Source organism: Candoia aspera, chromosome 3 (genome assembly GCF_035149785.1).
Source record: "Candoia aspera isolate rCanAsp1 chromosome 3, rCanAsp1.hap2, whole genome shotgun sequence".
In the NCBI taxonomy this organism is placed as follows: Eukaryota; Metazoa; Chordata; class Lepidosauria; order Squamata; family Boidae; genus Candoia; species Candoia aspera.
In genome coordinates this window covers 82,027,814-82,149,709 of record NC_086155.1, presented here as the reverse complement: position 1 = coordinate 82,149,709, position 121,896 = coordinate 82,027,814, and the positions used below count along the sequence as shown (strand labels likewise).

Here is a 121,896-nt window from a genome sequence, read left to right as displayed (position 1 = left end):
AACACTGGTGTAAAGATTGAACTCAGCCTCTGTGTTTGAGATACCCGTTCCTGCTAAAGTCATGATGAAGATTACTTCAGCTTCCAATTTACCCTCAATATTGCACAGGAGTTTCAAAGAAAGAATCTGTATCAGTTTCCCAAGTGAACCATTAAGGATTTGCCTAGGCAGCTCCATAAAATACTTGGTTTGATTAGAAGATGGCACCTAAGGGAGGTTTTTAAAATGTTTAAAAAACCAAGTAGATACTTATCCACCCTGAAAGAAAAAGTTAATTCAAGCAAAGTTCCAAAGACATCGTTTTATCTAAAGATCAAACACAAGATTATAATTCAAATCAGTAAATTTTTTCCTATACAAATTTCACTATTTAAATTTTAATTTGAGAGTTAATTGCAAGACAGTTTGTACTATTACAATGTTAAAGGCACATTTCATTTTAATGCATAGTGTACCATTCTAAAATTCCCTATTTTTTTTTACAAAGTGCTTCAGCAGCCACATATGTATAGCAAAATATATTTACAATCTTAAGAGTTTAAAATCTTAATTTGCCTATTTTTAAAACTAGATAAAATTAGTGCTTTCATTCAGCTTAATTGTGAAAATACCCTGCCTCTAATGTGATTTCAGAAATTCAAGATTACAAATATTTCTGTACAATTTATACTTACAAAAAGTTATTTCTGTAGGATTTTAATCTGAAGCACCTGCTAGGGACCCAGCTGTTTATAGAAATAAGGATGAAAAAGGTTTGGCAGACTGTACCTCAGGTATGTAGTGTTTTGCTTAAGATATAGCTATTTGAAATGAAAAAAACCAAACTAGCATACTGAAAACATGGTAGGTAGTGCAATTTTTTTAAAAATTGCAAGTAATATTCATGATTTTTATGAAGTATCCTTATCCATCTTCCTTATGAAGGAATTTACATATCTTATTCTGGTAACTTTCTTATTCCTTATATTCTGATAAGGCTCTAAAATATGAATAGAGCCCTCAGCTATCACACTGAAACAGAATAGTTTATGGAGGGTGATGGAACAGACTATGAAAAAATAACCCCCAATCCCTCCCCCCCCGAACCCATCGTTGGTGTTACCCTACTTTCATGCAAAATCAGCCCTGTATGTGACTATTTATTCTGAAACACATTCCAGATTGAGCAATAAGTCTACTCATTAAAAACTTCATGCTAATTCTTGATCTTCTGGTACTAGGAAATGAGGTTGATCACAAACACATATGCTGATAAAGTGGAATGTTACTTTCCACAGATTTAAAAATGATTTTGTTCTTACAAAATGTCCAGCAAAAACTACATTAAAGTCTGTAAAGCAAACACACAGCATCTGGTCAAAAACATTTCAACTTTTGAGGTACAGCATAGTGTTAAGAGGCTTAAAATATACAAGCTTTATCAAAAATATTTATACATTCTCTTAAAACATATTGCTTTTACCCTTATTCTCAGTAATTTCCAATGAAGATTATTGAATTCAGTGGCCATAAAAATGTATACAAGTGGGTTTTCACCATTAAATCTGGATTTCAGTAATACATTCAAATAGCCACTGGACAAAACTAAAAGTGTACAGTTAACCTATATGATTCAAACAAAACTATAGTTTCCAAATATACATGTATACAGGATGTATACAATAAAATTCCTCATTCTTTAAAGATGAATAGTGATACCAAATCAGCAAATGTATGATGAATGAGATAACTAGATATACTGATTTGCTAAAATAACATATGGATGAAGTTAGTGTGGAAAAGACAACTTTTAAAAGTATAGAACAGTGATTGTATTTAAGGGCAATACATACATTAGGAGTATTCCTGGTTAAGACTGAAAAGACATTCATTACATTCTTCATATTTGCTGGTTATTTCTGAACAGTGTTTAACGAGGTTAAAAGGCAAACACATTTGTTTGGCAAGTGACTTTGGTAAACTTTCAGGACCAGTCCTCTTTTTTTTCTGTAAATGGAAGCACTTACACTGCTTTCACATAGGTAAGGTTTTGAAACATCTCCTCACTAATAAATACCATAGAAAGTTTGTTAAACAAGCCATTAGTTCATACTACACATTATTTTGAGAAATCAAGTCAATGGTGTGCTTGACAGTCTTTAGTTCTACCATTTTCAGGGATTAGAATTCTTCTTCTTAAAAGGACTGACAGCTTTTGTTTTCTTTCTTTAAAACCTGGGCAGGTGATCAGTCTAGCTTAGTATCTGGTTGTGGTCCCACTTCGTAAGGCAGGTGTTTTGCAATGTTTTCTCCCCCGGAAGAATAAAGATACAGTACAAGTGTGCCCATGTGAGTGTGGAACGCAGCCTGCACCCACCGAATCAGCTTAAAGAGCTGCACAGAAATGCTTTCCAGTGCTCAAGATAAGAAATAAACAAAAAAGATATACAAAAGAGAGGCCACACCTCATCTGTATGAAAAGCAGTATTGTTTAAAATCTTCATATGATTTAAAAATCAGAAGCTACAGGTAGTGGAGAGAGTGATCCAAAGAATGGTATTCTTCTTAGGGAGATGGCAGAATGTTGTTCTGATGAGCAAATCAGCTGGAATTTCACAGTGACTAAAAGGTCAACACCAATCAGCAATGTAGTCAAAGTCCCTGAACATTTCCTGCTGATCTTCCAAAAGTATCCTAGGCTCCCGAGGTGGAGTGAGAATAGGCGCTTCTGAGGTAAATTCATCATCAAAATTGCTGACATCTTCTCTTCCTCTTATGACTGGTACAAAAGGAGGCTTTACTTTCTTGGCGAGCAATGCATTCCAGTCAATTAACTGTAAAAAGAGCACCAGTTAAATGTTGTGCTTCTGGCTATTGTTAGATTGTAACCATACTTGAGAGATGGCACTCACCCGAAAAAAGTGATGCTTTTTGACATCTTCAGCATCTTTTTCGCCAGCACCAAGGCGACGCTCTGGATTTCTCCTCAAAAGCTGAAAACAATGTCAGGAATGTGGTCAGGTAATTCTTTTCTATCTACACTATAATACTGTTCAAACAAAGTCAAGCAGGGAGTCATAGTCTGAATAGTCTACATAGAGAAACTACATTTTAAGCAAGGAAGACATGAAACATATGTTGCTTTTCCCTGAAAAGTAGTCAAATCAAGTGTTTCTGTGTGCACATTGGTTTTGTTGTTTTATTATTTCTGATAGTATTTCAAAATACTTGAGGAGTGTTTAGGTAAAAACTGATTTAGAAGAATAGTGAACCAGAACTACAGTTAGAAAGGTAAAACATCTGTCTTAAAGATCTCCAATTTATAAATTCTTCTTAAGCAATATAAACAGAATAAAACCAGTTCATTTGTTCATTAAAATTTCCATTATTATTTGCCTTCATGCATTTAACTAGAAATCTAATCTTTCCACTATTTTGTATGTGTTCAAGGATTAGTCCTGAAGGAATCCTTAGCCATCACCAAGCCTCTGGCTGCATTTCTATGTACATAACAGTACTTTTCCCAAGTCCATTAATGGGGGAGGGAGAGAAATCGTACTTTCACGTTACAACATCTGCTTCAGAAATACAGTCTTACCCTTCTCATTATTGAGATAGCTTCTGTAGACAGGAATCGAGGATATCTTACTTCATCATTTACAATACTGTCAAAAACTTCTTCTTCATCATCTCCTGGGAATGGAGACTGAAAAAAAATACTTCTTAGAAATGACAATTCAAATCCTTTTCTTTTAAGCGTTAAAAGAATACATGTAGCATTAAGCAAGTGTGTATCTGATATCTGTCATTCTCTTCCTGTCCCCATACAGCATTATTATTAAATCAAACTTAAAGTAAACAAGTGCTGAAAAGATGATGAAACAACCCCATTAAGGCATTCACTTGAGGAAAGCTCAAAGTGGGTAGAGATCAGGGCCAAACTTGCAGAACTTCTGCCACCACCATGCATTCAGGAAGAAGAAGAGCTGTACTCTGAAGAGGGCACTCTACATTTACAGAACACTGTGTCCATGAACACCCTCCAAATGTACGTTTTGTGAAGCTTACCTCACCAACCAGCATTTCATAGATGAGTACACCAAGACCCCACCAGTCTACAGCCCTTGTATAAGATGTTTCCGTCAACACTTCTGGAGCAAGAAATTCTGGAGTGCCACAGAATGTACTTGTTCTGTCACCAAATCCCATTCCTGCAATTATTACACAAATTCTAAGATTTAAATATATATCTGTCAGCATTGTACAGACTGCCTCAAATCTGATTCATGTTGACAATTCCGTCTGGACAGTCAAATCAATTTGATGGTCCTATACAGCTAATGAAGTCAATTTATTATTTCAATTCAAAGTGTTGAACAAAAATTATATTGAGATCTTCAAATCTGTTTTTTTTTAATTGGCCAGCCTAATTAAGCATTTTGAATTTAATTCAGTTCATAAAATGGAAACATGGATATACAGTGTCACACAAATTTTTCATATGAAATCACTGACATAACTTTTGCTCATCTTACCCCAAATAGATTTTATAGTCACCTTGCAATGCAAGAATCCTAAGTAAACAAACAATTTATGAGAAAGTGGCAACTAGGGCCACCTGAAGCTTTGACAATGAGATACAGATTTGTATGCTTCTGAATTAATCCAATTTGAACCCAAATCTGATTCAAAAATTTGACTAAACTTCCTTTGAATTTAATCTCTGAACCAAAGCTTCGCAAACAGAGATTTTTAAATAATGTATTTGGACTGTGCCTTTCCCCCCCAGCATCTCTATCCTAGGATAAAATAACATTTGATACAATGGAATGTTATGGACACACCAAATAGCTTGGTGTAGAGGCACTGCTAAACTTAAAGGACCTCTACCGATAACTCTCAATTTCAGTTTTCTGCATCATACTGATGACTGCTGAAATACTGCTCTGAAGGATGGAGCAGAGGAAACTGGAGGCAGAAGAAAAAAGTCTCCACTTATGAGACAAGCACATTTTTCATTATTCTTACAATTAAAGCTTTAATATTGCACACTCAGCTGATACCATCATCTATAAAGCAATTCTATGGCAACTGCTCTTCCTGCTCTGGAGATTATACTTTACTCTCTTGCTCATATAAATGTGGCAATTATCACATCAAGCACACATTCTAAAGTGAGGAGATGTAGGATTTTATCCATTTTCATTCTGAACATTCACAAGAGCACCTATAATGAAGACAGGTAATCCTTACTACTTATTCAGCGACTGTTCAAAGTTACGAAGGCACTGAATGAAGAGACTTAACTGGTCTTCGTAGTTGTGGCCATCGCAGCATCCCATGGTCACAGCACTTTACAACTGCATTGCTTAGTGATGGAGTTGCTGGCCTCAGTTGCTGTCATTAAGCAAGGACTACCTGTACCACATTCCATTCCAATCACCTCCTGCTGGTGGGGAAAGGTTGCTATCTGCAATCACCACAACAGTGACTACTATCAGCCATTAAAAAAAAACCAGAAACCGTACCTTCCTTGCAGAGACCAAAGTCAGCTATTTTAACAAAACCTTCAGTATCCAGCAACAGGTTATCCAGCTTTAGGTCTCTACCAAAGAAAGAAAGTTAAAAAAAAAAAAAAAAAAGTAAAACAACAACCCAATTATATCATTGCTAAGCTACAGAGCTGCCTTCCCCAGGCTGGATGCCTGTTTTATGGCACGGACAATCCCAGAATCCTCAGCAATAGCCATGTTGACTGTGGTTAAAGTCCACACATCTGGAGGTCACTCAGTCTGGTGAAGAGAAAGTGCTACGTGCAAAGATTTCCTAATTCTCAATGTTCTCTTTTTTCAATTTTAACAAAACCTAATCAGGTACAAACATCCACTAGCATTAATTTCTTCTAGAAAAGAAAAGGAACACTTTTATTAATCACAATTACAGTAGCATTTAAGCCAGGCTCATGTATGTAGCAGAACATAAATGAAACAGAACGCTAAACCTTTTGAATACTTACCTGTAAACTATCCTGTGCTCATGTAAATACTGCAGACCAAGCACTACGCAGGCAGCATAAAATCTGTTGAGAGAGAAATTCAATCTTTCAGTACTCACCCATTTTGCACATTTATTTATACTACTGCAAAAAGGTAACTGTTAAATTTCAGAGCCAAGCCATACCATCCATGTGAGAGTAGGGGAGGAAACTCTTTTCTCTCACTCTCAGTGCTCAAGAGGTAAGGAGCAGGTATAAACTGGGGAGTGTCTTCTGTGCCCCTCATCAGAGAAATCATCAGTGTAGCCCCCCTTCCAATCTTAGGAGATTCCCACAGAAGGGAATGCTGTCAATGGGACACATTTCCATTAAGCTTGCTGTGGAAATGTTTGGATTGAAAATTCAGTGTCACTGAATCCTGATCCTGATTCTTGTCTAAGGGACCTGCCTCCTTCCCTTCCTTGAACATTGTTGAAACTACTGCCAGAGAAAGAGAAGTGTCTGCAGGGCATAGATTCATCTGGCTTCTATGAAAACACAGACTTCTCAATCCTCCTAGGAAAAGCTGTAAGCTTTGGTGCAAATATCTGCCATTTGAGATAGGCAAAGTAGCGATATTCCCTCAGAATTCCAAGAGGTTTACTACAGCGACCCTTCCACCACAGAAGTAGAGAGGTGTGGATGTAAATCCCTTCCCTGCAGAGACTTTTTTTTGCCCACTCCAAGGTTTAAGGAGATCACTAAGTCCTAGAATTTATTTAGTGAAATCACTAAGGCTCAAATGTTCATTCATTCTCCCTCTTGATAGCCTGTTGTATTTAGAAAAAGAGCTGCTACTTTCTGTGTCCTTCTGGGCTCTAAGAAATTAGAGGGAGCTTTCCAAGGGCAATAGCACAAAAACTTACCAGTTCTTCTTGATGGCTGTAGTTAATAAAGAAATAAATGCCCTGGTAAGAATGGATCCACTTCCTGTCTCTTTTCTCCAAGTCACCGGGACAAGGGGTCTAGCCCGTTCTGCTTAGGAACGTGTCACTCTCTTCTCTCCTAGGCCCTGAGACCCTGTGACACTGTTCCAAGGCTAGCTAAGTGAGAATCCTTTAGGTTGGTATCTCTGAAAAATACCAGGGATCCCGTGGTGGATGACCCAACTGAGTTCTGGCATTGTGTTCCTGAGCTGTGGGAAGTGAGATGGTATGGCTGTTTTTACTTTTCCCAAGATTCCACCAGTCTGTGGCATAACAATCTCCCAAGAGCAATACTTAATGCTCTGCAAGCTTTTTCAGCTAGTCAAGGGGGGCTTCTGACTTTGACAGTAAGGCCTGCTGTGACACTCTTCTGCCTGTATTCGGGGAGTACACGCAGTAAATATAAATATAAAAGTAAAATTATATAATATGGACAGTAAAGTTCAAATCTAAGACTAATTTGCCTTTCTCCCCTTTTGGAAAAGTTGAAGAACATCCATTTGCTGAGTATCAGGAAGCTATTTTAATACGATCGGAGGGCAGGGAGAAGTTAAGTCCTTTGACAGCAAGATGATTCTGTGAAGTTGGAGGCGAGGCTAACTCACCAGGGTTTGATATGAGTGAACTTTTAAAGCAAAACATTTATACTCCCTAGAGTCATCTTGGCTCTTAAGATCTTCTATGGGTCTTTCTTTCAGCAGTGTAGTTGTTAGATTTCCCAAAGAAAAAAAAATCCTTCTTGTATTAATAGGAGACCTAGAGAAAGATGACCTGTCCTCCATGGTCCTAGGGATTAAAGCCTGGTGAATGAGAAAGCACCACTTGTGTATTTCAACAAGAGATTCTTGCAATGGCAACTGATATGTATGCGGGTTATTGTCTTGCTGTTTACTTCCCTCCCTCCCTCTCTCTCTTGTGCCTTCGAGTCAGTGTTGACTCCTGGCAACTGCCTGGACAAGTCCCTGCAGTTTGTTTTTTAAAAGTGGTTTGCCACTGCCTCCTTCCTAGGGCTGAGAGACGGGGACTGGCCCAAGGTCACCCAGCAGGTTTTGTGCCTAAGGCAGGACTAGAACTCACGGTCTCCTGGTTTCTAGCCTGATACCTTAACCACTACACCAAATTGGCTCTTCTTGATTCTCTACATGAACATTAACGACGTTCTTATTTAACAACGCATCATATTTTATTTTTTTACAGGTGTTCCAGATACTGAACATGCACTATTCATTTTCTAGTAAGGTTTTTGTTGAGTTCTATGCTCCAAATAAGCAAACAAAATTCTCCACTCTAGCTTACAGTGGCGAACATACATAAAAATAATATGCAAACCTACACAGTCTCCGTGTTTTGGGACGATACTCCCTTCTCGTTGTTTGTAAAACCATCTGAAAGTAGTTTATACTTACAAGGCAGTTTATACTTATAAGGCCATTTTAAAGACCCCCTGATTCCCATCTCAATGTCTGTTATGTGAGTCAGGTTTTTATTTTATCTTCTGTAGCAGCTCACTCTGTGTTATTAGAAGATAACTTCCATTTAGTGTTCTGTTGTCACTTCTGTTACAAGGGGTGATCTTACTTCTTTTCTGTGACTGATTCTGCTGTTATCTATACAAAGTATCCTTAAATAATTTTCAGATCCAGTTACAAGAAATATAAATATACTGAACTGGAAGGTGCCTTTTTTAGTGAAACAAACATACAAACAAAACAAGTTGTTTTCTCTTTCTCTACTCAAAACAACAGGTTTGATTAGGACAGCATTCTAATTTCCTTATCTCCCATTTAGAAAGCAAATTCTTTTACTGGATAATGTACTCTTAATGCCTGTAATAGTATTTTCTGTAGGGAGGAATTAAGAACAGATGGATTGAGTTGCTAGGGACTGAATTATTAACAATGAAATATGATTTGTTAGGCATTCCTTTTCCTGATCAGTAAATTCAGCTTTTTTGCTGGCAGGCTTTTTTACTTTTCTATTCTATGAACCTTGAAAAGTCCCTACAAATTTATATGTAAATTAGGAGGAAACATAAATGCTCCAGCAATATAATCCCAAGGTTGGCTTCATGCCTTCTAGTTTTATCATCACTGAGGACTCCACATATACAAAAAATAGAGGTAGTTCCTTATTGGCCAAGAAGGGTGAGTTTTCTGTTCTAATATGCCAGGTGTTTGAATCTAATCCTCTTTTTTTATCTGAGCAGAAAGACTTCCAAGGCATTGTGTCTCTGACTGAGATCTGTCTGTCTGTCTATCATTTATCCATCCATCCATCCATCACTCACCCACCCACCTAATACAGATCTCTCTTCAGTTTCAGTTCTTCTATTCTTTTCAGAATTGAAACTTCTTCCTGTATCTTTTGATTTGTTGTTAGGTATCTGAGAATAATTATTTCTATTCTGTTTTAACGTTATCTCTGTCATTGTATTGGCTTATCTGTAGGCAAAGGATGTGAAAAATGTTTTAATTTTTAAATGACTGTTTCAAAAATGAAACCAAACGTGCATCAGGAATTTTGAGATTTGAACAAACTTCTGACTATTCTGAGCTCTGCAATTGGGCTACTATACTGTGGTTGTGATGGGGTTGCTTGTTCTAGTCTAATCAGCACAGCAGTCATGGCCCTGCTTCTATTGGTTTAGATCAGATGGGATGATGCTGGAGTGGAGTTTTGAGAAAACAGCAGTTAAACATACGACCATATAAAAGTCTATTCACAACTATGTGGTGAGGAATAATCATGCTATCTGGCAGATACACGGTGTGCACAATTATTAGGCAAGTGAGTATTTTGACCATATCATCATTTTTATGAGTATTTTCCACCTCCAAGCTGTATAAACCTGAATGCTTATTGGATATAAGCATATCAGGTGATGTGTATCTGTGTAATAAGGGAGGGTGTGGCCCAAGGAGATCAACACCCTATATCACGGTGTGCATAATTATTAGGCAGCTTCTTTTCCTCAGGCAAAATGGGCCAAAAAAGAGATTTAACCGACTCTGAAAAGTCAAAAATTGTAAAAAGTCTTTCAGAGGGACGCAGCACTCTTGAAATTGCCAAGTTATTGGGGTGTGACCACAGAACCATCAAATGTTTTGTTGCAAATAGTCAACAGGGTCGCAACAAACGTGTTGAGAAAAAAAGACGCAAATTAACTGCCAAAGATTTGAGAAGCATCAAATGTGAGGCTACCAGGAACCCATTATCCTCCAGTGCTGTCATATTCCAGAACTGCAACCTACCTGGAGTGCCAGAAGTACAAGGTGTTCAGTGCTCAGAGACACGGCCAAGGTAAGGAAGGCTGAAACTCGACCACCACTGAACAAGACGCATAAGTTGAAATGGCAAGACTGGGCCAAGAAATATCTGAAGACAGATTTTTCAAAGGTTTTATGGACTGATGAGATGAGAGTGACTCTTGACGGACCAGATGGATGGGCCCGTGGCTGGATCAGTAACGGGCACAGAGCTCCACTTTGACTCAGACGCCAGCAAGGTGGAGGTGGGGTACTGGTATGGGCTGGAATTATTAAAGATGAGCTAGTTGGACCTTTTCAGGTTGAAGATGGACTCAAAATCAACTCCCAAACCTACTGCCAGTTTTTAGAAGACACTTTCTTCAAGCAGTGGTACAGGAAAAAGTCTGCATCTTTCAAGAAGACCATGATGCTTCTGCAGGACAATGCTCCATCGCATGCATCAAAGTACTCCACTGTGTGGCTAGCCAGTAAAGGCCTCAAAGATGAAAGAATAATGACATGGCCCCCTTCCTCACCTGACCTAAACCCTATTGAGAACTTGTGGGCCCTTCTCAAACGGGAGATGTATGGTGAAGGAAAACAGTACACCTCTCTGAACAGTGTCTGGGAGGCTGTGGTTGCTGCTGCACAAAAAGTCAACAGATCAAGAAACTGACAGACTCCATGAATGGAAGGCTTATGACTGTTATTGCAAAGAAGGGTGGCTATATTGATCACTGATTTTTTGTTTGAAATGTCAGAAATGCTAATTGTAAATTCTGAGTTGTTTATTATTCTCACTTTAACAGATGAAAATAAACGAGTGAAATGGGGGAATTTTCGTTTTTCATTTAGTTGCATAATAATTCTGCACACTAATAGTTGCCCAATAATTGTGCACACATAGATATGCTCCAAAACCTCACTTTTACTTTCTTAAATATTCAGGTTTGTGGTTTATTAACATTTTGGATTGACCGAGAGCACTGTAGTTGTTCAATAATGAAATTCATCCTCAAAAATACAACTTGCCTAATAATTGTGCACGCATTGTAAAGTCATTCAGATTTGCTTGGAGTTGGGTTCCGACTGGGCAAGTCCTAAAGAGTTGTGATGTATCTAGACTGAGTTTAGTTCTCTTATGCATGAGGAAGTGGATAAAGTCCTTTTATCTGTTAGTTCAGCCACGTTTTGTTAGACCCTTCCCTCTCCTGGGCTATTAAAAGAGCCTGGGAGGTGACCAAATGATGGGTTTGTGCAGTGGTATCAGCCTTTTTGAGAGAGGGGGTGGTGCCACCAGCCTTGAAGGAGGAAGTGGTACACCCCCTACTCAAGAGGTCATTGCTGGACTCTTCCCTGTTGGAGAATAATTGGCCAGTTTCCAATCTTCCCTTTCTGGCGAAGGTTATAGAAAAGGTGGTTGGACAACAGCTACAGAGGATCTTGGAGGAAAGGGATTATCTGGATCTGTTTCAGTCTGGCTTCAGGCCGGAGTACAGAACAGAGATAGCATTTGTCATGCTTGCTGGTGACCTTTGGCGGAGCTGAGATAGAGGTGGTACATCCGTCCTAGTGCTCCTTGATCTCTCATTGGCTTTTGATACTGTTGACCACAGTATCCTTCTGGGCCAGCTGTGGGGGTTAGGAGTGGGAGACACTGTGTTCCAGTGGGTCACCTCCTTCCTCAGTGATCGGTTTCAGTCAGTGTTGACGGGAGTGGGGAGAGATCACATCTGCAGCTCTTCATGTGTGGCTCAGCATTCTGGGCTCAGCATTCTGGGCTCAGCATTCTCCCCTCTCCTGTTCAACATCTACACTGAACCACTGGGTGAGGTTATCTGCCAATTCTGATGATACCCAAATCTACATCTCCATTCCAAGTGGCACAGGTGAAGCTGTCAATGTACTGACTCAGCGGAGGCTGTTTGGGTCTGGATGGGGCAAAACAGACTTTGGCTCAATCCTAACAAGACTGAGTGGCTGTGGCTGTTTGGACCCCTGGGATCTATGGTCTTGGATGAGTATGCACTTGCCAGTCAAAACTGGTGTGCAACCTGGGGGTTCTTCTGCACTTGCAGCTACTGCTCAAAGAGCAAGTGGCAACTGTGTCCAGGGGGGGCTTTGCACAGATTCATTTTGTCCTCCAGTTGCGCCCTTTCCTCGATTGGGAGGCCCTTCAGTCACTCATGCCCTAGCCACAAGATTGGATTACCGCAATGCACTCTACATGGGGCTGCCCTTGAAGACCACCCAGAGGCTATAGCTGGTTCAAATTGCAGCAGCGTGACCAGTAACAGGTGCCTTTTGGTGCGCTCATGTGTCATTACTGCTACACGAGCTGCATTGGTTGCCTGTTGGCTTCCAAGTGCAATTCAAGGTGCTGGTTATTACCTATAAAGCCCTGCACGGCATAGGGCCTGGATACCTGAGAGACCGCCTGTCTCCAATCGTTTCTGCCCACCTAGTACATTCCAGGAGAGTTGGTGCACTCCAGGTCCCTTCCATTAAATGTTGTGGGACCTAGGAAGCGGGCCTTCTCTGTTGTGGCCCCCTCCCTCTGGAACAGCATCCCCCCAGAGATAAGGATGGTGCCCCCTCTCCTGGGGTTCCGGAAAGTTTTGAAAACCTGTCTTTGGTCCCAGCCTGAAGTTGATGTTTATTATTTGTTCAATGGCCCCTGTTTTGTTTTGTGGCTTTTGTTATTAGAGCATTTTAGTCGGGGCTACCTGTGGATTTAATATTTTAAGCTGTTTTTATGTCTTCTTTAGTTTTGTGTGCACCCAGGGTCCACTGGAGTTGGGCAGCCAATACATTTAAATAAATAATAATAGTAATAGTAATATTAATATTAATAGTACATGACTCTCAAAATACTGCTTAAAAAAGCTTATCATCTAGAAGTTAGTTTTCATGTGGGTGGGATGCATGTGTGCCATGCCATGCTTTCTTTTGCAGAAAGATGGTAAAACGGTGGTGGCTCTCTTATTATTAACATCCCTTCACCTACTTTTGTTTTACCTCAGTATTTTATAGTTTTTGATGTTTTAATTGTTAATAACTATAGTTTTTTAGCTATTTATCGTTGTTTTAACTTTGTTGTAAGCTGCCCAGTCTTTTGTAAAAGTGAGATGGGCGGCTATATAAATTGATAGAATGAATGAATGAATGAATGAATGAATGAATGAATGAATAAATGTGCTTATTTCAGCATTCCACTGCAGAAAAATAGAGCACTGGACTTGCTGCCCAAGTTCCTTCTCTGTAGTAGATGGAGAGTATTTTTACTTTCCTGTTGGTGATATATTGATTTTACCATGGAGAACAACCATCTTCTCAATGGTCTCTTCTATTCTGTCCTTCTTTTTCTCTTGAATTTCATTCAGAGCAAAATGTTTTTCAATCCCTTAAATGGATGGCAAGGAGTGCTGTTTCTCATTCTAGGGATTGTTACAAAACTTTCAGTCCTGCCTATCAGAGTAAGTAGCAGGAGTAATCCAGATTTCAGGATACCTTCTCTCAACTGCAGAAAAGGAACTTAAGTTCCACTTCACTCGTCATGAAAATTGTGTTGTTTTTTTAGACCTGCTCCAATGGGTGGATCGGATCCCGCAGATCCCACAAGCTTAAAATCTGCTGATCTCTAACCTGACCATGTAAAATTAGTTTTGTTTTTTAAGCTCTAGAAAATGGTCACCACCCAAAGGCAGCTGTCAGCAGTTACTATATTCCAGGAAGTAAAAAGTTCATCTTTGTTCAGGCTTTATGCCCCAAAGGATTATGTTATCCTTGCCAGATAGTACGCCCATTCTAGTGAGTAGTTAAGTAGTGCCAGAGAGTATTGCCTAATCTAGTGAGTAGTCAAGTTGGCTAATAATTTTTAAAAAAAAAAAGCAAAATACAAAAGTAAACAACACAGGTTAAAATTAACAAAAAAGTAGGCCCTAAAACATTTAATGGAAAAGAATCTCCCTTTGTATCACCTTACACAGTGCAAATAGCCTGGGAACTGTAGAGGATAATCTATTACACACAGGACCCTGGAAGTAAAGTTAATGAGCAAAGTCCCAATTCCTTTCACATGTGTTTACTTGGCATTATCTGATCAGGCAGAGCATCTTAAAAGACTTTTTTGCATACTGTCAATTGGTTTGCAGTGCAAACCATCATGCCATTACACATGCACAACATACTAATAGAGCAGGTTTGCTCATATGGAAGGATGTTTCTTTTTCCTTTGTAGTTAAGAATGAGAGGCCTTCATCAAGTTACAGCTAATCGCTACTGTCTTAAACCAAATTCTAAAGAGTGAGGGGATTTCTAATCTAAACACAGTTAAGCAAGAAGCCAATGTCATGTCCTCATTAGTCCTCAGTATCCTCACCAGCAAGTTCCAAAAATCTATTAATTTACAATATTAGTTTACAGGATATTAGAGCTGCATATGAAGACTGAAAACTTACACTGCTCTTGGTTCAGAAAAAACATCGGTGTGTATGTGCATCATGAGATCCCCACCAGCAGCGTATTCCATTACAAAGCACACATGATCTTTGGTTTGGAAACAAGCGAAGAGGTTCACCAAAAACGGGTGTCTTACACTGTTCACAGTTTCAAAAATTCGCTTTTCACACATGAGGCTGAAAGCAGAAAGAAAGAAAAAAAAACATGATGCATATTATTTTATCTTTAGTATATTAGGAAAAGAAGTTCAAGGAAAATAAAGTCCGGAAGAAAATTTCATGTGCGTTTATATAAAAGTTCAAAAATACATGACTGAAACAAATGACAAGATTATACCATGCTTTCCAAAAACAGCTACTCAGAGACTTATTGTATAACAATTATATGTGACTAATGTCTTTTAGGTGCCTGTCCCCAGTTAAATCAGAAAGCTTTAACTCCTATGTGAAAAGTTCCTCAAGTCAGAAAAGTGCAGAAGCTTAGAATGGGACTACTGAATGAAAAATTAGATTATATTGTGGCAAATGGGCTAGAAACCAGGAGGCTGTGAGTTCTAGTCCCGCCTTAGGCATGAAAGCTGGCTGGGTGACCTTGGGCCAGTCACTCTCTCTCAGCCCAACACACCTCACAGGGTTGTTGCTGTGGGGAAAAAAGGAGGAAGGAGTCCTAGGTATGTTTACCACCTTGAGTTATTTATAAAAATATAATAAAGGCGGGATAGAAAATAAATAAATAAATAAAAAACATACACATATACATATATCAAAATAATCCATAAAAAACAGCACTAAGACCGGTAGAATTTCCACATTGATATGAAGCAAATATTAAATTATGCTGTGTTCCTGGAAGAGAAGAATATACACTCATGTATACTATACGTTGTTTATTCGTTCAGTCGCTTCCGACTCCTCGTGACTTCATGGACCAGCCCACGCCAGAGCTTCCTGTTGGTTGTCACCACCCCCAGCTCCCCCAAGGTCGAATCAATCAACTCTAGAATATCATCCATCCATCTTGCCCTTGGTTGGCCCCTCTTCCTTTTGCCTTCCACTTTCCCTAGCATCAGCATCTCCTCCAGGGTGTCCTGTCTTCTCATTATGTGGCCAAAGTACTTCAGTTTTGCCTTTAATATCATTCCCTCAAGTGAGCAGTCTGGATTTATTTCCTGGAGGATGGACTGGTTTGATCTTCTTGCAGTCCAAGGCACTCTCAGAATTTTCCTCCAACACCACAGTTCAAAAGCATCTATCTTCCCTCACTTAGCCTTCCTTATGGTCCAGCTCTTGCAGCTATATGTTACTACAGGGAATTACATTGCTTTAACTATGCAGAGCTTTGTTGTCAGTGTGATGTCTCTGCTCTTAACTATTTTATTGAGATTTGTCATGGCTCTCCTCCCAAGAATTAAACGTCTTCTGATTTCCTGTCTGCACTCAGCGTCTGCAGTGATCTTTGAGCCTAGAAGTCTGTCACTGCCTCTACGTTTTCTCCCTCTATTTGCCAGTTATCAATCAAGCTGGTTGCCATAATCTTGGGGTTTTTTTGAGGTTTAGCTGCAAGCCAGCTTTTGCACTTTCTTCTTTCACCTTCGTCATGAGGCTTCTCAGTTCCTCCTCGCTTTCAGCCATCAAAGTGGTGTCACCTGCATATCTGAGATAGTTAATGTTTCCAGCAATTTTAACCCCAGCCTTGGATTCATCCAGCTGAGCACGTCACATGATGTGTTCTGCGTACAAGTTGAATAGGTAGGGTGAGAGTATGCAACCCTGCTGCACTCCTTTCCCAATCTTAAACCAGTCCGTTGTTCTGTGGTCTGTTCTTACTGTTGCTACTTGGTTATTATACAGATTCCTCAGGAGGCAGACAAGATGACCTGGTATCCCTGCACCACTAAGAACTTGCCACAATTTGTTATGGTCCACACAGTCAAAGGCTTTAGAATAGTCAATAAAACAGAAATAGATGTTTTTCTGAAACTCCCTGGCTTTTTCCATTATCCAGCCGATATTGGCAATCTGGTCCCTAGTTCCTCTGCTTTTTCTAAACCCAGCTTGTACATCTGGCAATTCTCACTCCATGAACTGTTGGATTCTACCTTGCAGGATCTTGAGCATTACCTTACTGGCATGTGAAATGACTGCCACTGTTCGATAGTCTGAACATTCTTTATAGTGTTTCCCTTTTTTGGTATGCGGATATAAGTTGATTTTTTCCAATCTGATGGCCATTCTTGTGTTTTCCAAATTTGCTGGCATATGGCATGCATCACCTTGACAGCATCATCTTGCAAGATTTTAAACAGTTCAGCTGGGGTACCATCATCTCCTGTTGCCTTGTTATTAGCAATGCTTCTTAAGGCCCATTCAACCTCACTCTTCAGGATGTCTGGCTCTAGCTCACTGACCACACCATCAAAGCTATCCCCGATATTGTTATCCTTCCTATACAGGTCTTCCGTATATTCTTGCCACCTTTTCTTGATCTCTTCTTCTGTTAGGTCCTTGCCATCTTTGTTTTTGATCATACCCATTTTTGCCTGGAATTTACCTCTGATTGTCCTAACAACCAGGAAACACACTGAGACAATGAACTGGTCTCTAATATTTATTGCTAGTACTTAACAGGAATCCTAACAAACTGAAGAAGCGTGGGAAAAACCCAGACATATAACCCCCAAGGGTTAAGGCGGTCCTGATCTGTGCCTCTTTGAATGGCTGAACAATTCATCAGTGCTACGCATGCGCTTGACAGTCTGGATGGGAGCCCCCTGCTTGCCATCCTTACTCATGACACTGATGTTCCTAATTTTCTGGAATAGGTCTCTTGTCCTTCCTATTTTATTGTCTTCTTCCACTTCCGCGCATTGCTTGTTTAAAAATAATTCCTTATCTCTTCTGGTTAACCTCTGGAATTTTGCATTTAATTGGGCATAGCTCCCCCTATCGCTGTTGCCTTTTGCTTTCCTTCTTTCTTGGGCTTCTAGTGTCTCAGCAGACAGCCATTTTGCCTTATTGGTTTTCTTTTTCTTTGGGATGTATTTTGTTGCTGCCTCCTGAACAACGTTGCAAACTCCTGTCCATAGTTCTTCCGGGACCCTATCTACTAAGTCCAGTCCCTTAAATCTATTCTTCACCTCTACCGCATATTCATTAGGAATATTCCTGAGCTCATATCTAGCTGATCTGTGGGTCTTCCCTAATCTCTTTAGTCTGATCCTAAATTGTGCAAGAAGAAGTTCGTGATCTGAACTACAGTTAGCTTCAGGTCTTGTTTTTACCAACTGTATAGATGTCTGCCACCTTTGGCTGCAAAGGATGTAGTCAATCTGATTTCAGTGTTGTCCATCTGGTGAAGTCCATGTATAAAGCCGTCTCTTAGGTTGTTGGAAGAGCATGTTTGTTATGCAGAGTGAGTTTATACAAACAGTATGCTATATATACTATATAGTATACAAACAGTATACTATATATACTGAGAAAAAGAGGTAAACAGCTATTAACCCAGTAAGAGATGGGTGCCATTTCCTGTTGATGCATACTTAGTTTACTCTACACTCTCACCCTACAGTTATTTGTAATTAAGTTCTGTTAGACATATTTTCAAGTATGTATGTTTAAAAATGATAGGTTCAAGTTCACATCAGTTTATACCAAGATATAAAAAGACCTACACTATAATTCTATGAAAAAGTGTTTCCCCCTTTTTAGATTTTCTGAACTTTTGTGTATGTTGGCAAAGTGTTGTCAGAGCTTCATGTGATCCTCCTGATAACATAAAGGGAGCCTGGGTGTACAAATAATACCAAAGTTTGGTGCTTGTTTCATTTGTTTCATAAAGTCATCCAACATGTTTGTTTAGCCACTCCTGCTAGTAAAGGAACCAATGGAGGGCAATTGAGTAGCATGCTCCAGCATGCTTTTTCATTCATGGGAAGCCAGAATGCAGATCCCCACTGATTCTAATACTGGATATAATACATAGTTGTCATCATTAGCAGCCATTAATCTTCTCTACCATGAATTCCTCTGCTTTCAAAGCTGTCCAGATTGGTGATTATCAGCAACTTCTAACAACAAATCCTACATTAACTGTAGTGTTTCCTCTTATCTGACCATTCAGCTTGATTTTAGTATTATGAGAAACGGAAAAATAACTTCTCTCCCCCCACAGCACATTAGTTTCCACTTAACTCAATTGTACCTTTATCTACTCCATTTTTTCTAAGCTAATGAAACCTAAACACTGCAGTGAGTTATTCTAGCTCTTCAATTCCTTTTGTTATCCTTTTCTACAATTTCTTCCATTCTACAATTTTTTCTGATGTGCAATGACTAAAACTGTAAATAGTATTCCAAATGTGCTTTATCCCTAGATTTGCATAAACTGACTACAATATTGACAGAAGGAATAAGAAGTTACTTATTCCTTTCTAATGAACCTCAGGATGCCTTTTTTCATAATAGCCACAAACTGGATCAATATTTATAACTGAAATATTCAACTCGACAGGACTGACTCTGAAGTTAGGTTTTTTTCCTTCTCACTATATGCCACTTTATACATTGAACGTTATTTATTAGTTTCGATGCCCATTCCCACAAATTCAGAAAAATCCCTTTGGAACTGTTTGCTTTAATTTCTTGTTTAAATACCTAAATTATCTGCATCATTCACAAATCTCACCGTTTCACTGCTCACCTCAATTCCATACTGTTTCTGAACAACTTAAAACAACTTAGATCAATAAAGACTGTTCAGACTGAATTATATCTGTCCTTCATACTAACCTGTCTACTTCATCTCGAGCAACAATGTCTCCTTTTTTTAAGGCTTTAATAGCAAACATTTCATTTGTATTTTTATACTCAGCCAATAGGACCTGAAATATAAAAAACAGTGTGTTTTTAATGTTTAAAAAGTCTTGTTTTAATATTTCTTTTAAATTTAAAACACAGATCAACAAGCAGATTCTCTAAACATAGTAAAGTAAGTGGGCCTCAAATGCAACCATGCAGATACAGAAGTAAGTAGGCCAAAGGAACAGAATATGTTGAAAGACACAAAATTGTAATTTTAGCCATCACAGGTACCTTTCCAAAATGTCCTCTACCCAGAACAGCACAACATCGGAAGTCTTGTAAACTAAACTGAAATCTCTGTTGTATTCTGAAATACACAAATTTAAAAAATATGAGACTTCAAACCTCCTTGAAATACTGAAGCAAAGCAGCCTCATTCTCTGGAAGGCTCCTATCAATGCATTTCCAAAGCAACCTGAATTCTTTGCATAGCCTTACTCAGTATGAAACTACAGCCATATAAAATTAAAACTGATGGCTTACCTTCTATCTTCAGGTACTTGTATATACTCAATATCAGCATTTGAAATCTGAGTCTCACAAATAATATCCGGCTGAAATTTTGGAACAAAATTATTTTTGTCATTCTCAAAATCGAATGTTTCTGTATCCTGTGAAAATGTGTAGAACAAACAAATGAAAGAAACAAAGAAGATGTAAAATATGCCAGAAATCTGAGAAGCAAGCTTAATTTAGAACAGTAGTACCAGAGTGGTATTAGTTTAGACTTATGGAAACAGAGACTTATACCTCAAAAGGAGAGCCATAATTTGAAAGATCATCTATAAAGATCATCTATAAAAACACTTTTTGCTACATTTTCCACACTTCTGTAAAACTTAGTTAATAAGAAAGAACCTGAAATAGAAAAAGTTTAAGGCAATTCAGAAAGCCCATTACTCCTCAAGCACACATGCATCTACTTCTACCTCTTATTTACACGTATAAAAGGAATAAAAATTGTAAAGTATTTCCCTGTTGTGAAAGCTTCTCTTTATGGTCATATCTTGAAAGAACTTTACTACAATGATTGGGCATGTTGTTATTTATAAGCCTCATGAAGGCCACTTTTTAAAATGTTATACGAACTCTTATGGGCTGTCTCTTTCCATATGTGCACCACCATAAAAATATGCATCTGAGCATTCTCAGTTGTCCCCCAAATTCTGGAAAATTCTTCCAAGCATATATTACCCAAATATATGGCTGGTATCTTTTTTCTCTGATTAGATTTTTAAGGTGGCTTCATTATGAAGGAAATACACACATACACACCCCCCTAAACACACACACACAGGTACAGTGCAAATTTAATTAAGCAACCAGCTAAATTATGTGGGAAGGAAGCACAGTGCAAAAGCAGTTAGTTAAGCAGTTGTTCAAAGGAAACAACTGCTTCATTACTAGATTTTTAAAATACCTAAACCAATGAACTAACTTATTTGCTTAATTTATTTATATCCTTCCTTTTTCTTTGAGAGCACAATATGGCTTACACGGGGACCTCTGCTAATTTCATTCTCTCTATACCAAACCCGTGAAGTAGGCTTGGCTGAGAAAAAGTGATCAGCTTTTGTGCAAAATACAAAGAATATGAGCTCCATGGACAACTGGGGTCCTGAGCATGGATCTCACCAGTCTTAATCCAAGGCTCTGACCCCTAAGCTCATTGATCAAGGTCATCACAGACAGAACATCCATCCATCGTATTCTATGTTAAGGCAGCATTTTTTTTTAAAAAAAAATGTCATGATAAATTATACATTTTTAAAACAACAACAGTAATAATTTATTAAACTTATAAACTCTCAATGACTCTGGGTGGCTCACAACAATCAAACACCAAAATTACAACAAAATTCTAAATTAGGAGCCTTGCCTGAGTAGGTGTAGGCGGAGACTTTGGTTCAGGTGAAGGTTCACTGATTTCTCCAAGAGAAGATGCACGTGGAGTACACGTGGATTCAGGTTCAAGTTCAAACACCAATTTACCTACAGGGGAATCACTTGGAAAAAAAAAATCACCGTAAGCCTGGTGAATATATGAGTGGAATACTAGACAATAATTCACAGTATCTTTTTTAAAATTCCAGTGATAAGCATCTGATTCTTTTTACACTGCAAATATTTTATAGTAATTTTAATGTGTAAAATTTGTCCCTACATTTTAGCCATTCATTTACCTAGTTGGTGAGCCTAATCCAGAAATGTGAGCATCAACTGCTGACACTGTAGCAGGCACAGAAGCCTGAGGGCTGAAGGTACCAGTGTGATTCACTGTAGGAATAGCTCTTCTCACCAGCCTTCCCCAAGTGGCAATATTAATATTCATTTGAGGAGCTCTGAGAAATGTTTTGCCTGTGGATAAAGAAAACAAAGCACAAGTAATTTCTTTATCACCAAAAGCTATAACTAAATGAGAATTCATATATTCATTAGTTTATTATTTGTGATGGATAAGCTGTACATGCCATATATCATATTTTCTTTTTATTAAAGCCTTAGTGACAAATTCTGAACAAATATTTTTACATGAAATGTTGACATTAAGCATCAGTTTTGATTTATTTTATGACCCAGTGTTAAAGTCATAAAACCCTCTCACCTTGTTGCTTGGAGAAAATTTTCTTTTGTCTCTGAAGTTTTGGTCTTCTTTCAATAACAGGATTAAAAAATGTAACCTGCAATTCAGACAATAGGTATTACGATACAGAGTAATAGTTTTTGGAAACAGTTCACAAGACTTAAGTGTTTACTAAAAATATTTGCCCTTACCTCTGCAAATAGAGTACCCTGAGGTTCAAGATAGAGACACATTCCATGTCGCTGATTATCCAAGAAGTCTTCTAACCTCAGAAATTTCACTGCACACAGAGATCTCCAATCACGCCAATAAACAGAAATTTCTAACTCACGTGACTGAAGAAAAATAAGAAACAAGCAAAAGCTAAGTTTTTATATTTACTATATTTAAGCAGACCTAGCTGGAAATATTTTTACACCAGAATCACCCTACCTTGGGAACTGATGACTTTAGTAATGGAAGAAACCACCATTCTGTTCTGCCCACATGATTTAATCAATTCATGTATTACCTGCAGCTTCCAAGCTACTGCAGTACTGTATAAACTGGCTCAGAAATTATATCTATAAAATGAATGGCCAACAATATGATAAAAAATCATTCGAACACTGTCACAGATTTTAAGGTGAATCATCAGAGACTAAAGAGGAATCTTTTTTTCTCTATGTATTGAATCAGTCATAATTAAGATGTAAAAGATACTATTCATGCAATTCCCAAAATGTTTAAGACTCTAGAAAAAAATTCTAAAATTTTGAAAAAAACAAATTCCTTGGCTAACTAAAGTCACTGCATAAAATCACCCAAAATAAATTTAACCATTTTAATCCATTTTTATGAAAGTTAAGTCATAAATGTATACGATTTACAAGGGAAAATATTGCTTTAAAACACTGCCTGCAATGCTACAGGCATAACAAACACGAAAAGCTTTATCCTGTAAAAGCTGGTATGGCACTTGGTAGGCTAGAATGGAACAATTTATGATCTGCAGTCCTAATGCTGGACAGAGGCAAACTACCTTGTATCAGCTCCAAAAGCAACAGTTTATCTTACAGTGAAGGCCAACAATATGTATGCAGGCATACCAAAACAAGATGAAAACATAGATGGTACTTTCATTTCAGTTTACTGCCTCTCCAATTCTCCTACCTTACAAACCCTTCCCATCACAAATACTGTATCCCATTATGTAGCATGTAGAGCCGTTTCCCATTACCTCAATGGGCCCCGGGCATCTCTATATACTGCCTAGTTCACACTATTTCTCAGTCTGGTGAAGACTTATTTACAAGCTCAACATACATGTAGCTGCTACACTCAGATCTCTTCCATGTAAGGTATGCCACTAGAGAAAACCAAAACTTAAACGGGATTTTAACACCCAGTTCAATGTTATTTCTATTTAAAAAAAAAAAAAAAAAACTCGTTTGTCTTGCCATGAACTGATACCTCATACATGCATTTGGAATAGGTTTAAGTATATACGAGCAAAGCTAAAAATCACACCGAGAAGAATGTCTGTAAACATGCCAAATGTCAGTTGCATTTCACTGTCTTACACAGACTGGCTGGCAGACTATGAAAGCAGCAAATTGGCGGGACAAGCGGTTGTTTATTTTAGGAGTCTTTGACTAGATACTAAAAATCATTTTCAAACTCAAAGAACTTGATCTTTTTGTCTCAGTTTCAGGAAGTCTAGTTCATTACTTCATTAAAAAAAATGAGTTTTTTAAAAAAAATCACCATGTACAAAAGCATAGGTTTTTTTTTAAATCAGCACAAACGCATCGCTAACATTTCTTGTGAAATTCTGCCAAGCCCATGGTCTATATTTTATAACACTTCTACTTCACTCTGAGAATGAATTGTTCACATGCTTAATTTTTCAACAGTTAACAGTGTTTTAATGAAAAGGTCCCTCAAACCCTCTACATGTTTTACTACATGACTTTACCTAGTATCACAAGAAGTTAAGCTCTAATTAGTGTTTCTGTTGCAAATGCTATGAATACAGTGAGGTAGAATCTGAAAGATGTGTGACTAGAATGCACTTCTGCTCATATAAGTACCGCCTCAAATTTTCATTTTTCTGATGCAGCTCCACGTTTCAGAGCAGAGGGGAGGCCAGAATGCTCTATTCCATTCAGCAAAGGGAAGCTATGATCCAAGTAAGAATTCCTCTCTAGGCATAAGAAGCAAATCACTCAACTGGCAATCATGGCTAACATATTAAAGAGGTCCTTACTCTGTCTAGTTCCAGTGTAAATTTCTGGTCCCAGGACTGATTGGAAATAGGCTTCCAGCTAGTTTGATCAACAACAGTATTATCCAACTTCAAAACTGCACAGATTTCATCTGTAAACAAATTATGTAAATTCAGCATAGAACGTTAAGATGATTTTCCAAAAACAATAATAGAAGCAGCCCTGACAAAGAGTGATCATTTGACGTCAGTTAAAATATGTCCAATATATGTAAAATACAAAATTCTAGAATCACACTTAATATGAAGAGTAATCACAATCTTTGTTTAGATTAACATACAACAATTAATAATGCCAGAGGAAAAATCTCACTATGAATGTCCAGAGTAATTGTGTGCAAAGCTCGAATGCTTTCCAAACTTCGGCAATGTTTTTTTTTTCTTCCCTTCAGTAGAAGAAACCACAACTCTCCTCCTCTTTCTCTCAACCTTTCCTGGAGAAAGTGATAGAATGCTGGCTGCCTACCCTACATTTATACCCTAGAATTTTTACATCAACACTGCAAGTGCTGGGACTCTTGGAAAGCAATGCTCTAAACCAGGGCATAAGTATCAGACCATATTATTAGTCCTCTCTTGCAATACTAAAATTACGAAGTGGAAAAAGAAGCCAGCAGTGAGGGAGTTGTAAGAAAATCACTTGGAACGTATGCTATTAATTTCATCAATCATGGAGGGTTCAATAAATACATATTTTGAATCAACAGGGAAATATAATTCATTTTCTCATTCATTACATTTTAAAATCTAATTTTAGCTGAGCTATTCCAAATATATCTGAGGTAGCCTATGCTTTATTAGTTGCAATATCCCAAACACAGGCTCCCAACTCCCAGAAAAGGTAACCTTTGGCTCTTCAACATCACCAAATTAAGGATGTACAAAACATTCCATTTTGTGAACAAAACATTCTGAGAAAACTACAACATTGCTTTTTCCCAGACTTCATGGTGGTTCTATGTTATACTAGATGTGGTCCAAAATTTGGATAGAGATTACAGATTACATCTAAAATATTATGAACTATTTTCTCTTCCAGAAAGGTTACTTCCACAAAACCACCAGATCACTCCCTGAACAGCCAGACAGGCACAATTCAGAGGAATAGCTAAATGTTCTGTATTCTCTGGAATATTTTGCACATTACTGCACTGAACTATAACTCCAGCTAGCATGGCCAACTGCAACAAGTGTTAGGAGTTATTCTTCACTCACCCTTGGTGTTTTTTTTTTTTAATGAAGATTCTTATTACTGTTGCTGATTCTTGAAATAGTACCTTTTGGGTTATATAATACATCTCATGGGTCTATAGAAAAAAAGACATCGACCTACACCAATGTACTAGGGCAGTGCTTTGGCTATGAAAACAAAAAGGAGTAGAATGCAAGCATTTGGGTGTTAAAATGGTGCTGTGGGAACTAGTTGGGTACACTCCTGGTGAATTGGCTACCCTGTTATCCAACTGGTTTCCTCTCTGGGCTCCTTGATCTGGTCTCTGGGCTGGTGTCAGAGACCCCATGGTATGCTTTTTGGTGTTGGGTGACTTCAATGCCTTGGGGCCAGGTCTGGGAAAGTCACAGAGTCCATGGCTTCCACGGGCTTGTGCCATGTTATCTGTGGTGTCTTATGCAGACAGTCATATACCAGATTCTGTAAACCCTGGCATGATTGTGAGGTGATCTGGAGGGCCTACTGTCATGGTCATAATACTTCCTGGTCCAGTTTGTAACGGCAGAAGAACAGAAAAGGTGGGAAAATTCTCCTAAGCAAGATAGACAAATTGTTTCTGCCATTGTATTTTCCTTTTTTTTTTTTTTAATGGAAGATTTTTTTCAGTCCAAGATGGAGCTGAGAAGGAAAAAGTCTTCTCTAAAAGGAAAACCTCTTCTCTAAAAGGAAAACCTAAGACTGAGGAAGGATAGTTACCCTCCAATGAATGCAATAGATATTTTACTGAGATTCATGGTGTTGTGATCTACTAAGAATCTAACATTTAGCAGCATACAATTTTAACTATAATAATAATCAAGTGCTTTGGAGTGCACGGAGACACAAATATATCACCTGTGACTCCCTAAACCAAATATTTCTTTCCTCAGGATCATTCAGCAGGTGTGTAGCAGCCACATGAATCCAGAAAAAGGCATGGCTGCTTTAATGACTTGCAGACAGCTGTAACGTTTATGCAACGTGTGTGCCTAAGTGCCTTTTTACCTTCAAATCCAAAGCACTGAGCAGCCTTAGAACACAATCATAATAAAATCTAATCTGATTAAATTGAGTTAATTTTTAATATATTTACTTTTTCTAAGAGATTTCATAAAAGTGTTTCTGAAGATTAAAAAAAAACATTAAAAAAGTACTGAACTGGACAAATCATCTGTTTTTAGAAGGTTTCGGCTACTCCCACTTTTACATTTGCTTGTTCGGCTCATGAAAGATGATCTGGCTTCACTTGGACTCCATCCAGGTAGAGTAAAGGATGTTGCTTTTGATCTACCAGGGACATTCTCCAGGATATCTTGGCAACCCATGAGCCTAACTTCCAAGGTACCTAAAATGAGATCAGATTGTCTTAATTCATATAATTAGTAAAACACCAGCTTAAGCAGGTACAAGCATTTTGTGTCCGGCAAGAACCTTTATACTACATAAACTCCATATTAAGGAGGCAGTATATAAGCGCTTAAATATATAAGTTCTAACTGGAAGAATGTGGGTTGAATCCAGAATTAGAATAAACCTACTAAAATCAACTGGATTTAGCTAGTGATGACTAGAGGTTCCAGTGATTTTAATGTGCACTCATAGTGGGCTTACATGACACTAAACTTTATGACTGTTCTGGCTAAGCTTGTGTGAACACAGCTAGTTATAGAATGTTAATAAGCATTTTTAAATCATGGTTTTGACATAATGTATACGTGGGTCCAGTCCAATGTCTATCAATCTGCCTCATGTACTATTAAAAAAAAGCCAATCCATGCAGGCAGCAGAAAACCCTGTTGAGACATGGTACCTGCTCTATGTTAATAGAATTTACATCCATATATATTTTAAAATATATTTTGGTTTCTCTTAGATATTACTTTTTAATATAGATAAAATATGAAGAAAGGAAATCAATTTATATTCCAACTTTACATAATCTTGGTCTAGCATTTCTATAATAATGGACAGTAATGGTAAAATAGGATTCCATATATTTAACCTAGGCTGGTCAATATACTCTTGTGTGTTTGCACACACAGAAACAATGCAAGCACATTCAGAGAATCAACTAATTCTGCTGCAACTTCAGTTTAAAAACTAAAGTCATTTTGGGAAATACAAACTAACAGCTGTGCTACTGCTTCTAATTTGGTTGTTTATTAAATAATTTAGTAAACAACATATTAGGATCAGAGTTTTTATTCAACACCTGCTTCAAGTTAGCAAATAAAGTCTGCAGGGATATATTTAAGATCTTCATTAAGCATACAAGATATCTTGGAATTTATTTCCTTTATGAAATGCTGCAATTACAGAAGCATGCACAGACTGTCAAGGGGAACTGTTGGACTACATAGTCTCAACTTTCATAACCCCCATGCAGACAGTTTTTCTTGTGTAATGCCTACTCTTAATTTTTTATATTTAATTACTTTAATCTAGAAAACACATTAGCACAAGTAAATGAGAGATACACTGTTATGCGCTGCTGCCATTTAAAATTCTCCTCATATTATTAAGTTTTAATGTTTTAGGGAAAACTTAAATTTTCATCACAACTGAGTGGCATGGGGTTATGTCCAGATTTCACTGCAATCCTTTGTAATATAAGGAATAATGATACAAAGACTTCTAAAGCATTTTAGAAATTAGATGCATTAAATCAATGATTTCAACATTTTGGATTAGAATCCTGTAGGCAATAACTAGATTTGCAGATTCTAGCAAGTTATACAATATAATCCTTTAACAGATCAGATTCTTTGATAATAGGCTACTAATATTGATTCACTGACTAGATCCCATAATGAAAATATGTTAAGGTCACTGTGTTAAAATAAAAATTTCCTCTTAAAAACAGTTCACCGATCAATCTTCATAAGCAATTTACACATGACCCAATTTTTAAAAGTCTGGATTTAGTCAAGTGATTAATTGCTATGATGCAATTAATGCAAACAAGAACTTGGCCAAAAATAGTGACTGCCCATTTTCCAAGAAATAATACTTATTTTACTGTTATTGTTATGTCCTTTAGATTTTAAAGATATCCTGAATGTAAAAAACTGCACTGTTTCTTTTAACGCAAAAAATATTTTCGAATTAGAAACCAAAGCACACAAAATATGTAGCTATTACTGCCACAACAAACCTGTTAAAGCTGCTGGTTTGGACAGAGTACTATACTGATTTTGTGTAGATATCATACTTTGACGTGGACTTAGTGTTGGCGAGGAAACAAGTGAAAGTTCTTCTATAATAATAACGCTTTTGGGGTGATTTTTAGGGAGTTCATTCAGTCTTTGTTCTAATGAATACTTCAAGAGATCCAGCTTCTGGCTTGATTCATTAAATCTTGCTTGAGCCTTATTCAGTTAAACAGAGAAACAAGAATTAATTAGGAAAAACTCTTAACTTGCTTACATTCAAATTTCACTCCTTACATGAAAATTACCTCTGAAAGCGCTTTTCTATCAGTAACTTTTCCAGAGCCGAACAACTTCATAACATTTTTGGCCCCTTCTGCTACTGCATATTCTATCCTAAAATGATGTCGCAATTCTTCCATTCGAAGCTCAAGTGGGCTTATCACAGGCTTTGCTACACACACAAAAATAAACAAAAATTAGTACTAACTAGCACACTGAACTACTAGTATCATATATTACACTAACCAGTACATTGAAGTATTTTTGGTATTTTTCTTTTTTAATGTTCTGAAATAGTAAACTGGTGAGCACAAGAATGAGAAAACATTAAATAGACTACAGATGTATTACATTTCCAATGGCCTCCATGGGCAGAGAAGGCATCAAAGCAGGCAAGTCTGGCCTCTTTTGTACGTGTGTCAATGTTGCATGTGCATACAAAAGAAGCAGAGCTTGTGTTGTGACTCCACATCTTGTCTGTTTTGAACCCAATCTCATGGCTGCTGCTGTACAGGTCTAATGTAAATTACTAACCAGCCATATAAATCAGATGGATGGGTAGAGCGAGTTAAGTGCTCAAGGGATAGTTCTCTAAGCTCCATAGATTTTAATGTGACACTCACCAATGGATTAACAAAAATCCACCATGAATTTTCGAATATGGGTATTTTACTGCCAGCAGATTCATGGCAGGGCAAATACCAACTGAAACAACTTTAAAAATCCATTTTGGTGGGGGCAGACAGGCACTGCATTTATTTTCTAAACTTTACAAAGTGCATCAGGGGTTTCACATGCATACACACACATACACACACATATTTGAACAGCAGAGACCTCTTCACCTGCACACTGTGGAATGACTATATGACCACATGACAATATCATTTTGTGTGTGTGCACCTTTTGAGCCAGTACTGATTCCTGGCAACTGCCTAGACAAGTCCCTGCAGTTTTCTTGGCAAGATTTTCAGAAGTGGTTTGCCACTGCCTTCTTCCTAGGCTGAGAGAAAGTGACTGGCCCAAGGTTACCCAGCTGCTTTTGTGCCTAAGGCAGGACTAAAACTCACAGCCTCCCAGTTTCTAGGCTGGACAAACTGGCTTTTTGACAATACCTTTCCACTTTTTCTATTTCCATCTCCTAGCAATTGTTTATGCCTAGTCTACTGACCTTTCAATTCCCTTTCCTTACCAATACCTCCATCTTTGTTCCTTCTTAGTTTCTATTCTCAACCCTTTACTTATGCCAGTATATTGAGTAATAACAATATACAAGGCTGTCACTTTTTCAGTATTTCACACTGTGTCCTGATTCAATTGGTTATGCAGTACACCTGCTGGCTGCAACAGATGGGGATCAGCTTTGACATGTGATTTACAAAAAGGCCTCAGAGTGTTCAGAAAGACTTTATCAGTGTTATTAGTTCATCTTTCCTAGTCTAGTTTAAATAGGCTTACCCGCAGCATTAACTCATCTCCAAGAAACAGTAGCAAGCCAATAGCACTCTCATCCAAGCCTACTGATTGCTGTCATTTTAGCATTACATCCAAATGTACTGGGCATGTATTCAAGGTCACCTTTAAACTCCCATTTGGCATGTGGATGGGTTACTTGTGGGACAGCCTATCCCCAATGGTTTCTGCCTGTCCTACTAGATCTGGCAGGATGGGCATGTTCCACGTGGTGAAACAATATCACCTGCGGGGCCTTGGAAGTGTGTCTTGTCTCTCATGGCACCTGCCTTATAGAACAGCCACCCTCCAGAAATACGGCCTGACCCTGTTGGCTTCCAGACCTATTTTTTCCAGGATGCTAAAGAAGCTGGCATGGGATGGCTGGTCAATGAATGCAAGTTTCATTGGGTCCTCAGTATTGTTTATTGTTTTAAATGGCTTTTTTGTTTTTACTGTACTGTGGTTTTATTCTGATTGTTGCCCAGTTTCTTCTGGTAGATGGGTGGCTATATAACTTTGTTCAGTAAATAACAAAAATAATAAATAAGAACATTTACATTCTTAACAAGTAATAGATGGAAGGCTTACAGTCATAAGCGGTTTTTTCCCTTGTAATAATCTATTCCGTATAAATCAAAACTTTATCCAGAATGAGGAGAAACAACACAGAGGGTTTTGGGCAGTCCAGAGACATTCCTACAAAAATGGGATTCAGATGACAACAGTGGAGATTTGACATTAGCCACAGGGAGTCAAAACAGGCAGGAAGTGATGATTTGCTCAAGGGGTTGTATGCATACCCATGCGTGTCAACCAGTTGTAGAAGAAGAATACAGGAACCTGGTTAATGAGCCTTTTCGGAATATCTTAGGTTAGACTGTAGTACAGATTCCTAGACTAATTGGGGAGGAGGAAGACTGACTGAGCATTGATCTGGCCTTGTAGTGGGGGGTCAGGACTCGGGACTTTTTAGAAGTTCTGTGGATGTTTTGAGTTAGAAGATTCTAGCAAGAGTTTAGTGAAAGCTTTTCTCTCTAATGCTTCACCATTATCAAAAGCCAATTCATTAGTCTGGACTGCTTGAAGAATCTGCATCCTTATAACTTCAATTTTTGTCTTGCTGTCCTGAAGCATCTGTTGAGCTGTTGCAAGCAGCTTTCTATCCTAAAAAAAGAAAAATAGTTATGTAATGTTAAAATTGATTTTGCTTACATTTTGTCCATATCAGGTCTACTGAATAGGCATAGACATCAAATACACCTTTGCTCTCTAAAGTTCTTTTACTATTTTTATTTTTTTTCAAAAACAATTTCAGAAATTAGAGCACTAAAGCCAACAGAATAACACAGCCTCTAAGAGACAGAAGCAGCCATGTAGCCATTTTTTAAAAAATCAAAGTCCACATAGGAAGCAAAATTTTAAAGTTCTATTCCTGCACTCTGTAATACACACTGTATCACCAGAGTGTCCTCGATCACATGAAGAAACTATCACAGGCATTCACTACTTCCAGAAAGAAATTATGTCAGGATTTACCCTAGAATGCTATTTGCATTTGTTCATGGTATATAATATTGAAAGCATTTCCCCAAATGAAGCAAAATAAACAATCTAAAAAATCTACTCCTCCTCTCTCACACACAACAGAGAGAGAGAGAGAGAGAGAGAGAGAGAGAGAGAGAGAGAGAGAGTTTAATATCTGAAGATAACAGAAAGGACTTGAAGGAAGACACTTTCTTCTATGTTAGAAATGCAACAGCAAGATTAACAATATAATTTAACATATATAACTGAAAGTGTCTGAAAAGCTACAAACTGATTTTCAAAAAGGTCAGTGTACCATCAGGAATCAATTCAAACTATCAGCTCTCAGTCTCTGTAATCCATTCAATTCTATTGTAGAAATCTACATTTCTGTAGTTCATGCTCTATATGCCAACAACTGAATTCCTATTTATGATTGCTGATAAGCCCTATTCCAGGGTTTGGCACAGAAACAGTATTTCCAAATATGGCTTATTGGTAGTTATCAGAGAACATTACTGGAGGATGGGGAAATGGCATCATAACCTTAGATGATCTTCGGCTGGCACATCCTGTCAAAAGAAGCAGAAACTTCCCTTGATACAAATAGTTATCAACAAAATATCTGGTGCCCCCAGAAATTAACTTTTAAACATAGCATATGATGGATCTCAACACCTCCTCAAGCCATCACTCTGTACTATCACATATTCAAAATGTTAACAATCTCAACAGATTGTTACAAGCATGAAAACTATACAGTATATTATTGGTCTCAAACATTAATTATTTGTAATTAGCAATAGGACAGGAAATTATCCATTACTCTGGTATGCATCTATTTATATTGTCTATCTTGAAAAACCTTCTTATCTGTATGTGAGCTCTTAAGTCTTACCTTTGATGGACCATTCGAATACATCTGAATCATATTCTCTGCTCCTTGCTTCACTTTCAATTCTATATTTAACTGTTTCTTTAAGGCAATTAACCTGTTGTTAGTAGGAAAGCGAGGATCACTGTTTGGTGTATCTGGAGTTCTGGGACAATCTGTAAGTTATAAACAAATGCCTGTCAACTATTTTCTAAATGATACTCCATAATAGAAGCAATACATTAAGTTTGTATTGGTAAAATTACTAACTTTGCAGTAACATTTAAGTTGTTAATATCTTTGACTAATATTACTGTTCATATTTTCTATCTGGTGTAGTCACTTTCAATTTCTCAAATGATGGCTATTTTGTACAAACATCTGTTCATGAAAAAATAAGGCAGTACAACAATGGTTATATGAAGCAATCTCATTTTGGTGACCTAAAACTGCCATTCTACAAAATTTTTCCTAGACAATTAAAATATTCATTTAAAAAATCCCCAAACAGTAATAATACAGCCACCAAGGTACTTCAATTAAAACCTTACAATAAAGGTCAAATAAAAAAAGTAATGGCTGGAATCTAGAGATCTGTAAGTGAAGTTCTGCTCACACAATATTCTTGCCAGTTGAAACTCACCAAAAGATGAACTAGTGCCATATGATACTCTCTAGTATACCAGTGGGATTGCTGTGGGTCCCAACAGTATTGCTGCAAAACGTTTTGCTTCACAACTTGTTAACTTTCTATTCATTTTTTAAAAATATTTTTAAAAAATCAGATGGAACAGGGAGCTTAGTGGGTAGTAAGAGGTACATCTGGAGGTATACAGTGGGTGGTCCTCAACTTACAACCATTTGTTTAGTGACCGCTCGATGTTACGATGGCACTGGAAAAAGTGACTTATGACCATCACAGTGTCCCCGAGGTCACATGATCAAAATTCAGGTGCTTGGCATCATGTATTTATGATGGTTGCAGTGGCCCAGGGTCACATGACTGCCATTTGCAACCTTCCCATCTGGCTTCCAACAAGCAAAATCAACGGGGAACTGCGCAATTCACTTAATGACCACAGTGAATTGCTAAACAATTGCCGCAAAAAATGCCATAAAATCAGGAGCGGTCATGTGATGCCTCATTTAACAACCACACCACTTAATGATAAATTTTCCAGTCCCTATTGTGGTCTTAAGTCGAGGACTACCTGTATATTGGTTCCCACTGGCATGATTTGATTTGATTATTTATTTATTTATTTGTTTATTTTCTATCCTGCCTTTATTATGCTAACTCCTGGCCTAAGAAGGAAGCATGGACTACTTGATTTAAGGGGAAACAATAATTTTACATTAACCAGCCATTCACTGAAATTCTCATAAACATACACACACAATATATTGTTCTTGGTTGGCAGTAGCTTTGAACAAGTTACTTTAAGAAATCAAAAACAGAACCAGTTATGATTTTACAAACTACAATGCAGTACCATCTATATTTATTACCTCTTTTACATGGTATCAGTGTTAGTGAATTACTATTAAATTATGTTTAATAATTAGTTGATGAACATTCATCATTCTTATGATGAACATACACACTGGGTGACTCAAATTTTTAGCCTCTTTGCATGTCTGCAAATGACCATGAAAGCACCATGAATATTGATACTGCGGTTATTTTAGCGAGTAGGCGGATTCACAAATACAGATCTGCAAATAAATGAGAATCAACTGTACTTGAAAATACTTTCAACGGAGGGTGGTTTTTTTTGGCATTTAAAAGCATTGTTTGAAATGTGGTATCTTCAACTGACAAGGCCAATTAAATTATTGATTACGAACAGGCAGAACTTTTAAATGTACATTTAAATATTTACTTCACCGTGTTGGCATCTAAGAGTGTTGTAAAGTTACTTTGAGATCATATATTATGGAGCGGGAAGGCACTGTAGTTCATTGTCCACAAAAATATTATACGAAAACATAAGCACTTTTATTTTTATTAGCTTTACAAAGTTTACAGGTCCTCAGTTATATATTCCTTCTAGGCCTCAGGATAACAGTTCGCACACAAATCTTTGAACTATCTTAATTGATGATAATTCCCCTTGACAACAGGGGTCAGTTACTTGCAAAGTTCCTTGTGCTGACGTTGGGAGTCTTATCTTTTAAGAGATTTGAAGGAAGTTAGAAACATTCAGTTTAGTTTAGGAATGCTGGTTCCCAGAAGGCAAGACAGGTTAATATAAAGCTTTTCAATTAGTAATAAGCACACCGTTTTAAAAGATTTTTAATGGTATTTAGGTGTCTTCATGCGATACCCAAAGGAAGCTTCTGGGATATTTAATGTCAGCTTCCTAAGCTATTTCTCACTAATATTTTTATCAGAAGACATATTTTCACACCTTGAAAAAACATGCATATGTAGGAGAAATATTTACTTGCAAAAGCTGCCTTAATTGTATATATTATTCCTTGCTTAAGTAATACTATCTGAAAGGGTTGCAGAAGCATGTCTTCTCTGTTTCTGCCTGCTCCTATGGAGCGGCATTCACCCAGAAATTTGAATGGCCCCTTCCCTTTTGGCATTTAGCAAGTGTATTAAAATCTGGACGTTTAAAACAGCCCTGGAGTTTGCATGATTTTGTTTTTCCTTCTGAGCTACTGAAACTGGTAATTGTTTTATTCCTGGCTATTGTAACAGATTTTATTATTATATGATGAGATTGTTTTCCTTGGTAGGTTTTTTTAATCCCAACTTATGGAGGGGAAATTGTACATCCCTCAGAATCAGTTCCATCTGGAGAAGCCTATAAATAAATTTTAAAAAATGTGTATCTGAGGCTGGTAATCTAGTGTAAATCTTCTGTATATTACTAAAAAGCATTATGTAGGAGGCTTGATTGATCAAAGCAATAAGCAGCAGAGGTCAGTATTTCTGGGCCTATTTTGTATCAGTAATGTATTATGGAAGACTGTGATTTGAAATCTAAGAGAAGTACATGAATTGATGAATAAAATGAAAGAAAAATAGACATGATGTGTATCTGTATAATTAAAAGAAAGGTGAAGGGCGTAACCAATCTTTAGTAAAGTGACCTTCTGTTGTGGGGTTGATGAACACAGGTTCATGAAAATGAAGGTATAGATTTAGATATGAATGAAAGAGCTAACATGTATATCAGAAAATATGAATTGATGTCATGTCGCTTGTTGTGAGAGGATATAAAACTAAGAATCCTAATGGGCCATCAGAAACCGAAGAATGAATGAGAATGGTGACTGACTGGAGTGTATCAAGTTAGAAAAACATTTCTTTCAAAATCATGGTTTAAGCTTAAATCTATTCATATGTACACACAGAAAAGAAATCAATCAAGAAACTTGATTTGATTGCTATGTTGAAGACTGAAAGAATTAGTGAAGGATATACAAATAATGAGAGGTTCTGAATGTGGGACAGTCTAGTATTTACTAGTGGCAAGAGTGGGTCTTGAGTAAAACTACAGCAAGAACTCTTCAGTTCTGTATGCAAAAGTATTAGGGAACAGATTAATTTCCAACAGAATGAAGAAAAAATGGACAAAAAGAAAAAAATGTGGCAGCTGTTTAGAACAGAGTGGAAAGAATGAAATCACAGAAGTGCAGCAGAAGTATGGAAAAGGATGCTTGGTGAGATGAAGGGAAGGAAGCTGTGGATAAGGAGGAAATTTTTTTTTGAGTATGATTGCTGCAACCCCCCACCCCCCAGGATTATCAAAAGATATTATATGTACATATAGAATGGAAAAAAGTTGCAAAGAATGTAGTCAAGGGCAGCAAGGAACAATTAACATTTAAAAGAGGCACACAAAATGCAGAGCAATTTGGATGGAAACAAATAAATGTTTTGGAAGTAGATGAAGAAGGTTAGACAAGGAGCCTCCAGAAGTGTGAATGGAATTAAAAAATAATAAAAAAATAAAAATAGAACAATGACTTGGAATTAAAGTGAAGTGAGGGAATGCTAAAAGGAGTATTTTAGAAATACCTATAGGAATAGTAGTGATTATGTCAAAACTAGAATTAAAAGAAAGCTATGAATGTTATTCTCCAAGAAGAAACATGATGAAGAATTAGTCATAAATGGGTTGAGAATGTTGAAAAACTATAAGGGTAGTTTTAGACGGTCTGAGTGAATGCAAAAATCTATTGGAATATTAATTTGTTAAGTATGCCTCTGAAGGTGCTGAAAGTGTATACAAGCAAAGTTTAGGAACTATAGTGTGGCTCTATGCAGGCCAGACTGTGTGCATCTCAGTAATGGCAACCCACCCCAGTATTCTTGCCGTGAAAACTAAATGGATCAGTACAACCAGAGATATGTCGGTATACCATCGGAAGGTGAGACCCCCAGGTCGGAAGATGGTCAAAATGCTACTGGGGAGGAACAGAGGATGAGCTCAACTAGCCCCAGACGTGATGACGCAGCTAGCTCAAAGCCGAAAGGACGGCTAGCGGCCGACGGTGCTGGTGGTGAACGGCGAATCCGATGTTCTAAGGATCAACACACCATTGGAACCTGGAATGTAAGATCTATGAGCCAGGGCAAATTGGATGTGGTTATTGGTGAGATGTCAAGATTAAAGATAGACATTCTGGGCGTCAGTGAACTGAAATGGACTGGAATGGGCCACTTCACATCAAATGACCACCAGATCTACTACTGTGGACAAGAGGACCACAGAAGAAATGGAGTAGCCTTCATAATTAATAGTAAAGTGGCTAAAGCAGTGCTTGGATACAACCCAAAAAATGACAGAATGATCTCAATTCGAATTCAGGGCAAGCCATCTAACATCACAGTGATGAAGCAGGACATAGGCTGATAGAATTCTGCCAAGACAATTCACTCTGCATAACAAACACTCTCTTCCAACAACCTAAGAGACGGCTTTATACATGGACTTCACCAGATGGACAACACCGAAATCAGATTGATTACATCCTTTGCAGCCAAAGGTGGCGGACATCTGTACAGTCGGTAAAAACAAGGCCTGGAGCTGACTGTAGTTCAGATCACGAACTTCTTCTTGCACAATTTAGGATCAGACTAAAGAGATTAGGGAAGACCCACAGATCAGCTAGATATGAGCTCACTAATATTCCTAAGGAATATGCAGTGGAGGTGAAGAATAGATTTAAGGGACTGGACTTAGTAGATAGGGTCCCGGAAGAACTCTGGACAGAAGTTGGCAGCATTGTTCAGGAGGCAGCAACAAAATACATCCCAAAGAAAGAGAAAACCAAGAAGGCAAAATGGCTGTCTGCTGAGACACTAGAAGTAGCCCAAGAAAGAAGGAAAGCAAAAGGCAACAGTGATAGGGGGAGATATGCCCAATTAAATGCAAAATTCCAGAGGTTAGCCAGAAGAGATAAGGAATTATTTTTAAACAAGCAATGCGCGGAAGTGGAAGAAGACAATAGAATAGGAAGGACAAGAGACCTCTTCCAGAAAATTAGAAACATCGGAGGTAAATTCCAGGCAAAAATGGGTATGATCAAAAACAAAGATGGCAAGGACCTAACAGAAGAAGAAGAAGAGATCAAGAAAAGGTGGCAAGAATATACAGAAGACCTGTATAGGAAGGATAACAATATCGGGGATAGCTTTGACGGTGTGGTCAGTGAGCTAGAGCCAGACATCCTGAAGAGTGAGGTTGAATGGGCCTTAAGAAGCATTGCTAATAACAAGGCAACAGGAGACGACGGCATCCCAGCTGAACTGTTCAAAATCTTGCAAGATGATGCTGTCAAGGTAATGCATGCTATATGCCAGCAAATTTGGAAAACACAAGAATGGCCATCAGACTGGAAAAAATCAACTTATATCCCCATACCAAAAAAGGGAAACACTAAAGAATGTTCAAACTATCGAACAGTGGCACTCATTTCACATGCCAGTAAGGTAATGCTCAAGATCCTGCAAGGTAGACTTCAGCAGTTCATGGAGCGAGAATTGCCAGATGTACAAGCTGGGTTTAGAAAAGGCAGAGGAACTAGAGACCAAATTGCCAATATCCGCTGGATAATGGAAAAAGCCAGGGAGTTTCAGAAAAACATCTATTTCTGTTTTATTGACTATTCTAAAGCCTTTGACTGTGTGGACCATAACAAATTGTGGCAAGTTCTTAGTGGTATGGGGATACCAAGTCATCTTGTCTGCCTCCTGAAGAATCTGTATAACGACCAAGTAGCAACAGTAAGAACAGACCACGGAACAACAGACTGGTTTAAGATTGGGAAAGGAGTACGGCAGGGCTGTATCCTCTCACCCTACCTATTCAACTTGTACGCAGAACACATCATGCGACAAGCTGGCCTTGAGGAATCCAAGGCTGGAGTTAAAATCTCTGGAAGAAACATTAACAATCTCAGATATGCAGATGATACCACTTTGATGGCTGAAAGCGAAGAGGAACTGAGGAGCCTTATGATGAAGGTGAAAGAAGAAAGTGCAAAAGCTGGCTTGGAGCTAAACCTCAAAAAAACCAAGATTATGGCAACCAGCTTGATTGATAACTGGCAAATAGAGGGAGAAAATGTAGAAGCAGTGAAAGACTTTGTATTCCTAGGTGCAAAGATTACTGCAGATGCTGACTGCAGTCAGGAAATCAGAAGACGCTTAATCCTTGGAAGAAGAGCAATGACAAATCTCGATAAAATAGTTAAGAGCAGAGACATCACACTGACAACAAAGGTCCGCATAGTTAAAGCAATGGTGTTCCCCGTAGTAACATATGGCTGCGAGAGCTGGACCATAAGGAAGGCTGAGCGAAGGAAGATAGATGCTTTTGAACTGTGGTGTTGGAGGAAAATTCTGAGAGTGCCTTGGACTGCAAGAAGATCAAACCAGTCCATCCTCCAGGAAATAAAGCCAGACTGCTCACTTGAGGGAATGATATTAAAGGCCAAACTGAAATACTTTGGCCACATAATGAGAAAACAGGACACCCTGGAGAAGATGCTGATGCTAGGGAGAGTGGAAGGCAAAAGGAAGAGGGGCCGACCAAGGGCAAGGTGGATGGATGATATTCTAGAGGTGACGGAATCGTCCCTTGACGACCGACAGGAAGCTCTGGCGTGAGCTGGTCCATGAAGTCACGAAGAGTCGGAAGCGACTAAACGAATAAACAACAAACAACAAAGGTCACTGAGAAATATATTAATGTGAGAAGGTTTACTGTAAGTTTGTCAGTTTAGAAAAAAGTGTATTATAAGCTGAAAAGGCTTAAATTATGGAACGCTTTGGACAAATACGGAGTTGCAGGTTGTTTGCTAAAGGCTGTAAGTGGAAATGGAAGCAGTAGAAGTAAAGCATGTGTAGAAATAAATGGAACATTTAGTGAATGGTTCAACAGAGAGCAAGTAAGGATGTATGATTCCCATTATTTAATGTATTTATGGACAAATGTACAAGGAATGCTTGTGCTGATGTTAGAGGGGTATTGGCTGGGACATAAACATGTACTTTTGTACATAGATGCTGCTCTGTTGTTGGCTAACAACCTGCATGATTTTGAGTAAATGTTAGATAGGTTGTATTGTTTGCAACAAGGAGTTTGGCAATTGTGTGCAATAGGGAAAATGGAACAAATGATTGCATGTTACATATAAATGCAAAAAAACTTAGGCAAGTGGGTGAATTTTTGTACCTTGGTAGGATGTTTACTAAAAATGTGGAAATGGATAAATTTTAAGATATGCAAATATTGACAGCAAGGGCATGTACAGTATGTGGTCTGAGGAATGTTTAGTGATTCTGCTTTTTCATATTTTTATTAGATTTATTCATATTTTATTTTATTATTTTATATTTTACTATATTTTCCGAATATGAACTTTGAAAATGGCTGTGTACTGCTCCCTGTGACTGCTCCCCTGTCATTACATCTTAAAGTCTACTTAACTCAAACATGTACCTTCCTGAGCTCACACAGCTATGAGAGGCCAGGAAAATATGCAGACCCCGTAAGAAGCTGCCAAAAAGTATGAGGGTGCTTGCACCAGATCTATAGCATCTTTGTCAGATCTATGGATCTGAATAGTGTACTGTGCATCTCTAATGGAGAGTTACAATGAATTGATTTAAAATAGATTTAGCATTATGTCGTCCCCTCCATCATCCCCAACATTCTTTGGCTTATTATTTCTTACGTCTTGTTCTGCACTTTGTATCACACTACATTATGCAACTCTGTATTTTATTTTCCTACACCCTGAATGGTATTTAAATGTTGAATACATTACAATTCCCTCAAGCTTTGAAACAGATCAGAGGTACTGAGAAAATGTGTATTAACAATGCATTCATACTTTTATAAATAAAAATGAAAAAATGCTGAATTTCTCTTTTCTATAATATGGACACCAGGAAAAAAAAAACTTATTATTTATTCCTAGTTCAAGCTGCTTCTGCTCTTGCCACTTTTACTGCTTTTACTATCAAATATTTTTAATTCCCATTATTTCATAGTCATACTTACACTTTTTCATCCTTCTTTCCAATACCATCTGAATTTTCCCAGTTTGTTCATTTCTGCTCTTCAGCACAAACATATATATACAAGCTTCCTGATATTTATTTATTTATTAAATTTATCCACCGCCCAATCTCGTTCAATGACCCTGGGCGGCTTACAATAAATAAAAGAATAAAAAATCATTATACAATATAATAAATAGAAAATGTAAAATGTAACATATAAAATATAAAATCCAAGATGGTCATGATGGAATTTATGGGGGCAAATCACGGCGCCAGCCACCTCCACAATCTACTGTCCTCCCTCTTGCCCCAAGCGAGGTGGCAAAGCCAGGTCTTAACTCCCTTTCTAAATATTAATTACAAATGCACAATTTATTACATTTGCTTCACTAATGAAAGAAACAGGAAAATAAATATAACTTTGGAAACTTGTCTACATGTTCTTGAGGCACAAAAATTAAATAGAACACAAAGCCTCAAGTTAGAAACCAAACCAAAATATTTTAGATGATAATTATCAGATATCCAATTGCGCTCTCTCTCTCTCTCTCTCTCTCTCTATATATATATATATATATATAAAAAAAAAAACTACTCTGATGTAGTGCCTAAACACGCTGGGCTAGAAAGCAGGAGACTGAGTTCTAGTTCCGCCTTAGGCATGAAAGCCGGCTGGGTGATGTTGAGCCAGTCACTCTCTCTCAGCCCTGGGAAGAAGGTAAAGGCAAGCCACTTCTGAAAAATGTTGCCAAGAAGATTGCATGTCCTTGTCCATGTTGTTCCCAGGAATCAAGGCTGACTTGAAGGCGAAATAAATAACCACAAGCCAACAACCTCAGCTCTGTGACCTTAAATTAGTTCATCAGAATCCTCCTGCCAGCTGGCACTGCTGCCTAACACTGACAAGACTCTAATCAAGTTCACACTAAAGGCTTTTTTGCCTCCTAAGAAACTGGCAGTTCTTCTCGCTAACTACCCTAGCACCAGGGTGAGCATTCCAAAGGGTGAGGAGTGGGGAAAAAGGGCTATAAGATTTGCCCTTTTACCCTACTTCCTCATGAGTCAAGTTCCAGAAACCTTCCCTGCCGTTTTGGCTCACCGGGCTATTTGGGGTGACTCCATAAAGCAAAGGAAAGCTGAAGTAAAATCATATGCATAGTTGCGGTCATGTGATTTTTCACTTAGCGCCTGCTTCACTTAACTTCTGAGTTGCCCGTCCCAATTGCAGTCACTAAATGAGGACTACCTATATAGACTGTTGGGTAGTGATTATTTTATTATTGTTTCTACCTATGTTCTGCCAAATCAATACAGACTCATAGTACAAAATGACTGACAACAACATCCATAACCATTAAGATGTCCATGATAAATATAAACTTTAACAATAACTAAATTAATAGGAAAAACCAAATACAAAAATATCAACAATTAAATCAATATAGTAAGTAATTCAAAGTAAAATATATTAAAGTTGACACTAACATACTGTTCTAGTGCCACACCATCAAGAGACAACACTGGATCTGACCAAAAATTTAAATGGACAAACAGCAACTCTGTCGTGCTTGGTTCACTTTCAAGCTGTTCCATCCCTGCAAGATTTGATCACGGTCACCTCTTCTGACCTTGCCCATGTGGTATCCAGATCAGAATGAATTTGAGTGGTGTTATTAACAAAATATTGGTCCAAAATTTCTGTCTGCCCCTCAGGCAAGTGCTTCTGAGTTCCACCTCCAAAAAGGAACAGGTTACCATAGCAAGAGCTGTTGTGGATGCAATTAGGGCAAAAGCAAGTCCTCCTTGTTCCCTTACTGCTGTGGTATATTCTTGAGTATAATCTCTTACCAGCATCCAGTCCAATTCACCCCTGATCTTCCTCCACTGGAACTCCTCAGTAAACAAAGTAAAAAGTAGGCTTAGAGGGCAATCTTGTCAAATACTCTGGACTTCTGTAAATTCCAGAGATCAACCAGGAGCTAAACCAGACTGCTTTACAAATTACTGGGAAGGTCCCCAAAGCACACTGAAATCCATGTGGATCCCCTATAGCAGGGTTTCTCAATCAGGATTCCATGGAACCCTAGGGTTCCGTGAGAGGTCATTAGGACCTCCCTGGGAGAGCACGATTTATTTAAAAAATTATTTCAAATTCGGGCAACTTCACATTAAAAAGGTAAGTTTCATTCTTTATTTTTAGTTTAAGAATACTGTTAATGCATATATATATAGGCCTACACATGAAACAAATACAATACTTTGGTAACTTCTGGCCTATATTTGAGCCTGAATGTGCAGGGGTTCCCTGGGGCCTGAAAAACATTTCAAGGGCTCCTCCAGGGTCAAAAGGTTGAGAAAGGCTGCCCTGTAGGCTTGAGGCAGATCTCTTAATTGGTCTATCCAGCCTGCAGAGGCACTTTGTGGTGACAAATCTCAGAGCAACTACGGGCTGATCTGACTATGGCGAAGAACTCACTCTTATGCTCTCCAATTTCAGATTGCCAATTAACTGATTGGAACTAAAAGCCAAACCCAAAGTGTGGCATACAGGGCCAGCCCATGTTTGCCACAAACCTCTAAACATTCCCTAAACTAGCCCAACACCGCAAATAGACACCTACTGACCAGCACATACATAGCACGACCATGCATTGTCATTAGATCATCCTGGGCACTGTGTCCCCTACCTAGGGATCAAGGCTGCTGTTGGACTCATAATCCAGCAGGACAGATTTTAGCAAGGGCATCACTGTCACTTTCTCAAACTGGATCTCAGCGATACATTAAAAAAGGTGGAAGTCTGACCTTGTAATCCAGAACAACTGTAAATTGGGAAGGAGCTTATTTACTGTATTATAACACAACATTTAAAAAACTGACACTGTGATGAAGAAAGATCAAATAAATATATTTTAACTTCAAAGCAACCTCTTAAAATCACCAGTGTTAGGTATTTTTTGTTATTACCAGTTTTAGGTAATCATCATCATCACTGCATCTTAAACAGTATCATAATTTATACTAACCTCTATGGCAACAAACCTAAGCATCAACTACAGCTGTTTGGATATGACTATGGATGTTTTAGACTGCTAATTTGTCAACACACTATGAGTCCCTGCTTTTCTCATCATGGAATATGGATTGGAGTATTGATGTAAATCACAGAAGACACTGTTGTTTTAGCTGGCAGAAAAATAATCTCATCCTACCAGCATGTTACAGTAACAACGAATATGAATTTGGGCAATGATATTTACTTAATGATATATATTCAACAATGAACTTCAAGGGTATAAAGACAAGAAAAATCTTTCACAGCTTACCCAAATGCTAAATATCTGCAACTATCAACTCTCAGCATCAAAAACTGACTAATGATTCAGCCTAAGGAAAACAGTAGCATTCCTGCCATAACATTTTATAGCAGATTCTCATAATGTAGGCAGAGAGCAGGGCTGCAGAACTAGTTTCCTCTTTTGGGGAAATCACTATAGAGTAAAAAATGTATGTCATTCAAGCCATCAAATTATAAACCTTGTAACTGAAAGACAGAACTGTAATCTACACTATTCTTCCCATCATTCTTCTAAAATTTTGCTATTAATATTGTATCATAGCTAAGTATATTTTTAAGATTTATGAATATAATCTACTTTATTACTGTATTATTATATTAACATCATATTGTCAGATTGCCTTTAAAGAACTGTTCAACCAGATCATCAGCGAAGGTCCTGCTGAGAACCCATGTACACTCATGTGAGGGACTCCTCCATGGTGGCACTTCACTCTGGAACACCTTGCCCTCTGAAATTCAGGAGCCACCAATTATAACATATTCTAGTTGTCTCTTGAAAACTTACCTCTTTGCCCAAGCCTTCCCAGTATGAATGATGGGAGAATGTTTACCTTTATAGTGAATACATTTTTTAAAAAACTAAATATTGTATTTTATTGTTTTGAAGTATTCTACGGCTGTTTTTATTATATTAGTAACCTTTGAAATGCTTTGGCAAAAAAAATCAATATATTTAATAAAAGGCATACATAATGATACAGAAGAGAAACTTAACCATAACCAGATGCATGAACATTTCAAACTTGGAAGTTCCCACATACACCTAAACAGACATGAGGATGGCCACTTTTTACATATGAACATCTGCAAGTAATGATCTGCAAATGTGATAAAACCTACAATATTTAAAAGCAGGTGAAATGTTTAGGAATTATATATTCAAAACACTAAAAAATGCATCTGTTTCCATCTAACTTGCTGGTAAAGTTTTATACCCTTGCAAAAAAAAGAAAAAAGAAAAAAGAGAACCCAAACTGCATACCTGTAACATCTTCAGGTTCTGCTACCACAATGTGAGCATTTAATTCCTGTAATTTATGGTGCAATTCCTCTAGCTTCTTGTTTGATTTTTTCAAAATGTTGTCTACATAAGCCAAGTTTTTTTTATCTGTAGTGACCTTCCTGAGGTTTTCTGCTCCTTCTTTGATTTTAAGTTCCTTCCTTATTTCCCGTTTAATTTGGTCCTTTACTTCATCCAAATTCTGTTGTACCATTGTGTCCGAATAGTCCAATTTCTGTCCAATGTTCACGCTCTCAGGAACAATGATATTTCGCACATCTCCCTACAGAAAACAGAAAAATATAATATTAACTCACTAGTTTGCAAAACTATGTGACTGTCTACTATCGTATGTCTTCAGACATTCTTTACCACCAAGACACAGAGTTTCATATGCTGACTGACAACAACAACAAATGGCAGACTTAAGAGAATCTGTTGTATGCCTATTTTTAACCTAAATGTATTAAAAGTTCCACAGGATCTGCAACACAGGAATTTTATTCTGATAAGCCTGAGAACCATGGCCTTAAGAGTACAATCCTACACATACTCAAAATTAAGTCCCACTGAGTTACCTAAGAACTTTTCCTTGCTAAATGTGTATACCATATAATAGTTTAGCTGTACTTTTTAGGAAATAAATCTAAGCGATTATGCTGTGTACTATTAATATATTGAAAGGAAAGGTTCTTTTTTCTTCTTCTCTCTCTCCTGCACACAGACCTGAAATTTAGGTATGCTCAAATTCAGGTATGTTCAAATTTATATACGTAGCTTTTTTGGTCCGGTTAATTTCTTCAAGTCTGAAACAAAAATTCCAAATGAATTCCAAGATATTTCAGTCTGCATGCCTAATAAGTCACATATATGGACTACCCAAAGGTATTTGGCCACTACTTGTTTTTGCAGTTAACCTCAATCACACGCAGTTATGCGTATATGTAATGATAACTCATTCATATATCATTCCTACAAAGACAAAAGCCATCAATTTTTTCCTAGACAATTCATCCTTTCATCTTTCTTATAACTGCAGAAGCACATATACACATTCACAGACAAAAGTTAGATATGAAGGCACACAGTCTAGTATTATATGACAGTAGTAAAACCTGCCATATATTTCTGGTGCCAATTACCCATTGGCCCATTTAATGTTGCTTTCCTACAATGCTCAAAACACTTCCTGTCAAAACAAATAATTAAACTAAGAGCTGGAGTCCAAATCCTAAATAAAAATAAATCACTTTATAAGCTGGTTAGTAATGAGATCAAATCTGATTAGGAAAAGGCAATTATATATATAATCTTATACTATTATAGGTTACTCACTGGTTCATTTAATAGTACTAAGTCACTTGAACCATTACATGTTTTATGGAACAGGATGTTTGAACATTTGTTGATTTAGAAGTAGTATATGATAAAGTGAACAGGTGTCAGCCCTCCCAGGTAAACCAGACAGGAAACATGACCAGATAAGCTACTTCTACATTGTTAGGCTAAATTAGCAGAATATGGCAAGTCTGAAAGTACAAATCTCCCGCCATCCTTATTTACCACCTAACCAGTTAGGGCGGATCCTTTCTAAGTTTCTTTCAGCCCATTTCTCAGCTGTAGACTCCTCCCTCTTTTATCAAATCATTCTCTAGGCATTCTCACATTCCATTACAATAGTCTTGAATCACAGAATCTTCTGCAAGAATATGGAATTGAAGATTGCTTGCTGAATATAAGAACTGTATATGATGAAGTAACAATTGTGTAAGAATAAATGGAATGCTTAGAGAATGATTCAACAGGCAGCAAGATAAGGATGTATGGTATCCCCCTGAGAGTTTTATGTATTTATGGAAAAATGCATAAGGAATGTTCGTGCTGATGTTAGAAGGGTGTTGGCTGGGATTCAAATGCATGTATACTTTTAATACAAATGATTCCATGTTGTCAGCTGATAAACCCAATTCTAGCAAATGTAAGATAGATTGTATGTTGCAATAATGTGCATGGATTGGAGTACAGATCTGAAAATTAATGTATCAAAGGCAATGGTAATTGTATTTAACAGGAAAAACTGAGTGAACACTGGAAAATTATACATACATGATAAAAAAAACAAAAAGCAATCTGTCCCCCTTGATAGAATGCTTACTAAAGATAGGGAAATGGATGGAGAATTTTTAAAACATACAAATAATGGTAAAAAAGTTAATGGATAGTGTATGGACTGTTGCAAGGAATGAATGTTTGTTGAAAGAAGCAAAATGTGTGTAAGTGTCTTCTGTCCTTTCTAAAATATGCAAGTGTGAATTGGGAATGTTAGGTGAAATGTAAAAAAAAGTTGAATATACTGGTAATGGAGTACATAAAGATTGCATGCGATGAAAAAAGAGATAGGTTCAAGAATTAATGGATACTGAATGAATGCAGACTGAATACAAAATCGAGTGATACATATGAAAGAATATGGTAAGAATGAATAGGGATCAAATTATAGAACAAATTATATAGGTAAAGGGAATAAGTTAAGAGAAAGAGGAAGACTGAGAAAGTTGTGGCTGGATGGAATGATGAGAACCTCAAAAAAAAGAGAGGTGAACAATTTAGGCAACAAAAGGCAATGTGCAGAGAGGTCTATGGATGTGGTAGAAGTAAGGAAGGTTTGTATGATAAAGGTACGGAGAGGTGTTGTACAAATTATTTTTACACAGTTCAGTGTAAAATTCTGTGGATGGTGTTGGTTAGTTTTAGTTATGTTTCCTTTTCTTTTTCTTACCTTGTGCATTCAATCTCTTTGATTTACTATTTGACTCTTCTCTGTAATTTGCATAATGGTGCTTACCTCAAAAGAGAATAGTGTGATAGGTATCCATATATATGTAAATGGACAAGTTACATATTCAGACAGTTCAACCAACACATTATGTAAAATTTTGGGGGAATACAGCAGCATAATTGATACCATATCTATTTTAATGAAACATTCTCATTTCTTAATTTAAGTATTTCAGAGGACCTGCAATTGCAACAGAAATTCCTCTCATTCTCCACCCAACTCCCAAACTGCTCTGGAGAGACTAACCCACTAACAGACTTGGGGGCAAATACAGGAAGGAAGAATCAACTCAGCCTTTGCATTAAAACATTTTTATAGGAAATTGTACATGTTTAATAAAAACTGAGATACAGATAGTTAAATGATTTTACCTAAAGGTTTTTTCCTCAGTATAATTTGCTGATAGCTCATGAAGACAAAGTTAAACAAGCAATAATACAGGATTCTCAATATCTTCCTTTATATCCAGTAATACTCACAGAAAAGATGAAAAAAGTTCTATCAACAGAGAATTCTAAAATAGTATAATTTGAATACTTTCAGGCTAAGAATTCCCACCAATTTCCACTTAATTAAATATTGAATTTTCACAGCATCCAACTAAAAAAAAATCTAAAATGCTGACTGAATCTTGATCAAATTTAAGAAACTATTATTCTTCTGTTTCAAAATATCCTTTCAAAGGCCATGATATTTTCTATCATGTTGTTTGTAATACTACCAAAGAATTTGAAGGTTATTCTAACACTGCTGTTTTTTGGTGGGAAACCTGTTTTGCGTGATGAGATGTTCATATTGAGGGTGCGATGGCTTGGACCTCCTGATTCCCATGAGAGGTCTCCAAACCCTCCTCTCATAACTCTGCTGCACCCCCCTTGCAACTTCTGAGGTTAGCCAGCTAGCTATGTATACTGCCACAAGCCACTTTATTCCAGAGAAAACCTTCTACAGAGCTGCTGGTTTCCAGTGAGAAAGTAAGTGGTAGATCCCTTTCTGTCAGTAGCCTGAAAAAGGCTGGAAAGAAAATAGAAAAGAATAATTGCTTTCTGAATAGACTGATCTTAGCTGCTATCTGCTGAAGGATTAGTTTTCTGAGCCACCTGAGCTCACATCAACATATAACACAAGTTCACACAGCCCTCATCTTAGTTCATAAAATAAATCAGCATCTATGTTACAAGTAGTTTCACTGATCCTACCTTGCTCTTCCAAATTACTAGATCCAGCCTTGTTGCTGCTGGCTTTGGAGATGGGGCTTTCCCCTCTACTGGCTTTCAGCTAGCCCTAGAGGAGAAACAGAAATGCCTAAAGACAAAGAAAAAAATGGAGACTGCCCGTCCAGTTGAAAACACCCACCTGAGAGGGGAAACCCACCCTCCTGATTGGCTCCTCAGCCTCTGATTTCCCCAGATTTGGTTGTCTCTGTCCATTATCTGGACTGAGAGAGTGTGTGGTATAGTGGTTAAGCCTCTGTAGGCCTGTTCTCATCCATCCCGAGCCATGAAAGCCCACTGAATGACTTTGGCCTATCACCCTGTCTCAGTGCACCCGGCTTCATTGGGTTTTTGCTGTGGGGAAAAATAGGAGGAAGGACATCTATGTGACCTTGAGCTCATGAATGAAAAGTGGGGTATTAATCTAATAAGGAAACATACTGGTGAGTTTTTCTTTAACTCCTTCAGTTTCTGAACATCTTGAAAACGACTTTCTCTATGTTCACTTTGGCACAAAGTTAAATAATCATTTACCACAGAGAGAAGGAAGGGGGACTATTGGACTAACTAATGATTTAAAAATTAACAGACTTTCTAAATAAAATATTCACCCTCATTTTGTGTAAAATAAATAGGTGCTTATAAGAAGATCCTAAATGGATCAAACCTTGAATACAAGGATCTTAAGAAAACTGAGGTTTTTTCCCCAGAATTTAGTAAACTTTGCAATAGCTTCCACTTATCTAGTAACCAGAACTGTCTGGAATCATCCAGATAAGCATCACCTGTGAAATGATGTTTGGAAAATCTTGTAAAATAGAATCAAACAATTTCAGACTTATTGAGTATATTTTACATCTGTCACAAATGGATGCCTGATTAAAAAATACAAGAACCTCCCAAAATCAACAATCTACTTTTCAAATCTTAACAATATTTGTTAAACTAGTATGAGTTACAAAATATTATACCCACTTGACCTATTTAGAAAAGATCAGATCCTGCTGTTTGCAAAAGAACAGATCAAGTGTGAAATGAGACATCGCTTATGGAGAGCAGTGCTGTGGGGCCTCTGGCCTGGAGGCTGGATTCAGCTCACAGTGCCTTAACCCATGCTCTTAGCCATGATCAGATCAAGGAAAACACAAGGATCTGGCCATGAAGATTTTCCTTAAACACCAAATAGTTTTCTTCTACATTTCATATGCTGTTTATGTGCTTATGTGTATTAAATGTTTTATTTTATTGTTACCCACTCAGAGTTGGTGAGGGTTGGGGTGGGAAATAAATATATAAAATATTGGATGGAGAAAAAGACAGGCACTTTTTTCTCAAATGCACTGAAAACCAAACAGAGAAAGGAAAGGAAAAACTATCTTTGTTTGGAACAAATCACAATTGGCTTGGTTTGCACAGCACATTATACTATGGAGATTCATAATGTTCCAACCATAAGGCAGACATTTCATGTATTCTAAGTTTGAAGCCAACGTATTTTCTGAGAGTTTTGTTTCCAACTCAGAATACATATTTTGTCCTGAACAGGAAACAAAACTTAGAATGTTCTCAGCATTCTGAGTACTGCCACTGTGTGCTTCCCTAAGATTATTATGTGGATTCACATTAAGTTGAAATCAAGGAAATCTCATTGTGTTTTAGCCCAATGCAGCAGTGCAACCACAGAAGAGAAGAGAGGCTGCTGCTTTGGCCATGCCAACTTCTGGCACATGGTTTCCAGAAAGTTCAGAACAAACAATATACCTTTAAGATGAAGAATCATAACAATGAAGGATACCATTTGGCCACTGAGATGAACTCCCTGCTTAGTGGAGGAATCCAAATTAAAACACTCCAGACAGATAGCTATCTAGTCTCTGCTGGAACATATGCAGTATAATGAGGTGGAACCCACCACCTGGGTAATTAACTCTCTTGTCAAACTTCTAACTAAATGTTGGAAAAAAGCAGTGAATCAGTCTTCCCAAAGCTTATATTCATCATTCCATGATCTGCACTCAAGACCAAGACAGAACAGGTCACCTTGTTCTAGGTGATGTCCATTCAGGTATTGGAAGAGTGCTATCATAACACCCATTTTTTCTCAAGGCTCCTTCAATCCCTCTTTATTGGGCTTAGTTTCTAATACTCTGATAAGCATTGTTGTCATTCTTTGTACCCTTTCCAATTTGTTAGAACCTTTCTTAAAGTGGAGTGCCCAGAACTGGACATAGTACTTGAAGGGGGGCTGACCAAAGGAAAAGCAAGAGGAACAGTTACTTTCCATTATTTGGAAAAATATACGTTTGTTGACGTAGCCCAAAATTGTATTGCCTTTTTGCAGCCTCATCACCCTGCTGGTTCATATTCAATTTGCATTTCCTCTTCTGCAAGTACTATTACCAAGCCAGATATAACCCACCCTGTATCTGTGCATTTGATTTTTGTTTCCTGAGTGAAGAATTTGGACCTTGTCTCTGAAATTTCATGAGCTATTTTCAGCCCATTTTGACAACCTAAAAAAATAGTGTTAATTTTGTTGGTATTTGGTTGTTCGCAGGGAGCAAGCCACTACGTTACTATGGTAACAAATCACTTTGGCAGGGTGAACAGGTCAAACTTAAGTATCCTCAGTTTTGGGTGTGAAAAAGATTACCAAATAAGATAAAGCTGCTCATTGCCTGGACTAGCCACCAGAAAGGTTTTAGTTTGTTTTAGCCCAGCAGCAGCAGCACATCCTATTCAGAGCACGTGTCTGTGTGTGTGTGTTTGTAAAATATGAACTTGTAAAGCTTTTGAGCCCATCCAGGATTTCTGGACATGGAACCTGTTTATGTTTTTTTGTTTTCTGTAAATACATTTTTATAGAAATGCCTGGTGTGTGTTTTTTCTGATCTTTTCAGCCAAACGCTTTCCAGCACTCTGCCACAAATTTTTATTTCTAAGGTGTCAGGTAACTCATCCAGTTATGTGTTTTGATAAGTGTAAGTTCCACTTCTTCATCCAAATAATTAAAATAGTGAAGAGCAAAGGACCTAAGTCTGATCACCGTGGCCCATGCACTTGATACCTTTCTGCCACTTGATGGATAATACTTTTGAGAAGTTTTTTGTCTCCTCTTTAATAGCTAACAATATAATGTGCCAAATGCAATATATTAAAAACATTTTGGAACTATTTCTCTATCCCTGAACAAAACTCTGAACAACAATATTTAATCACCCACAATATAGGCATCTGGAGGATAAAATTGCTCGGATCCGTGCCAAGCTGGATGCCAAGTGTGTGACATGGCCTGTGGAGATGCCTGGGGAACACTTATCCAGTTATCTGGGAACAGTAAATGCTACCACTTGCCAGTTAGAACCATGCCCCTCCTGGCTGATGAAGGCAGCTCAGGAGGTGACATGTGGGTGGGTTCAGGCAATGGTGAATTCATTCTTGAAGGAGGGAGTGTTCCCGGCAACCTTTAAAGGGGCATTGGTGCACCCCCTCCTCAAGAAACTGTTGCTGGATTCCTCCGCACTGGGCAATTTTTGTCCAGTCTCCCACCTCCTCTTTTTAGGGAAGGTGGTTGAGAAAGTGGTGGCGTTGCAGCTCCAGGAGATCCTGGATGAAATGGATTATCTGGACCCTTTTCATTCAGGTTTCAGGCCTGGATATGGGACGGAAACAGCATTGGTCGCACTTTTGGATGATCTCTGGTGGGAGCAGGATGGTGGCAGTGCACCCATCCTTGCTCTTCTTGACCTCTCAGTGGCAAGAAGAGCAATACCATCGGCATGGTATCCTTTTGGGGCAGCTTAGGGAATTGGGGGTGGGTGGCACAGTTCTGTGCTGGTTCACCTTCTTCCACGAGGGCTGGTCCCAATTGGCGTTGATAGGGAGATCTGGCCCGCTGCCCTTCCTCTGTGGGATGCTGCAGGGTTTGGTACTCTCCTCGCTCCTTTTTAAGATCTGCATGAAACCTCTGAGTGAGATCATTCGTCACCACAGGATGAGGTATCATCAATATGCTAATGGTATCTAATTTTACATCTCCATCCTGGGTGACTCAAGTGATGCTGTGAGCACCCTCTCTTGGTGCCTGGTGGCTGTAGGGGTCTGGATGAGGAACAACAGGCTTCAGCTGAACCATGGTAAGATGGAATGGCTGTGGATTGGGGGCTCCTTGATATTCAGGAACTTACCATCTTTAGTTTTGGATGGGGTTGCACTGCCCCAGACAGACCTGGTGCAGAACCTGGGGATCCTCCAGGGCTCATGACTCCTGCTCAAAGAGCAGGTGGCAACTGTGGCCAGGAGGGCCTTTGCCCAACTTCGTGCTGTGCACCAGTTATACCCCTTCCTGGATCAGGAAGCCCTCAGATCAGTCACTGATGTCCTAGTCATCTCCCGTATAGAATATTGCAACATGCTCTACATGAGGCTACCCTTGAAGAGTATCCAGAAGCTACAGCTGGTTCAGAATGCGGCCGTGTGAGCAGTTTTAGGAGCTCCAAGGATGGCACATGTAATACCTTTGCTGTGTGAGCTGCACTGGGTGCCAGAATGCTTCTGGCTCCAATTCAAGGTGTTGGTTATCACCTTTAAAGCCCTACATGGCATGGGTCCAGGTTACCTGAGGGACTGTCTCACCCCCATTACATTGACCCGTCCCGTGGTCAAGCAGAGAGGGTAACATGTTACAGACCCTGTCCATGAGAGATTGTTGATTGGTGGGGTCCAGGAAGAGAGCCTCCTCTGCCATGGCCCCTGCCCTGTGGAATACGTTGCCCACAGAGGCAAGGCAAGTCCCCACTCTCCCGGCCTTCTGAAAGGGAGTAAAGACCTGGCTCTGCCATCTCGCCTGGGGCGGGAGGAGCAGCAATCAATTGTGGGGGTGGCTAGCACCTTGAAGAGGCCCCAGGGAATTATATGTATTAAATTAAGATCTTTCTATTCGCCATCTTGGATTTTATATTTTATATTTATATTTATATGAAGAATTTTGCTTTTATTGTATTTTAATCTGTAGTTATTTTAATTTTATTGTAAACTGCCCAGAGTCACTCTTAGTGAGATGGGCTGTGATGAAATATGCAATATAAATAAAATAAATAAATAATATTCTTGAATGCAATGGCCCAGTTCATACATTAATACTAAACTAAAGATCAACATTATGGAAACAACTGTTTTGAAATCATAAAGATTATGGCAGATTTCATTTCTTTTATTTATACATACCGTACATATATATATCAACTGAGATTCTATTGGCAATTTAAAGAACCAAAATGTCTTTTTTAATATCACAAAAAAACCTACTCCTCATTACCAGGGCCACAACTGGGGGGGGGGGGCAACCGGGGCATGTGCCCTGGGCGCCACGCTGGTGGGGTGCCAAAATGAGTGTGGGGGGCATCAAAATGAGTGCTGGGGGGGGGGCATCAAAATGGGCGCCAAATCCACGTTTGCCCCGGGTGACACAGACCCTAGTTGCGGCCCTGCTCATTACCAAGGTTTCTTAAACAGGGTTAATTTCAATAGGAACACTTTCCAATTCAAAATTTTCTGGAGAACTGGGGTAGTGTTAATTTTGTTGCTGCTATGGTTATATAAGTGGGAATCAGAAAACTAGACCTATTTTTATCTCATCTCAGATTTATATGCCACCCTGTTTAAATCAAAATATACAATAGTATGTAATACAATATAAAATATACATCTATATAACAAGGATATGTTCATAATACAGCTTTCTGTTTCATATGTTATCTACAGAAATGTCTGAACTAGAAAGGCTGCACTGCGCCAGAGAAGCAGCAAATGTATATACAGAGGAAGACTTAATTACAAGTCGTATAGCTAGTTAAGCGAGTTTGCAAGAGAAGTATGTATGACTCAGGATGAAATTTATGCTACTATACAAATCCCATTGAAAATATGGAAATAAAAAAACTCCAACAGTTCAAATGTTTTAATGGACAAACTGCAAATAAGGCTGTGCAGCACTTTGAATTCAAAGGGAAAATTGTGTTTCAGAGCATGTGTGGGTATGTATGTAGCACCTGTTGATAATTTCTTAATCCAAATTAATCTCTTTTGAAGATCATGTTGCACTGCATAAGCCCAGAGAAGATGCAGCTGCTTTAAGGAGCTGCTGACAGGTGTCACATGAGCATGCTGTATGTTCCTAAACATCCTTTTCCCTTTGAATCTGAAGCTCTGAACAGCCCAACAAACACCATGCATCATGGCACAGTATACTTACATGTATAAATCAAAATAACAAATTTAAAAGAGAGAAAGATTTAACATTATTGTTATAGCCACTCATTTAGCAACTAAAACAGTTTAGTGACTGTTTACAAATACAATGGTAATAATACAATTTTTAAAAAATCATTTTCCGACAAATGCACACATTTTTGCATTTTTGACCGAATTTCATGCCCCTGACAATAAAAGTCTTTACAGTGAAACTAATGGTCAGTTTCAGGCAGCAGCCCCAGCAGGTGGGAAGGTTTTAATCAACTAATTAAGGTCAGGAGCTGAGCTGTTAAGTTGTGGTTAGCACTTTTTAGGGAAGTGCTACGCTGCCGAGAAAGCTCTCTCAGGAAGAGAGAGCTTGCTTAAACAATCTCTCCAGCCAGCGAGGGGGCAAAAAAGGGGATATAGGGTTGGGGAGGGGCTCCTTAATGTCCCACATTTCTAGGATGCTAGGGGAGCTGAAGATAGAAGGTGCTGCAACAAAGAAGCAACACCAATGCTATGGAACTGGCTCCCTACTGAGATTAGACTGGCACTCTCCCTGATAAGTTTTAGGAAGTTTTCAAAAACTGAGCTTTTTTAAAAGAGCTTTTCCTTAACATTACCTGTAACTCTTGTTGTTCTCATTATTTTTCTCTCCCACTTTCATTTTGTTTTTGTGATCTGGATTGAATGTTATTTTAATTGTGATATTATAACTCCTGAGAGTTGTGAGATTGTGTCAGGATACAAATGGAATAAATATTACTATCATAAATAGTTACATCTAACTCTAACCCAAACCTTCATGAAATAATTTTTCAACTACTAGAAGTTGGTACAGGTAGTCCTCACTTAACAACTGCCCTGTTTAGCAACCATTCGAAGTTGCAACAGCACTGAAAAAGTAATTTTAAGACTGGTCCTCACAGTCACAACTGTTGCAGCATCCCCCTGGTCACGTGATTGAGATTTGGACACTTACAACCGTTGTAGCATCCCATGGTCATGTGATAGCCATTTGTGTGCTTTACAGCTGGCTTCCAACAAGTAGAGAAAATGGAGAAGCTGGCAGTAAAATCGCAAGTTGTGGTCACATGATGTCTCACTTAATGACTGCAGGTGATTCGCTTAACAATCATGGCGGAAGTGAGGTCATAATTACATCATGGTCACATGTCTCACTAAACGATGGAGTTGCCGGTCCCAACTGTGGTCGTTAAGTGATGACTACCTGTATTGAATTACCATACCTACAGGTTGGGTTGGGTTGAATATTTCAGCAAAATATGACTTCCATTCATCAATTATAGCATGTTCAGAAATCTGTAGCTCCAGTCATATCTTCATATGCATTGCATTGAAATTGTACCATTAGACCATTTTGCAAATTAATAGAATCTTACAGTTTGTCAATCACTAAATGTCTACAGCACTGACCTGTTAAACTAGAGAATGGCTGGGGTGGGGATTGGAGGTATGCCACAACTCATTCTCCATGATTTTCTATTCTCACATTAACTTAACTTACCATATTAAGCATTTGCCTAACAATGACAAAAAATTAAATCATTATAACTTTCTATCAATAAATAGCACATTAATATATAAAATAAGCCCATTATTTTAAACTTTCTTCAATAATTTAAGAAATTATGAATCCCATTAATTGTATTAATTATCATACTCTAAAATTGTAAAAAAAAAGGTAAACTATTAAATATTAAAAATGACATACACAAATGCTTCACAATTTGGGACATACATAATGAGTGTGGGATGGGAAAAAATAATAAAGCTGATGCCACCTGGTTAGAAATTTGAGAAAATTTCCAAATAATTTATGAGGAGAAAAGCTAAAGATATTCCACAAAGATTTTATCCCATCCCCATATTCTGTGACAGCATTTCTATAAATACTGATTGAATTCATATACAGTAGCATGTAAACAGTTTGATTTTTGGCTTAGTATGTTATGCAAACCCAATTACTGGGATTTGTAAACCATGATCTACTGATTAGTGTAATGTATGGACTAAGCTATTTTCTAAAATAGAGCATTTAACACAGAATATTCAAAGATGCCTACAGACTTAACTAAATAATCAAAACCACAAATTTAAAACATTTTAACCAATTTACTGAATTATGCCAAATACTGGGATGAAAGTGAAAACGTAAGAGAATTTTATCAGAGGATAAAAATCTTTTAAAAAGATCTAACAATGTAATGAAATAGTGGACTAGTTCATAATCAAGCTATTGAATAATCCACAACTGACAGGGTTCACCCAAGACAATGACCATAAACCTTGCTTTACAAATCATATTATAGCTTAGTGCAATGTGTGTGAATTCAGCCATTATCTTGCATCACTTTAAGCAATCAGAAGAGTCACAGTGGTCCACTAGAGGGGTTTTCTCATAGATTCCTTTAAGAATCTAGTGTTGTAGATCAAGATTCTTAGCTTTAAGTTTGTAGAAAGAATTAATGGTTTTTTAAAGAAAAATTAAGAGTCTTCTACCACCACCTCACTGGAAAAATAATAATCAGTTCTCCCAAATCTTTCCTTTTTATATTTATATGCTTACTTTCAAGCCACGACTAGAAGAGTAATACCAATTTCTAGATACCAGTACTAAATATTTAGATGTGCTTACCTGGGATATTTCCAGCCCTATCTCAGCAGGGTTGAGCATCTGACAAACAGATACTCTTAAATGATCTGTCTCTGCTTATTATGATTTTTTTTTTAAAAAAAGGTCAATTTTGCTGGGCAAGAATCTGTTTTGTCGATCACACTTGTCCCTAGGCAGAAAAAGTACAATCTGTTATTTCCATAGGAAGATCTGGAGAATGTTTATGAGCTAAGTGCACCACCATGTTCCAATGAAATAAGAAATGAGAAACCAGTAACATATCTATTTGTTATGACCCCACTGCATCAATGAAGTTCAAAGTAGCCTTTTCTAAATGTCATATCCATAGATCAGGAACACTGGAACACCTCCTAAATCCCTCTATCTTTAGATCTATTGGCAGTGTTGGCAGTCATGAGAAAGGAAGACTAGCTTAGTGGGGATGGCTGGAATATATGACCAATGTGCCTATAATTCATCACAGAATTTCTATAGGTTCTTGGCTCCAGCCTCTTGAACTGCAGCTAGGGAAGGGTGTCGAGTAATATCTCATCCATTACACCACCCTCTTTTAGCCATCTTATCATATACTAGAGTCTCCTTACATTGAGAGATAGGCAGGCTGCCAGTTTTTTAGGCAAGGAATTACTTCCTTGTGTTCCCCTTATCTTTGCAAAACAAGCTCCAAACTACTCATTAATGGACACTAATGTTAGCACACCTGCAACCTCACCACAAAATGAACATATCCCAGAAAGATTTTTAAAGTTTTCTAATTCATGATAACATAGGCACACAAAGAAGGATATGCTCCATGTTGAAGAAATCTGAAGTTATCTCAACTAACCCAAGAAATGTTCTAGAAACCTAATAGGATGTGCAGAGTTTTATGTGTATATTAAAATATAAGCCAACTTGCCTTTTCTCTTTAAAATTATTTATTTAAATATTTACAGAGAGACAAGTCAGTTAATGTCATTCAGATTTTCCAGTTTTTCTCCCCAAATCATTTCATTCCTTTACATGAGAGAAACAAGCTTAACTACCTCCGCTCTGAAGATTTTACAATGAAACAAAAATAGTAAATTATGTAGGATATCTTCTGTAAACACTTATCTTGTCCAATTCGAACTATTTTCTATGTCTTCTCCACAAGCTGTTCCAGAAGGAACCCTGAGTTTTAGGCACTGGTGGAGAAGGTATATAGGCCGTCTGGATGTGGGGAGAGAGTCAGCAAAATCCAATTATACAAGCAAATTTCTACTTGTTTATTTCAAGTTGCTTACAGTGAGACAACACAGCTACAACAAGACAGGAAGAGAGAACAGGTCTCTCTCAAATCTCCGGCTAGTTTAGTAAACCATAATTAATTTCACTTTACCTAGCATCTTTACTATTTACAAATCATTAAAAAATACCTGATAAATGTGAGACACTTAAGTCACTTACTGAAATTGGCAAACATATTTGGCTTACATAGAACTGGACAGTACTGAGCGGTCCTGGGACTGGTGTTTAAGTTTTCTTTCATGCATTTAAAAACCCTCTTTTCAAGGGAAAGACTCTGATTCAACACAAGCTTCAGCAGAAGGGAGATGATTTCCATGCATTTTTCATTCTATGTGCAATCCTAAACCCCACCCTACTATCCATTCCTTCAGACCTTCTGGAACAGGTATTCAGGAACACAAGGGGAGGTAAATATAAATTAAATTTTCTCTCATCTCTCCACTGGCAACAGCATGTGGAGAGATCTCTCCCGAGGAGCTACTCCTGCCAGTAGAGTGTTAAGTCAAATCCAAGTCATGGGACAGTGTTTATAGTCTTATCCAATGATACTCTCAAGAATCTACAGTAAATGCTTCCAGAGAAACCTTCTATTATAATGTTCATCCACAATCTTTATATTTAAAATAGCTTATCACGGATTCCTGACATTAAAAATTCATGGTGTAAGAACCAAAGTGCATCAAATTTTATCATTAAAAAGAAAAGATGAAAAATCTAGCTGATAAAAGTATCTGGAGTTTCCCAACCACAAAACTGAAAGAGACAGTTACCATATTGGGTCTAACATTCAACTTACCAAACAAACAAACTTTGCTATCAAAGAAAACATGTCTCCATTAAAGGAGATTGCAGAGCTCTACACGGGCAACAATTCAAGAACTACAGCAGTAGTCTGGCATGTCTGATTTACACCACTCTTACGTTTCCAGGACTGCTTCTAACTTTAGAATACATCAAACACCAATATGAGTTCCTAAATATCAGATCATTCTATAAATAGCTTGTTATAAATTAAGAATAGTTAACCAAGAACCAATATTAAAGATATATGAACTGTCTTGTATTTCCTCAGCCTTTCTATAATGGTCTTATTTAGTATGCCATCAGCTGTATATAACAACTGCAAGGAGCACTTCGTTTTGTTCTTTTTTAAAAGAATACCTTATTGTTTGGGTTGACCTACTTTCTCCCCAATCATTTGTTTCTTAGTTGTTAAACTAACAAGACAACAGCCATCTGTATTTCCAATGTGGTACATGCATGTTGGAGGAAGAGTCCTCTTACCCACAGCCCATCTTTAATCAGTCATGAAACTTGGGGCTGACTTACCTCAGTGTAACTTGTGCCCGTTCAGTCCCTTCTCATGTATGACCAAAATGAATACTTCTACGGTGTTTATTTAAAGTAGTGGAAAATTAAGATTTTACTAAACCAAGGAGCACTCTAGCATGAAAGAAACACAAGAAGAAAAAGGGAGGACAATATTTTATTGTGGGGCTCTCACAATTTTCTCGTTTCACATTACTTTCTTTTTGAAAAATAAAACCTCCAAATAACAAAAAAGGAAATCAATTTAGTGATGTCAAGATTAAAATGTGGTGCCATAACTGCAAAATACTATAACTTTTATCTCAGTATGTGCTGGATTTCAGAAATAAAGGAGCTAGCCCATCCTTTTAAAAACCATTCAGTCTAGGGGCCAGGTGATGTTGGAAGACAACAAGTACATACTGTATTATCTCTACAGTAACATATTTTTTTGTTACTTTGCAGTAACATATTTTAATTGGATAGTTTCACTATCCAATTAAATATTGTACAAAGTCCCAATACAAATATGCATTTAGCAAGGTTTGTATGTACCAAACATCTGAATTAACAGTAGCCGCATGAAAAGCAACATGGGTAACCATAAGCAAGCCATTCACTCTCACGGTAATCTCAGAAATAACACTGAATCCAACATAAGCAATTGCAAGATATTAGACAAAATAGACGTAGCTTCATTAAGTGTCTACACAACTTACAGGCTTATAAATGTAAGGCTCACACTGTCATGAACTTAAACATTCAGATGCCTGAGAACTAAAAAAACAGAAATAAAAACTTACGTACTCTTCCCGCAATTAAAGTGTAAAGAGAGAGAGAATGCCACATTTGACACACTGCAGCTCATTTTTGTTAACACTAAGCAAGTCCCATGCCTTTATGCATACAACCTTTTAAGACAGCAGACTTGTCTTAACACTCAAACAATATTTGGAGTGGTGGGGACGAGATCCAGTTCATGTTCTGAAGGTCACTGTTGACCTTCAAATAGCCAGACCACAAAGCAAAAACAATTTATAATACAAATAATTTAAAACTTAGCTGAACCAGCAAGATAATTTTATTTTATGAACTTCTAATCAAAATTAACAATTAGTTTCTCCACTTTCATGTAAATTGTCTTTTTCTGTTAATGGTTTCAGAACTTTGGACATGAGTGTTATGTTTTTTTTATAAGCCACTTTGTTATTTTATCAAAATTATATATATATATATATATATATATATATATATATATATATATATAGAGAGAGAGAGAGAGAGAGAGAGAGAATGAATGGGAATTTTAATTGAAAAGTAACTGAAGGACTAGAAATAGGAGCTCTACCCACCCACTCCTAAATATGTGAAGACTCTTTAATAATGTCCCCAAAAAAGTGGACAGCAAAAAAGGCATTGCTGAGTTCTTTTGATGTTTCTTAGCTACTTAATTCAATTTTGTTTTCACAGAGAGGGCAGCTATGTATAAGAGGTAAATGCTGATAGAATCTTTATTGTTGTTTACATTGGGGAAGCGCACTACACATATTTAAAAAAAAACCTTATTTGTGGAGTGTCTCCTTTTGGATCAGGGATATGCTCTAGATCAGGATATGAAGTCCATGGAGCCAGAATTCCCATTACTAGCTCTCAGCCAAACAACTGTTTCTACTGCTAGAATATAAAATGGTAATGTATACTTAGAGGTAACAGTGAGTAAGACACTTATCCTTGGACAAGAAAGCAAACTGTTGCCACTGAGAGTTTGCAATTCCCTGTTCTTCCCGGCTGGTGTCCCAGCCACCTTTGCAGTGACTTTATGATCAGCTCTTCTGGGTTTTTTCCATTTATGGAAAAAAACACAACCAAAATATTGTCACATAGGCTAAGTAGGGATGAAGGTACTGGGGAAAAACCCACTAAACTTTTTTGTTTCTGAATAAAGCTGTACGTGCACATGGGGAATTCAAACAAATTTGAGCAATGGAGACACTGCTATAGGAACAATTCCATCTTATGACTGTTCCCCACACTGAGTTTTATGTCCAAAGGCTAGAATGGGGAGTTAATCTTTATCCCCATCTGGATTACAATATAACATGTATAAATTGAATTTTAGATTGCAATTAAACTTCTCTATCTTAAACACAATCTCAGATATGGTCTGGGTCTAGATGGACTGCAAATATTGGTCCCATAATGGCCAAGATTTTCCTTGTTGCCTGAATGTATAGAGAGCAAGAAGCATTCTTATAACAGAAATTAGAAGCTGGAAACAGGAAGTGAGGCTTGCAAACTAGTCCATACAGATGTGCAAAGCAGTTTGTGCACAAACTATTCCATATAGAGAAATGCTGGTTTTGACTGGTTTATGTCCAAATCAAAATGTATGTTTGGTCTAGACAGGGAATAAAATAAGGCTGTTTTTTTCCCCAAATACAGGCCAAAACACAGTTGTTTCAGGAAGAAGTGTTTTGGGGAAGAGTGAATAAGAGTGAGAAAAAGCCAAGGACACCAGTGGAGACTAAATGGATACAAGGGAAGGAGCAACGGAATGTCTTGGGAAGATCAGAGTGCGGGCTAGTGGTATTACGATGTGCTGGGACTGTGGTGGCTGAGGGAAGGGAAGGTGCTGAGAAGCTCAGAGGCAGGCAAGGCAGCGGAAGATGTCACACTGGAACATCAGAAGCTGGGAGCAGGAGCTATTTCAATCTAAGCTTCTGTAATCTTAGTTCACCATCCAAATGAATATAATTGTCAAAGGACCATCCAAATGAATATGATTGTCAAAGGACCTCACCATTTTCTAGGCAGTTAATTTTAATAAATAACATAGTGTAAGTCAGCCTTTTCCAGATACACTAGGACTGTGTGTGTGTGTGTGTGTGTGTGTGTGTGTGTGTGTGTCTTCAAGTCAGTATTGACTCCTGGCAACTGACTGGACCCTGGACCCTGACTGGACCCTGCAGTTTTCTTGGCAAGATTCAGAGGAGGCTTACCACTGCTTTCTTCTTAAGGCTGAGAGAGTGACTGGCCCAAGGTCACCCAGCTGGCTTTGTGCCTAAGGCAGAACTAGAACTCCTGGTCTCCGGGTCTCTAGCATGATGCCTTAACCACTGGACCAAACTGGTTCATACTGGGACTACTGCTCCCAGAATTTCTACCCAGCAGGGATTACTGCCACTTTACAGCTATTGTGTTGTACTTTGGGGGGCACTATCAATCCCCCCATGTGCATAACTATTGCCCTGTGCATTGAGAAGGGCCCACCTTAAGACACAAAAGCTCCTTTTTCTCAGCTGGCAAGAATAGCAGAAACCCTTTCTGTACTTTTTGCCACTTAAACAAAAATTAGACTATTTCTTATCCTTGTGATAATTTCTAAAAACAAATTATTTTTTCTAAAATCCAGTAAATTAAACAGTTCATTCTATTTTTCCAGTGGTCGCAAAACCATTCATTAGAATTTATCAAAAGCTGCTCAAAATGTTTAGGAATCTGAATGACCATATGCACAGGGCTTTTGTTTCTTCCCTGATTTTCTATTCACTTTTACATTCTGAAAATAGTATGTGTAAAATATATCTAATTCAACAACACCATGTGTTATCAGCAAAACTGGCTCAATTTTCACATCAAATATTTTGACTTCTTCCATATGGTATGATGTTGGGGTGGAGAATAAACCAGAAGCAATCTACCCTCAAAGAAAAAAGCCAGTATCCATCATAATAGAACAAGTACTATAGGCTATACTATAAGCAGATCAATAACATCCAACATTTGTTTAGAATAGGCTGACAGGTTAAAGAACACCATAATCATTTCTTCACACCTAGGGCAATGACTACACTTCAATTTTCAGGCTAGTCTTTGCCTTTCCGTCATTTGTCTTTCTACCATGGACAAACATTTCATGAATATATTGAACACTCTGTGAATATATTATGGTAACATTCACAAGTACATACATTATTAGAGGTGTACATAAAACTGAAAACATACTTTGTTTTGAACATGAAACAAATGCATCACACTCTCAAAATTCTGCCCAACCTTTCCAGTTTGGCCACAATTCAGCAGAAACAAAAGCTGGAACATTTTTGTTTTTCCACATTTTGGTCAAAACAAAACTTGAAGGAATTTTCTGGGGCAAATAGGGCAAGGTTGGTGTGAATTGCCCCCTCTCTTCTCCCTTTCCTCCAGCAGCTCCCAACAGAACCCATTTTTCCAGAGCCTTCCCCTTTTTTCCTCCCCTCAGTGTCTGCCAATGTACTTGGCTTTTTCCCACTCTTCCATAACCCCAAAACATTTCTTTCCAGATTGACCATGTTTGCATCCATCTCTGGAGCAAATAGGCCCTTTTCATTTCATACCTGGGCCAAATCACGTGTTTCAACTTAAGCACAAGCCATCTAAAAATTTGTCTATGAGCTATGATACAAGTTTTTAAAAAAAATCATAACTACTTAGGACCGTTGTTGAATCTGAAGAGTTGTTCAGATTATTAATACAATCTGTAATAATGTTAAGTCTTTCAGTTGGTAAAAATCAAGCTTCCTAATTCAATGTTTTTCTGAACACTAGGAGTAAATTTGAAAGATTATTTCTTGATATATTCAGTTGCTTTACAAAACTTGTAAAACTTCCACAACAGTTTATTTATATTGAATACACTTTGCAAGAACAGGGGATGCTGCCACAACTTTTAAAATGTTTACCAGAAAATTGCTGGAAAACTTGAGCAAGAAGGTACCTCTGCATCTGTGTCCTACCTACAGGCATTTAACTGGCATCTAGAACAGCTCTTATGTTCCTAAGTTAGGAGATGCATGTAAAAAAAACTGTTCTAATCACTTCCCGTCCATTGCTTAGGTATTAGATCAGCTTTTCCTTAACTGGTGCCTTCTGGATGCGCTGGATTGCAACTCCATCATGCCCAGCCAACATGCCTGCTGGGAATAAAGAGCACTGCTATCCAACTTATCTGTTGATATTCCTTCTTTTCCTCAGTTAGGATAACTTGATACCCAACCAAGTTTTTAAATGAAAAAAGAAACGAGAAGGACAAAGTAACAATTGTGGGTACCAAAATCCAGAGCAGATTTTTACCATTTCCGTCGGAAGAATCCTTCAAGCCAAAGTTAAACTGGACAGAAAGTATGAGCGGGGTGGGGGAGAGGATTTTTATATGAGAAGTTTTACTTTCAGTTAAAAGAAACCAGGAAAAAGAAATGCGGGAGGACAACTCCTAGGGTCTCCTATGCTAGGCAGTGAACGAGACAGCGAGAGCAGGCTACTCCCGTAAAGATTAAACTCGAAGACAGAGTGTGCGCCAACCAGGCGAGAAAGGGGGCCTGGAGGGGGCGGCTCCACTCCCCAGCCAGGAGCTGAAAAAGATGGGAAGGGTGGGGGCGGGAAGGAAGGAAGCGACTTTCTTGACTATGAGCAAGAAGGAAGGAAGGAAGGAAGGGGCTGCCCTCCCACCCCATTTAAATTTCTTTTCTTTACCTGCTGCAGATCCGTGAAGAAAATCTCCCTCTCCGCCGCGTTGGACGCCATTGCTATTGGGTCTGGGCTTCGCACCTGGACGCCGCCGCCGGGGAGGCGGGTCTGGGCCAGGAAGGGGGCTCTGGCTCGTACTCTCAGCGGCGGGAGGAGAGAGCCACGAGTGGGGGTGTTAACCCCCTCTACTCAGATTCCCATGAGGGAAGGGGGAGTTTCACGTCGGGACTGGCGTCGCGGTCGCTCCCGCCCACCGACCATGCGCCCCTCCCGTTTTTCTCCTCCCGCCCACCACGCGCGAACTCCTCCTTCCCAGCTCGGGCGCCGCCGCTCCTTGTCGCGCCCTTTGGCTGTCACCCTGTCGCAAAAGCAGGACTGCTTTGCGGCTCCTCGGAACATGTGACTGCCGGGGGGGCTAAGAAGGAGGACGCGAGGTTCTTGGGGTCATAGCGTTCTTCGAGGAGGGTTGGGCGAAGGGACAGAGAAGTTTTTTCTCTCTCTTTTAATCACAGCCATAGACATTGGTTCTCCTTTTCCCCATCATTTGAGAGTAAAAGGAGATTGTGCCAAAGGCTTTTCGGAAGTCATGGTAGGTATCTCAGCAACAAATCTCAGACCATCAGATGCCAGCCAAGACTTAGAGTTTCCTGTGTGTCTTTGCTGCCATCTGGTAGTTGTAGCAACCCAGAAATGTTAAGCCTAGGTATTATGAACAGTAGCAAAGTATTGCTTTAAAGGGTAAAAAAAAGTACCTCTCCTCATCTTTTGCAGAAACAATGGGAAAAAGGCTACAACTTGCAGTATTAAAACAAGTAGTGCTGTATGACTTTGACCAACAGGGGCACAAACCACTGTTTTATATAAGACCACTCAGTCTCAGCTTCGTTTATATCTCTTATCAGCCGTTCCAAACAATCCTGCATAGTCTCACTATCACCCTTTCCCTCACTTATAAAATTTTTACTTTTGAAAGTAAAAATCTCTAACGGGAATTTACACCATCTGATAATAAGGCTGGTTAGTCTTTAAGAGGCTACAGAAGTTTTCTTTTTAAAGATCTAGAACAGCCTTTCTCAACTTTTTGACCATGGCGGAATCCTTGGAATATTTGTCAGGCCTTGGGAACCCCTGCATGTTCAGGCTCAAATATAGGCCAGAAGTTACAAAATCGCTATATTCGTTTCATGTGTAGGCCTATATAAATGCATTAACAGTGCTCTTAAACTAAAAGAATGAAACTTAACTCTTTAATGTGAAGTTGCCTGAATTTGAAATAATTTTTTAAATTGTGATATCCCAGGGAGCCCCTAATGACCTCTTGCAGAAGCCTTGTTGGGAAACCCTGATCTAGAAAGTTGCCTGAGGATTATCCAGATAGACCTGTGGTTTCTTTAGCTTGCTCTCTGTATTAACTAACAGCAATTTTATTTCAATTAGTCTTTCCTAACTACTTGGAGATGACAAGAATTCAAACGGATTGCTTGCATTCAAAGCCTGTTTTTATTATGATGCAAGCTCTTGAAGAGTCCATGTTATAAGAAGTCACACTGATAGACAGTGGAAGCATCTCAACAGGATTTTGCACCAAATGTATGGGCAAATTAGGCTAATTCCTGGAATCTTTAGATAGCTTCCCTGATTCTAGTAAGGTTTATCTCTGAAGTCTCCCCCCTTTTTTTTTTCTTCTGACCAGCATCAGGTAGCTGGAACTACATCAGTCCAGGGCAATATGGAAAACCAATATTGCTGGTTGACCTAGTGGCCAAAGATTTAGGCTCCTATTCATTACTGCCCACTGCTATTAGATTAGTTCGCCAGGTCCAAACAGCATAGGTTGATCACCATAGGGCAGTTTGCTCCTGGCCTGCAAAATCTGCAGCAGGATGGCATCAGTCCAATCCCCCTGCTAAGTGCAGGAATCCAAACTAAAGTATCCCAGATAGATGACTGTCTAGCTCCTAGTCGAACATACCCAAGGAAGAAGAACCCAGTTTTGTCTAACATTCAACCAGAATCTGCCTTCCTTAACTCTGTAATTTCATGCCCTGTACTCTGATGTGGTAAATACAACATTGCTTCCCATGATTTGGAAATTATACTTCTGCTGATGCAGCCTAAAACTGTATTTGTCTTCAATGCATCTATATCACACTGTTGGCTCATATTCAGTTTGCAGTCAACTACTATTGCAATATCTTTTTCACATGTACTAGCTCTAAACCAGGTATGATTGACTGATTATGTGCCATGTGCATCCTCCCATCCTATTGCATTTTATTTTTGTTTCTATAAACTGATTAAATAGATCTAGAAGGCCTACAAAAGATGATTGTTTTAAAAAAGAAGCCAAACCCTTTCTTTTTGCTTTTAGAGAATAATTTTCATTCTAGGAAAATTCTAGATCCTAATAAACATTATTCTGCATTTGCAATAAAAAATAGCTGCAGTCAGAATTCATAATGACTAAATCATGATCCTCTTTAAAATGACTTTTTCCTAAAATTGAACATTAAGGCCACAGACATTTACAACCACCATTTTACTGATGCTGTTAACCTAATTTGAATTTCAAGAGTCTATTACTATCTGCAGGAAAAAAAACCCATTAAATACAGGTTCTGTTTCTTCTCAATTGATCAGTGAAAATAATTAATGTTATTGGGAATCTTGTAATATTCCTTAGTGTATCCAGCCTTACTGAGTAAGCCAATAAGCATGTTATTTTGTCATTTCAAAAAAAAATTCTCTCAAATGGTTTGTCAGCAGAAAGAGCACTTTCTAGGAATAATGACCTTTATAAAATGCACTGAATCATATATAGCAACTTCACCTATTTTACAAGCAAAAATAAATCCAAGTTTATGTCAGGCTATAATCTTGAACATAATGTCCTACTGAACTGAGTGAGACTTTGCTGTCAATGAACTTTCTTAGGACTAGGCTGTGCACAAACATTTATTTTAGTCTGTTTCCCAGAGATAAAGGCTACCAAAATTCAGTAATGATAATTTTATCTATTTTGAAGAATGTGGGCTGATTCACATGTAATGGTCCAATAAAAATGGCTTATTGGAACAAAATCTAATATGCCCACATTTGTTCTCCATCCTCTTCTCATGCTACCCTTTAATACAAAGGTTATGGGGCTTCTTGGAATCTGCTTTACTTCCTAACTGAAAACTATGGTATTAAATCTGTTTGTAGCCAGAGACTAAATCATTGTTTCCCACTTCAAACATAATCACAAGCTAAGCTTTCCATTCACATATGCAAAAGAAATAGTGACTGGGTTCACTCATTTTGCTAAGCCATATTGTGGTTTGATTTTAGCATAGCATAGTATAGGAATCCATCTGTGGGTTTATTAATCTGTGGATTAATAAATCAAGGCTGAAACAAACCTTAGTTGAAGCAGACAATGGTGACTATGCTGTGAGAACCTAGGCAATATTCTCTTTTCTTGGGCCATTATTTCTGCTTTGGAACTGAACTGAAAGTTGCACAGCTCTAATATTAAGTTTTCAGCTCAGTTACTTTAAAAAAAACAAAATAGTAAACACTAAAAAAAGGGTAATTAATAGGTGCACCAGATAAAACAGTTTAAAACAAGATTGATCCATTAAAATTCCTTAGCTAGATGGCAGAAAGCTAGGGGGGTAGGAGTTAGATGAGCCTACCTAGATAAGAAATTTCATGAAGCCCTCCGTGCTTCCCTATCCATAAGCTGGTGGCTTTGCTGCAATTACAATATAGAGAAGAATTTGCCCTGCCCATTTTTTGAAGGCTAACATAGGAAGGCCTTGAATTGTGTAACGGTGAATTTGAAGCTAGTGCAACTGTTGCAAAATAAGTGCAACGTGCCAGAAGTTAGAAGTCTTGGAAAGATCTGACCAAATTTATTTGTTACAGTTTATCTCCAGCTCTGTGCTTTGGAATATACATGTACAAGCAGACTATCAGAACATGCTCTTCCTGAACAGATGTGATGCAATTGGAAAAGCTCCTTTTCTTTCACATTAATTAATTAGTTTATTAATTCACATTTTTCATCCTATAACCAGATTTGGATGGGAAAGGTGATTTTGAGAGGTTTTTTAAAGATTTCTTAAAATCCTGCCTTTATCATTTTTATAAATAACTCAAGGTGAGGAACATACCGAATACTCCTTCCTCCTCCTATTTTCCCCACAACAGCAACCCTGTGAGGGGAGTTGGGCTGAGAGAGAGTATCATGTTTTATCATGGATGCTTCACAAGAGGATGTCCTTGTTATCTAAAGACAAGACTGGCTATGATCAAGTATAAAATTTGTTTACTAAAGCCTGGGGATTTGATACTAAGTAGTTTGGGTAGATTTCTTGTGTGTGTTGTGGGCAGATTCTTACTGTCAGTGTACTACAGAATATTTTCTTAAGGAAGCAAGCACAAAAAGGGGCTAACATATTAGGAAATCTAATGACTTGGTAAACAGAAAAGATTACCTTCCCATATTGAAGGAAAATAATGGATTCAAGAGATAGCAAAATCTTTTTAAAAAGGAAAACAGCATGCTATAGCATTTTATCAAGAGAAGAAGAACTTTTAAAGTTTACCTTTAGATAATTTAAGTGTTTGTTCTTCCTTGATGCTCCCCAATTCCAGAGATTCCCCTCTGCAGCTTTCACTCCCATGGCTTCTTCAGAAGCTGACAGAATTATAGAGCCTGAATTTAAAACCCGTCAGTTTGAGCATGCTCACTAGGTTTGGAAAACAGGGTGGAGAGTATTGACTCAGCACCATATTTTTTCCACTGATTTTTAGAACTTCTTCATTTAACCTCATTTAAGGCGAGTGTGAGACAAATGTTAAGATGGATTTTTTTGAGGGTGGAAAAGACGGTATTTTCTGTTAAAATTGAGTTTTGTTAACTTTCCAGAAGAGTTGCTTTATGAAAATGATTGCTTTATTAATTTTAAGGGGAAATACTAAACTAATGAATTTTTCAAGGGACCACTCTAAACATGTATAGCTAAAAATCATAGATTCTTTTCTGGAAACACACATTTCTCTTTAGATAGTTTGGAAAAAATGGATTGAAGAAGAAGGATTAAAACAAAGAGTTGGCATCTTGAGCTATAATTCAAATCAAGAGAACAACTCTGTATTAAAGGGAGGGAGGGAGAGACTGTGTGTTTTGAAAAGGAGACAGTGGGCAAAATTCTGGCAGACCCAACTGAATTAGTGGAAATTTGGCATTCAAGTTAGTTTAACCAGTAAGCTCTCATAGGTTGGAACATAACAGTAGCCGAAGGGAAACTTGTTTTGGTGAGGCAGAGGACAGAATGGATGGCACAACATCTGTAAAACCTTAGCATTCAGCTTGCAAAAGAAAGTGTGTTTTGAATTATATGCAATAAATATAACATTGGTTCAGGCTTTTTGCCGAATCCTTTTAGCTTTGTTGGCTTCATTTTGGGACGGAATTTCTTCCTGAGGTTATTCTCCCTCTGTAAATGCATTGTTTATACAAGTGGGAACCTGCCAAAAATAAAAAATAAGAATTATGGGTAGTAGGAAGGGAGTGAGAAAACTTCCCTCCATAATCGCCTCAGTGACAGAAAGAAGCTGGATGAACTCAGTCGCCTTCCAGCCCTGAAGTCATCTCAAGATTGGATTCAGAATGCACTTTGTTCAAGTCTGCCCCAACAGTCTTGCTTTGGGAACTACATCTTGAAGACATTGTCCCAGATGGAAATTTGCCTTGGTTTTTGAGCACCAAGATCATGTTTTGTCCAACTCTCTACCTTTTCCTAGCTTATTACTTAAGTTACTTGGCAGCGTGAAGCTTTTCAGGATTCCCAGTGAGCAGCATAGCCACAGTCTCTCTGCATCTGGAAAGCAGCATGGGGAAAGGTGCCCTGTGGGCCATGCCAGTGTGGAGAAGCAAGTACAACAGTATTATGTTTGAAAACACTGCAGATAAAATGACATTGACAAATTATGTAGAAAACGTCTCACATCAGGAGAACTTCTTGTGAAGATCCCCTTTTGTAGAGAGCAAGGAAGATAACCTTGCCAGATCCAACTGGGTGTGTGTGTGTGAAACATTTTAAGTCCATAATAGAAATATAATAATAGACTGATAATATTTGGAAGCAGCTCAGACATCCACCTTTCTAATTCAGAGGAATATAAGAAGGGGGAAGAGGTACAGTACAATCTGGCTTGCAAAATTGTGTTGTTATAACCAATAAAAATAGTTTTAGCCTTCTTGTGGAGTTGATTTCTTGGTCTGGTTTACCTAGTGGGGCTGACAACTTTATACTTGTTGAACACTACTTTGGTAAAATGGCATGCTATTGGCATATACATAAGTTTTAAAAATGCCTTGTTATATAGGTTTGCAGAAGATTAACCTTCCTGTTTTGATCCTCCATGATTTGATAAATGGCTACAACTGACTGGTATCTCCCTGGTTCATCTACTGATGCCTCATTTGAACTCAGCCATGAACTATCAGCAAATTTGGCTGGGGTGTCCATGGAAGAGGTAAAAAAGTCAAGATGGTGAGAGTGACCACATAATCAAAGCTCCACCCCATTTAATGTGTCACATGCATCACATGCACATGAAAGTGTTGATTATGTGATTACACCCACCATCTTGACTTTTTTGACCCCCCATGGATGTTCCTGAACCCTGCATATCATCAGAGGCACAATCTGGCATTCAGGATTTTTTTCTATGACACCTATGTCCAACTACCCATCTCTGCTGAGGGCCTTGTATGTTTTCCAAGAGAATGGAGTGAGAACTGATCACTTTTTAAAATCGTTTTCATTCATCAGAATTGTGCAATCTAGCCTTTTAAGAGGACTCAGAATGGTATTGTTCCAAGGACTAGGGTAAAAACCCATCCATGATGCACTTAATGCATGTCTAAAGAGAAGCTAAGATACGGAGATTTCCCTTCTTGGGGAGGCGTGCCAGAGGATTTGATTGTAATCCAGTGTATATATGTTTCACACCCCTATTCCACTGATGATGAAAATAAAGGGGGGGGATTGTGTACAATATTTATTATTCAAATTTCTATCACTGCCCATCTCCCCCCAAAAATATATATTCTTTATCTATGATGTATGTTGCTGAAAACCAGTAATAATTTTATTCAAGGTGGGTCTCATACAAACTGATTAATTCAGCACTGCAGTTTCAACTCTTGTTATTCTAACAGCTCTGGATTACAGTATGAGAAGAGAACAAAGGGGAAAGAAAGCATGGAGAGGATTGTTGATATCCTTAAAAAATGGGAGAGGCCAACCATATGAGGTTGGGAAGATTGGAATGGCCATCTTCACAAACTGAAATTTTCCCCAAGAATAGGTCTGTAGAAAAGGTATTTTCCAAAGTAATTTACTTTGGACTGCTAAGTCTGAAGTCCTATGTATACTAGTTTGAGATTCTACAGGTGGTCCTCATTTAACGACCACTCATTCAGCAGCTGTTCAAACTTACACTGCTGAACAAGTGGTAGTTACGACCTGTCCTGTTGCAGCGCCCCTGTAGTCACATGATCACAATTTGTTACCTTCCCTGCTGGCTTCTGACAAGCAAAGTCAATGGAGAAGCTGGGCAGGAATTTGCAACTCATGGTCACATGAGGTCCTCACTTAACAACCAGTGTGATCCTCTCTTAATGATAGCAACCGGACTGCTGGAACTCCCGTTGCTAAGCAGCGCTGTCACGTGGCTTTTTGACTTACGACCATGTTGCTTAATGATGGAGTTTCTGGTTCCAATTAGTGTTGTTAAGTGAGGACTACCTGTAGTTTGTTTATTTACCCAATAAGCCTTGAACTAAATGCAACAACAGTTCAGGTGTCACATTGCAAAAATAATATTGTAGAGCTGGAAAAGGTGCAGAACTGGCTAAATGGTGGGGTGGGCGTTATAATAACTCGTTATGAGATAAGATTCTGTTGCTTGATAGAGTTGAAATAGTTCAGCGCTGTAATATACTGTAAATGTAGCAGTGTCCATGAAAGGGAGTCAGAAGAGTCAAAACGGTAATCGTGGCAGCATGACCAAAGCCCTGCATCATTCACACATACAAATGGGTGGGGCTTAATTTGCACCGCTGTGACTACGATCTTGACTTTTTTTATTCCCCCTCTCCCAAGGTGGACACCACTATATAAGTGACAAATTTGCAATTGAATATACATGTGCAGGCCAAATCAAGCCATACTAGTTACTAGGAAAAAATGAAAATGGGAAATACTGTATAATGTTGCATATAAGCCCATTCCCGGATAAGTCGACCCTTGAATTTTTAACCCAAAAATACTATGAAAAATGCACCATCCACAGATAAGCCGACTCTCAAAATTTTCATATGTTTTAATTTTCACAATTGGCTTATCTGTGGGTAATCCACAGATTATCCATTTTTCATAGCATTTGGGTTAAAAATGTGAGGGTCAGTTTATCTCTGGATGGGCTTATATGTGAGTATGTGCAGGATATATGGGTACTTTAAAAAAGTATTACTTATGGGCAAGCCTATACATGGATAAGCCAAAACCACTTTTTTTGGTGTATTTTGGCATCTAAATTTCTCTCCTCATTCGCAAGTATATACAGTACATGACTTAAAGTGATAAACAGGAAGTTAAAGGCCAAGGTTCCGGGGGAAGCAGGCAAAAACCAAACCTGAGATTAATTATTGGGCTATGATAGCTTTCTTAAAGAACACAGTTTTGTACAGCCCTCTAGGTGATCTTCTTGTACTGCAGAACCAGTCAGTCATCTTCCCACACATGCAGTGATTCCCACATTATCCCTTTGATGGGAATCCTGGGTGCTCCTCCATCCCCATAAGAAATTAAAACACCACATATCTCAGTAGCACCTCTCTGTGGGTTTTAATTGGTAAGAGCCAACAATGCCTTGGTGGCTTGGCAACAGAGAAAGCACAACTTCCAAGAGAAGAGAATATCTGTAGCTCAGGGTTGAACTGTGGCATTCTTGGTGCTCTCTGAGCTTGGTGGTCTGCTTGTAGATGTTTCCTTACCCAACTAGGTAACATCATCAGTGCTCAACCTCATCAAAAGCACAACTTTTAAAATATGTCAACCAAATTACCTGGACGTAGACGGCTAGAGAGGGGTATAGAGTCCTGGTTGGAGCACTCTGGTTTTGCTCTACCCTGTTGATCAGCTGGATCTGCTCATGCGAGAACACTTGTGACTCAGATTTAAAGCACTTCACAGGGTACCGCCAATAAAAAAGATGGAGGTGTGGAAGTGCCCAACACTGTATTTGCAAGTGCTCTACCTGTTGGCTTCTCTGCATATTCTATGGAAGGGGGAAGTGTTTGCAAATACAGCTTTTGAGAAGATGAAGGGAGAGGGAAGGGCTTCCAAAAGTGGGAATTTGGGGATGGGAAGGGAAAGCCAGATGTGCCAGTTTGGTGATTCAGAGATTTTGGATTACAGGTAGTTTTTGCTTAATGACCACAATTGAGACTGGCAACTCCATTGCTAAGCAAAGTGGTCATTAAGCGAGACAGCATGTGACCATGATGGACTTACAATTAAATGAGTCATCTGTGGTAATTAAGTGAGACATGTGACCGTGATTTGTGATTTTACTGCCGGCTTCTCCACTGACTCTGCTTATCAGAAGCCGGCTGTGAAGTGTGCAAATGGTGATCACGTGACTGTGAGACACTGCAACAGCTGTAAATGCACACAAGTGACGAAGTTTCCAAATCTCAATCATGTGACTGCACAGATGCTGTGACAGTCATAGGTATGAGGACCGGTTATAAAATTACTTTTTCAGTGCTGTCGTAACTTTGAACGGTCACTAAACAGGGCAATAAGTAAGTGAGGACTACCGGTACTCTAATGTGCTCTACATGGGGCTTCTGTGGAAGAGTATTGGGAAGATGTAGTTAGTGCAGGATGCTGCAGCATGGGCGGTTTTTGGCATTTCTTGTTACCCCCTTGTAACACCACTGCTCTGTCAGCTGTGCTGGATCCCAGTGGGCTTCTGGGTGCAATTCAAGGTTCTGGTTATCCCCTATAAAGCCCTACATGGCATAGGGCCAGCTGTTTGTGGGACCAGCTTTCTCCTTGTCCCATCAGATCTGATGGGGGGAATGTTCTGGGTCCCTTGCATTAAACAATGACACCTTGTTGAACCCAGAAGTTGTGCCTTCTCTCTTGCAGCGTCTGCTCTGTGGAACAGCATTCCTCCAGAGATCTGGATGGCCCTGACCTCGTTAGCCTTTTTCTAGGCATTAACCACCTGGCTGGTCCCCTCATGGTTTTGACCAGGAGGTTAAGTGAGCTGTGCTGGCTGATGTTGTTTTACTGTAGTTGGAAGTAGTTGTTTGTGACCTCAGTCATTTATTATTTGGATTGTTTTAATTTTGTTTCAGCTTGTATGCTGCCCAGATTCACTGCTGTGAGATGGGCAGCCGTATAAATCATTTTCATTCCTATTATAGTGTCTGATATTTTTAAAGGATTGTACGGATTTCCTTTGTGGAGTTACTACATATGCATATACATACGTACACACACACACATACATACTCTGTCCTTTTTAAAATATATATTTTTATTAAATATTTTCACAAGCATGAAAGATAAACACATAAAATAATATAAAGTAAGATTAAAGAAAAGAAAAAAGAAAAGTATGAGGTGAGAAATTAAGAAAACTGATTAAGAAATATAAATAGAAAAAAAGAAAAGTTATATAAAGAAGTGACTCCCAATCTTCTTTACAGCAGTTACAAACTTACCTTCTCTCCTCCCTCATTAAAGAGTCCCCCTGTTCCGGGGGAGATGGGCAGTGATAGAAATTTGAACAATCAATCAATGTTACATCATAATTCACTTCTTCCCATATTCAACCCTTTTTAATCAGCCAATTCATTTTTTTTCCATTTTCAGCAAAAAGTCCACAAGAGGTTTATATATACTCTGTCCTAATTATTGCTTCTGTAGTAGAAAAGCTGGATATGAATGATCATATTGATTAAGTAATACTCCCACTGCCAGCAGCTTTCAAAAGACTCTGAAAATGCCAGGGATTGAACCGGAGAGGTTTCTCCATCCATATGCACTTGATTATTAAGCTATGATCTATCTCTTAAGATTCTTGGGCCATGAGAATGTGAAAGGTCACAGGCAGCTTTCTGAATTACCCTGGGAAGTGGGAACTTACACTGCACCTTGCAATCTTGAAATAATTAAACAAGTAAGAAAATATTTCTGCCTGCAGACCCAATAGGAACGTAGTAATAATTAGCAGTAATTTAGTACTGCACATTTAATAATTAGTAGTATTTGTTTATGGACATGTCTTCTCCATATCACATGTGCAATGCTATCTATCAGAAAGAAACAAGGCCTTGAAATAATGACTTACATGTGTTATTTCTGGCCCACTTCTGACATTAACAAATCTAGATGCCCCACTGAAATTGATCTGAAATACAATGGATTCATATAGTGTACAGTAGTTAATTCCCATGTATTGGTCCCATTGTCATTTCCAAACCTCAATAAAGCTAGGCAGGTTAATGGTTTCAGATTGGCTGGAACTATTTTAATATCTCCTGTTAGCAGATGGCTCTTGCCACTGGAATTTTCTTCTCTTTGGCATGACAGACATAGCTGCTTAAAATGACAATTACTTAATTAACAGAATGCAGATGGTATTTATTTTATATTTCCATTTGGCTTCTTCTAGGTGACACTATGAGTGCCCTGAACTGATGCTTGGAATCAGTAACGTGCTAGATGAGGACAAGCTACTTAAATCTCAGTCCTTCCAAGGCACGTGCTCTTGGTAATTGGTTTATCAAAGCAAGAGTATAATAGGTTCAAACCACCCTGGAGCAAGTGTACATCTTCATAATACTTGTAGATTCTTCATTCTTACTGGTTTAGAGGAGGCATAATAGCTCATAACACATTTCACTAACGCTGATGCTCAAGTAGCACCACTTTTTTGAAGAAGAGAGATGGTTTTGTCAAGAAATCTATGCTGTAATATAGGAGTAGGCTCTCAATTTCTCTTCTTGCTATTGGCCATGCTGAAAAGTTTTGAAGTCCAAAACATCTGGAGGGCATTGGGTGGCAGAGCCTATCCCTACTCTAATGCTAACTATGGTACATTATTTGAATACAGAGGTGGACAAGTCACAGACCCCAGCTGCATGAAATATGCCCTATGGAGCTTCTGATCAGCAGCCCAAGGGGAAACAGATTTCTAATTTCCTACAGTAGCAGCAGGAAACCAGTGATCTGCCAACTTGTTTCCTGTAATGTTCTGGGCTCGTAGGATCCAGAGCTGTTTTCAGCTTGCTCCTTGCTAATTCCAGGGAGGTTCTATTTGGACTCAAAAAGAGGTGGGGGGAGGAGCAGAGGAACAGTAGTGGAGAAGTGAGAAGAGCCAGCTTGCAGAAAGTTCTGTATTTGGTTTTATTTGTCAGATGGCTGGGCCTGTGAGTAAAAACAGTACACTTCCCACTCCTCATGATCTTCTGCAGACTGATTTTGTTGTTAGTAGGGGGAGCTAGGGAACTAGATGAGATTTACTGGGGGGAGAAGCAACCACGTTTCCTCTATTTCCAGCAACTCTGATGAAGGTTTCTTGCTTTTAATGGCAGTAGGTAATCAGCAGTCTGTGTTAGAATTATTTCTGCATCCACTCTCTGCCACCAGCTGTAATCAATATCTGTAGGAGTAAAGATAGTGTGTGATATTTAAACTGAATGTGATTTCAAAGCAAATTGCACAGCCTTATAATAATTGGCTGTCACATGCTTGTAACAGTATTAAGTCACTAACTTTTGCATTGCTAATTTTAATAAAACTTGTATTACTGAAACTTGGATTCACTTCAGTAAATTGTAATGTGGGAAAAGTTATATTTACTGTTAGGATGCTGAAAAAAAAGTCTGTGGGCTTCACATAATACAGAGTAGAACTTCAGTTGCTTATACTGAAAAGACAGACATTTCTTCAGATTTATTTTTGTCTCTCTTAAATGAGAACATTAGGTAACTGGCACTGAGAAAGTGTTCAGATTTGAAATTTGAGGATCTTCTAATATGGAATTACTGAAATTGAATTGCTCCATCTAGTGGCCAGCTGGTACATCTTTTCCTTTTATTCTTACATAAAAGTCCAGACAGACAGAAATAATACAGAGCAGAAAATATGAAGAAATAACAACAATGAATTTTGTGGCAACTCTACTAAATATATTTATATCTCATTAACTCAATAGTAGAACAATTATTTTAATGATGCCTGTAACTCAGGACAACATACCTTAGATGAAGTAGTTTTAGTTTCATGGAAGATTATGAAATAATAAATTGTTGGTCTGAAACGCACTGCAAGATTCTTCCTTGTTTTTGTGAAACAGACTGACAAAACCATCCTTCTGGAAATGTAGGTTTTCTTCTCACTGTCCTTGTGAAGGTAGAAATTAGGCATGAAAAATGTTTCTGAGAAAAAAGGAAAGAAGACCAAAACCATGTAACCTATTAATTTGTTTGTAAAATTAAAACACATGTTATTTTCATAAATGGAAATTACCACACAGTATAGGAGACTATGGGATTATTGTCACCATTGAGTCTTGGAAATATTGTTTCCAGAATTATTTTAATAATAATTAAAAGCACAACCCTTTAAAGCTTGACTGTCCCTCCAAACCTGCTAATTTTAAAGTATCAGATATGACCTTATGGATAGCCTATTTGCAATGAATGGACGGACCAATGCTAGTTTATTAGCTGGTATCCAAAAGAAGGAATCAGTCTGTAGGTCAAGATGAGCCCAAGGTAGCAGAAGCTGTTGAGGTTTTCCTACTAACGATTAAGACTGCTATTGTACCTAATCATTTTGGCCGGGTTAAGAGGTTGTATTTGATTGTCTCCTCTCACGTGCTTCATGCAAATTGCCTGCGGACTTGTTCTTACTTCCTCTTTTTTTCTCTCTGCCGATATGTAGCAAGCCAGGCTTGCTCTCAATGAGAGTCCTTTAAATGTTTTGCTTTTTGTAAATAAATTATTTTTATAGAAATGCCTGGTGTGTGACTTTTCTGATCTCTCCTGGGCTAAAGGCTTTCCCAGCATTCTGCCAAAAGAAGCAAGCTTTGACTGTCCTCGGTGATTCTTCAAATTCCTAGATAATTTCAAAAGTTGTTCCTTTAGGATATAAATCAGAAGCTTACACACTGTATGGCAGTCATCTAGTATTTGCTGACAGAATCCTTTCTGGGCATCTTTTATACTTAGAGGTGCTCATGTAGAACCTGGGATATACCTATTCAATGACTGACTTAGAAGTGCTTAGCAAGAAGAAGACTGAATCTGGCTCCTGCTGGCAGAATTCTTTCAGGGTGCATTTTACAATGAAGAGTAGTACTCCAGGGCAAATATAAATGCTTATTGGCCCAGTTAAAAATCCTTGGGCACTGCATCATTCTTAGTATTCAAGAAAGCCAGTTTCTTGCTCCTTTCACCTTCAGTTTTTGCTGACATGCATTTAATTTCCTGGAAGCCATGTAGTTCTTAGTGTGCAGTAAACTAGTGAAATAGAATTCCATGCATTGGTGGTGACCACAAAACTGATTGCAGAGGTCCTTCATAATCAGATCAACAAAGTGGCTATCCTATGGTTTAAGATCCTATCCTACAACAGAATGTATACAGTCATATGACTGAAAGAGGGCGTTGAATGTGATGGCCTTCCAACTCTATCTTTCTGTGACTCTATTTTCTGATTGTGTATAATCTCATGAAAAATTGCTATATGCGGGGTGCACTTTTGGATAAAATAGCAAATTCTGATGTTTTATACAGCAATTCCTTTGAGGGGGAATTTGTTGTTATTGTTGGTAGTGTGGATCAAATGGCACTGACTTTTCAGCACCTACTGTCTACAAGGGGGCAATGGGGTATAGAGGAAGAGTTTATTTATTATAGATATTTTCCTGCCACAATTGAGAGACACTTGGTAAGTTACAAACATCTTAAAATGTCCACAGTAAATACATTAAGTGCACAATCATAAAAAGACATAAAAAGTTAAAAACATAAAATAAAAATCATAGAAACAACCAACCACAGATAAAGAAACAAGATGGTATTATCAAGGTTCTCTGAAACAATGCTGTTTTAAGTAATTTTCTGAAAAACCAGTAAGGTACAAGCTGATCAAATTTCAATTATTCTTAAAAAAACTATTCTGGGTCCCCTCTTTATCCATCATTCTTTCTATTCTTTTTCTAAGAATTTGTTGATCTGAAGTCACTTGCTTTTTCTTCTCAGGCACACACATGCAGAGCTAATGCTCTTTTGATTATTCTCCTGGTAGGATGTAACTAGCAGGTGCTAGGTTTTGCCTATCCCTTTAATGTATTTCCTGAAAATAAATCTCCTTTTCTGACATGGTTATAAAACCAGCTTTACTAATCACTGGTCTCAGGAACACACACACACCTCCAACAGGATTATGGGCTCCAGAGACTGAAGTAAATGTGCAAAGAGGTTGACAAAGGAGAGAGAGAGAGTGAATCTCCTGAGCAACTAAAGGAAAAATTAGAAAAGAAAGCAGACATTGTTCAGAAATGGAGTCAAGAAAGTTTCAACCCATGGAGAAACTAGAAGGACCAGAATTTTCTCTCCTGGAGACACAAGGAATTGCCTTTGTACTGGACAAAAAGAGACCCACAGAAGCAGGAAAAAGCAGAGCCTGGGACAGTGGAAATGCCAGAGCCTGGCGCTGAATGGCTCCATTATTGTGCATTTAAGGGGTTTAGATGACGCCAAAAACATTTGGAAAACCTTCTCATACTAATATAAGAAAAGATCCACAGTCTCCAAAATGCATTCTTTCAGAAAGCTATGCAACAAACATCTGTGGGAGAAGGGGGAATTTCAGAATGCATATAAGTTAAATAAAATATTGCAGATCATCTTGAAAGGCTAAACTTGCCCATATAGGATGAAATGCTAGTTCCCTTCATTTTAAATTAACTGCCTAGGCATTACCCATCTGTGGTACATGGAACAGAAGTGAAAGAGAAAGCAGATCTTAATTTCTTGGTAAGTCACTTATCAGACTGTATTTTGTGTAACTCTAAAAAACGAGATGCAGTTTCTGTTAAAAAAGTTCAGGAGAAAAGAAGGGAAATGATTCATTTGGTTGGGCTTGGGTCACCTACAAACCAAGTGTCCTAGAAAAGGGAAACAAAGCAAACCTGTTAGACTTCATTTCAAAAGTAATGACTTACTCTACTTCAGCTCAGTATAAGAAAACGCCAGAAAGAAGATAGACTGCCTCTGTTTTGATTCTGCACCTGCATCTTATTTTATTAAAGAGAAAGAAGGGTTTATAGAACTCAGTATAAATCTACCATTTATTTGCAAGTGGACAAAAGTTCACCTCAGGTGAGAGAGGCTTTGAAAAATTCTGTTATGCATTAGAGAGGTACTTCATTTAACAATTAAAAATGCCTTAACTGTCTGTAATGGGGAGAAGGAATAACCATGAGGAACAGGAGGAAGAGCTGCAACCAAGACAACAGTCAGATAAAAGAAATCTGAGTTTGGGACAGAAATGTAATTTGAGAAAGTGCCTCAGACATGACCCTCCCTAGTTCTCATGAAGGAAAAGGGAGGGAGCGGGGAAGCACATTCAGACCTGCACGATTCTGTTACTATAATCTTATAATAAAAGTAATATTAGCTTGTGTGTCTTTGGTTTCCAAGTTTGGTCTGCCCTGGAATGCTGACATTGTCTCAGATCTGGAGTCAAGTCTTTTTTCAGTAAAACATATTACAGAGAAGGGATGTGATCTAATATTTAAAGGAAAGCATTCTTATGTAACTGAGAATGGAAAATTGCTTATGAAAGGCACCCTCCAGGAAAATGGACTATTTGAATTAGACTGTGTAGGTGACAAAACAAGAGTAGTGAAGAATTGCAACCACAAAAAATGCATACATTTATTGCACCAAAGAATGGGGCACAGAGACCCAGATGCTTCTGTAAATTGGGAGAGTTTAGCCAAAGGACTAAAGTTACAGTCATATGTAAATGAGTCTGGGTGTTCATATTGTACAAAGGCCAAAGGAACTAAGCCAATGAATGTGGAGAGAAGAGAAGAAGAGACAAAGTCACTAGAGTTAATGCACCATGACATTTGTGGGACAGATTGCCATTTTGCTACTTGCCTGGTGACAACAGTCAAGTGCTGCAGAAAGTTAAAGAATGTATGGCATTGGTAAGCAATAAATGTGGGAGAAAGACTCAAGTACTGCACATATGTTAGGAGTGAATATACAGCAAGCAATATGCAAAAGTGAAAGGGATTGTGCATGAAATCACTATTTCCTATACCCCAGATAAAATGATATGTCAGAGAGGAAAAATTGTTTGGTGACGGAGATGATGAGATGTGTGCTGCAGGATGATACTGGGGAGAAGTAATTAGCCCAGACAACAACATGCAAAACAGGCTCCCAATGAAATCCACAAATGCAGTGCCATATAATAGAGAATGTATGTAGCTCAGGGTTGAACTGTTGCAGCAGTAGCTCTATAAGCTCCATCTATATACCATTTAAAAGGTACAACCAAAAGTCAAGGAAGGAAACAAACAGCCTGATCACATCCTTCCTAGCAGACAACACACAGATATGCAGGAAACAGTAGCAGATAAACAGTCAAGGAAGAAGCAATACCCTACTCAAGGAACCATCAGGAAAGTAACCCAAGACTGGCAGGGCAAGCTAATGTATATAAAGAACCAGCAAACTCTACTCTCCCATGCACTGATGATATTACCTAGCCTGGCAATGGAGCATCTACAGGAAAACAAGCAAGCTCAGAGAACACCAAGAACTCAATATGAGCATAGAAGGGAGCCCAGCCTAGGCATCCAAAAGTACTTGGTTCCAAACTTTATGCATTTGTGCCAAAAGAAAAGAGAATCAAACTGAGCTGCAGATGTGATATGATAGTTCGATACTCATAATACTCATAGATCCTGCTGCAAAACCCATACAAGTATGTTGCATGGCTTATTTTGATGAAAGGGAAAAAGAAAGTGACCATGAGATGTCAGGTTTTGTTCCCCATGTCCAGGCACACAGTGAATGGACACCACAAGCTTTGACAGTAGTCCTCACTGCATGTGCAGAAATGGACTGCATGGCACAGCTAGAAGGAGATCCTGAAGTACTACTGCCTGGAGATCCAATAAATGGGTTCCACCATTAAGGCTGTTCTATATTGTCAAGAGAAAGCAAGTAGAAGAACCCCACACATGGAAGACAATTGAAAAGATACCAGCCACTGAAAGAGACAAATGGAGAAAAACTGCAGAAGAAAAGACTGATGGCATTAGCCCTTTGAGGAAGTCCAGACAAGAAGCCCAACCAGGAGCATCAGCACTATCTTTATTGTAAGGTTACATTAAACAGAATCCTGCAAGACTGAAAGTATTCCTCCCCCACCTGTCTTTTTAGTCTCTGGAAAACTAGGGAAGGTCCCTTCTGAAAGGTTTCCCATGCTTTTCCCTCACCTGTGGACTGAGCTACCTCTTATCAGACTGTTGCCTAGGCTGTGGGTTTTCCTCCTGTCTCCCAAGGTCATTCCCACATGCCATCACAGATGCACATAGAAATCAAGTAGCACTTTGTGTGAGATACTCTGGAAGAGGGATGCATTCAATGAAATACTGAGCATCAGATGAGATGCTGGTGGATGCACTCACAAGAGTTTGCCAAGAGATCAACGCAGGACACAGAACCCTTCAAAAGGTTATTGGAATTGTGGATTGGGGTATGAGCCAACGAAAGTAGATATTGGAGGCACTGCCATCTTAGCATTTCATGACCCAAGGAGACAGTGGGTATAGATAGAGAGTTAAGGATTTATTCTGTGTCCCCTCCTTGTCAATCACTCCACTTCATCTTTGTCTAAGAAATGGTTAATCTGAGGTCAGTTGCTTCTACTGCTTCTTCCCAGGCATACATCTACAGGCCAAATTCTCTTTTAATTTTTTTTCCTGATAGGATGTAGCTAGTAAGCGATAGGTTGTGCCTATTCCTGCAATATATTTTCTGTAAATAAATTTCCTTGCTGTTATAATGATAAACCTGCATCGCTAATCATTGCTCAGGTTGGATTCCCATCCCAGAAATGCTCATGTGCACACGCAGAAGCTTCAGCCTCAACACTGTTCAACCTGGCACACACTTCTGCTTAACTTACAGGACAACATCACACACTTCTCATCCACCTTTCCATTCCTAAGTCAGAAGCTGACTAGATAGGCAGTTAAATCATACTTTAACACTGGTGATAACACAGTGTCCTCCACTGCATGTAAGGGCAGCAGCATAGCTTAGATCAAGTGGCACACCCAGTTCTGTCCTCCAGCATTTCACCAGTACTCACTTGGTGCCTTCCAGAGATTTGCTGAAACAAGCCAATAATGCCACACACAATGGTAAAAATTAAAACCATAAAGAGTATCATGAAAATAAAGATTGAAATGCCAATTGACACAGCAGCATAAGTTCAGCCAAAATCCTGTGCTTGTCTTTATTGTAGCTGAAAGTTAACTAGACTTGGTGCCAATTGTAACTGGACAGGGACTTGAGATCCAAATTAGAGGAAAATGATCTATGTGATGAAGCATAAGAACGGAATGTACTTGCTATGGTGAGGACACATAATTTAGCTTATGAACAAAACCTTTATTACACAACAAATACCTTGATGATGCTCTTCCTTTATCTCTTCATTTTCAATGTGACATTTAATTTTGAATGAAAAAGCCAAATAATCATAATTGTACTTTATTGTAAACCACCCAGAGTCCCTTTTGGGAGATGGGCGGTGATAAATTTGATGAATGAATGAATGAATGAATGAATGAATGAATAAATAATGCTTGTAACATTAATAAACATTAATCTTAAACTAACTAACAAATATTGATAGAATATCTACTTTTTCTCTTTTCTATATTCAATACTCTAAGGTACAGTACCTAATGAATAGAATGTTAAGAATTTAAGTATATTATATAAATAACACAGCACTGAGATAACATATTGAATCAAGATTTATACTAACACAGTAAAAAGGAAAAACAGAAGCCACAGAATGAAGTGACATGAGATTAAATAAGATATCTTTTTCCTGTTAACATTCAAAATTGTGGTGTTCAGTATTTCTTTTTTATAAAGAATATTATTATTTGAAACAAAGATAAAAACTACAAAAAAAAGTACAAAAAGAAAAAAAACTAAAAAAGTGTGAAACACAACAAAAAAGAGACTTGAAGGTTACATAAAGAAGTGACTTCTGACTTTCAGCAACAAGAATATACAGCAATTTCCATAATCAATCCCTTACTCTATATCAAACCAAGATCACATTATTTCTATAAATCCCTCTACTAGCACATATACAAATCACTAATGTAATTGCTCCTTCCCCATATATAAAAAAGAAAATATATATATAAATTTCTAAATCAACTTCCCTCCCGCAAAAAACATTTATTTAATTAATTCCTTCTTACCACTATTTTATATATTTCTGTCCTCTAAAATAAAAAACAAATTATAAAAACATACAAATTGTCTACTTTTATAATTAATACTACCACAACAATCTTAACCCTATTAAACCTAAAAACCAAGCAATTTATTATTATACCTTATAAATCTTGCAAATCAAACAAACCTTAAAAGAAGTCCAGTAAATCTTAATCCAAATCTTTAAAGAAAAATGAAACCTCATTATCAAGCCAATTACACATTCTTAATTTTTTTATCCCACTTCAAAGTATACCAAGGCATTTATCTATCTCCCTATTACACATAAGGCATTTTTCTTACAAAATTCAAACAGCCCAACTGCCCCCCCAACAACTCAGACTTCTCAGCAAAAAAAACTCCTATGAAACAAATTCTGTTCTCTCCCATAACATTTCCTCAGAAAGCCATAACATCCCCCCAGAAAAACAACTCTCTTTGTAATCTGCAGCTCAGACTGTTGCTTTAACCTTTTCAGCACCAAAATGTAGTCTTCACCAGGCATTACTTTGATCTCACTGACAGTAGAAACATCTTTGCCAAAATCTTCATCTTCAACTTCCTCCATAACATGTTCAGCCAGATGACACACTTTAGAAATATCTTCCCCAATGTTACGAATATTCTGCAGAATAGCTTGATGGCAATCTGAAAAGATCTCTTTGAAGGTCTGCTTAAGCTCACTTGAAAGAACCTCCTTGGAATCCTCCATGTAATCCTTCACACAGTAGATTATGGCGCCCCCTAGAAACTTGACTCACACAGATAGGAGTTAATGAGTTAATAGAAACGTTCTGAATGAAATTGGTGCAAGAGAAAGTGTGCTAACAAGCAGGTCCCAGAGAAAGTGAACAGAAAGCTGAAGATTCAGAACAACAAATCCAACATGTAGGAAAATATTCAATCCTTCAAATTCAGTACAAAAATGATAGCTGGAAGGCAGTTATTTATTCTCAGTCCTCTTTAATCTTTAAATGGGAAAACAAGCCAAAACTTAAAAAAAAAATTGAAACTTAATCCAGAAATAACGATAAGCACCAAGAGAGTCTGCTTCTTCTTACTGTAGAAAGCCTCTCTTGAAGTACCTCAACTTTATATATATATATATATATATATATATATATATATATATATATATATATATATATAGTGGTTTAGAAATGGGGTGGCTTGACCTAATGTCCCTTTAAGGCTACAAACGTGGCTTGGAAATGGTGGTGTCCCCGTCTTCTGTCGTCTCTTACCGGCTCGTCTTGAACTGTTTGCAATTCTCTGGCTGCAAGACGGCGTTCAGGAGAGCAGATGGGGTGATTCCAAGCTTTTTCTTTATTCATGAGAAAGCTCAGAGCTCCAGGAAAAAGCCTGCCTGAGCCCCCCCACAAAAGCGTGCATTGTCAGTTCTGCCCACAGAGCCCGCAGACACAGCTGCTCAGTCAGCCATGTTCCCACCGGAAGTCACAGAGCATGGTGTTCAGTATTTCTGAAGTGCGGCATTTGGTATCATCATTCACAGAACTATAGAACAGCTCAAGCCATTTTTAAACTTGAAAGTCACTGGATGAATTCTGCATCCAAAGTTATCATTGGCCACATCTTTGTTTGGAATTGCATACCCTTTGCTCTGAGACTTAGTGGTTTAAAAAAACCTGCCTCTGGTAAGTGCATCTGTAGGGGCCTGTTGAAAAACATTTATCACCAACTAGCAAATGAGTTCAGGGAGATAATAATAAGATGGGACATAATCTGTTCTGTTTTGTTTTAACTCTTGTGGCAAAATACTTTTTCCCCTCAAGCAGAAATGGTCTGAAACAGTTCAAGAATTTTTCAGGACACTGTTGCTGCTTTCCCCCAGAGCCTGATGTCTATTAGCACCAAGAACTGCTTTTCAATCATCTGTCATCTGTATAAGAGAAGATGCTGTATCAAAGAAGGCTGGAAATGATAGGAGATATGCCCGAAGTCTAGAACAGATTAAAAAGTGGAAAGAATTTGGGATAAAACTAAGGTGCACAGAATAAATTCTCTTCCAATCAGTTCAGTTTCAATTTCAGAAAAAATACTTATGCTTTCTAATTAGGAATGCAGTACTTATTTATTAAATTTGTATGGCCACCCATCTCACAAAAAAATGACTCTGGGTGGCGTACAGCACTTAATTAAAAAAAATCAATAAATATATAAAAACATTCATTTTTAAAAACTATGAAAAAAGCACAAGAGAGGATGATGTTAGCTGCAGTAAGGGAGCCATCACAAGGCCTCCCCAGTCCCCTATATCCCCCAGGCCTGAAGGCATAGCCATGTTTTGAGGGACCTGTGGCACGTTAAGATGGATAGGGCTGACCTCACTTCCAGGGGCAGAAGATTTCATAAGGCGGGTGCCATGGCAGAGAAGGCCCGCCTCCTGAGACCCACCAAGGGTAATTCCCTGATGGACAGGACCTGCACCATGCCTTCCCTGCCAGATCTGGTGGGATGGGCAGATATAATTGGGGAGAGGCAGTCCCTCGGATAACCTGGCCCCATGCCATGAAGAGCTTTAAAGGTGAAAACCAGCACCTTGAATTGGACCTGGACGCAAACTGGTAAACAGTGCAGCTCACAGAGCAAAGATGTAACATGTGCCATTCTAGGGGCACACATAACTGCCCATGCCGCTGCATTTTGCACCAGCTGAAGCTTCTAGATACTCTTCAAGGGTGGCCTCATGTAGAACAGATTACAGAAGTCCAGTCGGGAGGTGACTAGGGCATGAGTGACTGTGAGCAGAGCCCCCCTGATCCAGGAATGGGTGCAACTGGTGCACAACATGAAGCTGTGCAAAGGCCCTCCTAGCCACGACTGCCACCTGCAGGAGTTGTGAGTCCAGGAGGACCCCCAGATTGTGCACTGGGTCTGTTTGGGGCAGTGCCACCCAATCCAGCAGCAAAGATGGCATAGTCCTAGAACTGGAAGGTCCCCAAACCCAAAGCCACTCCATCTTGCCAGGGTTCAGCTAAAGCCTGTTGTTCCCCATCCAGTCCCCCACAGCCTCCAGGCACCAGGATAAGACATTCGCAGCACTGCTTAATTCACCAGGGGCAGAGATGTATAGTTGGGTATCATCAGTGTACTGACGATACCTTGCCCCGTGGTGATAGATGAGCTCCCCCAGCAGCCTCATGTAGATGTTAAATAGGAGAGGGGAGAGTTGCTGATCACTTGAAAAGAACTGTGATAAATTACTCCTTGGATTCTTCTGATCATTCCTATCAAGCTGACAACCAATTATGTCCACCTGAATTGAACGCTTTGAATTTAACTCTTTGATAAGATAGCCATTTGCTTAGTTATGGAAACCTGATTTTATAAAGATACCACATCTCATTCACTGGTAGATCTACCATCTCTGTAGCAGAGATGGGAAAACGTTTTAATACATTCCTTCTTTAAGAAGCAACACGAAGCTGCAAAATTTATGAACATGTGGAAGACAAGTGAAAATGTTTAAAAATGTTCCATTTCAGTATTTTTTCTTTTCAAGCTTCCCGCAGTCTAGTACCCTCCAGCTGTGTGGAAAACCATTCCCACAATGCCCTGCTATCACCATTGTTAACTGAGCCCATCAGGGCTGATTTATTTACAGAGTACCAGGCTGAGAAAGGGCATATTATTCACCATGTCCTTGAAGGGTTTTTTCCTCCCAACTATCTCTGAAGTTATCAACTTAATTCCTAGAAAATCTAAATGGAGAGGATATACTCCCATTGCTCATGTTCCCCCAAATTCTAATTGCTTCCAACATACTGCAAAGTTTTAATTTCTTTATGAATAATAGATTATAGTGAAAAGATTTATACTGAAGCTTTAAATTGAAAGTTGCGTAGTAAGGTAAATATTTCTGTATAATAAAACCGTAAGGAGAAAATCAGAAATACTGCTATAAGGAATCAAATTTTCTCACTTCTATCTGTATTTAATATCAGATAACTTCTAACAATAATAATTGCTGGACAGCAGGTAAGAGTGGGAGAAATTAAAAATAGTTATATACAGCAGTGAGAGTGTTCCAACAATCCTGTCTTCAATTTCCACATGATGAAACATAGTTAATAATATATATTATTTATGTCCGGTAGTATATGGGACAACCTCAGACATGATTATCTAGAGCAGTGCTTCCCAAACATGTTCCTTCATTACCCAAACCTGCTTATCAGAAAGTACTTTTTACCCAATGTATGCAGATGACACAACATTACTGGCTGAAAATAAGGAGGACCTGGAAAAAATGATTCTGAAAATCAAGGAGGAGAGTGAAAAAATGGGATTGAACCTCAACATCAGGAAAACAAAGATAATGACAACAGCAGCAGATGGACAAGCTGTTTAAAATTAATAATGAGGAAATTGAAACAGTCCAGGATTTCATCGTTCTTGGATCAAAAATTGTCCACGATGGCAAATCCACACCTGAAATCAAATGCAGGATAACTTCAGGCCACACTGCAATGGTCAGCATGAAGAAGATCTGGAAGAGCAAAAATATCACCCTAAATACAAAAGGCAGACTAGTCAGAGCAATAGTCTTTCCCATAATGATGTGTGGGTGTGAGAGTTGGACAATAAGAATGGATGACCAAAGAAGAATTGATGCATTTGAATTGTGGTGCTGGTGTAGGTTGTTACTGTGGAGTCCTTGGTGCTCTCTGAGCCTCGTTGTTTTCTTGCAGACGTTTCATTGCCAGACTAGGCAACATCTGCAGTGCAAAGAGGGAGTGGGCCTTGCTCTCAGTTTATACACAGTGGCTTGCCCTGCTTGTGTTGGTGGGGGTGTTGTTCTCTCCTTGGGAGTTCTTTGATTGGGCTGTTGTTTGCTGCTTGGTTGATTGCCTGAGTTAATAGTTCCTTGATTAGGGTGTATTGTGCTGTTTGATGGTTCATCTGGTGTTAATCCTAGTGTTGATTTTTGCATATCTGGGTGTTGATTGCTGGCAAGGGAGTGTACTGGTCTTTTGGCTTTTCTATTGTCTCTTTTGAATGGTACCAATATGCTGGCTCGATACCATCAAAACAGATACCAAGATGAACATCCAGCAATTAAAAGAAGCCGTGCTTGATAGGGCTGCATGGAGAGCTCTTGTCCATAAAGTCGCCAAGAGCCAGACATGACTGAATGGTTAAAATGAATGAGGTAAAACACTTTAAGTCAATTTAAATCTCCCTTTTGTGATTAGGTAACAACACATGAACCCATTACCCAAAGAAAAACCACTTTTACCCAATTTTGGGTAATTTACCAAGGTCTGGGAAGCACTGATCTAGAGGAAAGTCTTCGTCCAAAAAAGCTTCAAATAATGGATAAGGTGGTCATTTGCTCAGGGCAGCAAAATTAAAAATGCATCACACACAAAAAAAGAGGGCCAAAGGGACACTGTTTTGCATAAAATTTACAAATGCAAGTTTATTTCTATGTGTATATGTATGTATATTTACAAATAATTTAAATAGAAAAACAGCAACATGCCACCTCACAACAGAGAAGAACATCCTCAGATGTTGATAACACCTTCTCAGCCTGCTGCCTAGATGCCCAGAGCTGATGTTAAATGTTTGAAATATTTAGGCAAAGTGTTCCAAAGTGTTCCAACATGTCTGGGGTCTTAAGTTAGGTAAAGCTGCTATGGAGGATTACTGTTCCAAGAAAAGGTGACCAGGAACACGGAGTTCATTAGATGGTAACATTAATTTTCAATCTAAAATATAAGCCCAAACAAAGGTTTAAATAAAAAAAGAGATACTTTCCATTTGAAATATATTTTTGTTATACATGTGTGGTTTTAAGACATAACACATACATCTTAATCATCTGAGCTGATACCAGATTTGAGAGGGAAGGTGTTGTGTGATGGCCCCCGTGATATCAAGGTGACTGCAGCTTCTGGTGATGCCTTGCATATGTCAATGTGCCTGAACATTTCAAATAGAGAAGATAGAATTTTCTCAATATTTTAAAAACAGTAGTCATCCATGGTTATCTATTGTGGCTAATCAAAATAATGTGTACTGGCCTTAAAGGAATCTCTTTATGTCTTGGTGACTGAATAAATGAATCAAAAATTTCCTTGCAGTAGCTCCAACTTAAACAAACAAACAAACAAATAAATACACACACGTGTATGTGAGATACCCACATGGCAAAATTCACTGAATTTAAGTAAGGACTGCTGGATCAGCGCTATTTGCTTTGAGTTGGCAATTGTTTTCTTTGATGTAGTTCGCTGTGGCATTTTGACAAACAAGGAATGAGCAACTTATCTTATAAAGATTTATGGCCCATAGCTTCAGTAGTCTTGTGAAGAAGACAGCCACTGTGCAAATGGCAAGGTTAAAGTGATTGTGTATGAAGTAAATAGTAGCTCCTGCTAGTATTTCATTCTGAAAACCAGTTTAAACAACGCTTAGATAATTTTAAATGGAAACTCTTTCATAAGCTTAACCCCTTACATGCAGTTTTGTCACATTCAAGGTCAAAAAGAAAGAAAAAATGTTCTTTATGTGTTTTGTCTAACAACCAACTCCAATATGTAGACATATTCCCTCCTCCCATCCTCCTTATACAAGCTTTAAAGAAACCTCCAGTGTTCTAAGCACAGCATTTCTGATATTTGATTCATCATTACAGAACATTGTTTAGATAGTGTTCTAAGCCAATCTACAATGACAAATGCAGTACAAGAATCTAAAATTGCTTGGCCTGGTGCTTTCTTTGTTTTTTCAGTCTAAATAATCAGATGAAGCATCTCTGAAGACATCTGATTGATGCCATCAGGACTGTACTGATATTAGTGTTCTCCAGCAGGTGTTCCAAGTAGGAGCAATAACTTCTATTGTATTTTCACATCTGCAAAATTAATGGATTTGGACTGAAGCTCTCTCAAGCTTTTCCAGGAGGGGTAACTTGGCCCTGCCTTTCTTCAAACTGCTATAGCTTAATTCCTACATGCTGGGGGGAAAAAATGGTGGTAGAGTCCTGCAGCAGGCAGAGGACATTTATAGTACATCAATTTCACACTCTCCTCCATCTTTACATATTAGACTTTTGAGCTATAACTCTGTGTCAAAGTTGCCATACTTCAGTCTGTAAAGAGATGCTGTGATAATTGTTTCATTATATGTTTGTAAGGATGTACTGTTATCTGCTGCAGTTGCTTCATTTAACCCACGTGAACCTTATTTTTGCTAGCTGTGCTTATATACAGTATAAGTGCCAAATTGTATGTGCCATTAGAGGTATGCTGCAAATATCAGCTGCTGGGCATCCGGTTAGGATTAGAACCCCAGAACACAGGAAAGATGAATCTTAATTTTTCCCTAATTAAAAAAAAGGCATTCTCAAATCCAGGTAAGAAATTGAAGCAGGACAACACATAATTTGCACACAACTCACAACCTAGGCCTTAGCTGCAACCTCAGCAAGTAATATATATATTTACTCATTGCATCTGAAAAGAATCTCCAGTGGCTTCCCAGCCTGTGGCCATTAATATCTACTATCCATCGTTTAAAAAAGGTACATACTGTATGGCATTAAACCAGAAGTCTCAGATTCGAATATGGGGGCACATTACATAAAAAGAGCTACTCAGTGAACTGCATTCTTACACATGCAACACATATTAAAACCTAATAACTATTCCTTAATTAAATTAATAAAATAAATTAAAATAATGTAGTCTTTTATAATGAATAAAAATAAATCACAGTGACATTACTGGTGGTTAATAAAAGCAAAAATACATTAAATACTGTATCGCTGCGGCTGCAACCTCCCATCTGTCTGTTGCCCCACTTCACCGCTGTGTTATTCTGTGCACACACCCACTAGCATGGACAAATGGCAGCCATGAGGCAAAGCTGGAGGGTGGGAGGACAGCTGTAGGGCTACCCTGGTGAGATTTAGGGGCCAGCAGCGCTGTAAGTTTTTGAGCCCTTGTGGGCTGCATATGCTGGCATAGCGCCCACAGTGGCCCCAAAGTGCCAATGGTGCTGCTGGAGCCAGACTCCTACTAGGGTGGCTGCCCTGCCTTGCCTTAAGTTTTTGAGCCACTGTGGGCTGAACAAAAAAAACTCAGGTGGGCTGCACATTTGAGACCCCTGCATTAAACCACATTTTTAGTATGAAATATCAGGTATAGTATTACGAGTAAGAAAGAGAGAGATTGATTAGATCTCCAGTTCGGCTAAGTTCACTCAAAAAAGCACATCTGCTTGAAGTACAGTATTGCAGATTACAGCTGGAAGTTGGCTTGTTTGTGGAATCTATATCCTGATTTTTCAAGACTAAAAACAATCCCCAAACAGGATGGGAATATTTCTCTATTAAAGGGGGGGAAATGAGCCATATGGACATTTAGCGTATCAAGGAAAAAGTCAGCACTAGACATCTTTCCTTCTTTTTTATGGATGACCATTTAAATTAGGTGTTTCCTAACCTGCACTCTGCAGATTTATCATCTTACTGGTTGTTTGTATGAAATGTTGTTTATTCGTTTAGTCGCTTCCAACTCTTCGTGACTTCATGGACCAGCCCACGCCAGAGCTTCCTGTCGGTCGTCAACACCCCCAGCTCCCCCAGGGACAAGTCCGTCACCTCTAGAATATCATCCATCCACCTTGCCCTTGGTCGGCCCCTCTTCCTTTTGCCTTCCACTCTCCCTAGCATCAGCATCTTCTCCAGGGTGTCCTGTCTTCTTATTATGTGGCCAAAGTATTTCAGTTTTGCCTTTAATATCATTCCCTCAAGTGAGCAGTCTGGGTTTATTTCCTGGAGGATGGACTGGTTTGATCTTCTTGCAGTCCAAGGCACTCTCAGAATTTTCCTCCAACACCACAGTTCAAAAGCATCTATCTTCCTTCTCTCAGCCTTCCTTATGGTCCACCTCTTGGAGCCGTATGTTACTACGGGGAACTCCATTGCTTTAACTATGCGGACCTTTGTTGTCAGTGTGATGTCTCTGCTCTTAACTATTTTATCGAGATTGGTCATTGCTCTTCTCCCAAGGATTAAGCGTCTTCTGATTTCCTGACTGCAGTCAGCATCTGCAGTAATCTTTGCACCTAGGAATACAAAGTCTTTCACTGCTTCTACATTTTCTCCCACTATTTGCCAGTTATCAATCAAGCTGGTTGCCATAATCTTGGTTTTTTGGAGGTTTAGCCGCAAGCCAGCTTTTGCACTGAAATAGGCTGTGATTATAGCCTATGAAATAGGCTGTGATTATATAGAAATATATAAAGATTCTGGAATTCTAATGGACAGATAAAATACCTTGGCCTAAAAAGTATTTATCAAGGATGACAGGCTCTGTACTATAAAAATGACTGAGAAAATCTTTTTGAGAGCTCACATATTTTACATCCTAACTGTATAATAGTATGCCAAGCTACTGCCCAAGGTACCCCAACCCCTGAAGCAGAGGCACTACAAGCATCCCATTAGTGTCCCCAGCTGCTCTAAGGGGCAGCTTTGTCTCTCCCTCTGTGAGAGTGAATTTCTATGCTAATAGAGAAGCTAGCAGCCATTGTGTAAATGATATTCAGGTGCAGCTCAGTCCACAGAAGAAAACAGGTGCTACACTGAAATTGCAGGAGAAGTAAAGCAAGAAGCTATGAATTGCCTATATGTAGGACTCATGTCAAAAGTACTTATCAGAATGCTTGTGCTGTTACCTAAGAAATTGTACTAATTTCTTAGGTAGAAATTAGTACAATTACTAGAGAGACTTTGATTATTCATTTCTAGTCCTGCTTGCTGCTAGAATGTTCTGATACCTGTGCAGGGTGGCCATGTTTTGTTTGTTCAATTTGTTTTCCTCACAGTGAAATGCAAATATGGAGGAGGGAAAATTAGGGCAGGGGCCGATGATAGTTGGCTGCCATTTTTTTGTGCTCCCCCATTAGCCTGCTAGATGGAGTACTGCTCAGATCAAGGGAACTTGGAGCCCAGTGAAGACTTTTGCATAAAAACTGCAAAAATGCTGCTGAGTGTTGGTGGGTGTAAAATTGGTGCCTTTCCTTAATCCTCTTAACATTAGCAGCAATCTCAACATGTGAGCTGTTGAGTGTTAAGAGTGTTAGGGGGAAAACTGGCAACAGGGCAGTGGAGACCAAGCAAAAAGGTTATTTGAGGAACACACACAGGTTACTCATTCTTGAGGTAGATCAGGGCTGAGTAACAATTTCCATGACTCAGACCTGCAGTAAACAAATCTTTGGGAGGTGGGGGTGCTGTCAGTGGTGAAATCTATCAGGGATAGTTTCTATTTTTCCCTGGGTTTTACAAGTGGAGGGTGTTTTTTAACTATTTTAAACCTGTTGTGCTTACGCTACAGTTTTCATGCATCTCCTCCTTCGTCAATATTCAACAAACACTGTTGTCTATTTTCAGCACTGGTGTCAAAGTGGACACAAGTTATAGGGCTTTCAAGCCACTATAAAATGAATTAAATCTGAGCTAATTGTTCTAATTGTCAGTAAGAACATTCAAACGCTATAGTTCTGTGAGATTCAGACTTAAGACAGTGTGCATTCAGTATAGCTTTCATACTTGAAGATTCTGCTTGTTTTTCATTAGTTGATTATTTTTTCCATACATCTTTTGCTATTACTTTACTTTTTTGCTCTGATTACAGATTCAAAAACCTTAATCTATAGCTCATCTGATTTTCATGTTCTTGGTATATTGGTTGATTCAGAACCATCACAAATCATTATGAAGTGGATAATATCCACTTTCATGCTTGACGGATGATTAAAATTACCCAGCCAATGTCTCTTTAATATTGTAGTTTGTGAAATATAATGAGAGTGCAAAATGATCTTCACTCTTGGAGACATTTCAGAACACTGTTATTTTCCCCCCATCGTAAAATTAAGTACCATTTGTAATAACCATTTATGAAAGAGGATATCATGTTCCTATTGCCAAAGGTACTGGCCCAGGTTAGATTTTGCACTGAGTGCAGTTCTGTGTACAGATTTTGTGCTATGTACAGTTCATAAAACAAGAGGGTGATCGCATATTAAGATTGAAAAGGGACCATCTGCTTCAGTTCCCCATCTGTACAGATGCACATGGCCAAATGCTTTGTACAGTGATCTTACAGCAATCTGTTTCTCCGTTACACCCAAGGACAGCAGAGTAGTCCAACAGGCAGCCCACAACTTGATCCACCAAAGTCACCATCTGTGGCCTGAGCTGAGCTACTTTATTCTGATACACTGAGTCATAAAATATCCTGATGTGTTTTGTAAGACCAACCTATGTAGTCAATTTATGGTTCAGTGCATTGTGTGGACCCTAGAATCTGGGTTTATTTTTCATGAGTTAATCATGGTTAAGTTAGCCATAGGTAATTTGACTAGTGCAAACAAAACTCATCAAAGCCATCCAGGATCAAGGGTTATGGTACTGTGTTCTATGAGAATTGAGGTTACGCAGGTACCACAGATTTTCTAGAAACAGTAGTAGTCACCACGTTGTCCCAACAGATTCTGGAGCAGGTTGCACCTTCTAGCTGGGAATTCTGTTTGCAAATCTAGTATAAATCCTGGGAAGGACTCTCTGTGCTTAGCCCCAGGCCATTATAAAATCCTGACTTGGTTCTAGGAATAGATTTGGGACAATATGGAGGGGCTCGTGTTGAAAATATATCATGTGATGGCGGGGCAGGGTGGGAATTGTTCTTGACATTTAAAACATTGGGCTCAAGGATCTAATTACAAGTAATTCCCTTGGGTGGCAGCTTTACCCAGCTATTCCAAGGGTCAGGATGAGGAGCTTGTGCTCTAATGAAAAAAATAACCACCTGCTGCTATCCCCTTAACAAAATTATCCTATTGCATAGTGAATCTACCAAATTGTAAATTTATCTATTGTTTGCTCATCAATTAAGCAAAAAGAAAAGAAAATTGCTTTCCATAAGAAGGAAAGATTCCTTACTTTAGTTTTATGTACCTGTAGGCAACTCTAAGAAACAGATAAATTCCTATAAGTGGGTGATGATCAGGAAGTAAACATGATTCAGCTGCTAGCTGTTTTCTAGTAGATCATTAAAGCTTTCTGACTTTTAGTTAATAATCTATGAAAAAGTTTCCTGCATCCACTAAATTAATTTGGTAGGAAAAAAAAGAAAGAAATCTTAGGGTGAAAAACCTGGAAGGCCATCTAGTTTTTAATGTAACATTTTTACCACAAGGGGCCAACAAATACATTACTTTTAACACAGCTAAAAATCTAGCTATGCATTTCAGGCCAAAAAGGATGTGATTTAGATTTGATCTCAGTAATTTTTTCAGTCTGAGTTATTGCTCTGTTTATATGGTTGGGTTGTTTTTCTCTGCTCAGAATTGATATTTGTAATTTTATAAATGGCTTTTCTTTTAGATTTGTTTTCATTCAATATTTATATTTAACTGACCATTTGCTTTTATGCTATATTGTGAGTAGACCATTTCAAGTAAAGCACTATCTTGGAAATGAAAATAAATTCCTTGGTTAAGGGTGTCTTTGGAGACAACCTTGTTCCTAAGCCCCTCTCTTGCTTCTGGCTTTGGTTGATGAATAAAAGATCTAAAATCTGCTCAAAATCTCTTCCTCCCTCCTTACTCATGGAGTGAAACTGATGGGAGTCTATTGTCTTATTTGGAAAGATATGACTCTAACCTGTTGTTCTATCCAGGTGACTGGAACACCTGTTCACAAACATTCCTGTGCTGTTCTTTTATGCCATGATGAACAGAATTTAACCTTAGTATTTCATTTCTTAGTAGAACTTGAACACTTACTAAACTGGGCCTAGGTGCAAAAATAAAAGTAGACTTTGACTTGAAAAACAGAATGCTTCTGAGTTTTATGAGCTGAAGATTGGTTTTCACTACGAGCATTGAACAGTGCTCTAAATCATTTCAAAAAATATCCACTTCTGGTTAATACATGAATTTTGCAGCTGAAAATAATGTTGTTGCTTTTGTTAAATAACTGGGAGTTAGCAAACTTTGGAGATCTACCACAGATCACCCAGCCACCTCCTGCCCAAGTTAAATGCAAACTTACAAAGACAACTTTGCAAATGAAGTTTCACTGTTCTTTTTCTTCACAGAACAATCTGATTGGAATATTAAAATACTTAGAAGAACTTTCTGGCTTAGAAAAGTTGAAAAAGTAGGTCTCAAGTTAGAGAAAACATATTTCCATTGCTGGCCATTAAAAAAAAATCACTGAATAGATTTGCTCAAATTAGAAGACAACCTTCTTCAGAACATGTAAACAGAGAAGACAATTATGGTCAAGCAATGATGGACCAACTGCAGCTAGCAAATGCAGTTCATTACTTAGATTTGGCAAATAAAACAAATGAGAGTACCCGATGTCTCATGATGCTTTTTAGTTACTGATGATGTGGTCCACTTAGCAAACATTTTACTTTAATCCATTTGCAAGAAAAATGGAATGGTGCCAGCTAGGTTTCCTTCTGACAACCCAAAGCAAAATGGATTTGTTGCTTATTCTTAATGAAAAAAGGATTCAACTCTCAAAGCTAAAGTAAAACCTTGCTGGCACTTCTGATAGTTCCAAACTCAGTCCCCAGGTGGACAACTGGACAACTCTGCTTCTGGTTCTTTAGGACCCATCTCAGGCTGGGTCTCAAGTATTCAAGGCTCTGAGCCCTGTTTTTTCAGTCTGACAGGTCTGGTGAGAAATATCACTGGGCAGCAAAAAAGGAAGAGGTCAGATTCTGAAAACAGTAACAAACAATTGAAAAACAAAACTTTTCAGACATAAAAACTGAACAGACATAAGATAGAGATGAGTGCAGATAATGGAGCTGGCAGCTTCCTTGCCACTGAAGCTTGCTATTCAGGCCAGGAATTTATAGCCCTGATACACACTTTAAGTAGGAAGCATGGTAGTCATGTAGTAACATCTCCAGAAGGAACTGGAATGGAATGCTCAACTCTAATTTTTTGTACTTGGAGGGCTAACTCATATTTTTTCCTGCTTTTCCAAAAAAAAAAAAAAAGGGTGGGTGGGTGGAATCATGCTACTATAATTTGGTAGTTAGCATCAAATGTTGGTAGAATGATCTTGAGGGACTCTGAGGCCCTAACAACATGTTGGGGGCTCCATGTGGGCCATAGATCACGTTCTCTTTGCTACTTTTATCAGATAAAGAGAGACAACCGGTAATAGGACTGGAAGAGGAACTGCATTTTAGAAGCCACATACGTATGCATGTTTCACTACCATGGCAAAGTTGCTAAAGAGAACAAGGAGCACTCTGCCTTGGAAAAAATACCCATTCCTCTTTTGCCCAAAATGTTTGACAAGCTGCATTCAGATTTTGTTCCATTCCCAAATCTGCAAGCATACATTGCTAATACATAATTTGGGGCCCATCTGTATTGAAATGGAATGTCAACATGGTATCATACTGATATGACAAGTGTTAAACTAGCACTGGGATATTGTTGCCTAAGATACAGCATGAGAACAACATCATTTCATTACAGGTACAGAGGGACCCCTTAACCACAGCATTATGTCTCTGCTATGCTATAAAATGACAGCAGAAATGCAGTTCATTGCAAACCTGCAGAGACTCCATGGAGACATTTGAAGTGGCAGTTAGAATGCAAATTTATATTGACTAGAGCAACTACAAAATGAGGAGAGAACAATGCTCTCCCTCCTTCCCCATCTTATCGAATCCATCCTATTGCTTAGCTGTTATCTTCCTGAAAAGATATTATAGCAAAACTCTTGTTTCCATGGCATCAGCTGGATCGGTGAGTCACTTAGGGCACAGTTTCTGCTTCAGAACTTGGTCTGTCCACTGTTGGTCTGTCCACTGGTAAGACTGCCAGCATGGAGCTACTGTATGTCCATATTCCCCCAAATCAATGTGTCCATGTTATTCCACTGACGGAACAGTATCTGGATATGTACTAATGTAGTAGATATGTCCTGGAACTCTTTCTCCCATTCAACTCTATCTGCATATGGATAATGTATGGTCCCTTCTACATCACCACTATTTTTGCTTCCTGAGGCCTTAGAAACAGTTTGAAACTAATCCACAGTCATCCTCACCACCAACAAATTCAAAACAGAGAGAAAAATCAGAAAGACTAAAAAAAATGTCATCCAGCCAGTGCCCTTTCCCCTCGTCTATGATCTGTTTGGTTTGGCATTTGAGCATTTGCAATCAGAGTTAGCTGCAAAACCGTAAATATGCCATGCCATTATTCTTCCACTTAATTTACTAAAACAGCAGAAAAATGCTAGCATGAAGCTATAGCCACTTAACCTCAGTGGGGATGGGAGAGAGCCTAGAACTAAGATGAGACAAGCATTTCTGACAATGGAAAAATGACCTGCCTCCGAGCTCCAAAGAACATCAGAGCTTCTATTGGAAAACTGGATACAGTGTATTTCCTGTTGAACCACATTTGAGCTGCAGATAAATTGGATCAAGTGCAACCAGACATGATATTACGGAATCACAGAAGTACACAGTCATCCATGAACAGTGCAAATACCATGCATTCTCAGTGTTGCTGTTGTTTTCCCCCCCAGATTACTTGGAGTCCATACTTTAAGAAGGCAAATCAAAGAAATTTTGTGACTGCCTACTCTGTCATTATACTTTTGTTGGCTTCTTTTGGAAATGATTTTAGATATGGCCTTAGTCGTGTTAAAGCAATATGTTCCAATACTGGAAGAGGGAGCAGCAACTTCCCTCTCTAGGTCACATGGGAGATGTTCCTGAGACTCTGATTTTTGGGATACATACTGACTACAGTATATGGGGCAGGAAACTTTCCCCCTACATGTGTGAGTTTGAACTGGCTCTTCAGAGATATCTCGAAGGTATCGGGGAGAAAAAGGCTGCTCGCCATTCCTTTCATGCTGAACTCACCATAGGAAAGTGCCCCTGAACGATGCTCTTGTACAGTAATATTTCAGATTTAAATTACTTGGAGTCAGCTTTCAGATCCATTTAATATAGGATTTGGTTCACACCATTTGATAGTGCAGACCTGAACATCTGGAAGAAGCCCTTCCTATTTGACATTCTTCATAGCATTAGTTCACCTTTCCTCTTCTTTGGGAAATCGTTAAGATATGGGGTGGGTGGGAAAAGAGAATATTCAGTTACCCATAAAAAAACACTCCCACACTGGTATTTGAATGATGTGAGCATGTGAAATATAGTGACAGCAAAACTGAACATATTTGATGGTCAGTGTTGGCTCTTCCCAGTCTTTATGGAGTGAAATGAAGGGTACTTATAAATTCCTAGTGCTTTCCTTGTGAGATGCCATTTAATGAAGTCACGTTAATAATTCGTGCTTGGTTGTTTTTTTTTATTATTATTTGTCAAGAATTCAATATTTTTCTGATATGAGGTTTGCTTCATCATGGCTTCAATGGCAGTTTCTAATTAATGGTACTTGAAGATGTTCTCCCCGGCTCCTAGTCCCACATGCTTAGAATAGGTTTGCTTACAATTTATAAATGATTTTAAAGTACAATTAACATTAATCATTATAAGATATATGCAAACAGATATGCAAATTTGGAAATAAATATGCACACATCTAAAATGCAGTTGGATTAAGTAGTCCTTAACATTTTAAATGAAATCAATATTTTATGCCTGTTTTTTTTTCTTTCCCTCTTACAGTGTTTGACTCTGTAGGTACCAGATTTAAGATCATTTCTGAATATTACAATTTTTTTTGTCACCCTGGCCTTCATTCTGTGACCAGGCATATGCCAGAGGAAAGGAAAGAGAAGTAACTCTAACTCTAATCCCAATTTCAATCTGAAAAGTGGCCAGATTTGGATATGGCCTTTTCCACCTTCGGGTTTATTGTCCATGTGATGAGTGAAAGGTCCCCTGTTCAAGCACCGAGTCATGTCTGACCCGTTGGGGGGATGCCGCTTTTGCGATGGTTTCTTGGCAGACTATAGCTGGGTGGTTTGCCATTGCCTTCCCCAGTCGTCACCTTCCCCAGCATGTTTTAGGGATTATTATTAGGATGCTGGTATCCAGGGGTGTCTGCTGGGAGAAGGTCAAAAAAGTCAAGATGCTTTGATTTCATGGTTGTGACCACCATCTTGACTTTTTTGACCCCCTCTCTATAGACCCTGCGGGTAGCTGTAAGTTAAAATCCAGAAGTGGAGCTTGGAAGGTTGTTGGCTGAACCTAACATTGCATTACAAGAGCCTTGAGAACATCCCTTCTTGGAAATACAATTTGAACTGGAAACTATGATTAAATGATGGGTTGTTGGAACAAACCAAAAGCAGAAAACTAGCTTGTTTCAATAAACTATGGTTTATCTCCAGTGTATCACAGGTAGGCTGTGACTCCAAACTGCAGTCAATTTCCATCACGAAATGGATGCTTCCAATTATTTCCATGCAGCCAAGTCAGAGATGAGAGGGGATGGGGAAGTGCATTAACTTAAAATTCGGACTGATATATACTGGTAATACAGAGCTGGGAAATCTTTTTCAGTATGAACCACATTGAAGAGTATCTGTCCTAACAGCCAGGAACCATGCTGAGACAAGGAATAGGTCTCTAGTACTTTATTACTGCTACATTAGACAGAAAATCCTAACAAACTGAAGAAGCATGGGAAAAACCCAGACAGATAAACCCCAAAGGTTAAGGCGGGTCTGATCTGTGTCTCTTTGAATGGCTGCTTAATTCCTCAGTACTACGCATGCGTTTTCCCCCCTGGATAGAGGCACCCTCCTGCTCACCATCAGTACTCATGACATCACCCTCCCCTCCAGATTCATATTCCATTTCAGCCCCCTCTCTTCCAGAGGTCTCATAAGAGTCCATCTCCCCCTCTAAGCTCCCATGGGAACTGGGCAACGATGGAAATTCTTCAAAGGGAAACTCCAAGGACGAATCAGTGCTGCTCTCCAGGTCTGATAAAGCTTCTGGCTCAGGTGGCTGCTGCTGGAAAATAGCTAGATAATTAGAAGATTCTTCCCCCCTCCCCCTTGGGAAATGCACACCTGAGGTGGAGGGCTGCAGCTCTCCCTCCTCCTCTGTCTCTGGCCTCAGAGCAGCAGGCGGGGGTGGAGGTTGCCAACTTACGAACTCCTCTGCTTGGGATTCCTCTGCTTGCTCAGTCAAGTGAGGAATCTCTGGTAGAGTGCGAGGCTTGGGTTTGTGAGGGAAAAGCTGATGGAATCAATGAACCAGCATTGGTGCATGCACATCTCTGGCATTCTCCCACGTGCGCTGTTCCTCAGGGTACCCTTTCCAGTGTATTAAATATTGGATGCCCCTTCCCCTCCTCCTAGAGTCCAGAATTTCCTCGACTTGGTATTCCTCCTCCCCCTCCACAATTACTTGGGGGAGGGTCTTTGGCTAGCAAGGCTCTGTGAAAGACTGGATGGATTTTCATGGATGCTGTCAGCTTTAAGCGATAAGCCACTGGATTTATCTGCTGTACCATAGTGAAAGGGCCCACAAACTTAGAGTCCAACTTCTTGGAGGGTCTGGTAGAAGTCAAAAACTTGGTAGAGAGCCACACTCTGTCTCCTACCGCAATCGCTGGCCTCTCTTGTCTGTGAGCATCTGCAGCTCTCTTGTAAGCACTCTTTGCCCAGTTCAGCTGCTCCTTTAACAACTCCTGTGCAGCTTGTTGATCTTTAAGAAAATCAGCCGTGGCTGGAACAGTTCCCTGCTGGGAGGAGGTGGGCAACACCTGAGGGTTAACCCCGTAGAGTGCTTGGAAAGGAGACATCTTGGTAGAGGATTGCACAGAATTGTTATAAGTAAATTCTGCCATGGGGAGCAGGGCTGGCCAATTGTCTTGCTGATAAGTGGTGTAACACCTGAGATACTGCTGTAACCATTGGTTAATTTTCTCAGCTTGCCCATTACTAGCTGGATGATGCGATGATGATAGGTGGATCTGGACCCCTAATGACTGGAAAAGGGCCCTCCAGAACCTGGAAGTGAACTGAGGGCCTCTGTCACTCACCAAGTGATTTATCATGCCTCTATACTGAAAAACATGGTCCATAAGCAAGCTGTGGCTTGTGCATATGGGAGGCCCTTGCAAGCAATAAAATGCGCCATTTTAGTGAAAAGGTCCACCACCACTAGTATGGAAGTCAGCCCCTGGACAGGGGGTAAATCAGTGATGAAATCCATAGAGATTGTATCCCAAGGCCTACCAGGGGTGGGTAGGGGTTGCAAGAGTCCTGTGGGCTTTCCTGGGAGAGGCTTGGCTCATCTACAGGTATGACAAGAAGCCATGTATCCCTTTATGTCTGCAGTCATCTTAGGCCACCAGTAGTCTCTCAGAGCTCTATGGAGAGTTTTGAAAACACCTCCATGGCCTGCCGTTTGATGGTCATGGCAAAGTCTCAGTACTTCTTCCCTCAATGAGGGGGGAATGTATAATCGCCCGCTATGCCAGAAGATTCCTGCCTCCACATTAAAGGGGGAGGCAGTGTCTTGCGGGTCCCTCTGGAGGTCATCCATCCTGGCCCTGTCATACGGGTCCTGTTGCTGCTGAGCTCTGACTCTTGTAAATAGGTCCTCTGCTTGTCTGACTGCTGCTAAAATCTCTGTCTGGTTCCCCCTCATAGACTGCTCAAAGTTGTGAGGTTGTAATATAGTAGCCTGTACCTCCTGGTGAGTAGCGGGGGTTGCCTGAATGGATCGAGACAGGGCATCTGCCAAATGGTTCTGTGCCCTGGGAATATAAGAAATAACAAAATTGAAATGGGAGAAAAACTGGCTCCATCTGATTTGGCGTGGGGTGAGGGATCTGGTGTTTTGTAGAAGCTGTAAATTCTTGTGATCAGTGCAAACTTTCACAGGAAAGGTTGCACCTTCTAGCCAGTGCCTCCGCTCTTGAAATGCTGCTTTAATTGCTAGCAACTCCTTGTTAAAAACATCATAGTTTCTCTCCGCTGGTGAGAGCATGTGGGAGAAAAATGCACAAGGGAGCAATGTATTCTCGGTTTTGTTTGTATATTGCAATAAAACCGCACCAATGGCAATGTCTGAAGCATCTGAATGCATTATGAATTGCTTCGTGGGATCAGGGTGCTTTAAAAGTGGCTGGGATGCAAAGAGTTGCTTAAATTCTTGGAAGGCTGCTTGCTCTCTCTCCGAAAGAATTTTGATCCTTTCTTCAAAAGCTGTGTGAGGGGTTTAGCCCTGTCATTAAATTTATTTATGAATCTCCTGTAAAAATTGCAAAACCCTAGAAATCTTTGTACCTCTTTCACATTTCAGGGGGATTGCCAAAAGAGAATTGCCTGGACCTTAGAAGGATCCATGGATATGCCTTCTGTTGATATTTTATAGCCCAGGAAATGTAATTCAGTTAAATTGAAGGCAGACTTCTCTAGCTTGGCGAGCAGCTTGTTCTCTCTCAATCTTTGTAAGACATTACGTACATGGGTTACATGAGTTGTAGCATCCTCAGAGAATATTAATATGTCATCTAGATAAATGACCAGATACTTATTTAGTAAATCAGAGAAAATTTGATTCATAAATTGGGAAAATATGGCTCCTGCATTAGACAAGCCAAAGGGCAAAACAAGGTACTCAAATTTACCAAACCTGGTATTGAAGGCAGTCAGATATTCATGCCCCTCTTTCATCTGGATCAGATTGTACGCATTCCTGAGGTCCAACCTAGTAAAAATGCATGCTTTCTGTAAGTGATCCAGCAGATCAGATATTAGGGGGAGTGGGTAATTTTCTTTGACTGTGAGTTTATTGAGGGAACTGAAATTGTGTACCACTCTCATGGGTGCCTCCTGGTTTGCCGGTGCCAATGGGTCAGGCTTCTTTGGTACGAAGAAGGTAGGAGCAGACGCTGGGGAAGTAGATGGTCAGATGAAACCCTTTTGGAGATTAGAATCCAAGTAATCCTTTAAGGTGGCTAGTTCCTTGGGGGACATGGGATATTGTTTCCTTGCTGGAATCTTGGCTCCTGGTATGAACTCAATGGTGCAATCACAGTCCCTATGGGGGGCGGGTAGTGCTGTGGCCTCTTGTTCGCTGAAAACATCTGTGAAATCTGCATACTTGGCTGGCAACTGGACCTCCCCTGCTTCTGTGGCTGCATTGGTTGCTGGAAAGAGGAGAGCGGCTTGAATCTTGTGGTGCTGGCATTCCTTAGCTGGGAAGGAGATTGCTCCCATAGTCCAGTTCAACAATGGGTTGTGGATCTTCAGCCAAGGTGTGCCAGGACTATAGGCACATTAAGTGATGCAGTAACATAAAGTTGGATCCACTCAGTGTGGTCTCCTGTTGTTTGTTGCAAAGGTTCTGTGAAACTTCTAATCAGCCCTGCCTTGAGTGGCTGGCCGTCAATGGTCTCAACTTCTATGGGATGTGGCAATTCTATGGTCGGGATGTTGAGGTCTTGTACGGTCTGTACATCAATAAAATTGGTGGAAGCTCCGGAATCGACGAGGGCCTCTAGCTTGACCTGGTGCTCTGGGTTTACGTGCATTATGACTGGTAAGTAGTAAAAGGATTGCCTGGAATCCTCGGAATGAGCCCTTCTTAATTGATTGATGGTCTCCCTGCTGAGCTCTGTGGAGGGAGACCAACGGAGTTTCCCTGGTTGGAAGTCGAGATGGAGGTGGCTCTTGGTTCTGCTGTTTGCCCTGGGGCTCTTACGGAATTTGCTTGGCTTCTCGCTGGGCAAGCTCTCACCATGTGCCCCTAGACTCTGCAGTAGAAACAGAGGGCTCTCTCTCTCCTTCTCTGTCTCTCAGCCTCGAAAATAAGCCTCCTGCTCGCCCCGATCTGCATTGGCTCCTCTGGTCCTGAGTAAGGAGATGCTGTGGAGAGAGCTGGAAATCCTGGAAGCGCACTGAGGCCCCTGTTTCTCCCCAGCTGCATCTGTCTGAGCTCTTCTAGCCTGGCATCTACAACCACAGACAGTTGATATAAACCTTCTAGGGTAGCTGGTGTTCCCTGGTGCACTAATTCATTTTTAATTTCTTCATCCAGCCACTGTTTGAATTGGTCTTTCAAGGCACTCTCATTCCAGTCCAGATCTCCTGCTAACAGCTTGAAATCAGCAATGTAGATTCCCACTCTCTTGTTGCCTTGCTTGAGCTTCCGAATTTCCCGGCTGGCAGTGACCTCTCTGATCGGGTCGTCAAAGTGAGCTCGGAACCCTGCCAGAAAATTCTGGTAGTCGTTGAGAATTGGGTCGTTGTTCTCCACCATGGGAATAGCCCATTTGGCTGCTGGGCCCTTTAGCAGACTTAAAATGAAGGTGACTCTGGCTCTGTCTGTGGGAAACTCTGCCGGTCTGCTGTCAAAAAACATTGTGCACTGTGTGAAAAAGGTTCTCAACTGTCCTGCTTCTCCTCCAAACTTCTCTGGTAGACTGCCCTGGGATCTCAAGACTACTGGCAGAGCTGCTGCTGCTGGCACCGGTTGTGGGTTAATCGGAGCTGGTTGTTGTAACTGCTGTAGCATGGCTGTTTGTAATGTGTTGATCTGGAGATCTACTTGTTGTTGATGTTGTTGCAATGCAGTTGTTGGATGGCCTGCCGAATTTCCTGGTTTTCCGAAGACATTTTCCCAAATGTCTCTTCCTTTTTTTTTGGTCCTCCCTCTTTCAATGGGAGTAGTGAGTTTGTTAGGATTGATGTCCTAACAGCCAGGAACCACGCTGAGACAAGGAATAGGTCTCTAGTACTTTATTACTGCTACATTAGACAGAAAATCCTAACAAACTGAAGAAGCGTGGGAAAAACCCAGACAGATAAACCCCAAAGGTTAAGGCGGGTCTGATCTGTGTCTCTTTGAATGGCTGCTTAACTCCTCAGTACTACGCATGCGTTTTTCCCCCTGGATAGAGGCCCCCTCCTGCTCACCATGTACCCATGATAGTATCTGGAAGCTTCAGCTGGTACAGAATGTGGCCATGCGGGTGATTTTAGGTGCTTCAAGATCAGCACATAAAGCACCTTTGCTCCATGAGCTGCATTGGGTGCCAGTCTGCTTCTGGGTCCGATTCAAGGTGTTGGTTATCACCTTTAAAGCCCTACATGGCATGGCACCAGGTTACCTGAGGGACCGCCTCTTCCCTGTTACATCAACCCGTCCCACCTGGTCATGCAGAGAGGGCATGTTGTGAACGCTGTCTGTAAGAGAATTCTATCTGGTAGGGTCCAGGAAGTAAGCCTTCTCTGCAGCAGCTCCTGCCCTCTGGAACACTCTGTTGGCAGAATGCTGGGAAAGCCTTTAGCCCAGGAGGGATCAGAAAAGTCACACACCAAGCATTTCTATAAAAATAATTTATTTACAGAAAGCAAAACAAAAACAAAACATATTTAAAGGACTTAGCTCTCCTGGCTTGCTTCATGCCGGCAGAGAGAAAAAAGAGGAAGTAAGAAACAAGTCTGGGCAGGATCCTCCCCCCAGGCGATTTGCATGAAGCACGTGAAAGGAGACAATCAAATACAACCTCTTCACCCGGCCAAAATGATTAGGTACAATAGCAGTCTTAATCGTTAGTAGGAAAACCTCAACACTCCCCTTTTTATACTACAGATTAAGATGCAAACCAATCTTCTCTGACAACTCTGTGTGTCTTGGTACAGGAAGAGGTTTGGTTAAAATATCAGCAATCATGTCTTTTGATTCACAATATTTTAACATTATTTCTCCTTTGCTTATCATATCTTTGATATATTGATATCTAATATCGATATGTTTTGTTCTATTTCTGCAGGCTTCAGATTTTGCCATAGCAATGCAAGCTTGATTATCCTCATAAACAGTTATAGGCTGGTTCACTTCCATGCCTATGTCTTTTAACAAATGTTTAAACCATGTAACCTCATTACAGGTTTGTGTTAGAGAATAAAACTCTGCTTCTGCAGTGGAAAGAGCAACAAGTGTTTGTTTTCTAGAATGCCAGCCTAAGCTAGATCCAGCAAATTGAATTAAAATCCCAGAAGTGGATTTCCTGTCACTGACATCTGCTCCCCAGTCAGAATCGGCAAAAGCCTGCAATTTCTCAGTTCCAGAGGCATTTAGCTTCAGGCAATAATTCTTTGTTCCTTGCAAATACCTCATTAACCTCTTCAATGCTGCTTTTCCAGTAGATGTAGGCTTCTCTACCTGTCTACTTAAAATGGCCACAGAATTTGAGATATCTGGGCGAGAATGATTTGCAATGTACAGTAAACTTCCAATTGCAGATCTATAGTTCTCTGCCTCAGTTAATTGAGTTTCTCCTATATCTTTCTGAAAATCTATTATCATTGAAGTAGAGACTGGTTTACAGTCTTGCATATTAAAATCCTCTAGGAGCTTTTGAATTTTACTACGTTGGTTTAACAGAAAGCTACCATCCTTGTCTCTGTGTACTTCCAAACCTAGGTAATTGGTCACAACTCCAAGGCTTTTTAATATGAAATGGCTTTTCATGCAGGCTTCAAAATCAAGCCTTTGTTTTTCTGTTGATGTGAACAGCAGCAAATCATCAACATAAATGCACAGATACATACAGCCTTGTTTGTCCTTCTTCATATATACAGGGATCTGCTTTTCCTTTTTCAAAACCAAAATTCTGCAGTTTTTCATCTTCTTTTTGGTTCCAGGATCTAGCACCTTGTTTTAACCCATAGATTGACTTCTGCAGTTCACAGACTAGATTCTCCCCTTTTTCATAGCCAGGGGGTTGCTGCATGTATAATTTGTGATCTAAATCTCCATAGAGAAATGCAGTTTGAATGTCATAGTGGTTAACTGACATTCCTTTCAGTGCAGCAACTTTAAACAGTAATCTAATTGATTCACCTTTAGTAACTGGTGCAAAAGTCTTGTCAAAGTCTAAATCTTTCCTTTGAGTGAACCCTTTTGCAACCAACCTTGCTTTATATTTTTGGATTTTGCCATCAGCATCCCTTTTCAGTTTGAAAACCCACCTACAACCCAGACAGCGTTCATTGGGAGGTAGATTTACCAGTTTCCATGTTTTATTTTCTTTCAAGGATGCTAATTCCTGTTGCATGGCAGAATGCCAATTTTGTGCAATCTCTGGTGGTAAAGCATTCACTTGTTCTAAAGACTCAGGTTCTGTGAATATGTGAAAAGTCTTTACTGTTTCAGCCTGAAAACGTGATGGAGGAACGCCTTTATTACTCCTATGAGATCTGCGAGGTAATACAGGGCTTAAATTTTGACTCCTATCACTTTCCTGAGAAGCATCTGTCTCATCAGACAGATCTTCAGTTTGCTTTTCTGGTTTAATGTCCTCATCAGGCAAAGATCACCATCAGCAAGTCCTTGCTGTTCTCTTGTGGTGATCAGTTCAACTGGAGAGCTAGAATTTAATCTCCCCCAGTTTTGTTCAGCAAAAGAAGCGCTTTTGCTAATTATTAATTTCTCTCCCATTATGAACCTGTAGCTCCTTTGGCTTTGTTCATAGCCAACAAAGATGGCTTTCTTTGTTGTGGGGCCTCCTTTCCTTCTCTGCTGTTTTGGGATGTGAACCCATGCAGTGCTACCAAACACTCTAAGATGGTTTACCTTTGGTTTCACACCATAAAACAAATGGAATGGAGTGTCCTGAATCACAGAGTTATACAATCTGTTTTGTACATAAGTGGCAGTAGATATGGCCTCTCCCCAGTACTTAAAAGATAATTGTGAATCTTTTAGCATGCATTCCATCGCATTTTGCAAGGTTCTGCCCTTTCTTTCAGCAACACCATTTTGCTGAGGAATGTAAGGGTTAGAAAGAATTTGTTCTATCCCTTTTTCCACTAGGAACCTTCTGAATTTGTGAGAAAGGTATTCTCCTCCTCTATCACATTGGAGTGCAGATACAGGCCTAGGGAATTTTCCATTTGCCCATGTCACAAAACTTTTAAATTTCTCAAATGCTTCATCTTTATGTTTTAAGATGTAGATAAATGTGTATCTTGAGAAATCATCAATGATGGTCATTGCATACCTTGCTTGTCCAAGACTTGGAGCAAAAGGACCAATAATGTCAGAGTGTACAATTTCCAAAGGTCTAGTTGTAACTCTGTCACTGTGCTTACTCACAGGAGCTTTTAGTGTTTTGCATTCTTTGCAAACTACACAGTCTAAGTATTTATCACAGGGTTTTATCTTTAGGTCAGCACACAGCTGTGGCATTTGTGCTATATGCTTGAAATTAGCATGACCAAATCTCCTGTGCATCAGGTGTACACATTGGTCATGATATGGAGTGTTGCCAACTGCAGCCTTGCAGCTTGGCTTCCTTGCATTTTGCACAATGTACAAGGAGTCTTTTAACATACCAGTAGCACACAATTTCCCATTTTTTCGTATCTCACAACCATTTTTCTTAAATGTTATGATATACCCTGTTGCAGCCAACTGTGCCACAGATAAAAGGTTTGATTGTAAATTTGGCACATACAACACACCTTTTACAGTTTCTCCTAAGCAGGATAAATACAAGTCACCTTGTCCCATAATTTTGGTCACAGACCCATCAGCCAAAGATACACTTTGTCTTTCAGTTTTAGACAGTGACACAAAAGAGCTTTTACAATTACATAAATGACAATTGGCCCCAGAATCTAACACCCATACATCAGAATTACCCTTCTCAGCAACCTGTGCAATCTGGGTTGTCTGAAGAGCCTTCTTCTGTGTTGCCCTTGTGTTCTTCTTCTCTGTCTTTCTTCTCTTGGGTCTCATGGCACAGTCTTTTTGCAAATGTCCAGCTGAACCACAAGTGAAGCATCGCTGGCTGGCTAGTGCTGTGGCCTCAGGTTCTTTTCCCTTCTTTTCCCTCATTTTCTGGTGTTGCAGCTTTCCAGAAGAGATGGGGGGGGGGGATCTTTCCTCTCTCTTCTCCCATTCAGCGAGTAAGCGCTGTGTAACATACGATGGGGTGAGGTCTGCTTCAGGCATAGCCTCCAGGGTACAAATCAGTGTGTCCCACGTTGCATTTAGTGAGGACAGGAGGATATATGATTTTGTGAGAGGTGTAAATTCCATTCCTCTCTCCTGCAACTCAACAAATAGCTGCTGAATATAATGCAGGTGCTCAGGAAGGCTATCTCCTTCTGCAAGGTAGGCTCTGTACAGCTTTTTCGTCAGAGTAACTTTACTCCCTGCTGTTGCCTTTACATATAAGTCTCTCAAAGCGTCCCAAAGTTGCTTTGCAGACTGCATGCCTCGTACGTGGACTAGCTGATTGTCCTCAACTCCCAAGATAATGGTGGCTCTAGCCCGCTCATCCTGTCTCAGCCATTCAGCACTGGGATTTTGGGGGTTTTGCTCACCAATTGGCAGCCAAAGATTCTCTCTGCGAAGATACATCTCCATCTTCAGGGCCCAATTCAAATAATTGGTCTCTGATAGGTGCTCCAGAGGCATCGCTGAGGGCTGGGAGGTAGCCATGGCTTCTTCCTTCTTTTGCAAGTCACCTCAGCTAGCTTCTTTGTCCTGTAGACCGGCAGTTGCTGGAAAATCTCCAGGTGGCTCCAAAGAAAATCTTCACAGGTCTTTGCTACCTGCCTTTAAATTGTGCATGAGGTGTGGAGCTGATCTCTCTTTTCTCTCTGGGTTTTACTGGGCACATAACCTGTTGGCAGAATGCTGGGAAAGCCTTTAGCCCAGGAGAGATCAGAAAAGTCACACACCAAGCATTTCTATAAAAATAATTTATTTACAGAAAGCAAAACAAAAACAAAACATATTTAAAGGACTTAGCTCTCCTGGCTTGCTTCATGCCGGCAGAGAGAAAAAAGAGGAAGTAAGAAACAAGTCTGGGCAGGATCCTCCCCCCAGGCGATTTGCATGAAGCACGTGAAAGGAGACAATCAAATACAACCTCTTCACCCGGCCAAAATGATTAGGTACAATAGCAGTCTTAATCGTTAGTAGGAAAACCTCAACACACTCTTCCCCTGGAGGTGAGACAAGCCCCCTCTCTCCTGGACTTCTGTAAAAAATTGAAGACCTGGTTTTGCCACCATGTGTCATGTTCGCCGTTTCAATGTCTTTGATACATCGTAACGTTTTGCATGTCATTAATTGGATGCGTGTTTCATCTCTCTGGGGAGGATGGGAACGGTTATCTTTTCGCTTTGCTTTGGAATGTATTTGTCTTATCTACTGCGCTCAAGGTTACTTTCCCAGGCTAGCAACTCTGACGATTGCTAGCACCTGTGCCGGGCGGGGCTGTTACGAGGGAGGCGGGATACGTTTGCACCAAGGGTTTAAGTTTGTATTTGGCGCGCTTTTGCTCATTCTCAGCTTTCTTTGTACTTGTCTTTAGTTCCATAATAAATCAGATTTCATTTAGCAGCCTCTTGTGAGTCTGAGTATTTGGGGCTAGGGCAATCATTACATAAAGCTGAGAATCAAAGATCCTAACCCCGCTGGCCCCTGTCCAGGAAAGACAAGTGTCTAACCCTGTGAGGGAGAGAGCCCGCGATGACCGAACCCGACATCATGATGATGGAAGAAGGGGAACCGGACTCGACCGTGAGGCAGTCCGGCCGACCGTCCCAAGGTGGGGAGCTGTCAGCCATCCGGGAAGAGGCGAGCTCCGAGTCGGAGAGTGAAGCCGGGGGGCTGAAAACGGCCCCGGAGACCACCGTGAATTCTCCGGGCGAGCTGCTCACCTGGGATGAGACCCAAGGAGATGGCACCGTAGCGGGGGGCCCATCCTGGAGGCAGAGATACCCATTATCCCCCAACGTGGTGCAGGTGCAGCCAACGGAGGGCTCACCCACTCCGGATCGGATCCGAGTACTGGAGTCCAAAATGGATTCGTTAGAGGCTATACTGAAACAGCTGAGCTTGGATGTGACCTCGTTGCGAGAGGTCCGGGAAGAATCAAGCCAGAGGCATTCAACCCCTTCTTCCCAGGGGCGGTCCCCGGAACGGCGACGGGTGGTGCGGAGGCGCGAAGGGGACCAGTCGGTCCAGATGGAAATCGCAGCATCGCCAGGACGATCGCCCCGGGGCCCCGTGCTGCCCCGAGCCAGGGAAGCACCAGCCGCGGCAGCACCAGGGGTGGGGCGCAGTCCGGCGGGAGGCGGCATGCGAGACTTCCCTGTCAAGTTTGATGGGGACCCGACCAAACTCTCGTTCTTCCTGACGAATGCGAAAACTTACATGGAAGAATGGGGGGCGTTTTTCCAATCGGAGAAGGCAAGGATCATCACCATTGCCACCAAACTGAAGGGGAGGGCGGCAGACTGGTATGTCCAGATGTGCCAGTCGGAAGCGCCTGAACTGGAAAGTTTCGATGAGTTCCTCTGGGCGTTGAAACAACACTTCGAGGACCCCTTAGCAAAAGAGAGAGCAAAGCGAGCCCTGAAGGAACTCAAGCAGGGGTTCAGATCGGTCGCAGATTATGCTTTGGAGTTTAAAGCGCTAGCTGGGAAGGTGGATGACTGGTCCCAAGCAACCATTATCGAGCTCTTTAAGGATGGCTTGAATACAGAGGTGCTGCGCTGGTCCCTGGGGAGGGACGACCCATATACGCTGTACGAATGGATCCTGCTGGCGGGGAGAGCTGAACATGCCCAGGAGATCTTTGCCCAGCGGAAGACCGCCAAGTCGGGGCGGGAGGTGAAACCCAGCCGCCCAGTGAGCACCGGGGGGAAACCGGGACAACGACCCTGGGACGAGGAGCGGGAGAAGCGGTACGCCAAAGGCTTGTGTTTGAGATGTGGTAAGGAGGGGCATCGAGTAGCAGCATGCCCGAAGGCAAAGGGGGAGGAACGGCCCGGCAAACCGTCGGCGAAGTCCCCTGCATTGCCGAGGAAGCAGAAAGCTGCGGTGGCTGAAGCCGAGGGAGACGATGTGATGTTCTACGACATTGAAGGGGAGACCGAAATCCTGCAGCCGGCGGGAAACGCCAGCCACCTGCTCTAAAGGGCGCCGCTGGGCAGGTGGTAGAGGAAGGGCGCGAGCCTCCATCGGTGAGTGGCAGTTACCGCATTCTCATGGTGAAATTGAAATTGGGCTCCCAATCCAAGACTGTAGAAGTATGGGCCATGATTGATTCGGGGTGTTCCCGGTGTCTTATGCACCCCGACATGGTAGCGGCTTTGGAGCTACCCATTTTCCCTTTACAGCGACCCATCACTTTTACTCAACTGGATGGGTCCATGGCCGGGGGCAAACCGGTCACCCATTTTACGGGGCGCGTAGCCTTGCAACTGGGCAGCCACCGGGAAGGGTTGTCTTTTGTCGTGGCTCCTGTGGGGGGACCCTTGGTGGTGTTGGGGGTCCCCTGGTTGGTGCAGCAAAACCCCCACATAAACTGGGTTTACCGAACTATCACGTTTAGGGATGGGTTCTATCAAGCGGCCGAGGGGAAGGGTGCCCCAGAGGAGATGGTGGGGGTTGCGGCAGCTGCGACTCCGCCTGACCCGGCCCCTCCTCTGGAAGGCTTGCCGGCCGAGTACAGGATGTTTGCTGATGTATTCGGTGAAAAGGAAGCCGACCAGTTGCCCCCCCATCGAAAGACGGACTGTGCCATAGAACTGCTGCCCAACACCCAATTGCCCAAGCCAAAGATTTATTCCATGACACAGAAGGAACTGACTCTGTTGAGAGACTTTGTGGACAAAAATCTGGCGCGCGGATTCATTGAGCCGGCGAATTCACCGGTGGGGGCGCCGGTGCTTTTTCGCCCAAAAAAGGATGGGACATTGAGACTTTGTACCGATTTCCACGGATTAAATGCCGTCTCAATTTCCAACAAATATCCCTTGCCATTGATCAAGGACATGTTGTCACATCTGGCCAAGGGAAAGATCTTCTCTAAGCTTGATTTAAGAGAAGCCTACTATCGTGTACGAATCAAGGAGGGGGATGAGTGGAAAACTGCATTCAATTGCCCGTTGGGAGCTTTCCAGTATAAGGTGTTACCATTCGGTTTGGCTGGGGCCCCTGGGGTATTTATGCAATTAATCAATGAGGTACTGCATGAACATCTGTTTAAAGGGGTATTGGTGTATTTGGATGATGTATTGATTTATACTGAAACCATGGAAGAGCATGTGGCTCTGGTAAGGAAGGTATTGTGTAAACTCAGATCAGCTGAATTGTATGCCAAACTGTCTAAATGTGCCTTTCATCAGACCCGAATTGACTACTTGGGATATAGAATTTCAGATAAAGGCATAGAAATGGACCCTGCCAAGGTGCAGGCTATCATGGACTGGGAGAGTCCCCGCACTCGCAGGCAACTGCAAAGTTTCCTGGGGTTCAGCAACTACTACAGGTTATTCATAAGGGGGTTCGCCGAGATTGCCTTGCCACTAACTGAACTGCTTCGAACAAAAGGGGTGGGAGATACTCGGAGAGTCAAGAATCCCGGGGCGCTGTTGCGCTGGACACCTGCTTGTCAAACGGCGTTTGAGCGGCTGAAAGCAGCTTTTGTCAAAGAGCCCATTTTACAGCATCCTGATCCCTCAAAGCCTTTTGTAGTACAGGCAGATGCCTCCGATTATTCCATTGGGGCATTGTTGATGCAACAAGATGGGACAGGATGCCTCAAGCCCTGTGCCTACTTATCCCGCAAATTCTCCGAAACTGAGAGACGTTGGCATGTCTGGGAAAAGGAGGCGTTTGCAGTAAAAGCCGCGTTGGAAGCTTGGCGGCATCTGTTAGAGGGGGCAAATCATCCCTTTGAAGTATGGACTGATCATAAAAACTTGGAGGCGCTTAGTGCCCCTCGAAAACTGAGCCCCAAACAGGTCCGTTGGGCTCAATTTTTCAATCGATTCAATTTTCAATTGAAATTTATTCCGGGGAAAAAGAACTTTTTGGCTGATGCGTTGTCAAGGCAACCTCAGGACGCTGGGGCAGCGCCAGAAGTGGTTAGCACCCTATGGACGGTGCCCCAATTGGGCATGCAGGCTGTGACGCGAAGCCAAACGCGCGCGCAACAGCCGCCCACCACGGACGCTGCCCAGCCAAGCACTTTGTCAATTCCCTCCCAGTTGCAACAAAAGTTTCTGAAAGAACTGAAAACGGATACTTGGTTGCGGGCGAATAAAGACAGTGTTACTTTTGACAGAGGCTTCGCTTGGAAATCTAACCGCCTCTATGTTCCTGAAAGCCTCAGAAAAGATGTGTTACTACGTTCACACGATGACAAGCTCGCCGGTCACTTTGGGTTTGTAAAAACCTTGCACCTGGTTCGGAGGCAGTTTTGGTGGCCCACATTGCGCAAAGATGTCAAAGACTACATTGCCTCCTGCACTGTTTGTGCGATGTCTAAACGCAAGGTGGGCAAGCCCCAAGGGCTTCTACAGCCGGTGGCCGCCCCTTCTTCCCCTTGGGAAGAAATCTCCATGGACTTCATTGTGGATCTACCACCCAGCCAGCGCAAAACTGTCATTTGGGTTGTCAAAGATTATTTCTCTAAACAAGCTCATTTCATCCCTTGCGTGTCCATTCCGTCGGCACGTCAATTGGCTCGCCTGTTTCTTGTACACGTGTACAGGCTACACGGATGTCCCTCCCGCTTAATTTCGGATAGGGGCACACAATTTACCTCGCAATTTTGGCGGTCGTTCCTCAAACTCTTAGGCACGAAGCAAGCCCTCTCCACGGCTTGGCATCCTCAGACGGACGGGGCCACTGAGGCTCTTAATTCTACTCTGGAGCAGTACCTTCGAGCTTTTGTTAATTATCAGCAGGACAATTGGGTAGACCTCCTACCGTTTGCTGAAGTGGCTTACAACAATGCAGTGCATCAAAGCACTGGCCAAACCCCATTTCGGGTAGCCCAGGGTAAAGACTTTGTACCTATCCCTGATCTACCGCAACCTCCTGCAGGATCAGCCACTCCAGATGATTGGACAACGCAACTGGCTGACTCCTGGCCAATGATTCAACAGGCATTAGCTGATGCACAAGCGGATTATAAACTGTATGCTGATCGAAAGCGGGCCCCCCAGCCTGCATTCCAAGTCGGGGACTCGGTGTACCTTTCCACTAAGTTTCTCAAGTCCTCACAACCTTCAAAGAAACTTGCGCCTAAATTTGTGGGTCCTTTCCCGATTACCGCTCAGATTAACCCTGTGACTTTTAAACTTGACTTGCCTCATAACCTCAAACGCTTACACCCTGTTTTTCATTGCAGTTTGCTCAAACCGACTATTCCTTCTGACCGCTGGCATCACCAACCTCCACCTCCAACCCCCATCATGATTGACGGTCAACAACACTTTGAAGTTAAAGAAATTTTGGATTCTAGACGCCTTCGCAATACTTTACAATATTTAGTTCGTTGGAAACACTTCCCTCACCCAGAGTGGGTTGCTGCACCAGATGTGGCTTCCCCTGTTCTGGTAGCACGTTTTCACTCTGCTTATCCCACTAAGCCGGGTCCCTAGGTGTATTTTTAGGGGGGCGGTATGTCATGTTCGCCGTTTCAATGTCTTTGATACATCGTAACGTTTTGCATGTCATTAATTGGATGCGTGTTTCATCTCTCTGGGGAGGATGGGAACGGTTATCTTTTCGCTTTGCTTTGGAATGTATTTGTCTTATCTACTGCGCTCAAGGTTACTTTCCCAGGCTAGCAACTCTGACGATTGCTAGCACCTGTGCCGGGCGGGGCTGTTACGAGGGAGGCGGGATACGTTTGCACCAAGGGTTTAAGTTTGTATTTGGCGCGCTTTTGCTCATTCTCAGCTTTCTTTGTACTTGTCTTTAGTTCCATAATAAATCAGATTTCATTTAGCAGCCTCTTGTGAGTCTGAGTATTTGGGGCTAGGGCAATCATTACACCATGCTTGGAGTGGGGAGAGGAGTAGCCATTCTTGGGGCTGGCTGGTTCCTAGTCCTGCCCAGGACCGGCCTTGCCGGCTTATGGGCTGAATTAGATCTGCTGTTACTTGGATTTGACTATATTTTATATATTTATTGATTATTGGTATTATTTTTGATTTTTATTGATTTTTAAATTATTTTTATTGTGAACCACCCAGGGTCCCTCCTTGTGGGGGAGATGGAAAATGGAACACCTTCTGCCAAGCTGTTGCCATGCCTGAGAATAGCATAGGGCAATGTTTCTCAACCTTGGCAACTTTAAGATGTGTGGACCTCAATTCCCAGCATTCTTCAGCCAGCTATGCTGCCAGGGAATTCTGGGAGTTGAAGTCCACACAGCTTGAAGTTGCCAAGGTTGAGAAACACTGGCATAGGGCATAGACAATAATGTTACTGGAATGTTGCCAACAATTTTTGGACCTTTTAATGTGGTTCTGGTTGGGATGCTTTAAAGGAAGAAACATGTGCTTTAAGCTAGCAGAAGAAAAATCTACCAAAATTTTGGGGAGCCTCAGTTTTTGGAGGGTTTAATCATTTTACCCCTTAAAAGCATTCCAAATCCCCCCTAATGGACAGGAACCCCCAA

General features: G+C 39.6%; 1 protein-coding gene across 1 annotated transcript; it reads right to left on the bottom strand.

The window, feature by feature from the left end:
- Positions 1 to 286: 286 nt before the first annotated feature.
- Positions 287 to 67,055, bottom strand: PKN2 (protein kinase N2). The gene is made up of 22 exons (XM_063298222.1): positions 66,783 to 67,055; positions 45,731 to 46,031; positions 32,879 to 33,030; positions 31,503 to 31,620; positions 29,028 to 29,173; positions 28,725 to 28,938; positions 26,778 to 26,915; positions 24,343 to 24,452; positions 22,286 to 22,429; positions 22,116 to 22,191; positions 21,694 to 21,868; positions 21,390 to 21,516; positions 19,994 to 20,121; positions 19,742 to 19,817; positions 19,439 to 19,530; positions 14,648 to 14,824; positions 5,996 to 6,058; positions 5,508 to 5,584; positions 4,048 to 4,190; positions 3,578 to 3,685; positions 2,892 to 2,972; positions 287 to 2,813 (listed from the first exon to the last, which is right to left on the bottom strand). Exons 1-22 carry the CDS (start codon positions 66,831 to 66,833, stop codon positions 2,610 to 2,612), a joined length of 2,901 nt encoding a protein of 966 aa, XP_063154292.1. The 5' UTR covers positions 66,834 to 67,055; the 3' UTR covers positions 287 to 2,609.
- Positions 67,056 to 121,896: the final 54,841 nt, after the last annotated feature.

What these genes read in the sequence shown, in the direction of transcription:
- PKN2 (XM_063298222.1), bottom strand. Translation starts at nt 66,833, where the DNA reads ATGGCGTCCAACGCGGCGGAGAGGGAGATTTTCTTCACGGATCTGCAG. An exon ending in GAGCACAGGATAGTTTACAG is followed by an intron (nt 5,585 to 5,995) that starts GTAAGTATTCAA and finishes TTTCTTTGGTAG; the next exon opens with AGACCTAAAGCTGGATAACC. An exon ending in AAAAGCATCACTTTTTTCGG is followed by an intron (nt 2,814 to 2,891) that starts GTGAGTGCCATC and finishes CTCTTTTTACAG; the next exon opens with TTAATTGACTGGAATGCATT.